Source organism: Crassostrea angulata, chromosome 6 (genome assembly GCF_025612915.1).
Source record: "Crassostrea angulata isolate pt1a10 chromosome 6, ASM2561291v2, whole genome shotgun sequence".
Classification (NCBI taxonomy): domain Eukaryota; kingdom Metazoa; phylum Mollusca; class Bivalvia; order Ostreida; family Ostreidae; genus Magallana; species Magallana angulata.
The window spans coordinates 26,362,566-26,470,078 of NC_069116.1; the positions used below are offsets into that span (position 1 = coordinate 26,362,566).

General features: G+C 32.9%; 6 protein-coding genes across 11 annotated transcripts; 4 read left to right on the forward strand and 2 right to left on the reverse strand.

Annotated features, from left to right (window-relative positions):
• Nucleotides 1–1,461: 1,461 nt before the first annotated feature.
• LOC128190486 (protein O-linked-mannose beta-1,4-N-acetylglucosaminyltransferase 2-like) lies at nucleotides 1,462–4,628 on the forward strand. The gene has a single exon (XM_052862560.1). The coding sequence runs from the start codon at nucleotides 2,674–2,676 to the stop codon at nucleotides 4,294–4,296; it is 1,623 nt and encodes a 540-aa protein (XP_052718520.1). The 5' UTR covers nucleotides 1,462–2,673; the 3' UTR covers nucleotides 4,297–4,628.
• A 6,911-nt stretch (nucleotides 4,629–11,539) lies between these two features.
• LOC128187430 (uncharacterized) lies at nucleotides 11,540–12,403 on the reverse strand. Its single transcript, XM_052857874.1, has one exon. It carries the CDS (start codon nucleotides 12,401–12,403, stop codon nucleotides 11,540–11,542), a length of 864 nt encoding a protein of 287 aa, XP_052713834.1.
• Nucleotides 12,404–22,951: 10,548 nt separating this feature from the next.
• On the reverse strand, nucleotides 22,952–72,693 carry LOC128188724 (macrophage mannose receptor 1-like). The gene is made up of 42 exons (XM_052859948.1): nucleotides 72,401–72,693; nucleotides 68,239–68,402; nucleotides 67,507–67,646; nucleotides 67,059–67,183; nucleotides 66,228–66,324; nucleotides 65,758–65,881; nucleotides 64,048–64,145; nucleotides 63,716–63,825; nucleotides 63,406–63,535; nucleotides 62,101–62,204; nucleotides 61,887–62,009; nucleotides 61,675–61,779; nucleotides 60,975–61,100; nucleotides 60,588–60,758; nucleotides 60,041–60,166; nucleotides 59,751–59,864; nucleotides 59,431–59,481; nucleotides 58,905–59,087; nucleotides 58,350–58,595; nucleotides 58,078–58,235; nucleotides 57,879–57,995; nucleotides 57,672–57,787; nucleotides 57,162–57,310; nucleotides 56,593–56,801; nucleotides 56,164–56,279; nucleotides 56,009–56,058; nucleotides 52,160–52,330; nucleotides 51,885–51,929; nucleotides 49,653–49,719; nucleotides 46,127–46,226; nucleotides 45,745–45,812; nucleotides 43,995–44,095; nucleotides 43,756–43,899; nucleotides 37,828–37,947; nucleotides 37,316–37,464; nucleotides 29,956–30,055; nucleotides 29,540–29,775; nucleotides 26,652–26,817; nucleotides 26,259–26,558; nucleotides 25,973–26,152; nucleotides 25,496–25,699; nucleotides 22,952–23,858 (listed from the first exon to the last, which is right to left on the reverse strand). The coding sequence occupies exons 1-42, from the start codon at nucleotides 72,498–72,500 to the stop codon at nucleotides 23,635–23,637; spliced, it is 5,727 nt and encodes a 1,908-aa protein (XP_052715908.1). The 5' UTR covers nucleotides 72,501–72,693; the 3' UTR covers nucleotides 22,952–23,634.
• Nucleotides 31,848–34,082, forward strand: LOC128188726 (uncharacterized). Its single transcript, XM_052859951.1, has 3 exons — nucleotides 31,848–32,486; nucleotides 32,624–32,954; nucleotides 33,261–34,082. Exons 1-3 carry the CDS (start codon nucleotides 31,854–31,856, stop codon nucleotides 34,061–34,063), a joined length of 1,767 nt encoding a protein of 588 aa, XP_052715911.1. The 5' UTR covers nucleotides 31,848–31,853; the 3' UTR covers nucleotides 34,064–34,082.
• A 7,973-nt stretch (nucleotides 72,694–80,666) lies between the features above and the next one.
• LOC128188727 (lipid scramblase CLPTM1L-like) lies at nucleotides 80,667–92,251 on the forward strand. 3 transcript variants are annotated; one of them, XM_052859953.1, is made up of 19 exons: nucleotides 80,667–80,716; nucleotides 81,417–81,631; nucleotides 82,040–82,140; nucleotides 83,289–83,472; nucleotides 84,000–84,124; nucleotides 85,431–85,503; nucleotides 85,639–85,756; nucleotides 86,410–86,430; nucleotides 87,423–87,517; nucleotides 87,637–87,721; nucleotides 88,155–88,258; nucleotides 88,664–88,729; nucleotides 88,920–88,970; nucleotides 89,095–89,177; nucleotides 89,637–89,671; nucleotides 89,900–89,955; nucleotides 91,597–91,641; nucleotides 91,749–91,864; nucleotides 91,953–92,251. In XM_052859953.1, the coding sequence occupies exons 2-19, from the start codon at nucleotides 81,473–81,475 to the stop codon at nucleotides 92,050–92,052; spliced, it is 1,617 nt and encodes a 538-aa protein (XP_052715913.1). In that variant the 5' UTR covers nucleotides 80,667–80,716; nucleotides 81,417–81,472; the 3' UTR covers nucleotides 92,053–92,251. The 3 variants fall into 3 exon arrangements, with proteins under 3 accessions (XP_052715913.1, XP_052715912.1, XP_052715914.1); XM_052859952.1 differs by lacking the exon at nucleotides 80,667–80,716 and adding an exon at nucleotides 81,049–81,229; XM_052859954.1 differs by lacking the exons at nucleotides 80,667–80,716; nucleotides 86,410–86,430 and adding an exon at nucleotides 81,054–81,229.
• A 6,613-nt stretch (nucleotides 92,252–98,864) lies between these two features.
• LOC128188730 (synaptic vesicle membrane protein VAT-1 homolog-like) lies at nucleotides 98,865–106,016 on the forward strand. Of its 4 annotated transcripts, none has more exons than XR_008244182.1 (10): nucleotides 98,865–99,435; nucleotides 101,475–101,604; nucleotides 102,664–102,879; nucleotides 103,447–103,589; nucleotides 104,144–104,247; nucleotides 104,525–104,580; nucleotides 104,696–104,890; nucleotides 105,115–105,201; nucleotides 105,412–105,535; nucleotides 105,830–106,016. XR_008244182.1 is itself a non-coding variant. In XM_052859960.1 (10 exons), exons 1-9 carry the CDS (start codon nucleotides 99,269–99,271, stop codon nucleotides 105,481–105,483), a joined length of 1,170 nt encoding a protein of 389 aa, XP_052715920.1. In that variant the 5' UTR covers nucleotides 98,865–99,268; the 3' UTR covers nucleotides 105,484–105,505; nucleotides 105,830–106,016. The 4 variants fall into 4 exon arrangements, 3 of the variants coding, with proteins under 3 accessions (XP_052715920.1, XP_052715921.1, XP_052715919.1); XM_052859960.1 differs by having other exon boundaries at nucleotides 105,412–105,505; XM_052859961.1 differs by having other exon boundaries at nucleotides 105,412–105,490.
• Nucleotides 106,017–107,513: the final 1,497 nt, after the last annotated feature.

Sequence of the window (107,513 nt, forward strand, 5' to 3'; positions counted from 1 at the left end):
TATTACAGAATGATAAAGTTCTATTGGTAATTTAAACAATAACTGTATCATGTACTTTGTAACTAAATGAAATATGTATAATGAAGCAACAAATTGAATTTTTTCGTAATTTGTACTTAGTCTAACTTTCAATTCACTTATGCACACCATGTTCATAATGCCCTCATCATCAATATTGACATTTTTCATAAAGTATTTTATCACATCTCCCTACATTCCTATATATCCGAAGAATATTCATGAACACTTAGAGCAATGCAAGTTGGCTGGTATGCGATTCATAGTTTTGCAAGTACGTACTACAAAGTCCACCTGGTGTCCTGTGAATGTGAGTGTCAATCTATGAATAATTAAAAACTGTACTGTGGCCATGATTGTTTTAAACATGGTAAATACAATTGCCATGTTTTGCCTATATGCTGTGATAAAGGAAGAGTCTGATTGTCTCAGATAATCCAACAAAAAACGTAAATAGTTTGATTTTTTTAATGTGTATGCTATTGTAGCTCAATTTGTCACAGTCTGTGATAGTTTGAGTTACAAATTCATGTAATAATATTAACAAATAAGCAAACAAAAAGAAAAGACCATCAGTGATATTGATCAAGAAGTTAACATTTAACTGCAGATACTGTAAACATATTGTATTTGGCATGTACAATATTTGGCGGATTATGATTTTTCAACAAGTTAGCGTGGATTTGATTTAGCGCATTTCTGAATGTTCCTATTTATCTACTTACATATTTTACATTTGGCGATGTTCTTGATTTAGCGGACACCGTTTTCCGCCAAAAAACCTAAATAGAATACACAGCCAAATGTAATATGTTTACAGTACCTCTGCATACAATCAGCAGACCAAATACAAGTACATTTTATATTGATGTATAATTTCTATATGCATGTAATAAATGTTGCAATTATATAGAGATTATTAAACCATTAATACAATTATGATAGCAACTGCAATATTTGATAGGGAATGTCCATGACTATCAGTGCTTTATCAGTATTTTAGTATTTTGTTGTGGTTTAAGTTGTTTAGGACATTTGGTCGTAAGCCAATTTGAATACCAACTAGAATGATTCAGATTTTGGTTTTATAAATTTTGTATCGGGGTTGAACTAATCAAATGTTAATGCATAGTATATTAGAGACTCTGTGAAAAGAATTTGTGCTTCATTGCATCCTCAATTTAAAAAAAACATAATTCTATAAATATACTAAGCATCTTTAAATGATAAATGGAATATGGCATATTTGTAAACAAGACTAAATAACCGATACACAGTTCGGTTGTATTCTAATACATTCAATCTTCTGATTGCTGCTACTTTTAATGAGAGTACCGGTAAATGTAATCCAGAATTCCAGATTAGGACACTTAATTAATAGAACATCAAGAAATTAAAGTGAAAATTTGTTGCACCTCTACAGTCCTGCTATGCTTTTTTTTTTAAATTTATGCAGTCCTTCTTCCTTTATAAAGTTTGATAGAAAATTGAGGTCAAATTCTGTTAGCTTATGGGATGAAAATAAATTTGTCAACTGCAGCTCAACCACTTGCATGCAGAAGTCTATCAACATGTTTTTTACCTTGGCTATCCTTATTTTTAAATAACCCATTAAACAACTTGCTCATAAAGGAAGATATCATTGTTGCCATTGTGTGTATAGATTTGTAAATGTGTTTGTTTTTATACAAATCATTGTCAGTGGGTAAGATTGAAAGTAAACCCTAGACACTTAAAATCATAATTTGTAGCACACCTCTTCCTTGAGCATTGTAAGGAGTCATTGTTATTGATGAATTATTTCTAGATATCCATGAAATCAGAAATTACCAATTATATTCTACCCAAATTCTATAAACAATTTACCATTGGAACAAGAGAAATAAGTGAGTTAACTTGCCTCAATAAATTGAAGTTGTTAATAAAACGACCTACATATAATATCAAAGTACACATATTAGTACATGTATATGATGTTGACAGGTGATTTTAGCTTTGATGTGATGTGTGAACATGTATTGAATCTCATTTCAAAAATATTTCCTGTTTAGGAGACACTCCGATGGGCAGTTCTCATGTTCCTTTAGATCTCTTTCTTCCATTTTCTATTAAATGTAATTAAAAAGACCCTTACAAGGAAATGAGATATTTATGTGAATTAAATGTTATAATTTACAAAATAAATATGAAAAGGAGGTACATGTAATTATTAATGCATGTACACACCTTACATTATGGAAGTCCCTTGAGATTTGCAGGCATAGATGTGTTCATTTAATAGGAAAGTTCTCATTGATTGCATGCAACAAGTAAACAATGTTCTATAGCCATGGGATAGCTGATGAAAGTATAACAGTTTAGTCATTTGAAAACCTCAGCAAATTACATTTTTAAAAAATGTGATGTTCCCTTTAGGATGTAATTTTGCCAAACATATTGATTAAATGACTGCCATTGTAATTTGCAAGATAAATCCTTTATTTATGATGGACTACACACTGTACATCTATTGAGAACAATATAGGGAAAATAGTTGATATTTTAGTATTAGTTTTGTCTGATTTATAAAGGCTATCATTTTGATTTATTATTATAGACATTTTTTTTCATTCCTTTACAGACATCAATTTTGGGATGAAATGAATAGAAGACAGAATGCACATTGGACTTCTGGCTGTGAGCAGTATTCTGGTTTGTGTTCTCTCAATTTACATCTTCACAAAATTCACCTCGGAGAATACAGAACACACAGAAAAACAAAACATAAGTCATGATAATATTGAGAATTTTAATACCATGCACTGGTGCTCTGGACAGCAATCAAAGATATGTCGCTTTCAATCACTCTGCTATCAGCCTGTTGAGGATCAATTTGTTTATATGACTGAATTGGCAAGTTTAAAGGAAGTGAAATCAACATTTCATTCTCTGTCATTTTCATCTGTCAGTGAACTAGATGTGTTCTCGTTTGTGCCCGTGTTTATGCATCGAAATATTTCCTTGCCCAATGTTCGCTGGTTGGATGGTGATGTAATTCTATTCAAAAGATTTAAACCTGATAATATTATGCACGTTCTGCATGATGATGTAATACCTCTTTATCACACTATCAAATTTCTGGGAAATAGAAACTTCAAATTACTATTCACGGATAATTACTCACAAGGCCCTTATGATCAACTTTACAGATTATTTTTTGATGTTAAATATAAACCTACAGCAACAAAGCAAGACTTTTTATGTTTTAAGAATGCTTTCATGGGTGTTTCATCTGTGTCCAAGTGGTATCAGTATGGTTACCATGGAAATTTGCAAGGACCTGTCTTCAATGAAGAATTAAGTTCTTTTCATTTGCAGAGTGTAGCAGCGTCCATACTTAAGAAATTAAAGTCATTTACAGATACCGTTCATCAATACAACCAAGATTATCTCGTACTATTTTCTAGAACAGAAACACGTAAAATTCTTAATGAAGAAGAATTAATTTCCACCTTAGAGCTCAGTACTAAGATGAAGATATTAGTGATTCATGATGGTGACATCAGTGAAATAGTGTACACAGTGAGGGCTTCTAGGGGAATCATTGGAATGCATGGAGCATCATTAATTCTGGGATTATTTCTCAAGCCAGGATCAATTCTAATAGAATTATTCCCCTATGCTGTGAATCCAGAGAATTACACACCTTATCAAACATTAGCAGGCATACCGGGGATGTCAATTATTTATCGCAGTTGGAGAAATACTGACAAAGCCAGATCTGTGTCCCACCCAGAATATCCCCCAGAAGAAGGAGGGATCAGACATTTAGCAGAGAAAATCCAGGCTGAGATTATGGGCCAAGAGGAAGTTCCTCTACATAGTTGTTGCAATGATCCCTCTTGGTTGTTCCATATAAATCAGGACACAATAGTTGATGTAGAGAGAGTTGCAAATGTCACACAAGAAGCATTATTCGTGAGCCAGCAGCAGATGCATGTTGGACATCAAACCTTTTCTATGGAACCATCAGTAGTAAGAAATCTACACTGTTCTTGTGTAGATGATAAATTAAGTCTGAACTGGGAACACCCATGGAATCTTGATTACATGGAAAATGATGGAGTACAATATAGGCTTGGTATTCAAAACAGGAAGACTAAAGAATATAATGTATTTATTGTAAGTGTAAATTCATATAAAATTGAGAAGGATATAGATTGTAATTATTCATTTGATGTTTGGGTTAATGCAGAAGTCAATGGTATTCATGGTGCATTAAAATACATCGAATGTTGATTGAATAAAAAATATCTGCTGTTGCTATTCTTGAGTTGTGGTAGTTTTAGCGATACTCCATTTTTCTTAATTTTTCAGTACATATTATAATGAATACAGCATGCAAAATGTTAGCCAAATGATAAACACTGCATTGTTTATCAGTGTTAAGATCTGCTTCTTGTTCTGAGTTATATATTAACTCACACATAAGAACATAGAAGAGATTTGCATTCTCCAACATAATAATTATGATTGACAGTTACAGTTTTCTACTCTACAGCAACTGATGTCTGTTGGCTTAGAGAGAGAGAGAGAGAGAGAGAGAGAGTATTAATTTTATTTACCGGTATTTGTATAACAAATCAAGATTTTATTTTTTAGATATTGTTTGCTAGATGATTTGAAAACATTGGTACTTAATATAGTACATAGAAGTCAAATATTTTCTCGATTTTGTCTTCTGTAATATTTTGTTGTTAAATCAACAAATGTATTATTTATATAGCAAGGAACTGGCATGCTTAGCTGTGTTGGTGAAAAAAAAAACTGATAAACGTTTTGATATCTAGAGATGTCTGTCAAGTAAAGAGAATGTATTTTAAAAGCTTCATGTGATGTCTTGCTGTTGAATGCTTATCTACCAAATGTCTCAGATCACACAAGCTTTATGTGTTTGGAGAGATTCAAACTTTACTAAAACTAAATACATGTATTAATATTGCTACAAAGAAAAAGTAACACTTGGTGAATCCCATTGAATTATCTGCCTTAAGATTTCATTACCTTTTTGTCCACATGAGTCAAAGGTGTACATGACGGTTTATTCCCACTTAGCCAACATTCTAAAATTCTCAATTCCCACTTGGCCAACATTTTGATTTTCACACCTGAGTGATCAGAGGGCTATAGTTTGTTTTCACATGTAAATGTACTTGTTATCAATTACCGGAGAACAGTTTAAAAAACAAATTAACGTTAGCATTAATATTTTTATAAAAAATCAAATAGAATGCATGAAATTATTTAGAGAAATACTGGTAATACTTAATAAAATATACTTTTAATACCAAATGAAATATACTAGGAAATCTTCTTTAAATTTGTTATGTTGTTTATATAAAAAAGCACTATTTTGCCCATATCAGCAAAAATAGATAAAAATAACTATAAAATATTTTTAAAAAATATAGATAAGCAATTCTCTGCAAGATGATTACATTAAACCTTTTGTATGAATTAACCAATACACGTACATGCATGATTAAAACATTTCAGTAAATAATTATAAACTGTTTAAATTGGGTGTATAATTCTATAAAAGAGATCGATCGGTAGTATTTAAAGAAAATAGACTAGAAAGATAAGCAAAATTATGGTTATTAGTTAACAAAATCAAAAGCCTCAAAATTATAAGTTCTTAACTGTTTTATGGGTCACCGTTTTATGGACTGTTAGTTGAAAAATATTAAAAAATCAAATCAAATCAAAATGGCCTATCTTCAGACAGAACGGCAGAGGAGGATTTTATCTTTTCAACTAATTAAGAATACATCATTATACAACAGATCTTATTAAATTTGAAGTATACAACATCAAAAACGTGAGTTCTTTCTTCTAGCACTTTTGTGTTTTGTTAATTTCATATATTGTGTAGATTGGAAATACTCAGTATAACTTTAGAAACCATAGAATATAGAAGAAAAAAAATGAAATAAAACCCATTTGATACATAGCTATAATTTCAAACGGGATTTTTATATTTACATTACATTTTAAGGCTTAGTGTAAGTTATATAACTCAACTAATATAATTTAATTCCAAATTACATTGGAGTTAATTAAATAAAAAAATATACTGGGACAGAAGCTCAAATCATATTTATTCTTCTGAAGGTGAACATATTTTTTCCTCCCTGTTAATGTGAAAACAGACTATAGCTTACCTGTAATTAAATTCTTTTGTTCTCAACCTGCACCCCATTCCCACTTAGCCAACACAGATCTACCTGTATTTTACCTGTATTTTTTCAAAATGTTGGCTAAGTGGGAAGACACCTACATGACCATTGGTTACTCCATTATGATCACTGTTGCTTTCATTTTTATTCGATTTTCATCACAATTTCAATTTCTTCCATAATTTTACCAACAAAAAAAAAATAAAATAAATCGAATAACTCTAATTTGAAAAGGATTTTTTAAAAAATATCTTTTATTAAATATTTCAGATTCTATAGTATTGTTACTTACTGTTTAAATGACTTTTGGAAAAAGGGACATTTCTTAATGTAGCTGGGTCATGGTAGGAATGCTTTGGGTTAATACATAAACACATTGTTCATATTTAGGGGACGTGGTTATGGTGTTGACAATACTCAATGTAAAAAATATATTTTACTAGGAAAGTATTTTATAAATAATTAAAAGAAACGACGGAGATATATTTTTAGTCATTAAGTTCATACAATTATGATAGTATATACATTTGAAAATTGTCAGAAACTTGACAGCGGATTACAATTCTGCAGTTTACTTCATTTGTATATGCTCGAACGCAATTTACTTACGTTACATATTTAAACAATAAAATGCTTTTTTTTTGTTCGTGGGGGACCAATGTTCGTGGGTAACCCTTGCCAACGAATTAACATCCCCACAAACGTATATGCAAACACATGTTTAATATTTATTTACGAAATAGAACTTGCTACCAACGAAATTACGTCCCCACGAACTGGGAAAATTTTGGCTATCCACGAACATTGAACCCCACGAATAAAAATGATTCCACAGTACCCGCGTTAGAGGGTTATGTAAATGATTTTTGGCTACTTTCATAACTCGCATGAATCGTCAAAAAAAGCATTTTATTGTTTATATTTACATCTTTCTTTTAACAAATTAATAAATTGATCGCAAAAATGTTATTGACTATTTGGGTTTTAGAGCAAGAAAATTCCCAAGGATAAGAGTACTTGTCGCTGACATACATGTATGTCACAAGTCTGAGTATTTTGTTGACGTCTTGAGACCACAAAAACCCTTCAGTGATGCGAGATGAAGCTCAATTAAGAAGCTTAGATTACTTTATTGTTGTCAAAAAGTCAATTTGAAGTAATATTAAAACGTCTAGAGTTTAAGTATCTTTTAAACCTAGGAAACTGTTAGGCTTCCGAGGCAGACCACAAGACCGAAATTCTCTGTTTGGTGATAAAAGGTTGAACAATGAGGTGTCCATTTTCCAAACACCCCGAACTTCCTCTAACTTCTTGGGAAAAAAATGACGGTTTGACTGACGTGAAGGAAGGTCGTTGTGATGTAAATTATTATTTACTTTAGTTATTCCCGAGATCAAAGACATGTTACTTACATTATTCTCCAATATACTACGAACACCATCAGTAAATTATCAGATCAGAAATACATGTTAATCCTCGCACAGATCATTCAAGTTTAAACTTAAAAACCTAAAAAAGATTTAAAATCATGTCATTTTCTCGTCTTAGTTCCAGTCAAAATAATGCATACCAGGATTGTCTCAAATGTTTATTTCAAAGAGCTCAATGTTGCTGTTCCAAGGATCTCCCTAGCACATTTGCACTGCATGTTCTTGATTGAAATAAATAAAAAGTAGCATGCATTAATAATCGTTTTGAATAACCCTGAAATTTAAAGAAATATGATTAAAACATATTTCATAAATAAGAGAGGTGTATTTAAAATCGAACCAAACAAAATCTGTCGTCTGCAGATCAGTGTGATCGGTAGCCTGTGTACATGTAGCGTTACCAACAAAACCTTTGGGGTTACACTGAACAGCAGTCTAAATAACAAAGTTCGTCTATCTATAGGAGAGACGGTCACTGGAAAATATGAGCTGTTAGTAGGATAGAAATAAAGTTCGAGTTTTCTTTAATGTTGAAGGAAAACCTCGCTCTCAAAATGTTGCTCGAAATATATATAAAAGCCTCAGCTTTTAAAGGACAAGAGCGTACAATGGCTGGCAAATCCTTCGCACCCAGAATGTTGAAATGGCATACGTGCATATAAAAAAATACATTTGAAAGTGTGCATTAGTACATGTATAACGAAGAACAGCATTCTCTGACAAATTTACAGATTTATACTTTGTACTTATCTCGTTTGTTTTATTAGTTTATTTTCTAAACTAATCATGATGTTTAATGTCATTATGATCTTATATCTGTGCTAGCGCTATTTTTATGCGACATTGTGTGTTCAGAACATGAACATTACGTAATTTTGATTGTTACCTAAAGTGTATGAAATATTTTTTCTAAATAATCTAACGAAAAAAAATTAAAATGATTTACTTAAAACCACTGCATGTAAAATTAAAATGGCGACTATGATTCGAAAACCCTCCCATCCCATATGGATAATCTTTAAGCCTTCGTCTATCTCACTGAGCTACGTTGATATGTATTAGGAATGGTGAATAACTTTGATAGTTTGACAATTATTAAGGATTTAATAAAAGTAAAATGATTTGTGTGAAAATCACGAATTTTTAACCCATTATGGGTCCAGACTCCATTTTGATAAATCATTTATAGAAATAAATAAATAAGTATCCTTTAAATAAGAGTACTTTTAGGATGGAGTCAAGACCCATTATACCTAAAATCTGCAATTAAGAACAGTAATTTATCGCGATTTTAGGCATAAACTGGTGTGAATATTAATTTGGAAACCCATTTCTGTCGTGTTTACAGATTGAACCCACGTGTTTGACTCACACAGTGAAATTTATACTTTAAACAATACATACTAGCTAAAAATTAATATTTTGAATAAAATTGAAATCGTTTATGTTTATTGCCCCAAGTGGGGGATATACAACACCTTTTACATCACAACATTTCTATTGGTCTCAGAGGCTTTTCCTGCAAACTGTTCTATTTCTGTTTACTCGAACTTTTCCATTGGGCAGACCGCTATATCTTTAGCTACGTTTCATATTCATTTGAAAATGCGTAATGATTGTCAGAGAATAAAGAATTTTAACGAAATATTTTGATTCAAAGAGGTTTTCAGTAGATATTTGGTCTCTTCAATTACTAGTATATCCTAAATAATGCACCCCCAACAATATTTTATTTCGCAAGGGGATGCTCTGCTTGGCGGTGCCCTTGTTTCTTAATTAAATCTGGTCGCCATGACCTGGGACTGAATTCTTAACGTTACATGTAATTAACACACAACTACGGTTTTGTCTTGTTCATTAGAAGTTTGCAAAAGTCCATGGCAACAAATATTTAATGACCAATATTATATTTTCCTAGTCTAGACCGATTATCGACAAGGAAATGCGGTCAGATTGCGCAAACAACTTGGGGATATGTTTGGAACATTTCAATTTAAATGCAACAAGTTTTAAGTTACATGATACATCATCATTTTTGGCATCAAAATAAAGTTCTGAAAAATACAGATCCTATTACTTTACATTTAACTGTCAAATTAGGAGCGGCTTACATGCAGCTCCCAATATTTTTTAAAAGATTGGTTGTCGCAACGAATACGATTGATTTTTATTGCTTTGTTTGTGAGGAACGATTTGCAATATGCACATTTATTGGCACATTTATTGAGGAATTAGCGTAAATGACCATCATGGCGATTACTGAATTCGCTCTCCGAGATCTAAAATTTAAAATAATGGATATTTTATCGGGGTTATACATCATTTTTTTTATATAACACATGCATAAGAGAAATGAAAGTCTAAAACTATATCTAAAATATAGAGTATTTATCGTAACAAAACATGCTTTTATACGGATATTATTCTTTTAAGTAACAAATAACAAATAAAAGCAATTAGAAGTACGTACTTACTCAACCAAAGCACATAAATTGTAAAGGTTGTGAACAGTCTGGACATTTTTATTTAATGTCAGCAAAATTGAGCAATTTATCTCTTGTATATATCCCATTCTCGTGAACACAGATTCTAGTTGTAATTTTATCATAATAAAGGACAACCACCATCTGTACGCGCTGTTATAACTGTCATTTAAACAGCTAAGACAAATTCAATGCTCCAGTAATCCAAACTTAAACTTTCGTGTAAATATACTTATGCAATAAAACTGACTTCAGTATAATTAACCAAATTTGTTGTACTTATAGATGAAAGCTTCAACTTATTTAGTTTTCTGTATTTGACGGAAGCTTAGCAAAATAAACTTTTGTAATTACATATAGTAGAGATATATATAGAAAGATGAAACAAAACCAAAAAAATGCATTGTGGATGTTTGAATATATAGAATCATTTTAACAAGACCTTGGACTTTTGGATAGACGTAGCTATCTATTTCTTGCGTCAAAACAAGTTTAAAACGACGCGGTTTCAAATGAAATATGCACCGATTGTGTAGTCTTAGCTCAAAAGCCAGACAAATTTTGTTGATTTCAAAGGGCCATGGCTAAGTGGCATGCAATGAAATAGACAAGCCTACGCCACAATGCTGTTTGACACAACTACCCATAGTCCAAGCTCTTGTTAAAATGGTTCTAAAACTTAATTTGAAGTCATTTGAGTTTATTTCAGACAAGATAAAAAATTATCTGCAATATTTGTAAAAAGTACTTTTAAAAGAGGTGAACCTTAAACGGTCGATCCTCGTTTAAATGTTTTAAAAGGATTGCCCTAAAGTTACTGCGTTCAAAGTTACGGACTACTTAATTTGAATTCGTAAATGCACTTTATTTATTATAGCGAATGATGCATAAATTGATAATTCATCTACTGAACGCTTTTTTTTTACTTAGGCCTTTTATATTGGTAAGTATGGTTTGTTGTTTTATAAACAAATAAATTTAAACACAAATATGATAAAGGGGTTCAGAGGAAAATGTAGATTATATTTATGAGGAGTACACAATCTTTCAATATAATTGCTTGTCAACAATTGGCTTAAACAATGTTGATGTTCCAAGGTTGGCATAATTATTGTACAGCGTTATGTAACACTAACAGATAGCTAAGCATAGTACGTACGTATAAACATGACAGCTAAAACTGCTTTAGGCATGGTGAGGCTAGTACAGTAGTATACATGAAACAAGTTTTAGCCATACGACGTGACCTACTTATGCAAAATCTTTAAAAACTTGTTTACTAGATAAGAATGTTTTTGCACATAACATTTATGTGTGGTCTGACACATAACAAAATTCCTCCGACACTGTTTTGACACAGTTCACAAACTTGTACAGACATTGAAAACATTCAAGAAGAACTTGACAAACCTCGTTTCAAGGCCTCGCGTCTACAAATCATGGCTTTTAATTCTCTTCTGAAGGATCTGTCATAGTAAGCATAAATCACCGGATTTGCCGTATAACCAATAGCATGTAAGCACCTCATGAATAGAAACAACTGAAGTTCCAGGTTCGAAACCCTAAACCATCTACCGGGACTACCAGAGTCAAAGAGTATAAAAATCCAAGTCGGAATAAAGGATAAAATTGTCACTATAGTGATAACGATGAACATTATGCTGGACTTGTGAGCTTTAGCACTAGCGCTAAGAGAATGGGCAAGAGAGCGCTTCCGGTGAGACAGAGTAATTGTGTCCGTCTTGTTTGATTTCCTAGAATCCATAGTACCCGATTTGCAAACATCTATCGATGTACTGCTGCTAACCGCACTAGATGGATTCCCTGATATCATCAACTTTAACTGTGGATGCTGGGTTTCTTTAATGTTGTCGGGGTCTTCATTTGTCTCTGCCGTCTCCGACCCTTTAGCACCATTTTCAGCAATGTTACTAAAAAGCAGCTTCAGTCTTGCACTTTGATCCTTCATTTCTTTGAAATGTCTCGTTTGTCTGTATATCACCCCTCCCACACAGCTGTAGAGAATGCCCATAGCTATAATCAGGACGCTGGACATCACAATCAAGAAAATTGTGTTGCCTTTGATTATTTCTTTTGCACCAAACATCGACATATCCGGACCGCAAACATTTGCAAATAGATTGTCTTCAACTTCAATTGTGCGAACTTTGAAGTATATGGCCTTTGGTAACGAGAGAACTATAGAGGCCAACGTGACAGCAATCAGTGCCCATTCCTTTACCTTCTTGCTCATCTGCTTTCGTAGTGGATGACATATTTTTCGGTATCTGTGTATGCAGATAACGACCAGGACTAGCAAGGATAAGATGAAAAAAACATTTGTGAAATACAGTAATATTTTACAACTAACGTCGTCAGGGTACCTCAAAGGATTGGCGTTTTTGGCGAACACAAGATTGGATGAAAAAATGCTGTGTAAAAAGTCGATGAGAGCCAACACAACAATAAAGTAGTGGTCCTCACGTTTCGTCCGAACTTTACTTTTGTAAACATAGATCACCAATATGTTTCCAACAATTCCAAGCAGTAAAAAAACTGCATTAATGACAGTATTTGGAAGATACCTCTGTCTAAAGAAGACATTGCACTCTTCTATTATTCCTTCCCTAAAGTCAGATGTCGTGTTTATCGAATGCATGTGTACACATTTAAACTCGGCTTCCTCCATGGTTAGGTGATTTATAATGTTTTCGTCAATCCCACAAATCCAGATATTAAAACACCGTCCTCTTGATTTAGAATGAATTCTTTCTTTTTTCACAACAGTAGGATGGAAATGGGGCGAGGGGATTTCCGGCAAGCGAGCAGACGATTCGTCCTTCTTAAAATATGTCAGCGTGTAAAATATAGCGCGCAAATATATTGATCTTGTTTACCGCTTAAATATGGGACTGTCTTGTTTACAGTACCTTTTATAATGAAAACCTTGTTAATATTTAAATTTTATCAGTTTTAAATATGAAGTTTATCTGGTAGTATTTGTTTTATCGATTAAAAGACATGGCAACATCATGCAACCTGTTCACGGTGTAAGTTTTCAAACGTATACGTCCTGGCCTTATCCATAACGTGCGGCAGACTGCGTGTTAAATGCAATGCGTATTCATTCAATTTTTAATCGTTCTATTTAAAAACCAGTTCTTCGAAAGAAATAATTCTATTCATAATTTCTTTTATCAATGATATCACTTCATGATTATTTAACTCGTGGATCAGACTGTGCTTTATTATATCTGAATATGTTAACCGGGTTATTTTTCAAGACGTTGAAATTGGAGGTTATTCATGCACACTTACTGTTATCAGCTCTAGCTATTTCTGACAACAGTGTAATCCAAGTAATGCAACCTACGTTAGTTTTCACAAAGCAATGAAACACGCACATAGGTAAATGAACTTGTGATATTTTAACATGCAATTTTTTGGCATTTATTTTTGAAGCCTATAATGATGATTTATTAATTGCTGTCGTTGTTGTTTGTTTAATCCCACCTGAGCTGAATGCTCAGATGAGTTTTCTAATAAAAATATGATGTCTGACGCAAGAGCCATCACAATTTTTAATTTGAGCCAATTTTTGTTTAATTATATGTCCATTGGTTTTAGAGAAAAAGACGAAATCCATTGGTTTTAGAGAAAAAGACGAAACTTAGACACATTAGACAGTAAAAAGATAGTAAAATCACAATTTTTTAATTAGCTTTCTGATATGAGAGGTCACAAAATAAGAAGAAAATTACCATATAATTAACATGAGAACAATATGATTATCTAACATATTCTTTTTTACATGAACTTTGTCACACTCACAAAGTTTTAGAGCACAACTTTTCGATATTCATGATAAATACCACCAGTTCTTTTCATAGGGCGTCAACAATGTTTATTTATTAGTATGACAATTTTCAAGATTTTTCAGTACCCCCCCCCCCCCCCCATTGCTTCAATGCACAGCTGAAATGAACACTTATTATATATATTAAGATTTTTTATTTATTTTCTCAGTAAGAAGTTTGCGTTCAATGTGAATTGCTTCGGTTAACAAGAAACAAAGTATTTGGATTGTCCTCCCTTTCATCAATTTCAAATGTACACTTCTGTAACAAGTATAATGTGTTTTTAATAAAAAATCGTCAAAGAATTAGGAACCGAAGGTAAGAGTATTGATAACTTTTAAAACTTTGTGATACTATTAGTTCAGTGGGTCAAATAAAATCATAAAACCAACAGGGACAAAACAGTGGCTGCAAGTACATTCAAATGCATCACATAAAGTGAATAATGTTTACAAATAAAAAGTCCAGAATAATAACTTAAGCTTTGTACTGAAACAGGAAATTAGTGTTTTCTGTTCCTAAAACAGGACACAGTAGTTAGAGTAAGGTATTTGATGAGAAATGACGTATGGGAAAAGATACAAGGAAGACTGTACGAGGTTTTGTAGTACGTGTATTGGCAAGACACTAATTAAAGCATAGTTACACTTCAATACAAATGTATCTTTATAGACTGGTAATTATAGTTCGTCGAAATTCAGTCAATTTTCTACAAGATAATTTTTAGAAGGGTTAGAACGCTGAATGGTCAACAAATTAACCATCAGATCTTCTTAAACATTTTAGAAAATGATTGATTAAGTCATAAACTATTATTTAGTAAAGAAAACATCCAAAACTTTTACCTTTTAAACTTGAGTATTTTTCTATACTTTTATATCGAACTCTTCTTCTATAGGAGATAAAAACAATCTAAAAATGGCAACAACCATCGAACCCTCTTAAGACAAGAGAAGAAATGTGACAAAGGGACAGTATTGGAAGGATATTCTGAATTTGTATACAATGTCTGGTGAAAGATTTTCACACATACATAATTAACCTTTATGTGGTTTTCGATTGGATTACATCCTTTAGTATCCCATTTAAGATCATAAAATCTCGGTAACATGAAAATCAGTCATGTGTCAGTGTTATTAAATTGGCCACTTCGTGACAGAGCAATATACACCTCACAGCTTAAACTTAAAACGAGGTTAAAAATATAATACAACAAAGTATTAGGAGTAGTTGATGTTCATATTGACTGATCTGAAATCTGCATGATTGTGATTTATAATACCAGTAATACGCTTAAAAGCAGATCTTATTCTAAAGTGTCTATATAAAGCGTAATTTGCAGTGATGATCTATGTAGAATTTAACATGACTCATCCTGGTTTAGATGCTGTATGTGACACATTTACATGTATTTCGGATGAACAGTTATATCTTATGAAGGGGGTCAATGACCTTGTGATTATGAACATTTTAAAGTAAATAAATTAAAAAAAAATACTAATAACTAAAAACTCAAAAAATTAAAAGATTTTACTTTTTTTTAATGTTTTGTTTGGCAGTTCTGATGTATATATGACTTTTAAATTTCCTATCAATCAAACCATGTTAAAGTAGTCCGAGTATCGCACTACGTCATAATACGGATTTTACAATATTGGTTCGACTTTTACAAAGCGTTTTAGATACCCGGTATTGATTTTGCTCTACATCGCTGTTGTAAACAATGGCAATAATAAGCAATTAGAACGGTAATATATGTATTCTATGAGAGATAGAAATGATGTATGTTGAGAAACTCGATTCTGTTAAAGTAAAATGAAAAACGAAGTTTCTGATTAACCTGGATCTCAGGTATGCTTATATCTTCTTTGTTTTGACCCCCCCCTCCCGAATTTTTCTTTTTCTTTTACTAAAACCGGTTTAAATTTAGAGACAGAAGCTATTTCGAATTTAATCAATTGTCAATTAATTAATGTTTCAATGATATCTAACATTGTTGACAGATCTAGGCAGAAAATTGTAGCAAAATGTGATTTTTACGGATTTTTTTGTCAGGGTCTACTTGGTTTAGAGCTTATAGCGTGAAAAGTAATCCGTCAACATATGATTTATTTTACCAAATCTTTTTTCTAAGATGTCAATCTATAGAATAAACACCATGAATTTAAGTTTGAGTCCATAAAATAGTAAAAAATTACCAAACGCGATACTAGCATTGCATTTTTTTGTTTTCCCTTTTGATACATCAGGTCCATAAAGCGTACTTACTTACAATAACTTACGCAAAATTATTGATGAGATATGGCTTAAATAAATATTTATACTCTATTTTGTATGTTCAGTTCTAATTTTCCCAAAATTGGTAATTATTTTTAGGAAAAACGAACATCTGCCAAATTTCATAATTGTCAATAATTTTCGCAAGGGGGTACACCCGTCTGAGAGGTGATAACAAACAAACTAGCATGTAAACATACATATTTTCTTTTGTATATGTATTGCTAGAATGTATATTTATCATTTAAAGCTAAGCTTTTAATGATTGAGCCCATTTAGTGCCGAGTATAGGACTACCTTAAGTGTTTTACTATAAGCCATATATATTGTCATTCTACTCGGTGAATAATCATTTCAATCTTATTAAGGATTACGTTTACTCAGAATGAAAAAGAAATTCCACTGAAAGTAATGAAAAACTCCATCTATAATTTGTTAGAGACTTTTTATTGTAGTGGGTTTTTTTTTTTTCGTTCTAAAAAGTAGGTCATTGACCTACTTTATGAGGTATTTTTTGAAAATTTAAGAACAATTCTTAAAAATGTTATATTATGAGATTTTCTTAATTGTGAAAATACTAGTATACAAATTGCTTAACTCCTTTAGTAATAAAATACAGTTTATGAATGGCAGTGGCACTAAATAGATACGAAGCATTCAGCTTTCTTTGACAATTTTTATCGTCCGAATTTCCTCTATCCATTTTTGATTCAATTTAACAAAAAAATCGAATGCTGATATAATGCTAAAACATTTATAGCATTAAACTAATTATATTGACCATATTCTGCTGACATAAAATTTATACGAGGTACTGATCAAAATTTTGAGATATTGTGTCTTTTATCGTTTTTAAAGGTATATGTGGCATATTGGAGTAAAATTTTTGAAATGAGTTTGAGTAAAAATATACATCATGCTTCTTATAATCAGACATTTCATAAACTTAAGGCCTGTAAAACATGTTCTTTCTTTAGTTATTTGTCTCTCATCTTTGCTACACATCGCAGTGATGAATATTAATGTCATCCGCCATTTGTAACGCTACTGCGCATGAGTGCGGGAAAACCTAGCCTTGAAAACACGACGGAAGAACAATTTGTTTACAAATTAGAATCACGTTTTTCATATCTTAAATTAGATAATTCTTATATCAGATGATAGCCGAAACATTATTATTCCGTTTTTCATTAAAATTGTTTATTATGTGTAATAAAGATAAAACACGATTTTAGCATCAACGACACGGTAAAATGAGTGAATACCCCCTCTCTCTGAGGAATGCATGTACTGGGAGTGTTTATTTATTCTTTATTCAAAAATACTTCTAAACGAAAATCCTTTTGGTTTATAACTTATAAAGTAAAGTCATGGAACACATGGAGCATGTAAATCCTGACTAGCAAAACCCCTACAACTTCATGATAAAAACTTAAGTTTAATTCGGCTTTAATTCCTATTCATCAATCTACATGGTTTCCGATGACAATCTTCCCTCTGTTCCTATCCTTGTCAGTTTGTCTCTTTTTTCTTTCATTGCCAAATCTGTCAAACTTAACGGTATACCTAACTTTCTCGTTGTTGCCATTGTTGTTGTGAAAGACTGAGCGTGGTATCACGTGACCGATTTAAGGCGGGGTTTCTTAAAATGTTGTATTTATTGTGGTCTCCACAATCTTCTATACTACTATTTTAAAATAATAGACTCGAATTTTTGGGCTTTAATACCGAGAAATCGGAAGAGAACTGTCTTTTGTTTTATACATTTTAAACATCATTGGTACTTAAAGATTACCAATTTGTTTTTATTTTTTCTCAATCAAGCTTCGCTAATTATAAAATCATCAACGAAAATTCCTTTTAAAAATCCGGAAATCATCTGGATTTTTTTGGATTTTACAAACTTGCGCATGCGCATTACATTCACGCTAGATCACGGGAGGCTCTTTAGTTTATGTTTCAACAATATCACATTTGCATGGATTAACTCAGAAACGATATTACAAATGCATGTAAATTTTCATTGAGAATATGTCATATATTCTATTCATCAAAGGAAATACGGGATATAACTCTAAACCGTTTTAACCCGATTGATATAAACTGCGTAATTTATTGTGAAGATCTATCTTTATATAACATATTTAAATAAATAAATCAATCACATATTTCTAAGCATGAAAAAATACGCCACATATACCTTTAAGCATTTTTCAATATTTTTATAGAATGTGCCCAACGATTATCGATATGAAACAGTGGGATAAAACGCACAAAAAATATGCAAAATTATCTTGAAAAACACAATGCATTTGCATCACCCAATGTTGAAATTTAATGCAAAACGGAATCGATTTTCATCTATTTGCTGATGTTTCTCTTGTTGGAAAAGCTCGATAAATTGGCATTGAATATATACCATAATTGATTAAACATGACATGATAACTAGTATGCAAATCAATATTTAATGAGTTACATGTTTATATTTATTTAAATGAATATAGAACAATTTTGTTGTTGCAAATAATTAAATAGTGATGATTTATTTTTATAAACCAACAGCAAAGGTGTATTAACAATAGCAAAATGAAAAAAAAATAGTGAACAACCTCCCACGCTGTTACCTGAAATGCACTAGGTATATTAAATAATTTGATATATTAGGTATAACTTTCAAAAGTCATCACATTGAAATTGCAAATATGCCAATCTATATTAGAACTTTATTCGTAACAACAACATACATGTATTTCTAAGCATAAAAGACCCAAACTTCATGGAAAAATGATGGAATCATAATCTTCTGGTTGTATGCACATCTACATACTGTGTCCGACATACCGACAACGTTTTTTTTTAAATTCTGTGCAGCAGTTTCCGAGTTGTTATACTAACAAACTGCTCATTACTATACTTGGAATAGTCAATATATTGCCAAAATTCAAAAGGATCAAAATTCAAAGAATTACAGAGTGGGAATTACTGACAGAATGCACATCAATACGTATCTGTAAACCCTCAATGTGCCCCCTCCCCTCTGGGATCATAATGTGAAACAAGAGGCCCATGGGGCCACATCGCTCACCTGAGCAACAATGGGCGTTCAAAATATATTGTGCCGTATGGTCCCTCGGTAGAATCACAAAAAATAAATATTGTAAAGTATTAGAATTTTAAACTTATTTTTGCATACACGTAATCTTTGACATTGTACCTTCATGAATGCTATTTTTTACCAGAATAAGAAAATCCTACGCAAGATATAAAACTAAACATTTGGTAGGAGTACACTGTTAAGTTGTTAACTTCCAATTCCCTATATTTTCGTTCTGCCCCCCCCCCCCCCACTTTGTAAAGCGATCAAAATATATGAAAGCATATAGGTACATTTTTTTCATCAACTACTTACTAGTTATTGTATTTAAAAAAAAAATAATAGTTATTGTTTTTTATTTTAAAAATCCTACAAGTATAGATGTGAAGAAGAAAATTGTACCTCAATATGCTCAATTCCTCAAATTAAAAAAATTAAAAAATTTTATTTGTCTTTTCCATTATAATTAAATGACTGTTATTTACTTCGCGTACAAACCAGGATAATTTTCCGCTGTGATATTTTCTTAGGAATAGCGATAATTACTTTATCCCTGCAACAGAAATGTGCCAGAACTATGGAAACTGTTTTAAAGATGTCGTTTAACTTTTTATTTACCAGTGTCTGAAAAACTATCAAAATTGATGTAGATTTCACATTATTTATTGCATAAAGAGGAAGCCCCAGAGAGTAGGTATATACAGAATATCATTCTTTATTTTGTTTGTACAAGTATTTAACATACTCTAATTCATATAGAATTTCTAATGTTCAACCAAAATTTCAGCGTCAATTGTAGAATTATAAGCAAGATACATAGCCCACAGTTCGCCTAGGTTTGAGTCATATTTTGTTCACATGAGTTTATCACATTCAGCTTAAGATTTTTAACTTGGTATTTCCTATTCAGCATTTAAAATGGAAAAAAGAATGGCCTAAGATTTTCAATTCTTTTATTCAGTCAAGACCAGTTCACTGGTATTTGAGGTTCAAAATCAGTTTATACAAATGTACACAAACACAGTCAAGGATCACAGTAGGAGTAATAATGACGGAAAAAGGTTAAGTTTACAATACAATAAGTTGTTAAAGTTGGTTTCTGGAAGAACAGACTTTGACAATTTTCTTAATAAATATTGACAATTTTTTTACTTTTTTAATCCTTAGTTTTTAAGATCTGTGTACAAACATAGAATTGTGAGCAAATATCTGTATCTTGCTTATAATTCGAAGCTGAACACTCAAATGTGGTTAGTAAATAGAAATTGTAAACAATTAAACACGAGAAACATGCACTATAACAAATAAAGAACACAATTTATTTTTTCGAAATGAATCATATATATACATGTATATACCTACATATTTCTGACAGCGATATCAAACTCTATTTAAACTGAATAAACTCGAGAAAATGCCGAGCATCTCAACAAAACCTATTGCATTAATCTACCATTACGCAAAAGATAATGCCGAATTACCGATAGAATGAATTGTATTTCAGTACTTTTTTGATACATCAGATTTTGCTTAATTTGCGCAGGTAAACAGTTAACTGTTTGATTTACTGAAGTCTCTGTTTGATTTGATACGTAAAAATCACGAAATACAGACGATAGTTCTGAGGTTACAAAGCATAAATAATGAAAACGAAACGAAAATCAGAGCTAGCTAACACCAACGTCATGTGTGAAAACTGTCAACGCATTGAAATATTTAGCCTCAATTTACTTCACAAAATCGGCACCAATATATATTGCATGTTTCAAAAATCTCCCTTCATTCGCGAACTGTTGCACAACAAGCAAATTCATCAAAGTCAGATCGACCCTTTTTCGTATAATGTCATGGCTGCTTTAAACAAAGAACCTCGTTTTAGAAGTATGGAATACGAGTCTTGGTAAAATGGGTATGCAAACCCGGGCCGTGGCAAAATAAAAACCGGGGCAGATCGGCAAATATCAATTCCAAATACGCATTATTTTGCAGCAATATTTACAGCAAATACAAATATACTGGTCCATCAAACATCCTGAAATTTTAATGAGATTGGCAGATAAATACCTGCAAATTTTTTGTTTTGCCCAGGCCAAGTCTTGTCTACCCATTTTACCGGATGCCGAACCCGATTGAAACACGCCTTTCCTTTATTATTATTTTCGTAATAACTCGGATTTGAAACAGAATTATACCTTAATTTTTGCAATTTATATATTCCTTCCCATAAGGATAATTTATGCTTAACTACGTTGAATTGGAATCAGTAGTTCTTGAGATGAAGATTTTTAAAAATGCACCCCCCTTTTTCTACAGTTCCAAGTTTTTCTCCGCTTTGAATACAGATCGGACTTTTAATTCTGCAATTTATATTCGACCTCCCATAAGGATGCTTTGTGCCAAATTTGGTTGAAATTGGATTAGCGGTTTTAGAGAAGAAGTTCAAAATGTAAAAGGTTTACAGCCGGACAGACGGACGGACGGACAGACGGACGACGGACAAAAGGTGATCAGAAAAGCTCACTTGAGGTTTCAGCTCAGGTGAGCTAAAAACGTGAATCCATACTACCTGGGGATTCTTCTAAACACTTTTCGGATTTTTTTTGGCCACTTGGTTTTTCCATATATTCCTATGTAGAAATTGGCCCCTTTGAACATATTTGAAAGCCCTTTCCCAAAGAATGCATTGTAGTTCTGGAGAGGATGTGAAAAGTTTTGATAAAAAATCCTCACATTAGCCTTTGGCTCAAGTGAGCTAATAAGGATGGATGCAAAGCTACTGAGCTAGATTTAATGGATTAAACATAAAGTGAAAGTTGTCTAAATCGGCTGAATTGAAAAAGCGTGTAATATTCTTCACTGTGCAGCGAGATGGACAACAAATTAACCATCAGATCTACCTAAAAAAAAATTATTTAGCTGCGGATACAGGGTTATATCCCCCCTGTTTTATTGTTGCCCTCGTTGTCATCGGATGAATTAGAGGCAGTGGCAAATTGCAATGGCTCAAATTATCTCTCTTTCAACACAACTTTGTTTGAGCAAATTCATGAAAGGGCAAAACAAAACTGTTTGCAAGAGGAGCAAAAATAACCCTGTATACAGTATAGATGATTATTTTGTAGAGAGAAAATCCATACATTTTATCTTTTAAATTTGTTTATTTTCTAATATTTTTTTGTGGAACTGTTCTTCTAAAATACAGTCTAAAAAAGGCTACAACCATCAAGCCTACTTAAGTGGTTATTATGATTTAGACCGGTGGAATATGCAACTGGGCATTTATTAAAGAGACACAATTTGACCATGCAATGTCGCGATCTTGGACGAAATAGTTCATATGTCGACAAAAATAGTGTGTGTACTACTTTTGCAAATGCCATGGTAAAATAGCTATTGTGGTACTTAAATTGTTTATCTGCCGCTTGGAACATAATGAATTAAGGAGCGTTGCATAAGCTGAAGAACGCTTTCATAAGTATTCCGAGTCTTAACCGTTAAGAATGTTAACAGCAGTGTTATCATGACAATGTATACATCTTTATTATCTCCGATACTGCAAGTAAACACAGAAAGTATTTGTTAATATTTATTTGGCGTTAAAGGAAACGGCTGATATATACATTGATCAAATTGTTTTCAAGGCAAATCATTAATATGGACTGCATTCAAACAGATCCCTCAAAAGGTACAACTGTATCAATAAACAATCAAATAAGTAAGCTAAACTGGGAGATGCTGGGCTCAAAGTCAAATTTCAACACATCCAATTATCATACACATCAAATATCAAATCAATGTGACATTGACCATGATAGGTGCAGATGTCAAGGACGAAGTTTTAAATGTCATGGAAAAGCCGCTCAATAGCTATATGAACCCAGCCGATACACTGGGTTATATTACAAATAAATTTTTGAACTTGAAAATATAGTTCAACATTTTCTCAATTAAAAGCACCATGAAAGCAAATTAAACATTTGACACAATTGAAAGTCATACACTATCATACAGTAATGTTAATTCCCTCTCTCTACAAATATACTGTTTTAAGGCATAGTTATTGACTTTTTATACGGGCCAACCTAATTTATGATCCAACTTTTCTAAAAGTGTCTAACTTACTAAATTCTTTTTAATTATCTTTGCAAGATTCATTTAAACCATGTGTTATTGTTAAAAAACGTTTTAACGTGTTATTCTTGGTTTTTTTAACTATTTTGTTTTGGTGTTGATGGCACAGTCTGATTCCTAGACAGCTAAATGCTTTGTTTACCAGTCCCTTCCGCCACAGACACAGACTCGACTGTTTTTAAGTACATTGCGTTTGTAAATCCATGTGCACTGTTGGTCACGTATCCTCCTTTCTGTAACTGATGTTTAATCACAAGTAAAACCACAATTATGATGATCAATAATGTCACTGTCCCAATCAGTATACCCACTATTTGTCCAGCTGTCAGAATATTTGGCTCATCAGGCTCTGAAAAATATCACAATTATTCCATCATTTTCATCAATACATTAACAAATCAAGCAATAGAGCCAAGGTTTACAATCGGAAATGGGTAAAATGTTCATGAATACCAAAAACAGAATAAACAATAAAAAGAAAATATATATTTATCATTCTTGTTTTGTTTCATACCGCAATATTTCATTTAGTATATGGTAATAGTCCGTGTATCACTAAGCTAGTAAACAATGTAGTTTGCATGGATTTTTTCATAATGTTTATGATTGTTTATGATTGTTGTTTTAAATACTAGTATTCCTCTCAAACCCATGTTATGTTTTTAAAGGATTTTAATTTTATCAAGTGCAATAAGTTTTCATTTATATGTGTAGAAATCTAATGGAGGTTTTTCTTCATAAGCTTTTCAATATTAAAAATATACCATAATACAATATCCAATTACATGTAATATTTAACCCCTCCTATAAGATTATCACGGTATCTTAGATAAAATAAAAGTACTGGAAATTCTGGAAAGCGATCAATCACCAAGTTTACTGTCAAGTTTTTAGGAATACATGTATTTGCATTATTTTTCATTTTTGGGTAAGTTTAAAGTATAGTTTAAAAATCAACAGTTTAATATAGGACAGATCAATATCTTCTTCTTTTTCTTGAAAAATCAACGTGTCATATATTCAATTTTGAAAAATTAATAACAAATTACAAATCTATACTTTTTATATATACCCATTATTAGGATGTGCATATTCTTATAAAACAAGTGAATCAAGTTTGAATTCACGTCGAGCAAAGCATGGGACTATATTTTAGAATCATCAAATCATTTTTAAAACCAGATACTAGTAACATAGCAGACCGGGGATCCGTTTCTCCTATTACTAATACCTTTTAGGGATATTCAATGAAATGAAACCCATTTTTTCAAGTTGAACTCACAGCGTACAAAATATAGGTCAACATTTCAAATCAACTCATCTTTCAAATCGGTTTTACATTTAAGATAAAGGTAATCGAATCTTTCCGCTATTAAGACTATTTTGCGACTTTAAAGAAAAATCAGGAGTTCGTGTAAAATATACACCATTCGTAGTTGTTTACCTTCTTTTAAACGTGCAAACGCTATAAATGAAAATATTTGAAGGGCAATGGTAGTGTCCACAGCTTGAGATCACGCATCTAGTTTCGAAATAGTTTTTGGATTTTTACCATGAAATATAGTATGTATCATAGTGCATGCATATTTTCATCACAAAATCACCAATATTTTCATTTTACAACTTCTTTCTTTATGGACGGCGTCATTTCAATATATGATAAACTACAACACTTCTGTTTTTTCTTAAATCATTTTTCTCTCTAAATTTTGATCAATTTAATTGTTTTCATTACAAATGTCGTTTTTTGCCCAACTGTGGATGAAAACTCAATAAATGCTTGCTTCATCAAAAAGACCCTTTTATAAGTTTAATATAGATACTTCGTCATTCTTATTAAAAATATAAACATACAACTAGCCCAGCGTTCGGTACTCGCAATACTTTGATTCCTCGTAGGTGGCGCTTTTACTAAGCATCTGGTTGCACAATAGTGTTGGTTATGTGACATCAAGCATGATATACGCTAACCGCTTGTATTTATACCTAGTTTGATCTTGGGGGCTACACGTGCAGGTTCTTTGGGTTTCAAAGATTGTTCTTTAGTCGTACTTCTTGACACACCAATGATTATGGATGAAGACACGGTTTGCTTCGGTGATACAACCTCGAAATCAGAACTTGTAGTGCTTACTACTACCGACGGGTTTTCACCTGCAGTTGGAGCAGTAGTAATAGTTGTGTCAAAAGCTGCAAAAATATGATATTTACTTCAAAAAGCAGCTTACAAAATATGTTTACTATAAATTGACACGTTGGAAGCTTTGATAGACAAAGTGTCATTAGTTTTTAGTTGTCTCCTTTGAAATAAATAGAATGCCACATTATAAAATAAACTAGATTGAATAATGAAAGACATAGAAAAAAGGAAAATATTTATTGCATTACTTACAAATATTTGAAATAATGACCCAATACATGTATAACGATGTTCGTATTTAAAACCCTGAAGTATTTACTTACTTTCATGTCCAGAACAGCCATATGGTTTCAAATAGTTATCACAATTGATATCATTGAATTTTCCTGTATTCTTCATTTCCACACACTCTTCGGATTCGTGACCCCAACTTCCCGAAGGTTCCCTATCATTCCAGTTTTTAAAAGAATTATCAGGTTCGTCAATCCATTTAAATTTACTATCTACAATACATGAAACATATTTAAGAATATCATACCCATCTTGTCCTAAGTTCTGAAAATACTATCACACTAATGTTTATGTTAAATATATATGTACTTGACCAACCTAAGTTTTCTTCTGGGTAATAATCAAAGTATTCGTAGCTCTCATCTTCGCTTCTAATTCTTCTCATTCCTATCCACAGAGGGAAATCGTATCTTCCAACTTTTGATTCAACACTTTGTCTTACATGTTCTACCTCTTTTATATTTCTGAAGGAAAGCAAATTCATCCCACGGTTAGTACAATTTGCTTTAGCTTGAGACCATGTTACTCTTGCGTTCGGGTCTACATAGAAACAAAATCCCTGAAACCTAGAACTGTCCGGAGGACATTTTCCTGGGATAGGTGTCGTGGGAGGGTTTCCTGTTTATAAATTAATGGTTAAAATTAATATTTATCCTTGCATAGCGCAAGATAAAAAGTGTAAAGAAAAGAAAATACGTAAGAAGTACACACCAGAATTATATTCACATATTGCTGGATACTTCAAATCACATTGAGTATCCTTCCATTCTACATTCAACAATACTGTGCAGTATTCTCCCTCATTCAAACTTGGTTCATTTAAGGCCCATTTTACGTACGTATATGGCCAATTATCCAACCAAATATGAGACTCATTCTGCAAAAAGGTATACACTTATATTGAAATGCGTTACAATTAAAATACATGCTCATTCAAACGGCATGTCAGTGTAATATATTATAATTAGGGCTTTTCGACTTTCGGTCGAAACGACCTATTGTTTTCGTTCTGCTTTATTATTATTATTCTTCTCGACAAAGTTTCGTGAGCGATTTTTTGAAAAAAGAAAATAAAAATAAAAATCGTTAGCGACAACTTTTTTCTATCACTTGCTGTTTTTGAAATATTAGACTTCAAACTATGAAAAAAGGGGGATGAAAAAACTAAAAATTGAAATAACCACCAAATTTTTAAAATGAGGAATGGAAAATGTTATAACTGTCATAATTATCATATATTTAAAGTTTTGTTTGAAACCATTGAGAACTCCCGGTTTTATAAGTTGATAAAAAATCGTCTATGGGTGTTTTAATGTTAAAGTCAATTCACGCGTGCCACTTTTTCTCAAACAGTTTTCAAGTAAATTTTTTCATATCTAATATTTACATTGAGGGACCTAATTTGCAGACCGGAAAATGTTTGGGGATAAAAATTTTGAAAGATAAGGGATCTAGAGGGGTCAAAGCTAAAAACAACCCTTTAGCTGTATCTTTTTTATTTTTCATATGATTTTTAAAATCTTTTCGGTTTAAAGTTTTGAGTAAAGAGTATAATTTACAAATTATGGTCCGTAGGGCCATTTTTTGACTTCTTATAGGAGTTTTAAGGGCGTGAATATTGCAACTTTTTAAAAGTTGAAAAAGTGATTTAGAAAGAGTTATCTCGCTTTGCTCAATAAGCTTAGAACATTAATACTCTAGGCATACCACGTTTTCTATTTGAGAAAGGAATACTTACTTTTTTATGAGTTTTTGGAAATATTCTTTTAGAAATTAAAAGTATATTTACTTTTAAAGTTCTGAAGTTATCTTTTTTTGACATTGCATTATTTATAAGGTTATATTTCTAATAGGCAACTGATTCACTGGTATTTGAGGTTCAAAATCAGTTTATACCAATGAACACAAACACAGTCAAGGATCACATGTACAGTAGGAGTAATAATGACGAAAAAAGGTTAAGTTTACAATACAATAAGTTGTTAAAGTTGGTTTCTGGAAGAACAGACTTTGACAATTTTCTTAATAAATATTGACCAATTTTTTACTTTTTTAATCTTTAGTTTTTAAGATCTGTGTACAAACATAGAATTGTGAGCAAATCTCTGTATCTTGCTTATAATTCGAAGCTTAACACTCAAATATGGTTAGTAAATAGAAATTGTAAACAATTAAACACAAGAAACATGCACTATAACAAATAAAGAACACAATTTATTTTTTCGAAATGAATCATATATATACATGTATATACCTACATATTTCTGACAGCGATATCAAACTCTATTTAAACTGAATAAACTCGAGAAAATGCCGAGCATCTCAACAAAACCTATTGCATTAATCTACCATTACGCAAATGATAATGCCGAATTCCCGATAGAATGAATTGTATTTCAGTACTTTTTTGTTACATCAGATTTTGCTTAATTTGCACAGGTAAACAGTTAACTGTTTGATTTACCGAAGTCTCTGTTTGATTTGATACGTAAAAATCACGAAATACAGACGATAGTTCTGAGGTTACAAAGCATAAATAATGAAAACGAAACGAAAATCAGAACAAGCTAACACCAACGTCATGTGTGAAAACTGTCAACGCATTGAAATATTTAGCCTTAATTTACTTCACAATATCGACATCAAAATATTTTGCATGTTTCAAAAATTTCCCTTCATACGCTAACTGTTGCATAGCAAGCAAATTCATCAAAGGCAGATCGACCCTTTTTCGTATAATGTCATGGGTGCTTTAAACAAAGAACCTCGTTTTAGAAGTATGGAATACGAGTCTTGGTAAAATGGGTATGCAAACCCGGGCCGTGGCAAAATAAAAGCCGGGACAGATCGGCAATCGTCAATTCCAAATACGCATTATTTTGCAGCAATATTTACAGCGAATACAAATATACTGGTCCATCAAATATCCTGAAATTTTAATGAGATTGGCAGATTAATACCTACCAATCTTTTGTTTTGCTCAGGCCAAGTCTTGCCTACCCATTTTACCGTATGCCGAACCCGAAGCTATTAAACTGATTGAAACACGACTTTCCTTTAATATTATTTTTGTAATAACTCAGATTTGAAACAGAATTAGCACTTAATTTTTGCAATTTATATAATCCTACCCATCTCGGTAGTTCTTGAGAAGAAGATTTTTTTAAAATGCACCCCCCTTTTTCTACAGTTTCAAGGTTTTCTCCGCTTTGAAAACAGTTCGGACTTTTATTTCTGCAAATTATATTCGCCCTCCCATAAGGATGCTTTGTGCTAAATTTGGTTGAAATTGGTTGAGCGGTTTTAGAGTTTTAAAGTTCAAAATGTAAAAGTTTACAGACGGACAGACAGACGGAAGGACAGACAGACGGACGACGGACAATATGTGATCAGAATAGCTCACTTGAGCTTTCAGCTCAGGTGAGCTAAAAAAGGGAAAGGGGATGTCGAAAAGCCCTTACTTTTTGTTGAAGACAAAAAAAGTTCTAGTTCAATATGTCACTGTAATATTAAAATTCTTATTTATTTAAAAATTAAATATCCAAGTTTTCAAACGGTCAATCAATAACACAGACGGACTAAACACGATACACATATACCTCTCGCTTCAATCCTATCCAGACTGCACCAGGTACATCTTTTGCTAATACCTCTATGGACATTTGTTCATACTTCGAGTTAATAGAAGCCAAGTTAGCCCCGTCTAGTTTGCAGGTTGATTGGGCACCGTCAAAGTCCCTGGCAGTATTAACCACACGGAAGCAACTGTCTGCAGTGGCCGTGTAACCACTTGGACACTTCGACACAGCTGGAGCTTGCGTTGGATATCTTAAAGCTGCAATATATATATATATATATATATATATATATATATATATATATATATATATATATATATATATATATATATATATATATATAGGATAAAACTTTGATTTATCGACGTAAAAAAAAATTGAAATAAGTTAAAAATCATGCAATGATAGTTTTATGATTCAACTCTCTCCTTAATCACCTTTATTTGTTTGACAAATATATCCTCTTGAAACTGAGCATGAGACATCATTCCATTTGCCTGTAACATCGGCTGGTATTAACATTTCAACACAATGTTCCTACAAATATAAACATAGAACCAGTTTTCTTGTATCTTTTATATCTCATTCACAAAAGAAAACTTAAGCTTGAGCACATGTTGATTAGGATAAACACATAGCTTTAAACTTAATCTAGGACTTCGAAAATTTCTAAATGGTAAGCATAGAACTTTTATTTAAGGGCATTGGCAACGAAGTTTTCCGGAAATAAAAAATCCGTACCTGCATTTTTTCTTTTATACATCGAATTTCAGTTACCGTTCTTGAGTTTTCTTGTAATTGTGAGTTATCGCCCGTAACACGAACTCTTTAGCTTATTAGAGTAATAAAAACAGCGTTTCCGAGGTAAACAGAAAATTCGAGAGATGAAGCGACATCGTTCTACATCGACTGGCAGGTTCATTTCAGCTTCCAAAAAGAAAAGAATCGACGTATTTAAAGCAAACAACGTAAGAAAGATTATTAATGACCACTCATATTCATCTAAGCTGTGTGATCATGGTGATAATGACTCTGACATCGCTGAGTGTTTACCGGTAGTTGATGATAGCGAGGAGAACAGTTACGCATCTGGTGATAGTTTAGATCGACAGATTGACAATGTTAACGATACAACAGAGATAAGCTGGCGGCAGGGAAGGCGAATAGTGGAGTTGGGGTTTATTGTAGACAAACTCTCTGAAGGCTGTTCTGTTTGCCACTCTTCTGTCCCTTTGAATATAACAAACACGGTACACGAGATACGTTATGGATTAGGCAGTTTATTAACCATCAGGTGTGCCCTTTGTGATGGAAAGACAGTTGTTCCAACTGGGAAGAGACATAGTGGGCCTAACGAACGGCAGGGACAAAGAACTTGGGATGTCAACACAAAGTTAGCATTAGGTAAAAAATGATTTATAACATTCAATACATAATGATGTTAACGAAGTGCTTTTTGGGTGATTTATACCAGTATGTTTAGTCCTGTAAAAAAACCCTCACTATATCATAAGAACTCCTGCATCTTTCTTATTAATTTATTTTCAAACAATCATTTTGTTTTGCTTTCAGGTATGTTACACAGTGGTATAGGGGAAAGAAAGTTGTCCAACTTATTGTCGACACTGAGCATTCCACCATGTTCCAAAACAACACTCAAGAAAAGAGAAAGAGAAATAGGTGAAGCCCTTGAAGATATAGCACGTTCCAGCTGTGCTGATGCTGCTGTCAGAGAAAAAGATCTCACAAAGTAATTAGAAAATAAAATATTCTCAAATAATCATCTATATATTGAAAAGTGCTTTTGATACATGACTGAGGTAAATGTTGTACAAAATAAGATGTATATGTGATTCGGTATATATATACAAGATCATATATTTATTATACATTTTGTATTTTAGAGAATCTTCAATATCTGCATCGTTTGATGGTGGCTGGCAAAAGCGTGGATCTGGCAAATCCTACAGTAGCTTATCTGGTAAATAATAATATTGCTCTTATAATATAATAGGTAAAATATACCAATCTACTTATCAGGATGTATACATTTTACCAATGTAAATTGTAAACATATACAATTACTATTAGCAATAAAAGGTGTATAATGGGGAATCACCTAGATAGATTTATATATATATATATATATATACTGCATTTCTTTTTTCCAGGCCATGCTGCCTTCATTGGACATAAGACTGGTAAATGCATTGCATTTTCAACAAGGAATAAATACTGTAGAAAGTGTGACAGCGCATTGAAGAAAGGATGTGATGTAAAAGAACATGATTGTAGAAAGAACTGGGAAGGTAGCTCAAAGGCTATGGAATCAGACATGTGTATATCTATGTTGAAAAATCTAGAGAGCAATGACGTGTGTGTTGGAACGATCATCATGGACAATGACTCTACAACGATATCTAAAGCTCGTTCAGAAGTGAAAGCGGACCTGAAAAAGCAGTGCGACAGAAATCACCTTCTGAAAGACTTTACAAATAAACTTTATGACATCAGAAAAGCCAAAAACTTCAGGGAACTCACACCAAAAACAATTTCACACATATCAAAGTGTTTTCGATACTGTGTATCACAAAATCAGGAGGATACAGAAAAAATGAAGAAAAATTTATTAGCACTGGGAAAACATGTCTTTGGAGATCATTCATATTGTGGTTCATGGTGTGGATATTTGCAGAATCCATTGAAGTACAAGCCAAAACATCTTCCTTACAGCAGGTACCTTTGCGATGAAAAGTTGAAGATCACCCTTATGGATCTGCTGCATAAATATTCCAGTGATGCTGATAAGTTAACCCATCTAGGGAGTTCTCAGGCTAATGAGAGTCTCAACAATGCCATTTCCAGCAAGGCTCCTAAAACCAATTTCTTCTCTGGATCAGAAAGCAATGACTATCGAGTTGCAGCAGCCATTGCGCAAAAGAACATTGGCTATGGATATGTGACTGATGTAAGTACATATACAAGTATATCCACACACACTCACACACACAGTAAAATCAAAATAACTACACCTTTTTTATACATTTTATTGAAAGAGTTATTGATTTGTAATGTATTTATCATGGAAAAATATATTCATTCCAGGTGTGTCAATCTGTGATGTTATCTCCTGGGGAAATAACCAAAAAGATTTCAGAGGAATATGACAGAAAAAGGGAGAAAGCAAGAGAAAGAGAAAGCACAATACAGTTCAAAAAGAGAAGAAGGGAAAAAAAGGAGCAGCAAAGTAATCACCAGAAAACTTGTGAAGTAAGAGAGGGAAAATCATATGAGACAGCAGTTGATATGAATAACAACATATGCTCTGATGATATTTGTGAAATACCTCCACCGCAAACTGAACAAACTTGCAAAGAACTGATACCTGGAGTGGAATATGCTTATGTGTCATTTGATCTTGAAACTACAGGACTTGGTATGTTAGAAATAAGTTTGTTTATAAAATGATAATCTAAATCATAAAATTTATTTCTCAATTATAATTATCCTTTCTTGATATTTGGTTTCTTTCTTCATATAATGAAACAAATGTTGACTGTGTTTTCAGGCAACATTGATAATATAAGCCCCCTTGGGACAAATACATTGCCCTCCGCTTCTTGTTTGGCAATATTTCATCCCTCAGGGGCAAATAAAAACAATGTTGCACCCAACCTTATTCAATATCTTTATAATATATTCATACTTTTTCATGAAACACAATTTTATTTTGTGATTACAGGTAATGATTCTGAAATTACTCAGATTGGAGCAGCCTACATACACGACAAAAGCTACAGCCAGTATCTCCTGCCTTCTAAAAGGATTTCAACCAGTGCGATTGCTCTGACTGGTCTTACCGTTGCTGGGAGCCAAATGTACAAGGAAGGCGAACCTGTTCCATCAACATCCACATCTGAAGGACTTACCAACTTTTTTAAGTGGCTTTCTTCAATTCATAAACCTGTTGTGTTAGTGGCTCATAATGCTAGATTTGACGCTAATGCTTTTTGTCGTGCTTTGATCACAAATGACATGAATGGTGATGCAGGGAAAGTTATTCAAGGATTTGTTGACACACTTTCACTCTTTAGAAAAGAAAGGCCTGGACTTTGCTCATACAAGCAAACTGACTTGGTCAAATCTTTCATTCAAACTGACTATAATGCACATGATGCAGCATCTGATGCAAAAGCTCTACTACAACTTCTTACTTCACAGAATTTTTCAGAACACATTTTACTTCAACACAGCTTTTCATTTGATTCGTACATTAGTCTACTTCATTATCATGAAATGGTGCAAAAAAACTCTTCCTCCCTAATGTGCTTAGTGAACAATAAAGTTATTTCTAAAATGATAATGACACGCATTGCGAAGTCAGGACTCTCTTTTTCCCACCTGTTACTGGCTTATAAAAGAGACTCTCAGCATGGTGTATTGCGATTGCTCTCCGAGAACACTTGTGAAGGGAAACCAAGAGTAACAAGCAATAAAAAAATCATTGGAAACCTTTGCTCTTACATTAAAGATGTTTGTGATTAAAGATATTGTTTAAACATTTTTTTATCTTTTTATTTTTTTAGTGTGTGTGTGCAACAGAAAAAAAATCAAGGGGAGTAACTCTAAAAGAGTAAAATGGCATTTTCTGGTGCATACTTTTCATATATAAATCTATTTATAAAATTTTCAGCTGGATATCATAGAAAATCTATTAACAACAATGTTGAATAATGAAAAACAAATCAGATATCTCACTTATTAAAAAATTGTTCCTTTAAAAAAAAATTTTTGCTAATTTTTCCCTCTATTTCATTGAAATCAATGTGAAATGAGAAATATATAAAATTTAAATTATTTCTCAAGATACGATGGAAAGAGTGGTTTTATGTGTTGGTAAATGTCTTTTTATATACATATCAACCTATTAAGGAATCCTTAAAAAAACTTGTGGATAAACCAGGAACGTTGCCAATGCCCTTAAGAACATTGCAAAACCCTTGCTTACAAGCATTCATTTTGATTAATCTGAGCAAAAGTAAGCTAAACAAAAATATATGGTCACTCTTGACCTAGATACGTTGTTCAAGATCACACACCTTTCATACAAAAGCTCTGTTTATGTGAGGTATGAAGCCAGAAAGGGCAAGTGGGAGAGAATATACGCTTTTTGATTTTTTTAACACTGGTCATTTTTTATACACTTGATCCTTCACCTAATAATAATAAACTTCAAAAATACATTTTTTTTAACCAAAGAAACTCTGTGCTGATAGTATGAGCCAGACTGAACCAAGGGGAAGAGAATATATGATCCGGACAAGGCGTTTCCTCATTATTCTAACATGACGTTAACCTTGTGTAAGATTACCGTGCACCCTTGATCCAAAGGCACCCTGTAGCTCAATTTTGAGACACATACTGCCAAGGGGAGGAAAATATGCTCCGGACAAATGACCTCGGATGGACGACGAACAAAGTTATCAATATAGGGCGCTAGTAAAGCCGGTCCCAGGATCATGAAACAAACATATACCGGTACTTAAGTCAAAACTTGTACATTGTTTTAATGTCTCTTGATTGAAAACACTGACAAAATTGATATGCGATCAAAAGTATTTTTAAAAAGTTTTTTGATTACAAAGTTCAATTGTCATTTTCTGATAAACAAATATTTCACAACTTATTAAAATTTTGACTTAAGGTGGAATAACACACCTGAATAAAATCATTCAAATAAACAGTAAATTATTTGATTATGAAAGATGTTATGATAAATAAACTGTACATATGTCTAATAAGCGAAAAATTTGCAGTTTGGGGATAAAAAATGAATTTCTAAAAATTTAATTCAGTAACAACAAAAGCCCCTTGGGGTTCGAACTCGGGATGAACAGATTACAAACTCAGCAATGTATCCACTCGGCTATGGAGTATGTTAGTTTATTTATTGCTGTCAATAAAATACTTTTAATAAAACGAAATGTCATTTCAATCAGAGGTCAGCAATTTCATGTATTCCTTTTTGAGAAATGGACAGGCATAGCCTACATCCACTTCTCTTCGCAAGCCCTCATAATTTGATTCTGGAAAACGTGTAAATGTCGGAACCAAATACGGTTTACGCTTCAACCCATTTTGCCTGAATTTTCGTAACAGACCTACTATTTATACATTTTAAACATTAATGCATCCATATATCACCAAAAATTCAACACTAACCCGCTGACTAATCATTTTCGTAACTTCTACATCCCGGCTTTAAATTTTGTGTATCGCATTGTTTATCTAGGTCAGCGCAGTGTTTCGGATAAAATTGGAAACCTATTAAAAGAATAAAGTTGAAAACGTTACTGAATCACTTACTCTTACTATGTACAAACAAATCCTGAGTCACAAAATTACAACGTAGTATGTCTTCCCTTTTTAATCATCTCTTATAGTGACAAATTTTCCTCTACACCCTTTTTTAAACATTAATTAATATAGTATATAAGAAAGATTAAAATAACGGGGTTTTATTGTTTTATGTGACACAATTATTTACTTTATTTAATCTACGTATTTTGTTAATTTGTCTTATACCTCTTTGAATTATAAGAAAAAAACCTTAAATACCTTAATCTTAAGTCTACAATCAGATCGTTTTTTTTCCGACTCTAAATTTTCTACTTTTTTAACCACCTATAGCAAGCGACCTCATAATTTAAACCCGGGATGTAGATTTGAGAAAATGATTTTTTACTCAAATAAAAAGTCAAACAACTTAATTTTTCCCACAAAAATGTTTAAGCGTGCCATAAACCGAATTATGATGTCACCAGTTGCATCATATTTCTACGGTTGAATTGACTTTTATGAAAGATTAATCGGATAAGAGGGCAGACATCTTACGTTTCAACACTGTATTTTCAAAAACAGACTCCAGATATAGTTGTACAATTTATAAAATAAGAATGTTCTGAGGAAAAACAACACAACAAGCAACATATTCTTTAAAAAGTTATATGATTTTAGAAAAAAGGGATCCGGACAGTGGTTGTTGTGAGGAATATTACTCATCCAATGAACGTTATCTTTGATATAAAAGAACATCATTTTGACGCACTCTCGTTTTTGTTGTGTGATTTAAAAAACAATGCTCAATTTGTCAAAAGCTTATGAGTATTAGTGAAATTTGTTGAGTGAAAATCTACATCATATGCCTTGATTTTTTGTAAGATAAATGGTATATCAAATGCTCTGGGACAAAATATTCTGGGGAAATCTAACATGTACATAGTCTTAGCTTAGTGTTGACAAGATTGGTCAATGGGGTTTGAACATCAGTTCATTCTTCAAAATTTACCTCACTTTTCCATGACAATGGCCTTTTCTCCGCTATGTAAGCAATAATGAAATGTGATACAGCACATCAATGAATAAGTTGTAGCAATTCTTAAATAAAAAAAATAATTATAAATCGTTACGCTTTAACGTGTACTATGCTCATTCTACCAAGAAATATGAGTTTACAAAAGTGGAGTATTAGGATCACATGTAACCTCCTACTGATTGGGGTATTAGGATCACGTGTAGCGTCCTACTGATTGGGGTATTATGATCATGTGTAACCTCCTATTGATTTGGGCATAAGGATGACGTGTAACGTCCTACTGATTGGGGTATTAGGATCAAGTGTAAATTCTTACTGATTGAGGCAAAATGATCATTTGTAACTCCCTACTGCTATATGTATTAGGATCAATCGTACATTTTTACTGATTAGGATATATAACTTTTATTGTTAAATCTTACACTATATGAACTTGGTTCTCCGGTATTCCAGTTAGTGAAATCTTCGGGAGAATTGTCTAGCCACTTTAATGTGGAATCAAAACTGTCATCATGAAATCCAATCCAAACGTTTACAAATGACTTTCTGTCAAGTTGTAGAGCAATAAAAGCTACAATATGAAAGATATACAATCAGCTCAACATTTTATATCATTTTATTGATCAAAATTATAAATGTTCTTATGATTTTGATTACATGAAAGTCCATATACATGTTTAAGGTTTGTGTGAAAAATGTACTTTTTTAAAAGTTTTTCTTCATTTTTATCTTTTTTGTTTCAAATCATTTCAATAAAAGTCATTTCAAGTAATTCAAATTTAAACTTTACATATTTTATATGCAATTAATTATTTATAAGAAATGTAAAATATTTGAAAGTTTAGAACGTGCAATTGTGGATTAAAGAATCAAAACATCATTGAGCTAATGTGTTGTACATTTGTATGGTTAGTAAAAATCAAAAACACATTACCGTTTTCTAATTCTGAATGTATTGACACCAGGGAGTATTCTTTTCCTTGGTCGCTACACGCTTTTGAAGCTGCGTCAAAATTTAAGGTGGTATCCTGTACTATCTTGTAGCACTTATTATCTATGAATATAAAACGTGAAAAGAATTAGAAAAACATAAATTATTTATAAGAAATAATATGGAACTGAGCTTAAAAATATCAACTATTCTGACAGAAAGATTTTATCCATACAAATTTTGATACGAAAAAAAATAACTCCTATTGATCATAAGGTTCGAATTTTTTCTATCAAATTTTAAAAATTAAGAAGCGGTTTTTTTTATCATATTTTTTTCAATAAAATTTGAAAACTTAAGAAGTGTTTTTCTTTACGCTGAACGACCAATGATTAGTCAAGGGACAAAAACAATATATCCCACATTTTGGAGTATTAACCCATCATAATTTATTTTTATAAATTTATAAATTAATAAAGAGGTCTTTTTGCTATGACAACAAGAGGCCCATGGGCCACATCGCTCACCTGAACAGCAGTTCCTTGTGACATTCTATTTTGAAGCATATGCTTTTTTCTATTTTTATTGGTCCGAGGTTAATAGTTGGCTTTAACAACATAAATAGTAACATAGGAATGAAAATGTGTAGCACTGTGGCGGGACCGCACGTACAAAGCCTGAAAAAATGAACGTAGAAGAGTTCCACATCAAGAGAAATAACTCTCAGACTGTACAGAACAACATCAAGAAAGATAACTTTTGGTTCCACTACATTATAGTTTACACAATTTGAGGATCCTTGCATAGTAATCCCACAAATTGTAGCATTATAGTTCTCGAGAAAAACTTTAAAAAACATTTTCAATATATCTTTCTAGGTTAAACTTTGAACCCCTCTTGGGGCCCCAATATTAGTTCAGTGCTAAAGCTTTATTTATTTGGAATCTACATTATTTAAGGATGCTTGCATAGTAATCTCACAAGCTGAAGCATTATAGTTTCCTAGAAAAAGATTTTTAAACATTTTCCCTCTATATTTCTATGCTAAACTTTGAACACCTCTTGGGGCCAAGCTTGGGGCAATGCTAAATGTAATGGTAATGCATTGCAATGCATTACATGATTTCAAAGTAATGTTAGTTATGTGTAATGCCACAAAATTAGCATTACAAGTAATGGTAATTACTTCATTAATTCATTACTTTCCAAAATTTAGTGTAATGCTGGCATTACATGGCATTACTTTGCATTACGATGCTTATTTATGCATGTTCACTTTAAAAAATGTGATGAATAAATAAATAGCTGAAATTGAATTTGATTAACTTTATTATAAAGAAGAAAGATATAATTCTTGAAAAAAAAATGTTTTAGTTGCATTTAAAAAGTTTTATAAAATTTCATTTTTAAATTGTTCATATTACTAGATATTACAACACAGTTTCTTAACATTTTTATGAGTGTTGTTTTTCAGAGTTTTAAATCATTTAAACAATTTACTCCAATTAGTTTGCACTTCAATAAAGATGTGTCAACAACACACTATGCCCCCAGGATAACCTAAGTATCAAAACAATCTATTGCTATAAGAAGTGTTTAACACCCCAATCCCCTTCCCTATGCCATGTCCCAATAGAATAAGGGACAGACATGCACTTTAAAGGGCAAAATGAATGCACTGTCCATCCATGATGAATATCAAAATCACTTCCAATATAATAACCCATTTGAAAATAATATCTCTCTCTCTCTCTCTCTCTCTCTCTCTCTCTCTCTCTCTCTCTCTTGTACATTATATTAAGTACATTAGTTTGGACTGATAGAAAATACAAGATTCATGTATTTTTTCTATTTTTTCACTTAATATATCTTAAGATAAAGAATGTCAAACAACTCCCAGCTTCAACTGCACCTGTAGAATGTTTATTTAGTATAGCTGGGAAAATTTTCAAACTAATAGGATGCAGTTTTGAAACTTTTATCATAAAGTGCAACAGTAATCTTTTGTCTTAAAGTGTCCTCAGCATAAAGAAATCCAATTAAAATATATTAAGAAATATAACTTGGAAAAACCCTCTGTCTATAAATTAATATAATTAAGTGTCCAAAATTATAAAGATTTGCGTTATCTGGGGAAATATCTCTTTTTAGCTTTTTATTAACCGCAACATTATTCCATAAATTGTTTTCTATTATGCACGAATTCTGTGTCTCTATATCATATCTGACATTGTATCATGCCAAATGTCTATAAATATTATTTTTACTTATGTAATATGTTGTTCATAATGCCACAAGATTATTATATATTGAGCAAATAAAGAATGACTCTTGTATACATGTATATAGTCATTGAATTTGAACCTGATACTGAACATGAACTTGTAGATATGTTAAATAGTGTTTTATATTTGAAACATTTGCAAAAACTCTTTATTAGCTTTACTGTATTGGTATTGGTAATGCATTACTTTACTCATGTAATGGTAATGTAATGAATTACTTCAAGAAAATCAAGTAATGGTAATTTAATGCCCAAATTCATGAAGTAATGGTAATGTAATGCATTACTTTACAATGTAATTCGCCCCAAGCCTGTTTGGGGCCCAGTATTAGATCGAGGGTCACGGCTTTTGTAATTTCGAATTGACACTATTTGAGAATGCTTAAGTAGTTATCTGACAAATTGAAGCATTGTAGTTCTTGAGAAGAAGATTTTAAAACATTTTCCATTTATACTTCTACATTTAACTTTTAATCCAGCTTGGGTCCCCAGTATTAGTCCAGGGGTCACTTTTTTAAAACTATCAAACCTACATTATCCAAGGTGTTATGCATGCTAGTAATCTAACAAATTTAAGCATTGTAATTCTTGAGAAGAAGATTTTTTTTAACATGTTACCTTTATATTTCTATAATAAACTTGACCCCCTCTTTGGGCCCAAGCATCGGTCCGGGGGTCATGATTTTACCAATTAAAAATCTACATAAGCCAGGGATGCATGCATAGTAATTCCACAAACTATAACATTGTAGTTCTTGTTAAGAAATTTTTAAACGTTTTCTTTATATTTATAAAAAATGTTTAAATTTTGAACCCCTCTTGGTGCCCCATTATTTGTCCGGGAGTCACGAATTTTACAAATTAGAATCTACATTATTTAAGGATGTACATGTATGCATAGTAATATCCCAATCTGTTGCATTATAGTTCTTGAGAAAAAGATTTGAAAACATTTTCCTTTATATGTTAAAATTTAAACCCCTCCTGGGGCCCCACTTTTTGTCTGGGGGTCACGATTTATACAATTTAGAATCTTCACTATATATACAACCTTTTGTGTAAATATTGGCATTTTTGGTGCTGTAGTTCTTGAGAAAATTTTTTTTAACATTTTTCCTATGTAGTTCTATGTTAAATTTTGAACCCCGCCTGGGGCTCCAGTTTTGGTCCGAGGGTCACGATTTCTACAATTTAGCGTCTTCACTATACATATCAAAGGCTGGAACGCCCACAAAGGCCTCGAGCTGACATTTTCTTTAAGATAGGTATCATTAATTAAAATTTCTGTACCAATAGTCGTATATCAATTAATATCAGAATAAATATATTTTGTGTAACTAAATTCGTACATATTATAGTATTATTTGCCAAGCAGACAACATACAAATACACATAAAACATGGGTTCATCAACAAGAGTTCACAATAGCCCTCACCGTGCACCGGGACACATCCGTCCTCGACCAGGGAGCCAGCGGAGATCCGTGCAGGTGTCACTACAGTATTAAATTTTACTATATATTCGTACCAAAGTTGCACAACTTTACATACAGATTAAAAATTCAAAACGAACTTCTGGAAAAAATCCTCTAGACATATTTTTAAACAACGCTTTATTCACAATTTTCTAGCAAAATACACACGTGCATCCAGCAAGGCGTGAGACTTTGTTTACCTCCAAGTTACACATGTGTTTGAAAATCAAGCCCGGGCCTTTAACCTCCCCCCCCCCCCGGAAACAACACGCATCAAAAATTCAAATGACCTCGCATTATTACAAAACTGGGATAGTTAGACCTCTTACACATTGTTTTCATCTTATAAAAAATCAGCTCCTGTCGCGTGCGGAAACGCCCCGAATTCAAGGGAAAATTCGGGAATTATTTTGCCTCAGCCATGTCAGTGAAATACTGTTATGACACCTGCATGCGCTGTCTGAGTTAGATCGTACGTACAATAAGTCCATAAATACCACAATGTGCAACTATATTTTTATATGGAATTTTAACATCACCATGAGACTGTATACTCAGTACATTGCCTTATAAAATACGAAGTGATGCATTTGTAATACAATGAATCATAACTCATCATGGTTACAAAAATCGAAGAAATTTCAAAGTTCATAATATGAATAAATTATCTTCTTTTTGCTTTAAACACTCTTTGAACAAATTTTATGGGTTCATCATTTGTATACGAGGGTAACACATAAACAGTGTTTCCCTAATTATAATAAAACATACATGTTTTTAAATTGAATTCCCGTATGGTTGTTTACAAATAAATCCACACCACGTGCGTTGATCTTGCTCAACCAAACTAGCTGCAATCTTGAACAAAATCACAAGATAAATTAATCGCTTATAATTATCATGGAGACCGTGCCCGATAAATAATAAATTTATATATTAATTTTTTATTTTTATCGGGCACGGTATCCAAATAAAATGTAAGCGATTAACTAAAATAATATTTAGTCAATTTTTACACCTTATTGTATTCATCCGTCATTTCTTATTTATTTAAACAACCTTATATACTTAGGCAATGAGTTGTCAATAATCAGGGAGACACAGTTGGGTTTTTGGTGCACAATTTAGTTGAATAAATGGAACAAAAGTCATGTAAACATTTTTCCTATATATTTGTATGTTAAACTTTGAACCCCGCCTAGGGCCCCAATTTTGGTCCGAGGGTCACGATTTTTACAATTTAGATTCTGAACTATATATACAAGCTTTTGTATAAAAATTGGCATTTCTGGTGTAGTGGTTCTTGAGAAGAAGATTTTTAAAGACACGCACCCTATACTCACTGTTTCGCAATTATCTCCCTTTTGAAAAGGGATGTACCCTTTATTTTAACAATTTATAATTCCCTTTCCATAAGGATGCTTTGTACCAAATTTGGTTAAATTTGGCCCAGTGATTTTTTAGAAGAAGTCGAAAATGTGAAAAGTTTACAGACGGACGGACAGACAGACGGACGGACGACGGACAACAGGTGATCAGAAAAGCTCACTTGAACCTTCGGTTCAGGTGAGCTAATAAAACGAAATGATCGATGCGAAAGTTTGATTATTAAAAGAAATGAATTAATTATTTGCTTAAATTAAGTTCCGCAATGTCTTTCATACCAGATTCTCAACAGTTTTTGCACTCGTCTTTTTATGCTTATTATCTTCTCGTTTCATCTTTTAATGTAGGTTAAATAATTTTGATATAATTATAATCTCTTTGAGTAAGTAATGCTGCCTATCATATACATATCATTTTGCTGTTTTCTATTTTTTAAACGGAATAATATCCAAATCTACTATTGCAAAAAAAAAACTATCGTTTAATTTTTTTCGGAGATAAATAGATTATAAAACTGTTTAGGAACTGGTCATACCAGAACTGTATTCCTACTAGAAATTTTCTGACACAAGGTATATAAATGTTGCTTCAGAAAAAAAAGAACATATCCATCCCAATCAAGTTGATACACAATGGGTTGCCAAAAAAATTTTCAGCTTACAATAAAATTTATCTTACTGCAAATGTGCGTATTTGACCTTATTCTTAATGGTGAAAAGACTGTAAATATAATTGTAAAATAATTATTAATTTTGATATTTTCTCTAGGTGAGATGCCGACACTTACTGACTTTAGATTCGACATATCCAGGGGGACATCCCCAAGGCTGCATAGGTGTGACAGGGGTTGTCCTTACTTCTGTTGAGCCATTTTGTTTCATGCATACTATACTGTTAAGCTTTGCATTACAATTACTGGCATACCAATGCTCTGCAAATGCATTTAATAGAATTGTAAATCATTTGAAATATTAATCTTGCATGCTATTATTAGAAATCACTGAAAGGAGTACTTTATATATATACTTGTGGTTGGCCACTCATAAGCGCATCGCTTTGTTGAGGAATCGAGGGTTTCACTTTGTGCCCAAGCTACAAACGACACCACGCTTGTTCCATCAGCCCATCTATAGACATATCAACATTATATATGATGTATTCCGTCATTTTTTCAAAATGATAATAGATATTCAATTCACATATCAAATGAAAGAATATATTACATGTACTAAAGCAAGTAAATATAAAATGAAACTAGACACGATCTCGTTGCGAGCAACGAGTGGGTCTTCCGTCCGATTTTTGAATAGATTAGATTAAACTTATCACTTCAAAGAGAAAATCGTAGATCTAAGCGAAAAATAGTAAAAAAAAAAAGATTGCGGCAATCGGGGCTTGAACCCGGGTCACCTGGGATATGTCCACGACTCAATCGACTGAGCTACTTGACGCTTAATTTCTCGAGAATGCCTGAATTACCTGAAAGCACCTTGTTGCGAGCAACAAGTGGGTCTTTCGTTTGATTTTGAATTGATAGGGTTCAATTAAACTGTTGACATTTGGTACGATTTACGATCATATTAACTTCCTTTTAAAGTAATTTCTCAACATACACTGCGAAATGCAGATTTCCGGAAAACGTCATTTTTAAATTTCAATATCTTTGCAATGCGTAGTCCGATTTTAAACCGGTTTTTAGTTTTGTATTCAGTACAAAAATGTCAACAAAACGCATATGCTTTTAAATCCCAAAAATCGAAATATTAGAATCACTTCCGGTGACGACCGGAAGTGACGGACGACCTGCTCATATTAAAATTTGATAAGTTTAAAACATATTCTGATGGGAAAAAATTGTAGATTATTTGATTTAAAAACATTTTAAAACATAATTTTCCAAAAATGCTGTTTGAGCGGACCGGAAGTGACGGACGATCGTAGTTTTACCTGATCGGCCCTAGAAATTCAAAAATCTATCATTCCTGAAACTTTCAATTTTCTATCTTAAATCGTTTTTGCGAAAAAGGGAGGACAAGATCACTTTTTACAAAGAGAAAAACGAATATAAAGGCCCACCGGAAGTGACGTCATCAACAAAAATGTACATGATAAAAGACCTTGATATTTTGTATTATTCGTGAAATTTTCATAAAAATCCATTGTAGCATATTTGAGATATTTGAGTTTTAAGAAAAATGTTAAGAAAAAAAAGAATAATAATAGTGAAAAACAGAGAAAAAGAAACCTAACAAAAACAATAGGGTCTTCCGTTGGAAACGGAAGACCCTAATAATGTAGATGTATTTCGTTTGAAAACAGATTTTTTCAGATTTTATGATATAACATATTTCAAATGGAAAATGTTTTATGTACATTGTATTTTTTCGTTCTATATTTCATACTTATAAAAGGTCATCTGTTACAGTTCTTAGATTACAGATTATTACCTTAAACTTGTACGAAAAACATTGTGAGACAAAAGTAGATCAAAAGAAACTTACGGTATTTTTTTTTTGGGGGGGGGGGGAGGGGGTGTATCTGAGTGTGTTAGTTAATTGAAGGATTTTTAACAGTGAATTTAATGTTGTAAATGTTTTAAGTAAGAAAAATTACGAATTCACAGCTTTCAACGCCGTTCATCTCATTTATATGCAAAAAAAAAAAATTCAAGGAAAGAACAATTATTTACTAAGTATTTTGTTTCCAGCATGTATTGTAAAAGTTAAACTCATTTTTATTTTATTTCGTAAGCAAATATTTACAGTGTTATACAAACCTCCAACCTTGCTGTTCAATATTATTTAACCCAATCCAAAACGATGAAGACATTGATTTTTTCTGAAGCTATTAAAAAAAGACCAATAGACACCAAATTAAAATTGCTACCAATTTTAACTGGGTAGCACGTCCACATTGCATGGTTTAAGCAAAAAAATCTACACGCAATGTAAAGATACAAAATAATTCAGAAACAATGTAACATTTGTTAACTCTTACACAAAAAAGTAAAGGCATTTTTATTAATCATTTTCTTTTTTCTTTTTTTTTTGTTTAGCAGTGCACATACAATTATGAATACATTATGTTCACGATTAAAGTTATAATACATGTTGTTTTTTTCCTTTGAAATTCTAAATATGATTATGTAGTTTACTTACATTATAAAAAAGTAAATCATGCTGATAAACTGATGTTAAGGTGACCAAGCTGGCACTCATATTGTTACAGTAATCCAAAGACTCGTACCAGGTTTGATATCTAAAATCCAAGTACACTTTTTTAATCTTACTTCAATTCTTTTTAATTTGTCAGTTCTATTTATACGTGAAGAAACAGCTCATAATGCCGGTGTAACGAAGAATATTGACCCAGGTTGAAAATTGACCCGGGGGCCATTTTTCAACGTTGAATATTGACCCGGGGGGTTATTTTTCAACGTTGAAAATTGAGACCAAAATCGTGAAATTTATACCCGGGGTCATTTTTCAACGGTATGAGAAAGATTTTTCTAAACTTTGATGTCCTCGACCCGTTGAAAATTGATCCTGTTGAGAATTGACCCAAACCTCAGAGTTTTGATCTGAACTGGAACTTACTCTACACGGTTTAAATGTACAATCATGCACATATTTGAAAGTTTCAGTTTTAAAATGTACATACTGTCCGATACATATGCGGACGTGGCTAATTTCTTTTAGGCTTATATGTCCAATTAATCATTTAGTTTTTAGATTGAAAATATGATATCCATTTATTATTACAATACTATGTATAAAAGCTAAGAAGATGACCGTTTGCTTCGGAATGGAGCAGGCGAGTAGGGCTAGAATATTTTTTGACATAGATGACATGGTTTTCATTCCCTCATGTGACAGAATTTAAAGTTTAAACTTGTCACAATCTCTGATAAATACACCTAACAAACATATTGTCTGTCACTTTTAAGGCAATTCAAAAATGTTCATATATACTGGGTTTTTTTATACGTATATATACAGCATATACATATTTGCACATGTTTTTAATTTTTTACGACTTAAAAATGATTTTTCATAAACTTGTCTGATTAACTTTATTGAAGCACCATCCAATTTTCTGCATATACAGTCATGGTTCTTCTTAAAAATGCAATTTATTTCTATTATTTTGAGTTTTCCATTCTATTATTTACCTGGAAATTAGAAACACAGGCAACTGACGTAATATATTTTCTCAAAATTAAAAACATATACCCTCTACAGCAAAAATGTTATCAATTTTTAAAAAAGTAGGTTTGCATCTAAATATACAGTCGGAGGATGGTTGATCTAATTATATTAATGGTATATACATTAAAAAGGTATGCGAAAAGTATACAACTGATAGATATGTTGTTTGGAGCAGCTGTATCAAGGAAAAATCCGAATTGCTTAAACATGTACAAATTGAAGCAACCAGGACAGTGACAGGGATCAGAGTTAATTCTTCTAAAATAATTTTATATAGTGAGCTTAATTTGGAAACCTTGCAATCTCGAAGGGATAACCATAAACTAATTATATTCTACAAGAATATAAATGGTTTAGCACCACAAGATATGTTAGATTGAATTCAATCATATTTTCTTACTGGACATGCTTATAATCATAGATCGAATTAGCTTTTTTACTATATACCACTATATACTTATTACAATAGCTTTGCTCCGTCTACATGTAAATTATGGAATAAAGAAAATTTCATTAACTTTATCTTTCTATTAAGTCAAAACTTTAAAAAACAAAATATACCTATAGTTTACAAACCTTTCAGTTAAGACAATAGGAAAAATTATTTTACGTCAATTACGGAATAAAGCTAGCAAAGCTTACTTATTTAAGGATTTTTTTCTGATGTGAGTCGATGTTTATACTGTGGGTCTGAATCTGAAGGAAATGTGATTTTTTCCCTGGATATCCAAGATACACTCAACAAAGAGACGAACTTTTTAAACAACTTTTTGACATTAGTGTACCATTTTATATGAACTATATACTTTGTGGTAGTTCTAATTTTTCATATAGATAAAATTGTAAAATTGTTTCCCATGTTTATACTTATATTAGATCTCCAAAGCGTTTTTGATTCTCTTAAGGTACACTGTTTAAACCTATTTAAGTATTATACCTGTATATTTACTTAATATATAGTTCCCTTTTATTTACTGTTCTTTTCAAATGGGCTGGATCATGAAAATCTCATTCTTATGTTTGTATCTCTGCAGGTATAAATGAAGGTGATATGTTTGTTAATATAGGTGTGAGTGAACATGTCTACCAACAATATGTCATACAATCATACATGATAAATATTCAGATAATTATTTAATATTCAATTACCTCATGTCTTATATACACATAATATACACATTTAACACGTTTAAATTAAATTAATAATGTAGGTGGCTGTGATAGGAAGGTCAATCATCTACTCCAACGCTGCTGTATGATCTTCTACTACTTATTTTTATTCACAAAATGCAATTTACCAATTCATTGACGAAAACAATTACTGTTAGTAAATTTATGATAAATATTTGTGATCAAAGCAATTTAGAAACTTTAAAGCAAAATTCTATTGTCATCCTGAACAAAAATTAGGTTGCTAACTTGCTACAGATTCCATGAAGCAGAATTGTTAATGCCTAGAAAAATTAGCGATTTGATGATATTTAGTTACATCAAAAGTTATTCTAACGGAACAAATAAAACACCAAAATTCGGCTTTCAAGGTATAGTTACTACAGCATTGTTCATGAAAGAGTACAATCATGTTAGCATATCATCATTTTGTAAACTGTTATTGGCTGGATGGGTGTGAATACAAAATTCAGGCAGTCACAGTTTTAACAAACTGAGTGGGTGCAAACACAAAAATCTCAATATGACAAACTGTAATTTTTTTTAGTTACATCCACTCAGAAAATTTACAATGAACAATATCAAAGTTTCAATTTACTGGGTGAACGTAAAACCAAAATTAAATGATATGACGTATTGTAATTTTTTAAAAATTATTTATATTTGTACATTTTTCCAGCAAATTAAAAAAAGAGTTTTACTGAATTGAATATTTTAACGTGTAACCATGTATACTAATATTATTAAAAAACATATTTCTTTAAAAATATATAAATATCTCAAACAGCAATTATACGCGAAAAGTTTATTATGAATAAAATAGTTATTACATGTACATATTTAAAGGGATACTATGTAAATTCAAATAATAATTATTTAAGTCTCATTTTAATCCCCCCCCCCCCCGTTGAAACATGTGAACATGTATATCTAAAGAATAAATATATAAAAACTGATGATTTTTAATTAAATAAACTCAAGTTATAATATTGATTCGTTAATTTGTGCTTCTTTGCTGTTGAATTTTGAACCGGTTTCATGATCAAAATTCCGCGATGCGGGTCAATATTCAACGAATAAGGGTCTTTATTCAACACCTTTGGTCTCAATATTCAACGTGGAATAATGACCCCCGGGTCAATTTTCAACCCGGGTCAATATTCTTCGTTACACCGGCACTATATATATATATATATATATATATATATATATATATATATATATATATATATATATATATATATATATACACGCTTGATGCGATTTTGATTTATTTTTTAACAATATATAACGAAAGGTTACTCACACATTTAGGGACTCAAAATAATAGCATTTGCCATGAATATATGTAAATCGATTATCAGCACATGGCTCTGTAAAGAGATTCAAAAGAAGACTTGGTACTCTTGGACAATTAAAGCTGCTTGGTCCAATTTTATATCAAATTTTGTGCACGTTTTTAAACGATTGTTATGCTAAGTATATCCATAATGATAGACATTGCAGTAGTTTTTCCAGTCAAATAAACTAAATTTCAATGGAAAAAATTATGTACAAAACTTGTTAACAAAACAAACGACATAAAAGGGTATTGCGTTCATTTGCCTCATGTTAAAATTCACCCCTGACGTCAAGACGGGTATGGTTGTATTACGACTTTGACATCGCTATAAATAAAGTTTATGATGCTCAGGCAAATTACAAATAAACCTGTGTGCGTTTTGTTTGCTTATATTTCTGAGGTGTGCTCTGTTTACAATTGATGCATAGCATGCGGGTTGTATAACTACAATCATTTGTGGGACGAAACAAAACGGTTCCCTTTTCTAGATATCCCATGATGCATTTTGGTTTGTTTTTTTCGTTTGCCCAAAAAGAAATTATTTTTATTTACTTTGAATATTTGTAACTTTGAAAGGAGACCGATTCTGCTGGTGTAAATAGGAGAAAGTTCATAACTTTCTAAGTCAATATGGTTTGTATGGAAAATTATCTGATACTGAAATAACAAAAAATCGGACCAATTGTAACCATATATAGTCATTACCTGATAATTTTACTGAAAATGCCAATAAAAATCGTTTTGCATTCAAGCAGCATTGTCTTATGCATCTGGTGAAAAATTAATAACCAATCAATAAAATGCTTCAAGTTTACGGTATGACTTAGATAAAAAAAAAATTGAAGTAAGTTCCATATCAAGATTATCAAGAAGACCTGTTTCTAAGGCAATTTCTATACTGATAAGGTGCCGGAGCCCTGCTCACGAACAAATTGTAAAATGCCTTGAGGATTAAAGCTCTCAATGTATGTATCAGAGCAGCCTATTTCGAGCAATGGACAGTGCAAAACTCTTCGTATCTGCATTTACTTCTAATTTACATACGTTTATCCATGAGTTGCAAAAGAAAGACAGTATAAAAGTAAAATAAAATGATTTAAAGAGGCCTACGTTAATTTTCATTGCGTATGTTTTGTGCATTCTACTTAAAAAACAGTGTTATTATACCTTTTATGAAGTTGTTTCGATGCCATTTATGAAATAGAATACATAAATTAAAATACAGATAAAATATTTAGATTTTATTGGAAAATTTTATTTTTTAAACGATTTCTCCGTCGTTCCGGTTGGTGAGCGTTGCCATTGTTCTTTTATTACATTGTAATAATATGAAGCTTTGTAGGAGCACGTAATAAGAAATAACATAAAAGAAAAAGTAAGAAGTGTACGGCTTTGAAACTTTAGACACAAATTAGTGCTATCCTCAGTATTATTATCTTGATTATTATACCAATCTACATTTGTAATAGTCAAAATTTATAGTAAACTTTTGGTGCATTTTGATATCATGAGATGTCTACCATTACAAACCATATGGTCGAATTTGGAATTATTTCATATAGAGTAGAATATGATTTTACTAATCACATATCACAATTTAAAGAAAATCTATGTTGTAGTATTTTTGTTTAATCTGCTTCGAAGTACGAAAAATGACAATTTCCCATATATTCCTATGCTAAATTTACTTGGGTTTTTTTTTGATGGTCCCTAAAAAGCTTAAGAACCAGATATTAGATATTTTTAAGCTAAGCAAATATATAAATGTCCTAGAGTTTGGTGCAAATTACATGTGGTTTAAAATTTATGTCTTGAGTTTTGCTATTGTTGGTTTTACGCAAAAAAACCAAATATGCCTCCTTAATTAATCAAAACAGAAGCTTTAACGAAATCCTTAGATTCATACGTTAAAATATCGCAAATTGACAGTTCCTTTAACGTTTTCTTTAATGAAATGTTGCAGTTATTTAGGTTCAATCATTACTTATTTAGTTCGCTTAATAGTAAACCCATATAACATTGCAGCACTGAGAATCAGATTGACAATATATGGGGTGTGATTAATACAATAGCTGTTTTCTACTAGAAGCGTATTGTGCTCTCTCTATTTTTCCATATTGTATTAAACCAGCTGACCTATAACATCCTTGAATCTCTTACATGTAGTAATATATCAATGTATTTGAGATAGCTTACGTGGCTCCGGCAAAGTAAAATTTTCTACTTCCAGGACAGGTTTTCCTTAAAAGAAAAATAACCTATCAGATTCAAGAAGTATGATTTATATACAAACGTAATGATGACGAAAATTAATCTCTCAAACAAAATTAATTTAAATAATTCAAAAAGAAAATTTACCTATCTATTATGATTTTTCATTTCTGATTAACATATTATTGTCATTTATTTCATTGCATATAAAAAAAAAATAAAGCGTTAGGCAATATAGTTACAAACGGCTGGTAGATTACCTTTTGGAATTTTACATATATATGGATATAAAGTATAACAATTATCATCATTCCATTTCATCCCCCATATGTTTTGATGTGTGACGCAATCTTCGTTGTCGTAAAAATCATTCGGTTCGTCATCTCCCCAGTTAACGTAGTCTCTTGGACTACCGTCACTCCACGTAAAACCTGTAACACAATAAAGAACTTCAAAAAAGTCTTCTCAAACTCAAAATACTAAAACGAAGTACCTTTTTCCAAAGTGTTAATTTTACCAATGATTCTTACCCCTCTTCGAAATAAAGAATATATGAAATGAAGATAATAAAACTTACTCTTCGTTGTTTTTGTGTACAGCGGAAGAATATAAAGTTGTGAATATGTAAACAGAGAGCTAAAATTGTAAAAAGTTTTCATTTGAATTTATTTCCTCGAAAATCTTTTAACATGTCCCTTAATTTTCTCATTCAAACGATCCCGCCAGTGCAAAAAAAAAAAAAACAAGAGGCCCATGGGCCACATCGCTCACCTGAACAGTTCCTTGTAACATTCTATTTCCTAGCATCTGTTATTTCTATTTTAAACTTTGAACCCCTTTCTGGGGCCCCAGTATTGGTCTGGGGTTTATGGTTGGCTTTAACAACTACACTAGTTGAGGACCCTTGCATTATAATCTCAAACTGTAGCATTGTAGTTCTCAAGAAGAAAATTTTCAAACATTTTAGATATACATTTCTATGTTAAACTTTGAACCCCACTTGAGGCCTCAGTATTGGTCTGGGGGTCTTGGGGCCCCAGTATTAGTTCGGGGGTCACGGTTTTACCAATTTAGAATCTACAATTAGATTTTTAAACATGTTCCCTCCTATCTTTTTATGTGAAACATTGAACCCCTTCTCCTGGAGCCCCAGTATCAGATCGCTTCTATGATTTAAATTTTTCATTATTTGAGGATCCAAGTAAAGTAATCTCACAAAGAATGACATTGTAGTTCTCGAAAAGATTTTTTTATTAAAACATGTTTCCTATATATTTCTATGTTAAACTTTGAACCCCTCTTGATGCCCCAGTATTAGTCCGGGGGTCATGATTTTAACACTTTAGAATCTACAATTGCCAAGGATGTATGCATAGTAATATCCCAAACTGTTGCAATGTAGTTCTTGAGAAGAAGATTTTTAAACATTTTTCTTATATATGTTAAACTTTGAACCCCGCCTGGGGGCCAAGTTTTTGCCAGGGGGTCACAATTTTAACAATTTAGAATCTTCACTATACATACAAGCTTATGTATAAATATTGGCATTTCTGGTGCAGTGGTTCTTGAGAAGAAGATTTTAAAATATTAATCATATTTATTTCTATGTTAATCTTTGAACCCCGTTTGGAGCCCAAAATTTAGTACGGGGGTCATAATTTTTACAATTTAGAATCTTCACTATATATACAAGCTTTTGTGTAAATATTGGCATTTCTGGTGCAGTGGTTCTTGAGAAGACGATTTTTAAACATTTTTCCAATGCATTTCCATGTTAAATTTTGAACCCCGCCTGGGACCCCAGTTTTGGTCCGGGGGTCATGATTTTTACAATTTAGAATCTTCACTATATATACAAGCTTTTGTGTAAATATTGGCATTTCTGGCGCAGTGGTTCTTGAGAAGAAGATTTTTAAACATTTTTCCAATGTATTTCCATGTTAAATTTTGAACCCCGCCTGGGGCCCCAGTTTTGGTCCGGGGGTCACGATTTTTACAATTTAGAATCTTCACTGTATATACAAACTTTTGTGTAAATATTGGCATTTCTGGTGCAGTGGTTCTTGAGAGGAAGATTTTTAAAGACATGCACCCTATTTTCACTGTTTCGTAATTATCTCCCCTTTAAAAAAGGTTAAACCCTTTATTTTAATAATTTAGAATCCCCTTTTCATAAGGATGCTTTGTACCAAGTATGATTAAATTTGGCCCAGAGGTTTTTGAGAAGAAGTCAAAAATGTGAAAAGTTTACAGACGGACGGACAGACAGACGGACGGACGGACGACGGACAACGGGTGATCAGAAAAGCTCACTTGAACCTTCGGTTCAGGTGAGCTAAAAAAACTCTAAGGGCCATGGAAATGATCAGTTATAAATTGAACTGTATGATTATTAATTTTTCAAGAAATGATCAGAAGGGTCGGTGTTGTGTTTTTATCGTCGAATTTGCAAAGTTTGTTTGAACAAGCTCAATATCATAATAATCAACAGTTTACTTAAAGATAAATATATAATCATTATAACATATCTACTTTTTAAATGCGATTTCGTTATTAATACAACACTGTACATGTCATCGAGAATATTTTCTATTACAAACAAAAATCAAAGTACTGAAGTACTGACGGGAGTTGATTTTATCGATTATTATTTATCTTAAAATCAACGATATGTTATTTTGCTTGGCAAGTAGTTAATAATCTATATTTGAATTACGCACATTTTTATAATATGGATTCTCGGACTTTTCCGACAAGAATTTCGAGAAAACCTCTTATGAATCATGTTGTGTAATATTTAAAAATAGAATTGATTTCATCAAACTATGTATCGGTATTCGAAATATTTCAAAAAGTGTATGGATCCAACCAATAATGAACTCTAGTCTCGTTCAACCAGATGCTCGGCTGTCTCCGTTAATCTCCGACAAGTAAGAGATACAAGGTCACGTGATAGCTTGATGATGCGACCTCTTAATATAGACTGACTCTCTGCTTGTCGGAGATGTACGGAGACAGCCGATGGTTGAACGAGACTAAATTGAACTCTGGCGTAGGAATACATACGACTGCAAAAAACTTCTAAATTGTTCGTACTTTTTTAAAACTTGACTATTTCTTAGGTATTTATAAATAAGTTTCCTTTTAAAAAAAATGATTAATCGTACATTACATCGAATTTATTGATTATTTTCAAGAGCTAACTCTTGTCAGCTGTGATGATTTGCGCTTAGGTCTAAACACTGTTTCAGTTTCGGTTTGCCAGAGTAACTGCATAGGACAGTTGATTAAAATCAACTCCCCAAAACGGAAGGCAGTCCATTGTCAACGTAAAGAAATTCAAAAAAAACCTAATTAATATTAAAACTGAATCAAACCATTTTGGTCAACGATGATATTGGCGGGTGTTTTAACCGAAAATAATTACTTGTGATCAACATAAACAACCTTAAACAAGACATTTCTAAAACCCAGTTTAAAAAACTTATATACATATACTTTACAGTAATGTTCAACATTTCTATCCTAGATATTTTGATGAAAATTCTTACCTGAATTTTCAATAATAATGAATGATTTTTCGATTAAAAATTAATTCATTTACATTCTATCCCCTGTGCCCACTTCCAATCCCCGGGGATCATAAATTTGAACAAACTTCAATTCACACTCAATTCACACTACCTGAGGATGCTTTAAAACAAATTTCATCTCCAATTGATATTTGAGAAGGACGTTCTTGAAAAATAACAACAAATTTCCAATAATTTTTAATCACTTGTACCCCCCTTGAAAAAAAGTGTGCCCCTTCATTTTAACAACTTTAATCCTCTTTACCCAATGATGCTGTGTGCAACTAAAATTGGTTCAGTGTTTCTGGAGAAGCCGTCGAGAATGTAAAGAGCTAATTCAGACTGACAGACGAACGGATAGACAGATGGACGAACGGATAGACAGACGGACAGACAGACGAACGGACAGACGGGCGCTGGACAAAAAGTGATCAGAAAAGCTCACTGAAGCTTTCAGAAGAGGTGGGCTAAAAATAAACGACAACAAAAGAGTCAAACAACCAAACATTTCATTCCAACATAGCATTAATGTCATACCTTGTTCAAGATCCCGATCGTTAAGTCCTATCCAAGCCTTTTCCTTGTATCTATAAAAGTAAGTATAGTTACGTTAGAAATTTTTGTTCTACACAAAATAAGTGAACTTCTTTCATTTCAAATACTAGTGCCGATTTTTGTTAAATAGCCCTTACTCGACAAATCGACGGAAAACGAATTCGTTCTCTTCGTCTGTGTGGATGCTCACTAGTTCAGCTCCCATCCTCCTACAGGAATCTCTGCCTTCCATCCAGCTTTCTGGGGGAAATATCTGTACAGTATGTAACATTTAACTAAGTAACGATCAATCTCATCCCTCAAGTATTATTAAAAATTTTTATTTGTTGTCAGAGACACTATTCTAAATTTGAAAGCTTTACAAACAAGCCCTATCGTTACTAATCAAACATGTACTTAGTGCTAGGTTAAAATACTACTATATTATAAAGTTAAGCTTCTAAAATATCCTTGTTCTGCGGTTCAAATGGAAGGACGAGGAGTCAGTTCTTTTTTAAAATCAAATTTACGTATTCTATATTAAAGTGAAGAGTGGATTCAGTGGAATTAAACAACTTCGCACATACCTTATAACAGTTTCCTTCCAGTTCTAACCACCCAGTTTCGCATGATTTTGGCAATGTTGTTGTAGGGGGTGCTGTGGTGGGTGTGGTGAACCCTACCCTGGGAAACTCACAGATGAATGAACTCAACGTGGTACAGTTAAAAGTCGACCAAAGCCCTACCGGGTGATTTGCTGACATTGATACACAGAATCCGTCTTCTTCTATAGCTCCTAGAGCAATCAAAGTGGGAAATGATATAAATATATTAATAGAATAACGGTACGAAGTGTTTAATTTCACTTTAATTTCATCGGTATATACCGGTACAGTTTACACACGTAATGATATTGTCATGTTGTAAATTTTGATTTACGTACCGGGTGGCATTAAATACAAAATTTACAGCGTGACAGCTTGTTGTCATGTTAAAAATTTTGTATTTACTGCCACCCGGTAAATTTAAACTTTACAACATGACAATATCATTAAAAGTACGTAATTAGATCCGACCATATTGCAAAATGATTTCAATACTTTACATTGTTTATTATTGATTTCTATTTTATGTATATTTATGTTTGATGATGCACCTGTGTGTTCGTCTGCCCAGTACGTAAACCGGACTTCCTGTCCGCTCGTCCACTGTTCTGTTATTCCAGTATCATAACTCTGGGTCAACCCAATCCAAAAGTTGCTCTTCCTTCCTACTAACTGACTTGAAACAAATGCTTGAACGTATCTGTAATTAGAACCTTTTAGTTTGAAGATTTTTGAAAGTCTAATGCAGATTTTAAAATGAAAGACGCCGAGATAGTAATGTATGTTTCTTCAAATATAAGAGAGACGCGACAGTCAAAGTGTTGTTCAGATGGCAAGGGAAGATTGTAGAATTATTTTTAACATATGTAGAAAGGGGTCTTAACAAGTAAAAGGGTATTGATTTATTAGAAAGCCTAAATATTGAGGTGATATTTCCCTGTAACAAACAACAAATTGATTTTATACTGTGTTTGAATCACATGTGAAAATCGTGAATAGTTCTTATAAAACACAAACACTGATGGCTTTGTGCTTCGTTTCCTTATTCATATAAATGTTACCTGTCATTTACGGTCGCTAGATGCCCGCTTTTATTAACACAAGTCTCTTCCGCGTCAGACCACGATGTTTTTGTTTCAAAGAATCCATAGCAGAAGGCGTTGTATCCAATGCTTCCCTGTATTGTTAAAGACGAGGTCATAAGAAAAAAGAGGTTATTCAAAAAGAGGTTAAGAGTGTTCTCAAAGATCATTAAAGCATCAACTCACATTGGAACAACCAACAGAAAGAGGCGACTCGGTTGCTTTTGATACGAGCTTCTTGGAAGTCTTGCAAACGAAACCGGGCATTTTTTCATTGCAGTTGAAATCAATCCACCGACCATCCTGTCAAAATTACAAGCATGTTAATGTCCACAATGTATATTTATTAACGAACTCATGCATTGCAGGTTGATATTTTGATTACCGTTAGTTTCATCATGACGCAATCTTGACCTATTTGCCCCAAATCATCGGGTTGTCTGTCTGCCCAGGTTGTATAAGTCACTGTCATTCCATCAGACCACTTAAATGCCATTTCGTCTTTTTTATCGTGAAAGCCAATCCAAAATCCTCCATATATTGCTACAAATGATTATTGCATGAATCATTTTTTCATTTTCCATCAGTTATAGCTTTTTTTTTCATTATTCAATAAGATACGTAATATATTGAACTTAAATCAAAATATCAACCAACCAGAGTCGCATATTCCGCATGATAGAGCGCAGTTTTGAAGCATCCATTTATGGTTTTTTAGACATTCTCCCATTTTTGCCCAGTGCTGGCATTCTGTAGAGCCATAGGCGTCAATGCAGTCAGGCAGACACCGTTGACAGGATTGCTGGCAGTTGTTGGCCATCCATAGAGGGTTCTTGTCACACTCACCAGCAGACGCCCAAATGTCGCACTGCTTGTCCGAGACGTGCAGATTGTAGCAATGCGCTGCCAGGTTAAATTGTTCTTTCAGTATTAAGATTTTTGTGATCGGTGCCATTACTGACATTTTAAAAACGTTACAATGTCTTAAGAATTTGATAGCTTATATATTATGAGTCTCATAATAATTTTTTTTTTCAAATGAAATATCAATCTTCTGAACGTCTCTATATAATGAAACCAGATTCTAATTCTATGACTCATATTTAGAGATTGTCTAGATTATAACATATTTTTCAAGACTGTTCAGCTGCCAAAATTCTCACATTTTAGACGACAAGGAAGACCTGTCAAAATCTATTATCGGAGACCTACTTTTTGGCAGCAAGCTGTGCACAAACGCCTGCTCTCCCTCATCAAGAATGGAGGCAAGGTCGCCCCCCGCCGCTTTACAATAAGACTGGGCCTCTGACCACGACGTTTTGTTTCTGGCCACGAAGAAACAGGACAACCGGTACCCCGACCATTCTTCTCCAGGACACCCGTACACTTGGCCAGCTAGTTCAGCCAGAACAATTCAATGAACATATTCATATTGACTTTACATCTACATGTGTACGTGAGGTTAAATTATTTATACTTTACAAGAAAGAATGCATTATTATTCTTTTTATTATTTCGACCTTTACAATAAAAAGTCCTGCAACGTATGCAAGTATGTTGATAAAAACCAATTGAAATCAAAATCTATTATGTTATTATTTCTTCTTGAAACAGAAGTTTTGAAATTTGAACGACTTTGATACCACATTATCATTCGGTCGGAATAAGGTGATTTGTCTGTACATGCAGTGATAACCTCGACATCTAAATTACATAAAAATGATATGCATTGGTATACCTGGGGGAAATGGCGGTGACGTGGCTGGTAAATTGCTGCTTTCGTTCATCACTGAAGGAGACAAAAAGGTCATTTTACCAATTCCAATCAAACGCTCCTACTATTTTCACTCCTCAAAAAGGTTATTTTGGGAATGAGTGTTCCATGATAATTTATATGATGAACAAATTTATAATCGCATTAAGCAGTAAAATACAACTGCTAATATTATATGATATAAATACTGCAGTTATTATTCGACAGTTAATCATATGAATTCAATAAGTTTGAATTTACTATTTCCGGGTTGAGTATGTTGATTGCTAATAAGAAACTTTTACCTCTTTTCTTGCAAATGGAGCCGTGGAGAGTCGAACAGTAATCATCATACCACCAAGCACTTGGTGCAGACATCGCTATACAGTTCTCTTCGCCGCTTTTTCCCGAGAGTCCCCCTAGGTTAAAAAGAACAATACAATATACCTTATAAACTCTTTTTTGACTTAATATCAAGTGATGAACTTAATCGTTCATGTATGAATTCTTGTCAAAAATATAAACAGCTGGACGTTCCATCCGTCATTTGTTTAGTTATTTATGCGTTTGGTTTAATGTTGGAATCTGTCCTTGCCTTTTCTAAAATTAAAGAAGCTGAATGGGGATCCGTCTGACCACACCCATCCTCCCTCATCACTCTCATCATGTCCCCCAGTCCAGAGCATACCGATCGTAGACAGTGATTTCGCCTTCAATCTTCCTACAAAATGGTTAAAATGACGATCCACACGGATACGAATACACGAATACACGGAATACACGGAGAAAAATTTAAAAAAAAAAAAAAAGAGTTGCGTGACTGAAAAGACTTTCAATACATACAAATAAAACATGTACAGTAAATGAACACGAAGTTTAGATATCCTTTGAATTCTTAGAATAAACTTTAAGATTCTCAAATATTTGCGGTAGAGTGCCAAATGAATGTGAACACTTCCTCACTACTAGTATCTGTTCACAAACAAAAATTCGTAGCAATTTAGAAAACTAATTTATTGAAAAATAATATTGCTCATGCTCAGAGAGAGAGAGAGAGAGAGAGCTACTGAATCTACAATAAAGAGCAGCACAGAATAAAGGACTATTGATATGATCATGCAAAGTCACTCTAAATGGACTACCTGATATGAAATAGTGCTCTTGGAGACTGTTAATACTGAGAAGATCACCTCCCATTGTTTGACACAGACTTCTAGCAGCCGACCAGGTGGAAGGGTGGGGATTAAACAGGTAACAGATCTGAGATCGGTGTTCTCGCTCCCAGTTATTGCCACACAGAGGGTCATACACAGCTACGGAGGGATAAAATTAAATTTAAAAAAACTAATCATGGAGCAAAAAGATCTTATGGTCTATATTTCATTAAACGCGTACACGCACCAGTAAGAGATTTTTTAAATACTTTCACTTATATATGAAAATAAAGTAACAAATTCAAAAAATGTTTGTATTTGTTTGAATCTTGGATTGATATATATATCAGTGCAGAACCAGAGAAGAGAACCGACCCTCGGTGGTGGTAGCAATTGTTGTGGGTGTCTGTGTTATTGGTACAGTGGTTCCGGCAGGTGTTATCATAGATACCAAGCCAATAGTCGTTGTCATTGGCGTTGTTGGTCTCGGAGTAGTCGAAGCTAGCAGATATATTTCTCAAATTTAATTCACAGATGTTGGATTATCACAAAACGAAACAAGTATTTACCTGTAAATGAATTCTCAAATTTTTTAAATAAAACTTTGAATGCACACATCTTTTCAGATTTCATTTCACCGTTGCAGGGATTGAGGTATGTAAAAACATGTTTTAAAAGATCTTTTCAAACTGAAATCAGAGACAATCAAATTAAGAACTTTATCAAGAAAATATATTCTTTAATCGCTGCAAAAATTTGAGAGACTATTTTAAAAATTCTATTTTTCAGAGCAAAGAATATAAAATGTTAATACAATGTATACATTTTTTTTTTTGCAAAAATGTTCTCCGATTGGTTTAAGAGGCGTTACAATGAATAAAACACGTGCAAGAATTCCAGTATTTTTGTTATTAAAAAAATACAATAATTTTTTTTCATAAAAAAATGTTAAACCATTAAACAACATTCATACATGTATGAGTATGCATTTGCTAATACACTTACATCGTATGAGAAAAGAATAAAAGAACTCATTGGATAGGGAAAATATTTATCTGGTCTTGTAAAGTCTTACTTGTAAACTGACGAGGTGGTACATTTCCATTCTTCACATCGTGGTAACAGATAAATGGTTGAGGAACGTTGCAAAGCACGTCAAAAAACCATTTTCCTGATCTGCCTAAACGTAGAATTAAGATGTTTCTTTAAAAAAATGACTTATTAATTCATGCTCTCTCTCTCTAATAAACTGTACATAAATATCAATGATATATGTGATGCACAAACCTGGGTCGATGTACCCACAAGCACTGCCGCTGCCTGCACGCCCGACCTGGAGATATGTCACTGCCCTTGTCCCATTTGACATCTCCCAAAAGTAATCTTCCATGGTTTGGCTTAAGCTGGCATCTGACAAACATATCACCACCATGGTATTTTTTCCCCATTTTTAAAAGACATATTTTTTAAATGGATTTTCAAGATTACAGATGTCGCTTACTTTGCAATTGCGTTTGCGTATTCCTTCCTTTTAGTCCAATCCAGAATTGACGAATAATTTGTCGTTCTTGTAGCTTTTTAGTCACAAAATTCTGCTCCTCAGCCCTATTTGGGTTTTTTTGTATTTAAATTAAACTATAAATATTTTTTCAATTTATCTCATAATAATTATGTAACTTAGTTTTGAAAAGTACAATACTCAGTATAAATGATATCATTACAAAAACTACATGTGAGAATTAATCCACAAAAAAAATTCATTTTATTCTACAATTCATATGATGCTAATTTTATTATTTCTTCACTTGCTATTGTTTGTATACATATTTGAACTCTCGAATTGCATTCCTTATAAACACAAATTGCATTCAAAACGCCATAAACACAATTACTTCCATCAACATCTTAATTGGAGGGGAAAAACACAATCATATGTAGAATGTACAATGTAGTATTCAACTTTTTCAGTTGTCATGGCATAGTGAACTGCAATTGCTAGGCGGGCATTTCCTATAATACGTCCTATAATATATATGGCATACTTAATATAACCTTGTCCCATTATACACCACAGCTATTTTTCATAACTGCTTTCATCGATATTTTTCTAAAGTAATATTTTTTTCAGGGAACTACAATCGTCGTTTGGCATATAGATCTGTCAAATGATCTCTCTTAAAGGGGCATTGTCACGATTTTGGTCTAAAAAAAAATTCCGATTTTAATGTTTAGGATACTTCACTAAGTCATTTGTAATTGTCAACCAACATTTGAGTGTCAGTCGTCGTGTTTTCAATGAGATGCAGAGTTTGCAATTTTTTGTCATGTAAACAAATTTTTGAATGTAGAAGTGAAAATTCCAGTTTAAGATCTAAAATGAATGTAATAAACGCAAGAAATTTATGCTTAAAACGAATTATAACAGATTGAAATCAACTTGAATAAGAACTTTTACCGGTAAATTGAACCAATGTTAACAAAAAGTGGCAAAAGCCTTGCTTACTTGACAAAGAATTGTAAGCTTTGTATCTTACTTATAACTCTTCAACTGACAATCAAATTTTGGTTGGTTATAAGAAATGCATTTCTAAAGCACTATAAACACTATAAGCAGAAAAATGAAATTTTACCAAAATCGTGACCATGCCCCTTTAATGAGCTAACAGAAAAATTGTATTCTAAAAACATGATTACTGAAAAAAAAGTTATTGCTTATATACTAATCACTACATGTTGTTTAAAACGATATTTTACCATTTCACTATTAAGTTTTCATATACAGACATTGTCGTTATTAAATACATACGATTCTATTTCCAATAGATTGCTATCGAACTTTTCACAGAAAAGCTTAGCTGTGCTCCACGGTTGCCTGGTGTTTCCCTTAAAGAGGTAACATTTTTCCTCGTGTTGCTCGAACCCATTAGAACATACACCTGTAAAGAATGCAGTTTTACCTTCTTTAATATTGAGATTAAGTATACTTAATTTCTCTTTATATAATTTTCTCTGTTTATTTATTTACATATTTATCTTTTTATTTACTTATTCACTTTTATTTATTTATTTCTTTATTTTTATTTATTTGCTTATTTATTTAAAATTAAAACACGTACCCGCCGGTTTATAGCAAATAAAAGCGTTCGTCGAGGTGCACTCTGCGGTATACCAGTTATTGGTTAAACCTTTTGCAGACACATTCATTGCGACGCAACTTCTTACAGGGCTATATGAATATGAAATTATAAAGATGTAGCATAGGCATAAAATATATAACACTTATAATCAGCGCTTTCATCATGCTTTTATTATAATTTGTACACATGTAATATACTTGAAAACGTATTGTAAGGACATTTGACTCATCTATTTATTTCATTTTTAAAATCAGTTTTGGGGCGTCTTTGAATGATTTTTCTTTTTATGTTTATTAAATGGGCATACTTACTTGTTCAATTCACTGCTACTAACAGTTGACTGCCAGAAGAACGCACTGGCTGGTTCTTCCCAATTAGGCCTGTTCATTATTAACCATTGAGAGGTAGTCTGAAAATGAAAATACCCGAAATTCGATGCCTTCTTATGTTGCCTGCTTAAAAGTATGATGCTTTTAGTAAACATACATGGTAATTTTTACAATTTTAACCATTTTAACAAGAGCTTGGACTTTGGGTTGTTCGTCAATCGGCAAGGTGACGTACGCATTTCATAGTTGGCAATTCAGCCATGGCTCTTTGAAATCAACAAGATTTGTCTGGCTTATGAGTGAAAACTACGCAGTCGGTGTATATTTCGCTTTAAACCAGCGTCATTTTTAACTTGTTTTGACGCAAGAAATAGATATGGCATCCTGCTGAAAGTCCAAGGCCTTGTTAAAATGGCTCTACGTGATATAAAGCTACATGTCTCAGCCAAAGTCTATGAGCATTATAGTCATTAGCATGAAACTTAAGTAAACACTCTATAATCGTTAGTGCCAAGATGACATTTTTGTATCGGTTTCACCTGCAGGTTTCCAGCATGACTTTCTATTCGAATTGTGATAGAATTTTGTGAATTTGAATGTGTGAAAAAAAACATATTACAGTATGCATATATACAGTCTGAATATTGGAACAAAAACATTGCAAAATTGGATTTACCAAAATCAAGGTTTTGATATAGTATTTATTTTTGAATTTTGAATCGTGTATTAAAAGCAAATGATTTTGAATGATAATAAATAATGCTAGCTTCTGCTATGAATAAAAAAAACTTTTTTCTATGAAAATACATACTTTTATGGGTGGATAAAATAAACATGTAAAATCTTCTGTGATGTGTTTTCAACGAAGTCTGTCATTTTAAAAGACTTGTGTCTGTACTTATATTGACATTTGATTGTAACACAATACCAAAACGCCTGCAACCACTATATAAAGCATTATTGTCAATTGAATATCAGAAAGCATTTTAAGTGCATTTGCATCTTAAAGATATGACTATACATGTGTACTGTAATAAGAGGTTCTTCAATACCAAAACGACTGCAACCACTCTATCAAGGTGTGTCGTTTCAATAGTACAATGCAACTCAAGGGCATTTACATCTTTAAGATGGAGGTCCTTGAAATGTCAGTTTTACAAATTCCCAGTCGCATATACTTGTAATTTGCAGTGAACAACTAAGAATCGCATTCTTATCAAAATTCTCAAGTCTCTGAAAGTACCAGCATGACTAAATTGATCACGTGAGCATAAAACATCACCTTTGGCAAATCATGTGATAGGCTAATTGGAAAAGGAAAGAATTGTTCATGAAACTACAGTATCGGTTGGACATGGTCAGGGCAATATTGTTCTTTTGTGAATTTTGCAATTATATGAGTCAGTAATACACTAGTCATCCCAAGAACCTTTCTTTAATCTGTAAAAAGACACAGCTGAGGCGACGAAGAATGAATTTGTAAGCAAAATACATTACTATTTTACAGAATTGTCTTGATATAATTTTATAGGTTGGACTTCTTTTACTATTGCGTTGCTCCAAAACCAGAAAACAAACATTTTTTTAAGCTTTGGCATCTGTAAGCGAAATCAATTCATGATGGCCGCGTGTTTCAACGATGATCATTATTTTAATGAGTTGTAATTTGTAATGTTTGAATATGATGCTTACGTTCATAAATTTGATTCCCATCCAAACATCAGCTTGAAAATGGTACGCTATTTCTGACACAGCATGCTGGTCCTCCTCCGTTTCAACAGTCACTAGCCTTGCATTTTCTTTAGCACAAGCTGATCTTTAACCAAAAAATAATATTATATGGTGCTTAGTTTCTTTTCTTTTTCTATCAAAGACATTATGATTCATTGCATGTATCTGGGTGCAAATAGGAGTTTGAATCTAAGGAGTTTAAGTCCATAGTGTTTTTAATCGTAATATTTTTCGTACAACCACCACTGCAAGAAATTACTGATTCAACTCATTTCAACTACACTGTGTCATATTCCTCTTTTTGAAAAAAATCATAAACAATAAATATTTGCGCTAAAAGTTTTATGTACATCTAGCTGCCTATTACATGTAGCAGTAAAAGCCAAAAAATCAATTCCAGATCCTTCATAATTTTCAAATGCATTACTTACAATGCCTGCTCTCTATTGAGTTGGTTGTTGTAAAACTTGTAGCATTTTCTGTTATGATAGCTGTACCCGTCTTGAACAGAGCATCGTGCAGGTTTATCTGAAATATTATTTTTGGACAGATAATTGTGATATCATTAGTCTAGAGTTCGTGGTGGCTCAATTTTCGTGGTATTTGTGGACAGCCCTCCCCCACGAATTTAAATCCTCGGCGAAAACCGACGCATACACGAAAATAAGCAACAACAAATAACAACAATCCACGAAAATTGGCCTCCATCACGAATTTAAATGAATCTATAGTACTTATCATGAAAACAAACATCTGCAAAATGATTGGTTAACACGGTTGCATTCAGTATCAGAATCAATGACTGAGATAATTTTGATAATTTTGACATGGTTGAAACATTCAATATAGGAGGCCAATGTAAGAAATGACATAAAGCTTTTAGATCAGTTCCAATTCACAAATCAAATCATGCAGGATGAAAATTGTAGTTTTATATGTCTTCTTTTTGAAGAAATGCAATCTCATATACTTGAAACAAGTGGCACAGTCCTCTTTATACTAAACGAATGAAGAATTTTATCAGAATATAAAAATTTAAATTAAAATTGTACTCTGACCCAAAATCCCAAAATCTTATTGTTGATCGACTGGGTGTCACCAATCGCTATATCAGAGCTGATTAGCAACCTTTTGTAACGAAAGGAAAGTTACAAGAACAATGAAAAATAAACATGTACTATTTCCCGTAAATAATTCTCTCTCTCTCTCTCTCTCTCTCTCTCTCTCTCTCTCTCTCTCTCTCTCTCTCTCTCTCTCTCTACCATTAGCTCTTTCGCAGATAAAATTCAGTTTGCTGTCACAGTTTTTATCGTTGAAGGTACGCTCCCAGATCTCGGCACAGTGCTCGTTCTGCTGATAATTATTAGGTTCGTCCGTTCCCCAGCGTCTACAATTCGCATTGTAAAAAATCTTAGGAAGAAGAAAATTATATAATAATTGCTATAATTATACAAAGAAATTAACTATAACAAATATTTTAAAAGATAATTGTACATGTATATTCAAAATGCACCAATCATACGTCTGTGTGATCTATCTTCCTGGATTAAAAAGGAAAAAAATGATCTTGGCGAGAACTTCCAATAAATCGATAACAAATAAACACAAAGCATTCAAATAAATACAAAGGGATTAGACACATTTATTCGTCCTAAATAAACTTGTTTTGCATTAGTTCTGTGTTGGTCCTTAACTAATTGTCCTACTCACAGAGACGATTTGTTGGCCAAGGACCTGTCTGTCCACACCCAATTTTCAATGTCGTCTTCTTTCCGTTTCAGCCCCACCCACCATTCTTGAACGCCAGGTAGTTCATTGTCTTTCTTTTTAAGTATATTCATTATCAGGTCCTATAAACCAAGAAAGTATAATAAGAATATGAAATTTTGTCAAGCGTATTCTTGTCCCCCTTTTTTATCCCGTTCAGATAAATTCTAATATAAATTTAAACCCTTTGTTAAATTGAATATATTTAATTGCAATGTAAAAGAATGTAAAGTAATTTTCGTGTTTAGAATTTCTATTTGTGTCGAAATGTGCATCTTCCCAAGTCAACGGTTTCTGATCTGCACCGTTTGTGAGGAGGGGTGCGGATCAGAAACCATTCCTTGCATTGGGATGATGCGAAATGTGCCGATGATATCTTACTTGTGATGGTATATCGTGAGATAAATACCTATATTTGTTAATGTTTTGTGACTTGTGTTCATTTGTGTTCCTTTCGAATTTTGAACAAATTAAGGGAATGGTTAATTAGTTTGTATTAAGTTTTAATTAATTTTGTATTATTAAATACCTGAGGTGTTTATTTTCCTTTAGGTTTTTATTCACCAAAACTCTATTTTTCAGTGTCTTCACACAAAATCACATGAGACGCTATTCGTGGGGAGATTTAAATTAGTTTTTCTTTATATTATAAGAAACAAAATAAAGAATTCATACTTGCTCCTCGCTGGCATCAATTTTGAGAAGATCAGCATCCATACTCAAACAGCGAACCCGAGCTTCATTCCAAGTTCTTGTGGTGGCAAATCCAAAATAGTAACAGCTATTGCCAGCAGGGGGAGAAACAAAGGGAAGAGGGCACTCGCCATTTACATGTATCCCTGTATCGATAAAAATTCAAATATTATATGTTTTAGATACTGGGATGTTTTATTGTGGATTTTTTTTTTTGTAATTTGATTGCTATTGATGTCTTTTTTAAATCAAAGTTTAAGTTTTTGTCTCACAAATCCTGATTAAGAATGATGACATTACTGCTTATATCATATTAAAAACATTAATGCGTCACGTTGGGGGGGTGGGGGGGGGGTTATTAGCACCATATGCTATATGACTCGCTCGCCCATTACGAGCAATAATTCTTCATGAATAAGATGCCCTGTTTGCACAACATAGGTATTAAACCAAAAGAGTCATCTTCCAGCAAAGTGGAGCAACTCCGCAGGGTACTTTCCACTTTGTGACAAATCAAATGAGATTTTTCATAAAGCTTAAAAATGTATGGACATATTCGGACGACAGCTATGTTATTCTCAAAATAAACAATGAAATCTCATCCTATTCAAATAAAAAAAAATGTTGATGTTTTGAAAATTATTCGTAAGATTTTCGTTTGTGCAATCAGCTCCACCTCCAAATTCCTGTCATGTTGTAAATTTTGAATTTACCGGGTGGCAGTAAATGCAAAATTTACAACATGACAATTTACCGGGTGGCAGTAAATACTTGTCATGTTGTAAATTTTGTATTTACTGCCACCCGGTAAATTCAAAATTTACAACATGACAGTCCGTATGAACCATCGAAAAAAGCATTACCGATGTTGTTCCAATTAAACTATTTCATTACAAACATTCCTCAATCTCTCTTTAGTTTTGCGAAAAAATAACATTAAACTTTACACTTTTAAATGTTTTGCGCATTTAAACAGTTTTCTCATGTATATGCATCCACAAAATGCTCTATTTTTAAATATAGATAAAAAATGATTTGAAACGTAATTTTAATGTATAAGGGTGTAGTGTGATCGATCACCAAAACTTTATCTTCTTTGAGGCATCCTGAGTATTTCAAAAAAATTGATACTATTGCTTTTTTGCAGTAAACAAACTATTAGAACCATTTTAACAAAGCATTGGACTTTCAGTAGGGCGTAGCTATCTATCTCTTGCGTCAAAACAAGTTAAAAATGACGCGGTTTCAAGCGAAATATGCACCAATTGCGTAGTCTTATCTCAAAAGCCAGACAAATCTTGTTGATTTCAAAGAGTAATGACTGAGTGGCCAGCAATGAAATAGACAGGCCTACGTCACAGTGCTGTTTGACACAATTACCCAAAGTCCAAGCTCTTGTTAAAATGGTTCTAGTATTTGAAGTAATTAATATACAAGGAATGCAACAAATGTAAAATGCCATATAAATTAGTCTTTCGCAATACAAGACATTCAGCAATTAATTGATACGAACGAAATGCCCGTTTTCATTGCAAAATACCGCTAAAATATCAAGAAGTGTCGTAATTCTTTTTAAAAAAAACCTCTACTTTATTATGCAAACAAGATATGTGAGATGACATTTATCGTAGTTTTTGTTCCACTTATACCCCCTTATAGTTACCTTTAACTTTGCAACTCATGACACTTTGTCAAGTAGCTAAAATAGAGATTTAAGGATGTGCTGTAATAATGCCAACAAAACGGTCAACAACTTATGAAAAACAAAGAAGAACTATTAAAGTTTCTCATGTGTGGGTAAATATCTAAAACGTTTATCCTGTAGCTGATGTGTGAGTCATTAGAGGTTGATGCGTGACATAAAATATTAAACAAAAAGTCACCTAGCTACATTTATAAGTGTCATTGATTTAGTTTCACAAAGAAAACATACAGGATTTGAGTACTTTTGCAGAAAAAAGACATAGTATCTTGAAAAAAATCATGATTACATGTATGTCATAACATGTTGAAACATCTTTAACACGCAATTGCAAGCTAATTATTGTAGTAAAAGTACAAGCTTTTTATTGAACCGTGCTTAAAAAAAAAAGAAATGACCTAGATAAGAAAAATTAGCTGTAATGTCTCTTTAAATTTTATATGTATTTGTTAAAGGGGCATTGTCACGATTTGGGTCAAAAATTATTTTTTTCGATTTTAATGTTTACAATGCTTCAGTACGGCATTTTTTATAAGCAACCAAAATTTGAGTGGCATTCGTTGAGTTATAAGCGAGTTACAGAGCTTACTCTTCTTTGCTATGTAAACAAAGCTTTTGTTTACATTTTGAATGTTGAAGTAAAATTTCCAGTTTAAGACCTAAAATGAATTAAGTGTTAAACATTAGAAACTGTTACTGATGCTTAAAATGAATAAGAAGATAGATATTTTTTACTGATATATTGAACCTACGTAAACAAAAACAGGGGACGCACGAGCCTTGTTTACGTGACAAAGACTCTCAAATTTCATTTGATCATTAGAAATACATTCCTAAAGCAAACAGAAAAATAGAATTTGACTAAAATCGTGACCATGTCCCTTTAACAATGGGATTTTTTTCTTACTAAAACAATCTCTAGATAATAATTACGACGTTCATTCAGTTATGAACACATATCAATGAACGTAAATAAAAGGAACAGGAGAGATTAAACTTCAGTATATCACATGGCATCCCTTTAGTACATTTTGTTATACTGAGAACTTGGAATACGGTATCTTATACAGTTTCTGTAAAATACGCTCTGTTTGTGACTTGAAAAATTACTCTGGCTTTCTTGATATATTTCATTTCAAAAAAGTTCTCAACATCTAATGATATATATCGGATTAAGAGATTAGCCAACACGTCTAAATTCATGAGTGTTACGTCAGTTGCGTCGAAAACTTGAATGTAAACGAGTTCACTAGGTGGGGAGGGGGTGATAATTTTTCGTAACAATTTGAATCACATTTCTTTATTGAATATGTTCATGATGAATGGTTCGATGTTTATTTTATATTGCAAGTTGTAATCTCATTAAAAAGGTATTGTCTGGACAGTACAGTTTACGCTGTGTTCACGGTTCTGATGCCAGGTTTAACAAAATGGTGTTGCTCTATCCAGTTGAAAGTTACATTTTTATTCTTTTCATAACAAGGCAAAGCAAGCACGACGGGAATATATTTTTATTTTCTACGATTCAATAAATCAGCAATGTTTTATTATTCTTGGTGTATTGATTTTATACACTGTAGATCCACTTATAGTACCGGTATAACGTCATCGTACAAGTTACATACTTTGGCCACCAGTCTTTTCTAGATTTTAAGGTCAAATGGTTCACGGTCATATACTCCCACTAACGTGTCAAATATTTGCTGATCTAATCTCAAGACCCCTTGATTTGAATATCATTAAACTGGATAAGTATGTTCAATACATACAATTGTTACATATCTAAACCTTTAAAATAACAAAAACTGTCCGTATCATCGGTTTTTCAAAGACTGTTTTGCCATTTCTACATTTTCCAGAGTTGAAAGTTTAAAGTGGTTTGGAACATATCCTTGTCATCTGTATAATTACGTTTTACATACATTTAGAATAGTGTATGCTTTATACACTCATTAATAATTATCATATACATGTGAGCTTGATTAGGTTTCTCTGATCACCAAGACATTAATGTCTGAGATACTTTATAAAGCAATCCAACTTGCAATTACACTAGACTGCACTTTTAAATGCAGTGCCATTTTGAAGGGGAATATTATCAATTGGAAATAAGATTGAATGTTATAAAGGCAGCGATAAAACAAAATCATCTCTTTGGTTTTTCAATGCTCAGGAGAAGAAAATTAAACCCATAAATCGCATAATACATAAACCAATAGCTTTATTGTAATGAAGCTATAATGCAAATTTATATATCATTACGATAGAAAATTTCAGAGCATTCAGCAATCATTTTATAAAAATGTCCGTATTTATTACTTAGAAAGTAAAAACTCAAGGGAGAAGCCATTATACATTTATTTTCAAAACAAAACTTTAAAAAAAAAAACAATGTGGTTATGCTGCCTCTAATTGTAAAATCGCAACAGTTAAAAATCTTACCTGAATGTCCAATAATCACCACAATTAGGCATAAATACAATATGGTCATTAATCCCATGTCAAATACCATACATGTAGAAACTATATCAAATATGATCATCCATTTGTTGGTGGCCTGTACTTATTTTTTTTCTCCCCACTCAATTAAAATGACGCAATAAGGTTGAAGTGATATAAAAATGTAGGCGGGCTAACGAAAATTATTTCTCAATCTTTCTTGAATTTTTTTCTCAGAATACAGATAATTTGAATAAAATTTACAATGCTAGCCAGGGTGATTAATGTCAAGTGATAGATTGACAATGTGCATGAAAAATTAGGCTGTACAAAAGGCTCCATCATTATTTCTTAATTGGACTTTTTACTTACGAGGAGGAAGTTCCCTCTTCTGTGAAGCGGTAGAAATGAAAAGAAATCGACTTGGTTCATAATTGGTACTTCAAGATGCAAATTATATTGTTACTTTATATACACGTACAAGAGAATGAATATACATCCTTGAGAATCATTGAACTTGGGGAAAGCTAGTGTCATATTCATTTGTCGCTTGCATCTACATGTACCAATAACGTAATTAAGGTCTTCCGTTTCCAACGGAAGACCTTATTGTTTTCGTACTGTTTCTTATTATTAAGGTCTTTCGTTTCCAACGGAAGACCTTATTGTATTCGTACTGTTTATCATTATTTTTTTCCCCAAATTTTGTGCACGCGATTTCTCGAAAACTTCTCGACAAGTTTTTCACAGATGATGGGACATTATCTGAAATTTATATGTTTTTAAATTTTTGTCGTCGTCACCTCCGGTCCGGATTTACGGTCGATTTTGTAATTTTTAACGACCAATTTTGTGCAGAGCTGATCTCAGAAACTATTAGAGATATGACTTTGAAATTTTAGGATAGGTAGACCATGGTTTAAAGTTGTGCACTATGTAGTTGTTTTGCACCAGTGGCGCTATTCTTTGGAGCTCGCTTAGGCACGAAAATGGGGTACAAGTTTTGAATCAAAGGACTATATATGATAAGGGCCTAAAATGGCCCCCTAAAATGAACATCATCATTTTACTGTAATTCTTAGATTTTTAGAACAGATATATATGTGATGTGATTACATGATATTCATTTTGATTCCAGTGCCCACAATTTAGAAATATGACATCGTAAAGACAACCTTTTCCAGCCATTTTTGCATTTTTAGCATAAAACAGCTTGTTTTCAAGCAGTTTTTCTTTCAGAAAACATAGAGCGCATGCTTGAACAAACAAAATATAGAACAAAACTAGTAGAAAATCAAAAGTTCTATCCAATAAAATCAAGAAAAAAGGGACTGGCCCTTTTAATTAGGAAGATAAATATTTTGTTATGCATTATAGAATCAAAGTTGTTGATCGCTACAATATCTGTTTGAAGAAGTCATCGTCAGGCCCATGTTTTACGTAATTAGGGAGTTTTATTCATTATCTTTAAATTTGGGGGGGGGGGGTTAATTGTGAAATTGTATCGATAGTTCATGGTATCATTTCAATTTTCGGCCGATTTCGACCATTTTATCACAGATGATTGCCAGAGATCATAATTCTATAAGTTTTTTTAAATTTTGAAATCGTCACCTCTGGTTCCGATTTTCGGTCGATTTTGTAAGTTTTTACGACCAATTTTGTGCAGAAATAAGCTCAGAGACTATTAGAGATATGAATATGAAATTTTCAGGATAGGTAGACCATAGTTCAAAGGTGTGCAGATTGTAGTTTTTAGTGCCAGTGGCGCCATTTCTTTGAGCTCGCCAAAGCTTGAAAATTGGGTACGAATTTCGAATCAAAATTTTCATACATTTTGATATCTATCTTTTTATGAGTTGATATTTTGTAAAGACATATATAATAAAAGTGGTAGAGAATCAAAAGTTCTTTCCAACAAAATCAAGAAATAGGGGCTGGTCCCTTAAATTAGGGGCCAAGACACTCGTAAGCTCTTTTACAAATAACTTTAAAACGATAAAGATTATGTAATGCATTAAAGAAGCAGAGTTGTTGATAGTTACAATATTCATGAGATGAAATCTTTGCCACACCCATTTATTACGTAATTAGGGATTTTTAGGGGCCACAGTACTTAAACTTGGACGCAATATATCTAAAGAACGAGACATATTTTGTTAAGCATTGTAGAAGAGAAAATGTTTGCATTGATGATTCTAATCGATTCCATTAATCAAAACACCAATGTCTGTGCCCATTAAAGGTCTAGAGGGCTGGCCCCTATAATATTCAATCATTTGTATCTTAAAATTGATCAACAATTTTACATAGGTGTAAGAACAAAAAATGTTAGTATTTGTGAGACCTAGTCCCTTAAAATTAGGGGCCAAGACTCTCGTAAACTCTAGTACAGATAACTTAAAAACGATAAAGATTTTGTGATGCATGATAGAAGCAAAGTTGTTGATCGTAACAATATATCCCAGAAAAAACCAATGCCACCCCCATTTATTACGTAATTAGGGATTTTTAGGAGCCAAAGTACTAAAACTTTGACACAATATATCTAGAAAAGGAGACATATTTTCTTAACATTGTAGAAGAGAAAATGCTTGCACTGATGATTCTAATCGATTCCATTAATCACAACACCAATGTATCAATTTGTATCTAAAAAAAATGAACAACAATTCTAGATAAGTGTCAGAACAAAAAATGTTATTATTCGTGAGACCTTTCGAATGAACTGAAGAAAAAGGGGATGGCCCCTTAAATTAAAGGCCAAGACACTCGTAAAGTTTATCACACATACCTTAAAAACGATCAAGATTTTTTTAATGCATAATAGAAACAAAGTTGTTGATCGTAACAATATCAGTTTGTAAAACTCATTTCCAAACCCTGTGATGACGTAATTAGGGATTTTAGGGGACTAAAATCTTTAATGTTCTGTATGTGAAAAAGCAAAACTCTTTGTTAAGCATTTTAAAGGATATTGACAATCGTATACATAATCTAAAAGGGAGTAGTTTGAGGGGGGGGGTTGAAATTTCTTTGATATTTTAATCGTATCGTTTAAAAATTGAACGGAAGACCTACTCGTTGCTCGTAACTCGTAACTGGTATAGATAGAAAGATAGATAGATAGATAGATAGATAGATAGATAGATAGATAGATAGATAGATAGATAGATAGATAGATAGATAGATATAATTTTATAGAGAGAGAGAGAGATGAAAGACAGACAGACAGGGAGTTTTGTACGCAGTTATTAATGTTGATTACTGATTAGGTAAAAAATTAGACAACAACACACACTCATTAATTTTTTAACAAACAGGATCTAGCCCATTGCAAAATTCTAAAATGTTTGTTAGGTGTTATAATCACAAATAGCAACAAAATTACGTGTTATGCAGATAAACCGGATAAGAACTAATTACACCCATATTTCATATCTAATTTTGATGAATTTGTTGATTAAGCTGACCATGTGTTCACAATTTTGCCGAGAGTTGTTCCCTGGTGACAGAATAACTACGTAACATCATCCAGTCTCCGTGTGACAGTGGGAACGGAAATGGATTGCAACAAATATCATGAAATCAGCAAAAAAAACCACAAACCCCCCCCCCCAACCCCCCCCCCCCCAAAAAAAAACAGAATAATGGGACTGTAGTTAATAATATACATGTTGAAGGCATAGCTTAACAAAACAGTGGTTAAATCTAAATTAATATTACTTTATTTTGAAAATGATACAGACATCATATATATATTTTTTTATTAAAATTGAAAAATATTTAATTTTTAAACCGGCGTTAAGTTAAATACAAAACGATAACTATCACACACCATTGATTCATTTTATTATTTTTTAAAAGTGGGAAGGGGGAGGGTATATAAACACAGCCCAGGAGCCGCGCGGATTAATTGTTGATCTGAGAGACTAGGGAAAACTGTAACGAGAAAACATGGAACTTCTAGTCAAATGTGTCGTTTTTGTAGTCTTTCATAGCAGGTAGGACATCTGCAGAATTTTCAAAACCTTTTAATTAATTGCATTTATAATTTATTGCCGTCGCATAGGTTCATGTGTTCTTATCTTTTGGACAATAAGCTCCTCATATAAAGGTCTTGAAGAAAAAGAAACACTCACTAGATACGATCGTAAAATAGTCAATCATGGTTATCTCAAGAATAAACAACAATTCTAGATAGGCCTAAGGACAAAAAATGTCGGTATTATTGAGAACTTTCGAATGAATTCAAGAAAAAGGGGCTGTCCCCTTCAATTTGGGGCCAAGATACTCGTAAAGTTTTTTTTTACAAATACCTCAAAAACGATCAAGATTTTATAATATATTATAGAAAGAAAGTTGTTGATCGTAACAATATCAGTTAGTAAAACTCATTGCCACACCCATTGATGACGTAACTAGGGATCTTAGAGGATTTAAATCTTAAATCTTTATTGTGCTGTATGTGAAAAAAACAAAACTCTTTGTAAAGCATTTTAAAGGAAAATGACAATCGTATACATTATCTGAAAGGGAGTGGTTGAGGGAGAATTCTGAAAATCATTGATATTTAATCATATCGTTTAAAAATTGAACGGAAGACCTACTCGTTACTCGTTAGGAGATCGTATCTAGTTATTATAATTATTTTTTTCCAAATTTTGTGCACGCGATTTCTCGCAAACTATTCAACCGATTTCAACCATTTTTCCACAGAGGATGGAACATGACTTGAATTTTATATGTTTTTGATTTTTTTGACGTCGTCACTTCCGGTACCGATTTACGGCCAATTTTGTAATTTTCCGACCAATTTTGTGCAGAGATGATCTTAAAAACTATCAAAGATATGACTCTGACACTTTCAGGATATGTAGAATATAGCTTGAAGTTATTACTATAAAGTTTTATGCCAGTGGCTCTATTCCATGGAGCTCACTGAGGCACGAAATTTGGGTACTACTTTTCATTCAAAATTTTCATACGTTTTGATCTGTATCTTTTTATCAGTTGATATTTTGTTAAGACATATATAACAAAAGTAGTAGATAATCAAAAGTTCTATCCAACAAAATCAAGAAAAAGGGGCTGGTCCCTTTTTTTTAGGGGCCAAGACAGTTGTAAACTCTATCACAAATAACTTAAAAACGATACAGAATAGAGATTAAAAGAAGAAGACATATTTTGTTCAACATCATAGAAGAGAAAATGTTTGCATTTTAATATTTAAATCGATTCCACTTATCAAAACACCAATGTCTGTCTCCATTAGGGATCTAAAGGGCTAGCCCCTAAAATATTCAATCATTTGCATCTCAAAAATGAACAACAATTTTAGATCGGTGTAAAACAAAAAATGTATTTATTCTTAAGACCTTTTCAAAGAAATCAAGAAAAAGGGGCTGGTCCCTTAAATAAGGGACCAAGACACTCGTAAACTCTATTACAAATAACTTAAAAACGATACAGATATTGTAATGCATTATAGAAGCAAAGTTGTTGATCGAAACAATATCTATCAGAAAAAATCAATGCCATGACCATTTTTTACGTAATTAGGGATTTTTTAGGGGCCAAAGTACTTAAATTTTGACACAATATATCTAGAAAAGGAGACATATTTTCTTAAACATTGTAGAAGAGAAAATGCTTACTCTGATGATTCTAATCGATTCCATTAATCACAGCACTAATGTCTGTCCTCATTAAGGATCTAGAGGGCTGGTCCCTTAAATATTCAATCAATTGTATCTCAAAAATGAAACATTTTAGATGGTTGTAAGAACAAAAAATGTTAGTATTCGTGGGACCTTTTGAATAAACTCAAGAAAAAGGGGCTGGCCACTTTAATTTGGGGCCAAGACACAAGTTAAGTCTCGTACACGTACCTTTAAAAAGATAAAGATTTTGTAATGCATTATAAAAGCAAAGTTGTTGATCGTAACAATATCAGTTTGTAAAACTCATTGCCACATCCATTGATGACGTAATTAGAGATTTTAGGGGACTAAAATCTTAAACCTTTAATGTGCTAGTATATGAAAAAGCAAAACACTTTGTTAAGCATTTTAAAGGATATTGACAATCGTATACATTATCTAAAAGGGAGTAGTTTGAGGGGGGGGGGGTTGAAATTTCTTTGATATTTTAATCGTATCGTTTAAAAATTGAACGGAAGACCTACTCGTTACTCGTAACGAGATCGTATCTAGTTTTTCTTTCTCTTTTCTGAAGGAAAAGTTTACTACTTAAATAGATCCATCAGCAGCGTGTCTGATATTTCTCCATTATTTTACAGTAATTAAATCATTGCTGGTAAGAATTAAATTTCAACGTCTTCAAAATTAATACCGTTAAAAATATTAATTATTTTGGATTTAGAATCCATTGAAGGAACGGGCGATTTGCTAAATTTATTAATGATGTCAGCAATTGCATAAAAGATCAAAATTATTGAACAAATGCGCAGAAATATCGCCGTCTCTCTACGGTGTGTACGATAAATATATAAAAAATCGTAGTGTGGCGAATTTTAATTACAGTGTAGATTGTATGACATACAAGTAGGCGTCGGACCCGGGGGGGGGGGGGGGGGCGCTAGGGGTTTTAGCCCCCCACTTTTTAGCAAAGTCAGACATAACTATAACCATACCCCTTTTTTGCGTGTCAAGATTTCTAACAATCAAGTCTAGCCTTCCCGGCCCACTTTCAATTTTCTTCCGACGCCACGGGTTTGCCACTTTGCTTTAAATAAAGTTATATATTATAACAAAAAAAAACAACCCTTTCAACAAATGAACGAAATTAATCCGTCCAAAATCATTGAATCATTTTTATGTTAATAAAATAGTAAGTATTATATCCTAGCACATTAAATGTAGAGGAAGGACACTAAAATTTAAGATCAACAAGATTTTATGGTACCTAAATAAATATTTCTAATTTTGTTCAAAAATTTACTCCGTAAAAGAGTTATTTGCTGTTTCTCATTTTTTCATGATCAGCATTGTGATTAGATGCATTTAAAGATTAAGACACATAAAAAAATAAGAATACTAGTAAATGCTATAGCTTAATTCTAAGGAAATATTTTATCAACCAAAATACAGTAACTAAAATGCAAGGCATGAATCAAGTTGTAAAACATAATAGTGTATTTTGTAGAGATGTCAAAAGTACATGTAAACCGCCACTTGCAAGAGTAATTGTAAATGTCTGGCTGGAGTGCAAGTAAAGGAATACTATATAACCATTATGCATAAGAACAAGTCATCTGCAAAGGAAAAGCAGCTTATGGGGATGTTAAATACGTCAGTGTTTGAGCTACCATACAGTACGGCATTACAATGGCGTCGGAAGCAAATTGAAATTTGGGGGGGGGGGGGGGCTAGACTAATCCTCAGAAATCTTGACAAGCAAAAAAAAACAACTTTATTCCCAAAAATCATGAAAATCCTAATCCGGGGGGGGGGGGGCTAGTAGCTACCTATGACTCCAACGTCTCATTATTTCCATCTTTTCAAGGTAAATTTAGGAACAATTATCTCTGCTGCGAGAAAAAGTGGGGGGGGGGGGGCTGAACCTTTTATGATGCTATGTGCCTAATGGTTACGTCTAACTTTGCAAAAATGGGGGGAGGCTAAGCCCCCTTAGCCCCCCCCCCCCCCCCCCCCGGTTCCGACGCCTATGCAATAAGGAGGCTGGGTGGTCAACAAATTACCAATACGATCCTCCACAAACTTAAGGAGGTGTTTTCGAAGCCCTAAACTATTATTCAGTAAATAGATATTCTTAAATTATATGTTATATCTAAAATTTGAACATTTTCCAAAATCTTTTTACAAAGCATGGGATCTTTTGCAACTTAAATTTAGTCTGATGCGATTGTAGCTAGAGGGCTAGATAAAAAGCATCGTTAAAATGTAGGTACTTCAAAAGAAAAATAACGTTTCATCCTAGGTAACCGCATTTTTAACAAGCCCCCATGATTGTAGACGACTTTTTTGAAGAAAGAAAAATAAGAAGCATGCAATAAAGGCTCTACTGGTCTATAGCTGTTGCACTCTGGAATATATCTGTGTATTGATAAATTGCTACAATAAGCTCCATTTCATTCAGGGGAAAATACTAAATTAACTTAGCCAATGGTATAGGTATACTCAACTGACGTGAAAGTTAAATAATCATGATAACATGTTGGACCTTACAAGCTTGCGGATCGTTGATCGGTTTGGGTCAATTACTACAAAATGCTTCCCGGAATCCCTCTGCTTTTTACATTTCTCACACGTTTTATATAGAGGAAGAAGCAAGCAGGTGTGTTTACATTTTTATTTTACAGTCTGTCTTATTTTATATAGGATTTGGTAAAAATCACAGTAACAATTAATTCAACAAACATTTAATGCATGCTTAGTGAATGCATTCCTTTAATTCATATGAGTTCAATTTAAATACTGATTGAAAAGCCGCACTGTAACCCGAATTATCTTGAGGAAATATGAAAGTAAACTCCCAGTAAACTTCATTGATTGGCATTCATTTCTATCAATAAATTTGTACAAAATTATAATGGGCCATACATACGAGAGAAACATATACTTTTAAACATACATTATAGATCTGCCCAAATAGCTCAATTGTACTGTTGTAGAGCTTTAGACTTGAAATGCAGGGGCCTTAGGTTTTATTCACAGTTCAACCGCTTACTTCTCCTCTCATATTGCAACACTTAATATGACTGACTTTATTTTAAAAAAAAATGTTTTTAATCTTTGGTATGTTCATCAGAACCAAGCTTAAGTGACTGCATGAAGAGGCTCAAGAGCTGTATGCATATACATATATATATTTTAACATTAATTGGTACAATTTTTTCAGTGATCAAAGACATGTAGAGTCTAAACTGTAAACTGATTTAATATATGCATTATTTGGTGATTTTATGCACTGCAGTGACTTAATAATTTCATCTCATTGAGTACATATAGATTATATTTTATTTTTTTCTTTACAGAGTTAACTCAATAACCATGGGGTTTTGTCTATGAATGAAAGAGATTAGAAAACAAAATGAAGCCATCTTTCACCCTAATCATCTCGGCTATATTCCTAGCATACATTGCTCACTCTATGTATGTTATCTATGGAATTTTCTTCCCAGAGCAGTGTAAAAGTGGGGGAAGGTGTATATATCCTTATTTATCTAGGAAACCTACTCCCAAATTAGAGGTAGGTTGCATGTAGTAAGTCCTTTCTAGTGAAAACCAAGCTGTAAAAAAAAAATGGCTACACTATGTACTTCTTAACCTAATTCAACTATATAAATGCCTTTCTAATAATGCCTATGCATTTTGTCTTAAACATTTGATTTAATACATGGATAATATTGAAAATGGATAATAATAATAATTTGAAACTGTAAAGATGGAAATAAATGAAGCCAATAATTATTTGTTTATTTTTCATTGTAAACATCCAAAAAGTGTAACAAATTTTGTTAAAGCACTTCTGGTATAAATTGTTATTTGTATGAATGTTCACAAAAACCAAATGGAGCCATAATATAAATAAAATGTTCTTGAGAACTTTTATAATTTATCTATAATGTTTTATCATTGCTCTTGCGGTTTCCCCTAGATTCTTGTCTATACATCAGCCATGAAAGCTAGTTTGAAAGAGAGAGATCTTACTCTTGTTTGGAAAAATTCCTCACTAGATGTGTCCAGTACTGTTGAAAAGTAAGTGATCTTTTTTTCTTCATTTATAGATGTTTGGTCATGGTAATACATGTATGTAGCGGTTTTATTTTTTCTCAATCAAGCTTCGCTAATTAATATTCAGCGTAAAATTCAACAAAGAGTTCCGGAAATCATCTGAATTTTTTGGATTTTACAATTTTGCGCATGCGCATTACATTCACGCTAAATCACGGGAGGATCTTTATTTTATGTTTCCACAATATCACATTTGCATGGATAAACTCAGAGACGATAAAACAAATGCGTTTAAATTTTCATTGGAATTTTTTTTTCTGTTCATCAAAGTAAATATAGGAGATAACTCTAACACAGTGCATTTATTATAAAAAAAAAAATCCCAGGAGTTTCGAATGTCAACATGATGTGTAAAAAACGTTTGTTGAAGAAACGTGGAATTCTGCAATTATAGAAAAAACTTTTCAAAAAAGGTATTTACAGCTTCAAAATTGTTTGTTATAAACAATTTGACTGTTATTTTCAATGCAACATACTTTATTAATTTTCTCCAAAATCGTTTTGGAGTGATTCTGCAATTTTCTGCTACATTACGGGTATATGGGAGGCATTTTAACTGTGGTGAAGGCCTTTCCCCAGACACAGTTACATTATTCCAACTCAGCAGAGTGTAGTGAAATTAATAGCATAAGGCTTAAAGCTTGGTTATGCAAATATCAACAATATATACAGTTTGTTGATGTATCTATTTCATAAATGTCCGATATCATATGCTATGTCAACCCGTGCACGCACGGGTCAAAATCTAGTGTATATGTATTAAAATACAGTTCCATTGTTAATATCAATATATTTTGAACAATATATCAATACATGTGATAATATATACATGTATTAGTCTTCCCATATTTATATAAGGCCAGTGATTCCATATTTTTATATTACGATAAAAATGATAGATCTCTTAGATTTTAGAAAATTACAGGTAATTACATGTTCATGTAAATTTATGGGGTTTTTTTTCAACTTAAAATCAGTTTTTGTTGTTATAACAAAGTTCCAGATTAATATAGTTACATGTAATACTATTCATTATTTGAAATTCATTTGTTAAATTATTACTTACAAAGTTTATCTGACATTTATTATCAATTCTGTTATGCTTTCTTTAGCACTGTGAATGTAAGCCTTCCAAAGAAAGTCAGAAATAATGGTACCATGTATGTCCATGTGTTTTTGGTGCCGCCTGGCCAGGATCCATTTGCGAGTCAATACACAGTCCACAGGTTCTCACCCATCACCACCTACACTCTTCCCAAGTCTGAAGTGTTCAGTCTGATGGGAGACACACAGAAGGTGGGGGTTATCTGTAAAGATTGACTTGATCTTTTTAAGGAGGCTGGATGGTGAAGAAATAAACCACCAGATCTACCTAGATATTAAAGACATGAATTTTTTAACTATAAACTATTATTAAATAAAGAAAAAATTCATGTTTTTCTTGTTAAATTTGGGTACTTTCCTATTTTTTTTATATAGAACTCTTCATCTAAAGGAGATCAATACAGTATAAAAATGTTCCTCGAAATCAAGCCCTTTTAAAGATTACTATCCCTCCCAATACAGCTACTGTACATGCTTTAGCAATAGTGAAAAAAAAGGGAAATCATGAATGAAATTAGCACAATAAATTTCCAACCACTCTTGTGGCAAAAATTGACTGAATTTGCCTTCCATAAGAGAATGATTTTTAATATATATCTCACCAGATCTTATCATGATTATCATGATTTGTTTAAGTTTTGAAGTAAGAAGTCGTTTTTTTCTATTTTCATGTGTTTCATTTACAAGCACTGGTACATAATCAACTTTAAAATTTTCAGAATGAAACAAGTTTGCCCACAGTGCCAGTCTCCCACTGGAGACAAAAGATCACCATCAATGTGATGAATGAACACCTGGCGCTGGACAGAACGGCCATCCCACACGACATCTACCGATACTTCAAGTCAGAATCCTTAATGTCCTTGCATTCTTATTAATTATACATAAGATTAAAACACTTAATTATAAATAAACAGATTAATTTGTATTTAAAGGGTTTTTATACCCCCGCAAACGAAGTTTAGGGGGGTATATTGGTTTCACCCTGTCCGTCTGTCCGTCTGTCTGTAGACGCAACTTTGTCCCCCCTATAGAATTTTTTATTACTGCATGGAACAGTTTGAAAATTTGTACATATGTCGAACACCATCTGAAGATGTGCACCTGCAATTTTTTTTAAGATCAGACAAGATTTAATGATTTTATGACAGTTTTCATATTCCTTATTCTATATATTGTACACTAATGTTGAAAAGTACGGGAGGTAATCCTTACAGATTTTATTAATTAATTAATAGAAAACACTCTAAAATATATTTATATAAATACATCCAGATGGAGTTTTTTGTCTTTATGTCTTAATTAATAAAAAAAAATTTATTTTTTATAAGTATTCTATCAACTGACAATGCAAAGTTTTTGTTTGTCAATGATAAATTCTTAGGAGCTAATGAGAACATCAAAGACAAGTGTGGCTGAATTCATTTGTCCCAAGGGAGCCATTATCTGAGCCATGGTTCAGATGGAGCATGTGTTTAGGGGAAATTGATAATCTGTAAAATGGGTGATGGTTTTGGGGTTCTGATTTGGAGTTCAATTGTGCCATAGGAGAAAGTGAGGAAAATTTGAAACAACTAATTGCATCTGTCAAGACTCTTATTAGAAAGATATTGAAAGTTTTATCAACAGAAGAGCATTGCTTGGCTACCGGTATTTCTATTCACTGCAAAGGGAGGGGTTATTGTCATTTTGTTGGTTTTTCTTTAAATGAATTAAATTAAAAAAATATATCATCAAATACATACATTTGTAAATGTATTACTGTTATAGATATGTATTTACAGTGAAATTCTGACAAGTTTGATTTTAATTTTTCTTTGTTAACTATTTTTTTTTTTTTTTTACATTTCTAGAATTTTTTTTTTGTATGTGTTCCAGACCTTAATTATTATTCAATTCAATTATTTGTCCCATTTGAAATTAGCCTAGCGGGGGTATTAGTCCCATTAGGACAGTTCTAGTTGCTGTTGGTTTTATAATTAGCAAAATCATTTATTCGAATCAGGATAAATTATTTCTGTTTTGGGATTACATGCAATGACTACTTCTTTGATCTGTGTAAAGTTAAGATTTAAACTAAGAAATAGTTTTGACTTTAAATCATTAAAGAAGTGATGAACCTGAAGCAATCAATTATATTGATTTTTTAGGGCTTCACCAGATGGGGATTACTTGCCTGTACTGTTCATTGATGAGCTAAGCTTCAGAGTCAGGGATTTACTGGTAATTAATCAACATTTGAAATTAATATCAACAATCAATATATTTATCTATACATGTATGTACAGTGCATTTTATTTAACAAAAACTGATTTTGCAATGATTAGTCTACTAGCAGTGTGAATTTTTAATGTTTAGCCAATTAACAAAAGCTGTGACCAGATGCCCCTGAGTATAACATACAGCCCCATTTCCGTCGGAAAACTGCGTTTCTGGACCCACATGTTACAATCCATTGAAACTCTACATAAATTTGGTATGGAACTCTTTACAATTTTTTAAAAACAATTGAAAAACTTGATACTATATTGATTATTAAGTTTAACGATGAAATGTTCTTTGTTGTGTCATATAGGACTTTAAAACAGTTCAAATATTGCGGCAAAAATTGTATTGATGCGTTCTGTGAAATTAAAGAAAAAAATATTTCCTACATGGATTGCAATTATATTAACCAATTTTTGTTCTTATTAATATCTGTCTTTCTGAGCGATGTAAGGTAGTTTGTTAAAGTCATAAAATATTAAAATGTCATTTTTTATTAATTACGGGTATGTTATTGGTACATGTAAGACCCAGTACTCCTTCCTCTTTTGACGCTTTTCTTTTTTGGTCAATTGACTTTCATGTCATGCAATTGACATGTTGATTTTTACCATTTTAAACTAGATCATTTTATGGTTCAATATACATTGGCCATTGATAATTTTTGTAGTGCAAATAGTCATAGGAAAAACATAGAAACATAAACATGTGTAGGAAAATTCACATACCGGCATATAGGAAAATTTATCTTGTGGGTGTAAAATCTGTTTTTTGCATATATTAACTTGTATTCAAGCAATTTAGCGCAATGGTGTGTGAATATACTGTGTACATTTTTATTGAATCTTTCTTGTGGTAAAACAGGTGTTGAAAATGAGCTCCCAGGTACAGTACAGTGATCCAAGGGAATGGATAACATCCTTGTCTTAAGAGCATGCATTTCATTTTTTTGAAGGTTGAGGATTAATTTTTAGGAATGGGTTAAGCTAACAGTAACCCTAGGGTCCATTAACACTGATTCAATTTAGATTTGTTACAATTGTTTTCTGTACCTGATAAATTTGAATTATTAAGAATGGTGAAGAAATCAAACAATGGAACAGGTTTTATTGTGGTGGATAATACATGTAGGTGTACATCCTACTTAATCAAAATATTGTTAGAGTAGCCTCACTCATGCCCCCTTCATTATATAAATAGTGCCTGTTTGGGAGGGTAACAGTTGAAATTGACACCCAGAGGAAACCATTGTCAACCGATGCGAAGCGGAGGTTGACAATGGTTTTCGAGGGGTGTCAATTTCAACTGTTATCCTCCCAAACAGGCACTATTTATTTTATTATACTGAATTTCTTAATTTTAGAGAATTTTTTACTACTTTTATATAGAAATGACATGAATTCTATGGCGAACCGTACATGCATGATTTATGGGCATGTAACAATTCGTTCTGTTACCCGTTGCTAAGTGTGTTGCTAACGCTAAGGGTGATAGAACGAATTATCAACTGCGTCTAAACCAATCTGATTTCAGTATTTAACATGAAAGTATAATAAAAATAAATGTTTGTTAAAAAAATGATAGCTGGTCATTTTTGTATAAAGGTGAACATATGGTAAGTTACATGTTGAAGAATCAGAATGTAGAGAGCCACTAGATTGATTATCCAACATTAAAGTTAATAAACAAAGGGATAAATATCGGAAAAATTTCATTTTCTGAGTCTCTGCAAGAGGATTGAAAAACATACCTGGAGGATGATAATCATACTGCCATTTATCCTGTAAAGAAATTAGTTATATGAAAAAATATTTGCAGTCAAAAAGAATGTACAGCTTTTAAAGATTTGAAACTTAATTTGAGTTATGACATTTTAGGTTTCACTGAGAAGGATACGGATGAACTAAAGGGAATATTTGCAGACACCAATTTTTATTTCCTTATGATGACCTTCGCTGTTGCTGCCTTCCATGTAAGTCATTATTTCTGTGTCCGAGAAATGTCAACTGAATTTTTTTTTTCATAGAGCTGCAGTTTCATAGCTAACACTCTAATCTATTATTCATAAATTTTTTTTCCGTTTTCAAACAGCTGCTGTTTGACTTTCTTGCTTTCAAAAATGACATAAGTTATTGGAGAAACAGAAAAAATATGGTGGGCCTATCTTCAAGAGCAGGTAAAAATTTTTAACTAAAAACATTTTTTAGTATGCATTGTCTGTTCTGACATGGCCATTCAATGAAATATAGTTTTGCTAATGATTGAAACTTTATCTACTGTTTTAAATGATATTTTTGGCATATGTTTGATAATATTTCCCATATTTCTCTACAACATTTTGAAATGCTATATCAAGTAAACACTGCAGTAAGTACATGCAAAAGACAATAACATCAAGAGCTAAATTGGACTTTCCTTCAATATTCATATGCATACACATTTTAAAGAAGAGTTATGGAAAAAATAAAACTGTTAAAATCAACATGTAGAGATAGTTATACTTTTTGCACTAAGTGTGAAATAGCATGGATGTTGTTTTGTATTGCTAGTGGCTAGTGGCTTAACACCATACATCAGCTGATCTTCAGTGTTTATTTATATACCTGTAGTACTGTGGAGGTGTGTGTCCACTATCATCATCTTCCTTTACCTGTGGGACCAGGAGACCAGTCTGTTAGTGCTGATACCAGCAGGGATAGGGGCCATCATAGAGGTTAGTCGGTTAGCACTCAGAGGAACACCGGGGGGGGGGGGGGGGGGGGGGGGGCTTGTCTCAAAGGTAGAGGGAAGGGGTAGATTGATGGCTTCTCAAGTAAAGCTAGAGGTAAAGAGGTAAATGTGTATGATAGTGTTAATATGCTGTCTAATATACATTTTCCTGAGAGTGAACAATTTTCTTGACAAAGTGGCCACCTTGAATGAATGCTTAGAGCAGTTGTGATAATCAAAGCAACGGAGGTTTGTATTTAAAATTTTAATGCATGTAAATTAATCATTGAAAATATGTGAAGTTCTTGAATCTTGAAAGTAAATTAGATATGGGTTACTAGGGAAAAAGGTAGTTCAGAAAAGAATTTTAACGATTTCTTCCATTACTAAATAAGATGATTTTTTGTAGGTCTGGAAAGTGAAGAAGGCTTTCAAGATGTCTTTGGAATGGAGTGGATTGACACCCAAACTCTCGGTAATAACACAAATAACATGTTCAATTTCTAGCTGAAATGAGATTCATGATATAATCTCTCTGGTGAACAGTCTATATTAACTATGATCATTCAATGAATGAGAATTTCGAAAGCTAAGAGAATCTCTATGTGATAAATTATGTTCTATTTTATGTAAACACTGTATGTTTAAATTTTTTTTGGTTACAGTTTGGACAGACGTCAAAGAAAGAGCAAGAAACAGAAGCGTTTGATTCACAAGTAAGAGTGTTTTCTGTTTGAATATACTTGTTTGATACCCAGTAACTCTGCATGAAATAAGCCACGACACACTTGTATATAGAACTGTTGTGTTGTGGTATATGATTCCTCCCTGCCTTTACAGGCCATGAAGTACCTGTCCTATGCCCTACTGCCATTATGTATTGGATTGGCTGTCTACAACCTATTATACACCCCACACAAAAGGTATGCTGCTTTAGTGTTTGATATCAAACCTGCTTTTATATACATCGGTAGACTTGTGTTATATCCAGATATGAAATACACTGTACATGTATTATTAAAAGTTTCTATTACTCCCAACATGTCAGTAGAGATAGTGGGGAAATTGGTCAAATGCTATGTGCTGTCTTATGGAAAGCAATTTTGGACTTTCACTATTTAAATGGTTATGAAGTCATACAATAGTAAATTGATATTCAAAATTTCAAAAGGATGGTCATTATCATTATTTTGAAAGATGAAATCTCATAGCTGCAATACTGTGTGCAGACAAAATAAGTAATGTGTGTTTGTACTTTCCATACATACAGCCTATTTTAAAACTTTAAGATAAACATGATTATTATTAAAATATGTAATTAGCATTACATGGGAATTGAATTGTCAAGTTTAAAGTATGTATTTTCCATCCTTTTTTCTCAGCTGGTACTCATGGTGTATAGAAAGTCTAGTCAATGGTATGTTATCTCTTGGTGTTATGAATGTATGTAAATGATTAATGCATTTTAGATATTCATTAGGGTAAATTAAATAAAGGCAAAAATCTTTGTCTTTAATGCTTAAACATTCTTATGTTTGAAACACTATTTTATTATTCTCTCTGTTTGAACATGTAAATCCTTCAACAGCAACAAAAAAATAGCCACAAAAAAACTAGAGTGAATTCATGTGAAATCTTTTTATAGGTGTCTATGCCTTTGGGTTCCTCTTTATGTTGCCCCAGCTGTTTGTTAATTATAAGGTAAGAGACTGCCCCTCGATTTAAACTTATTTAATCATTTTCAGCCATTGAAAATGAGATGAAATTGTTACAACAATTTGATACAAGATTATTATTTTTAGTTCACCTCAGCTGAAAGCTCAAGTGAGCTATTCTGATCACATTTTGTCTGACATCCGTCTGTCTGTCTGTCTGTCTGTAAACTTTTCACATTTTCTTAGCCTTCGTCCTTAGCCTAAGGGGATTCAAAGTTGTGAAAATTAAGGACCACACCCATTTGCAAAGGGAGGAATTTATGAAAATTTTCGAGAAATTTTCAAAATTCTTCTTCTCACGAACCATAAGAGCAGGAAAGCTAAAACTTGTGTGGAACGTCCTCAGGTAGTGTAGATTCAAAGTTGTGAAAATCATGATCCCCAGGGGTAGGGTGTGGCCGCAATGGGGAGTCAAAGTTTAACATAGGAATATATAGAGTAAATCTTTAAAAACCTTCTTCTGAGAAACTAATCAGCCAGGAAAGCTGAATCTTGTGTGGAAGCATCCTCAGGTAGTATAGATTCAAAATTATGAAAATCATGACCACCGGGGGTTGGGTGGGGCCACAATGGGGAGGGGGGCGAAGTTTTACAAAGAAATATATAGAGTAAATTTTTTAAAATATTCATCTCGGAAACTAATCAGCCAGGAAACTGAAACTTGTGTGGAAGCATTCTTAGGTAGTGTAGATTCAAAGTTGTGAAAATCATGATCCCTGGGGGTTGGATGGGGTCAAATTGGGGGGGGGGGGTGTTAAAGTTTTACATAGGAACATAAAGAGTAAATCTTTAAAAATCTTCTTCTCAAAAACAAATAAGCCAGGAAAGCTGAAACTTGTGTGGAAGCATCCTCAGGTAGTGTAGATTCAAAGTTGTGATTGTAATTGTTAAGACTTTGGTCCCAGGACAATTCTTCGGCCTAACAAGAAGGTTCAGAGTTTGATGTAGGTTTATATCCCATCTATAAACAATTGTTAAGGATCTTTTTGAGAATTGCAATACTCAACATGTGATATGACTATAAAATCATCCAGTTAGAAAAGGGACTAATGATTATAAACATAAGAATATCCAGGGGGAAAAATGGATTTTATTTATACAGGATCTACATATATTATTGTACATTGTCCAGATAGTTTGGATTATGATTCCATTAAGCTGATTTTATCATACTTATTGTTCCTCAGTTGAGCGATGTGGCCCATGGGCCTCTTGTTTTGCAAACCTGACTATTTGATTTGGAATCTTGGACAAATATGTTGCCTCAAAGTCTTCCGTCAGGAGGAGATTTGAAGGAATTTTTTTTACATGCATGTTTGTCATTTTTTCATACATGAAGGTGTTGTTATTGATACAAAAAACAGTGATATCCAGTCCAGTATTGTCTATTTGATTAAAAAAAAATATTCACATAAAAGACTTTACCCTGGAAAAATCTTGAATCAATCCATACCAGTTAAAATTGTTTGAAGAATGTAAAATTTGAAAAGACACTCCTTCAAGATTAGGATTTTTTATCATATAATTTAAATGAGTTAATACAAGGTCAGCCTTTTAAGATGCCTATTGTGAACAGTAAAATTTAGTGCATTTCTGCATATTTAGTACTTTGATTTTTCTATTGTAGCTCAAGTCAGTAGCCCACCTGCCTTGGAGGGCCTTCACTTACAAGGTACACTACAGAGCTTATTATCTAATCAAAATTAGATGAACATGTACATTTATGTACGTATAAATATTTTATGCAATTGATTTTGATTTAAAAAAAAACTTTTGTAGGCCTTCAATACTTTCATTGATGACATTTTTGCATTCATCATCACCATGCCCACGGCTCACAGACTTGCCTGTTTCAGAGATGATGTTGTTTTCTTCTTTTATCTGTATCAGAGATGGTAAGAACTTTAAAACACTTTTAACCTAAAACATAGGATTAAAAAAACATATATATTCCAGGCTTACAAGATGTTTTCCATTTTCCAGGTTGTATCCGGTGGATAAATCTCGGGTGAATGAGTTTGGAATGAGCTTTGAGGATGAGAAGAGCGAGGGCAAGCCTCTACACAAGAAGAAAAAGGATTAAATCCATCATTAGATTCTACAAATATAGTCATTATTTATTTTGATTTTATCAGAATATTTATAAGTCTTTTTATGTATGATTAGTTTTATTGGAGTTTTCCTGATGGATGAATTGTATTAGCCGATGGATGAGTCTGTACCATGATCAGTTGTTGTCAAGGATAAAGTGTTAGAATGGGTTATAGTCAACCAGTGCTGTGTTTTTAGCTCACCTGAGCTGAAAGCTCAAGTGGGCTATTCTGATCACATTTTGTCCGTCGTCCGTCTGTCCGTCCGTCTGTCCGTCTGTCCGTCTGTAAACTTTTTACATTTTGAACTTCTTCTCTAAAACCGCTTATCCAATTTCAACCAAATTTGGCACAAATCATCCTTATGGGAGGGCGAATATAAATTGCAGAAATAAAAGTTTGATCTGTATTCAAAGCGGAGAAAACCTTGAAACTGTAGAAAAAGGGGGGTGCATTTTTAAAAATCTTCTTCTCAAGAACTACCGAGGCAAATTCAACATAGTTTAGCATAAATTATCCTTATGGGAAGGAAAATATAAATTGCAAAAATTAAGAGGAAATTTTGTTTCAAATCTGAGTTATTACGAAAATAATAATAAAGGAAATGCGTGTTTCAATCAGTTTAATAGCTTCGGGTTCGGCATCCGGTAAAATGATTCCATACTTCTAAAACGAGGTTCTTTGTTTAAAGCAGCCATGACATTATACGAAAAAGGGTCGATCTGACTATGATGAATTTGCTTGTTGTGCAACAGTTCGCGTATGAAGGGAAATTTTGAAACATACAAAATATATTGGTGCCGATTTTGTGAAGTAAATTGAGGCTAAATATTTCAATGCGTTGACAGTTTTCACACATGACGTTGGTGTTAGCTTGTTCTGATTTTCGTTTCGTTCTCATTATGCTTTGTAACCTGGAAACTATCGTCTGTATTTCGTGATTTTTACGTATCAAATCAAACAGAGACTTCGGTAAATCAAACAGTTAACTGTTTACCTGCGCAAATTAAGCAAAATCGGATGTAGGGGACGGGTACTGAAATACAATTCATTCTATCGGTAATTCGGCATTATCTTTTGCGTAATGGTACATGTAGATTAATGCAATAGGTTTTGTTGAGATGCTCGGCATTTTTTCGAGTTTATTCAGTTTAAATAGAGTTTGATATCGCTGACGGAAATATGTAGGTATATACATGTATATATATATGATTCATTTCGAAAAAATAAATTGTGTTCTTTATTTGTTATACATGTAGTGCATGTTTCTTGTGTTTAATTGTTTACAATTTCTATTTACTAACCATATTTGAGTGTTAAGCTTCGAATTATAAGCAAGATACAGCGATTTGCTCACAATTCTATGTTTGTACACAGATCTTAAAAACTATAAAGCTTAAAAAAGTAAAATATTTGTCAATATTTATTAAGAAAATTTTCAAAGTCTGTTCTTCCAGAAACCAACTTTAACAACTTATTGTATTGTAAACTTAACCTTTTTAGCTCACCTGAGGGTGGGGCCACAATGGGGGGTCGAAGTTTAACAAATGAATATATAGAGTAAATCTTTAAAAATCTTCTCCTCAGAAACTAATCAGCCAGGAAAGCTGAAACTTGTGTGAAAGCATCATCAGGTAATGTAGATACAAATTTGTGAAAATCATGATCCCCGGAGGTAGGGTTGGACCACAATGAAGGATCGAAGTTTTACATAGGAATATATAGAATAAATCTTTAAAAATCTTCTTCTCAGAAACTAATCGGCCAGGAAAGCTGACACTTGTGTGGAAAGATCCTCAGGTAGTGTAGATTCAAAGTTGTGAAAATCATGACCCCCGGGGTACGGTGAGGCCACAATGGGGGATCAAAGTTTAACATAGGAATATATAGAGTAAATCTTTAAAAATCTTCTTCTCAGAAACTAATCAGCCAGGAAAGCTGAAACTTGTGTGAAAGCATCCTCAGGTAGTGTAGATTCATAGTTGTGAAAATCATGGCCCCCGGGGGTAGGGTGGAGCCACAATGGGGGATCGAAGTTTAAAATAGGAATATATAGAGTAAATCTTTAAAAATCTTCTTCTTAGAAACTAATCAGCCAGGAAAGCTGACACTTTTGTGGATGCATCCTCAGGTAGTGTAAATTCATTGTTGTGAAAATCATGACCCCCGGGGGAAGGGTGGGGCCACAATGGGGGATCGAAGTTAAACATAGGAATATATAGAGTAAATCTTTAAAAATCTTCTTCTCAGAAACTAATCAGCCGGCAATGCTGAAACTCCTTTGGAAGCATCCTCAGGTAGTGTTGATTCAAAGTTGTGAAAATAATAACCCCTGGGGGTAGAATGGGGCCACAATGGGGGGTCGAAGTTTAACATATGATTAAATAGAGTAAATCTTTAAAAATCTTCTTCTCAGAAACTAATTAGCCAGGAAAGCTGAAACTTGTGTGGAAGCATCCTCAGGTAGTGTAGATTCAAATTTGTGAAAATCATAACCCTGGGGGTAGGTTTGGGCCACAATGGGAGGTCGATGTTTTAGATAGGAATAAACAGAGTAAATCTTTAAAAATCTTCTTCTCAGAAACTAATCAGCCAGGAAAGCTGAAACGTGTGTGAAAGCATCCTCAGGTAGTGTAGATTCATGGTTGTGAAAATCATGATCCCCAGGGGTAGGGTGGGGCCACAATGGGGGGGTCAAAATTTAACAAAGGAATATATAGGGTAAATCTTTAAAAATCTTCTCAGAAACTAATCAGCCAGATGTTTCTTTATAATTGTTAAGACTTTGGCCCCAGGACAATTCTTTGGCCTCCCGAGAAGGTTCATAGTTTGATGTACGTTTATATCTAATATATAAACTATTGTTAAGGATCATTTTGAGAACTGCAATACTCAACATATGATAAGACTATAAAATCATCTTGTTAGAAAAGGGACTAATGATTATAAACATAAGAATATCCAGGGGAAAATGGATTTTATTTATACAGGATCTACATGTATTATTGTACATTGTCCAGATAGTTTGTATTATGACTCCATTAAGCTGATTTTATCATACCTATTGTTCCTCAGGTGAGCGATGTTGCCCATGGGCCTCTTGTTATAATCAAACTGATATGAGAGGTCTATGACAGTAGAATCTACATGTATATGTAGTTAAATGGGTTAGTTAACTATTTTTTCGAGTGTAATGTGTAGGAAACAACCTGAATGAAAGTATTGTCCAATAATCTTTGTTTTTAACTCCTTGCTTGTTTGCTGGGGAAGGAGGGGGAGGGGTCAAAACGTACATGTACATGGATACCCAAAAGTTAAAATGATGGTGTTAAAAATTGAGTAGGAAAAGTTGTTTATCAAATAATTACAAATATATTTAAACAGACTAGTGATAAAATTTCGGTAAAACTATAGGCAAATGATGTGACATAGATTTATAGTACAGCTTTTCCACTGTTACTGGTAGTCATTTAAAGTAATTGTGTGCCATATCAATTTGATTTTTACCCCTTTGGCATCAAACAGTCAAACTTCAGTATTTCTTACTTTAAATACATCTTGAATGGTAGTCTCAATCACCGTTTCTTTATGTAATTTAATTCTCAATATATCAAATCCTTGGATATCTCCAAGGTTTACAAGGTGCTGTCAAGTTTGAGATAACAGGGGTTGACTGTTCATGTACTTTATCTTGGTATGATATAGTGTTAAGAATCTATTGACTGATTAAAAGTTGTGCCCTGCACATTCATTTTCTTTTTCATCTATGGATGGATAACTCTGACTTCATTAAAATTAGATTTTTAGCTCCTCGGAATGCATAGCTTAGAGCATCCCTTAAAGTACATACTCTAATATTTACATTCTACTGTGTTTTTCCATTAAATTCTGTGATCTTCAAATGCCTCTAAATGCAACAAGTAGTCAAAGGTCAAATTGACGAATTTTATTATGGCGTCACAAACGTTGACCGCTGTAAACTGCAACGTCACAAGCGAAAATCAAAGTTCACGCTGGTGGCTGTTACTGTGGCTCTTCCATTAATATTAACTTACCCTTAGGATAAGATAGGAATTTTAAGGTATGAATCACATTTGCAGACGAGGCAAGAAGTTAAAAAATGTAAATATAAGCATTAAATCATGATTTTTTGAATTATACACTCTCATAACTGCAGCGGTGTAAGCATACAAAGTTTCATAACGCGCTAACGCGCGTTACTCAATTTGTATGCACACACCGCTGCAGTTATGAGAGTGTATACTTCAAAAAATCATGATTCAATGCTATATTGAGTGATATAAGGCATACTGGAGAAAGTAATGCAATTTCGGAATTTGATGTATAAATCATTAGCATTGCCACATATACAAAAGTCTTAGATACATTACTCTGACCATCATTGCCTGAATGAAGGTGTTTGTGTGTTATTGTTAATTGTGTTCTGTGTTAGTTGGTGTACAAGTACTTGTGCTGTAGCTCATATACAATGTGTATGTATGTTTAAATGTGTTACAATTAGAATATACATGGACCCAGTTTCCTTTCAAATAACACGGAAATCCAACAGTTAGAATCTGACTCTTAGAAAAAATGTCAATACCTTCATGCTCGTTGTCCTTGTATATAAATGAACTAGTCAGTTATTTTACATCTCTAAGATGAAAATGAAATTACTATGTACTATAATGATTTCATAATTAAGTAGATTTCCTCTTTCAGCAAGTGTTATGTACACATTAGAATCAATGTTTACTTGTTTACTGTAGGGTAATAATTAATGTGTCTGTGTTGATCAGTGTTTTCCTCATGTGTATGTTCATGTACATGTAGTTTGTTTTTACACATTTATTTTGCAAGCTTAAAACTTATTAAGTCGATGATTTATTGGGTTTTTGGTATTTTATATGCTTCATTGTATATTTTTGATAATGGTTATGAACCATTTTCATATACATGTAAAATGTGTCTATTTTATCAAAAATGATGTTATTCAATTACAAAATAATATAAACATCTCTCATCATCTTTATGATTTATACATTTTCTTTTGTATTCATGATTTCCTCTAGGTCTTTATTATCTCAAACGTCTCATTTGACAAATGTATCAGTCCATTTTAATTGATCCTGATTTTAATAACTCCTTCAAACATACTATCGGTACACAAAATAAACAAGTGCATGTATCATATACAGTATTTCCATGATTTGGTTTTTCTTTTCATTATTTGTTGTCATATGATAAAATTAAAATGCAAAATGCTTATATCAGGATTTGTAATAATAAGATATGCATTGTTATGTCACTTCACCTTTGGTTCAGGACTGCCTTAAGGTGGATCTCTCCACCAGATAAATGTAGAAGATTTTTGTTGCATGCATTTGTTACCAAGACTAGGCACAGTATTCAACAATAATAGACCTCAGAGTACAATGTTACATTACAGTTTTAAAATACAGAGAATTTAAAACTATAACAATTTTGTCAATCCGGAACAAAATGGCATTACAGACGGATGTCAGACATGTTGTGACGATGTAGCCTTCTACCTTAAAAGTTTTCAGTGAATGAAGATGGACAAAAACTCCTGATGCATTACTTGGCCCTGAAATTTCAGTAGATATGGATATTATGGCATATTTCATCTTGTGAATATGAAGAAGATACCACAATTTACGGTATTTTGTCCTGGCATACATGACACTGCTGGCACTATGATTTTAATTATTCAAGGTCACTTAATGTAGGTCAAGGTCAGAAAGTCAAAGCTCTGTCTGGAGAGTAAGTCACGTGTCTTCATGAAGGAGATGGCATCGTATTTTAAAGGATCGGTATTTGAAGCGCGCAAAATTTGCGAGTTTACCTGTTACTACTGTTAAACAGACATCGTGCCTCCAGATTAAGTTTGTGTGTGTCGATAGATACACCGATGCCCGCAACACGTACATATATGCAAAAAGTATGTGCAAAAACGTGTGTTTATACCGTGTATGAACTGATATGCTCACATTCATATATATAACAAACAAGTTGTTATCTAATGAATTTTCACTATAGTAATTAATATACATGAACAGCTATTTTTGTTTTTTCTAACAAAAAAAAGTGAGGCAGCAGATGCTGAACTGCGTTGCAGGCTTGGTTGTGTCGTATTATATATAAGTGGTCCAAGGCCTTTGTTCAACTTCATGAAAAACAAAAACATGATTGGGTTTAATTTGAAAAAACAAGTTCGTATTTTACGTAGCATACATGCAATAACTTTGTTTGCTCAATAAAAATCCTAGCGATTTATGCTTGTTCCAAACCGTCATGGCGATGTCCTTTTCATCGCTATCCACGCTTTGCGTAAAACGATGAGGGATACGATTTTCATTCTTTTTCACAATTTGCATTTATTAGGAGAGGACTCAAATGGTTAATGCTATTTAAAGTGACAATACCACCTTGGGCAAACATCTTGAGAGATACAGTGTATTGATTGGTGCAATGCAAGACACGGAATTTGCAGTGGTGATAGGAAGCAAGCATGCTTACAAGTTGCTCCCATTTCCTTAGAATCATTTTTTTTAACTGAGGTAGTTGTAAACATACGTTTTGTGGTGCTGCTTTGGTATCTATTAATTTCAAGGTTACCATTGTTTACTTCATGAATCTTGACACCTTGGAGGTAATTTACGTCTAATTTTTTTGCAATAAATTTTATGCACTCATGCGAGAATGACATGACATGAATTTTGTCTTTTGAAAGTTGAATTTCAATGACGAAGTTGTCATAATCTATCAGGTAATAATTTTTTTAGATACCAGTTCATCATTTGACAGGCTGCACAATCTATTTTCAGGCGTGTGTTCGTGTGTTGCTTTCCATCTACCGTAATATCGAATGAATTCTTTTTATGTAAGTGGAACGCAGTTACAGTTTTCATTTGTGTTTGATCCGCCTCTAATTAACAGACAGGAAATCTGTGCTAGAAATCTCTAACAAAACGTGGTGTGAAGGAAATAATAAGAATATTCCTGTCTCTTTTGCCTGTTATCTGATTAATCCCCAGTAAAAAATCGATGCGATATCTGTGGTGACCAGTGTCTCCACTGTAGCCCCAGCACCTACGCCTCGGTCCTACGCTTCGATCGATCACAGCATCGGGAAAAAGGGATTCAATCTTCTTTCGACATTCACGTCTCTCAAGCATCCGCGAAAACATGTCAACAGAGGAGCAAAAGGAGAGCCCCGAGGCTGCTGCCCCGGCGCCTAGGGAGGTCAAGTGCGTGGTGCTGACGGGATTTGGGGGCCCCAAAATGGTCCGGTGTCAGAAGAAGCCCGAGCCCTCGGCAAAGGAGGGGGAGGTTTTGATCCGAGTTAAGGCCTGGTAAGTGATGCTCTGAAGAATTATTGATCTGTCTTTGAGATTTAATGCATGTAGTTTTAGCATATTGTCTAATGTTTTGACGATTATATGAGATATTTATACTCTCGATGTGTGTTTTTGAATGCATGACAATGAAGTTTAATTGTTGTTTGAAGGATTTTAAATTAACTGAGCTAATTGCACAGATATTTCCGATTTGCTTAACATGTGATCGATAAAAGAAGAAAAAAATCCACACACACACACACACATTTAAAAAAATTAATGTAAACCTCTGTAGATTTATGCATACATTAACGCGTATTATGTCAAACATTGCAATATATTCCATGATTATGTTTTTGAGTGCATGTTCAAAATAATGTAAGGAAAGTCATAAGAGTTGCGTTGTGTCTGACTAAGAAATCCACATAAACATTCCATTATCTATTTTTTGTGACGCATTACTTTAAAGTGATTTATTCTCTACGTATTTGTAAACCTCTATAGCTCTCTCTTCTCTTCTCTTCTCAATGAAGTCTAGAATAATGTTCGTAAACAAATCTCATAAGTTCATAATTAATTGCTCCAAAATTGTTACACTCTGAACAATAGTCCTGGGATTTGCTCTTGCATCAACAACCCATCTCTCTCTCTCTCTCTCTCTCTCTCTCTCTCTCTCTCTCTCTCTCTCTCTCTCTCTCTCTCTCTCTCTCTCTCTATGAGTAGAATGTTGTATCCATGAAAAAAATTAATGAATAACGACTCTCTCACGTTACACCGAGATCATTGAAGAGATAATTCAGGGAAGGTAAACACCACACGGACGGCTTTGTTTGAGATCCATACTCCAATATATATTTTATCAAAACTCAGGGAAAGGTGCTTTTACGTACTGTAATAGCATTTTCCTGCAGAATTTTATTTCCTTTCGTACAACTGGATTGATAGGTTCTCAGCTATTTCTGCTTATATGTGTAGAAAACTGTGCGAGCTTATATACAAAACTCAGTTATTATGCTGGAAATAGAGTTTGCTCGAAAAAAAATTTTATTATTGATATTTCTCTCTTTTGTCAAAATAACAGAGAATCACATTATTCAAATATACAGTAATGTTCCACCACTAAAAGCATAATAATTATGTGATCACTTCAAAGCAAAGTTAGCTCACATTGGCGTAGAGTCGTTTTCTCTCCCTGAAATATTGACCAGCAAAATATATCCCAAGACTAACTACATGTCAAAGCTCCAAATTCTAATCCAGGGAAGGGGAGCGGGCACTGAGTATTAAACAACAACTGTCTGATTTTGACTGATGCAATATAAATTGTATTACGGTATTTTCACAAAGTTTCATAATTTGGTTAAAACATTATCTTCCAATATGTATGTAAAGAAATTGGTGTACGTGTGGGGATGGGGCTTTCCTGATCAGCGTCGTAGATAAATCATGATGTCCTATATAGAAATTAGAATTAGTATATACGATTGCCAAATTGAACATTTATAGTACATTTGGAACATCTCTCTCTCTCTCTCTCTCTCTCTCTCTCTCTCTCTCTCTCTCTCTCTCTCTCTTCTTCTTCTTCTTCTTCTTCTTCTTCTTCTTCTTCGCGGAAAAAAACCTCACCATGGATTTTGATGAAAGAGAGTTCAAAACTATAATATGTGAACGTGATATTATATTTAATATACGATAATCATTCTGCCCTCAAATGACTATGTTGTTACGTAATTTGAACTTTCATATTGACGATTTTTAAACTTTGTGCAGAAATATTGCAAATGTAATAACTTCTGGTGCACAGTACATTTATAATAACTTCGAATATTGCTTTATGTGTTACCAAAAAGTTTTAAGTTCATGCTAACAATGTCACCCCCTGGTCAACCCCCAACCCCCAACCCCCCCCCCCCCCCCCAAAAAAAAAAAACAAACAAACAAACAAAACAGCGACACACAAATGACAATTCCATGTACTTATTTTGTTGTTTGATATGGACGCATTATATTAATTGCAATATTCTGTAACCGTTTAAAATGAACTCAATTTACAGCGGCATGAGTTTCCAGGATTTGATGGTTAGACAGGGAGTGCTGGAACATGGACCCAAGACCCCTATAGTAATGGGATTTGAGTGCGCAGGCGAAGTGGAAGCGCTGGGAGAAAACACTTCCGGTTTCAATGTGAGCGTTCTTTTTTAAATACATGTTCGATTGTCAAAACGTTGTGCTTATAATAAATGGGATTTTTTAACTCATTTTAAGTGGGGGGGGGGATATAATTGTAATTTAGAATTTAATTTGAACGTGATTGATAAACCTCAGAAACTTTCCTTTACAATTTTGTTGATCAATGCGTGTACCATAATCCCAAATCTCGGTACAGCAATCAAGAATTGCATTCCATTGTATTTGATATGTATAATTATAGTATGTTTCATAATTAGAATGCATCCTGGACTGCAATCGCTTCGTTAAGACCTTTATCATTTCGCCAAAAAGCGTGTCTTAGTTGATATAAATAGAAACATATCGGAAATCAAAGAAAAACAAATAGATTTTGCATTGAGTTCATGTAATAAAATATATTACCTATCTATCCTCCATTGCCTAAAAGATCCAGGTATCGTTTGTATCTACCATATGTTGTTTAGGTCGAAAAGGTTAAAATGAACGGTACACCATTATATGAAACATTTGTTGTCAGGGGATTACTGAATATTCTCTATGGTTCGAGTATCTTTCATGCAAAGATAATTTTTATGTTCTCTGTAAAGTTTAATTAGTTTCTGTAAAACTTAAATATTCATTATACGATTGTTAACTAGACCCAGACCTTAAGACTTAAAAGACTTAAGAATTCCATTTTTGAGATTGGATCATGGAAGCCGAATTTTATGGTTCTCTTTACTCTGGTACAAAGTACCGGTATATTGACGCCGCATTTTGTGTGGGCGGGGTAAAGAGTCATATCAAGCCTTTAACTGTACAGCCGACAACCGGTCCAGTGCCTCATCATCGATCTAGTGTAAGAGCCAAGTGCAATTAATAACAATTCAACTTTAGGTGAGAGAGAGAGAGAGAGAGAAATAGAGCCAAGACAACTATAGCGAAGAGTCCTCATTTCAGTATTTTAATCGTAATTCGTCAGATCACACAGTTTACAATCTGCCAATAAAAATTCTGCGCTTTTCAGTATTTGTTCTTATATCGATATACATGAGATCAATTTATTTTCTTCAGATCGGTGACCGGGTGATCGGTTTTTGCGACTACAAAGCCTGGTCGGAAGTGGTCGCCATCCCGTCTCAGTTTGTGTACAAAATGCCGGAGAACATGAGCTTCCAGGACGGAGCCGCCCTCCCGATGAGCTATCTGACCGCCTACATATTGCTGTTTGACATTGCCAATCTGCGCCAGGGACAATCTGTATTCACTCATTCCGTGGGAGGAGGCGTGGTTTGTAGTCTATTCAAACTATTTTTAACGTTAAACCAATTTCTGAGGAAAACGTGTGTTTGGATGTTTTCCTTTCTTTCTTTTTTTTCATGGTTTTTGTTTTGTTCATTAGGGTTTCTTGTATTGTTTTGCTATTTTTTTAAGTGACTTGGTCATAAACTGTTAATCTAAGCATTCTTTCGCGGATTAAAAGTAAAGTTTCCTCCGTTTAGTGGGGGCGGTACTAAATTCAGAAAATTTGGCTTTAGATTATATGTTTTTATGCTGATATTAGAACTTAAAAGAAAATTGAAACGAAAACACGAACGCATATATAGAGAGTAAACCAAATTGAGTATAGATCTTATATGGAACACTAAATAGAAGTTTTTTATATACAAAAAAAAATAGATCCTTGTGAGCAAAGATTCAATGGGATTTTTCTTTCTTCTTTTTTTCTGTTTATTTTGCATCGTTGATGGATTTATATTTGTATAAGCAAACAACATGCAAGCAGTCATAGGTTCGATTTATTGATGCTTTTTGAGGAAAAAAAAAAATCACGAAAAACGCATATGTCTGTTCCAGGGCATTGCAGTGACGCAGCTCTGTCACATGATGGAGGATGTCAAACTGTTTGGGACCGCCTCCTACCAAAAACACGAGGCTGTCAAAGCCAATGTGGATCATTTATTTGATCACGTGGTGGATTACCCACAGGAAGTCAGAAAGTAATGACATTTTTTTTATTTTATCCATTTCTGTACGTGTAGATAGTTATGAATTAGTACATATTAAATGTGTAACACTGTCCAATAATATATTTCCTTGTGTTAACTAGAAATATAATACGTTTAACAATAGTGACTTACTTATCTAGTGAATTACATCGTTTCTACTCTCTGATTTAATTATTCACCTATTCACGGTAGGATGTTTACATGAAGGTAAATGCATCAGTTTCTCTTTGTTTTCGCTTCTTTTACACAATATAATCTTTCCATTTCTTTTGTTACACCTTTATGCATTTTTAATATATATCCGATTTTTCAGACGTCAAGTTACATGTACTTGCTCGCTCACAGTCTACGTGGGCAAATATACACAGCGCACATGCTTTTCCCCTTTTTCAATTGATGTGGTGTATAAACTTTTGTTTTTTAAATTATGATAATATCATATTGATATAAAAAAAATTTTTTCATAAATCATCTTTTTAATGACAACCCTCTCGAAAGATACAAATGACCTTAGTTGAACTTGACATATGACCTTTACCTTGTAGACTTTCGCCAGAGGGAGTTGACATATTTCTAGACTGCTTGTGTGGTGAAGATGCTAATAAAGGAATCTCTCTGCTGAAACCCATGGGGAAATATATTTTGTATGGTATGGTCTCTCTGTCTCTCTCTCTCTCTCTGTCTGTCTCTCTCTTTAACCGAAGCATAAATTAAGTTTTTTTCATACAGAAAATGTTATCAATAATATTTGTCATCATCTATATTTGTCTTCTTAGTTGTCGCGCTTTCTTTACTCGAAGATGGATTCGTCCTAATCCTTAAAAAATCATATGAAATAATAATGTTGGGATAAAACGTCTGTGTTAAAGTACACACCTATATGTAGTATTTTTTCACAATTCCTTCCACACTTTTTATAATTTCAGGTTCATCAAGCATTGTTACGGGAGAAACCAAAAGCTTTTTCAGCTTTGCTAAATCGGTAAGTTGGACTTTAGTATACAAGTTTCTGCAAAATCGAAAACAAAATATGAAAAAAGCCATAATAACCACCAGTGTTGTAACTAAATGGCTTTTTTCTGTCTGTGTGGGTACAGTGGTGGCAGGTGGACAAGATTAGCCCCATCAAGCTGTACGACGAGAACAAGACCATCGCTGGGTTCCAGCTGCGCCATCTTCTCCACAAGCAGGGCCAGCACCAGTACGTGAAGGAGATCATGAACAAGCTGATCAAGCTATACTCGGACGGCAAGATCCGCCCCTGCATCGACTCGGCCTGGGCTTTTGAGGACGTACGTAACGCTGCCTGCTGTACTGTATGGACGTACCTTTGTATTTTGGAACATATTTTTAGAGGTTTTATTGTGTATACCGGGTATTGTGAAAGAAATCTAAAATAAATTTATATCTATTATGCAAGTTCTTTCTTGCAAAAATGAACAAATGGAATGCTGTTCACTTGAGCTCATTTTAGCGTAAATCTCTCTTTCATTTTACACATTATTCTGTGGTTTAGGTGGGAGAGGCAATGCAAAAAATGCAGGACAGGAAAAACATAGGAAAAATCATTCTGGATCCTACTTTGGAACCAAAGCCCAAACCTGTGAGTAGTCTTTTCAGAAGAGATATGATGTTATCTGCAATAGATAAGTTAAAACATGCTTTGTTCATGTCATAGCGAAACCGAACTGATTTTCACTGAAATAGTTATCCTTTCTGACATTTATTTTAATCGTAAATTTGAAATGTTTAGGGTTTTTCTATAGCAGTTACATGTGAACTAACGAAATGTATGTGTGTGTGTTTATTGTAGGTGTCCCCTGCCAGGACTCACACTACAAGCCAGTGTAGTGAGGACAAGGAGAACACTGAGGACCAGCAATGAGTTCCAAGTACATGTACAATAGGTACGTGGACAGAGGGTACGTATATATAGGGTACGTGGACGTTGCTGTTGTAAACATGCCCTTTGTCCAAGTACTCAGTACAAATCAACGATCTTTAAAAATAATAACCATATTTAACACCTGTGATTTCTTAATCTTTAGTATAGTAAAAGAAAACAAATTGTTCAAATGTGCCAAGTCTTTGGGGGGAGAGGGAGTTCATCTGCGATTTTTTTTTTACCTTTGGTTGATTTCAAGTTTACGACCATTAATGTCTGATGGATTTGCTTAAAACTTTCTTTGTTTATTTTTCTTTTCATAACTCATCTTTACTTTTTTTTCCAGATATCTTAAAGGTAGATGGTGCATATTAGTGTGTTATGATGTAACAACTAAATACCCAGTTTATTGTGTGCTTATGGACAACATAAATGGCTTACAATTGTACCTCCTGTTGTTATATTATGATTTTAACAAATGTTACTATTATGTAGATGATAAAGAGTCTTTATTTTATTGCCAAATAAAAATATTTTCCCGCCAAATGTTATCACATGTTCATTGTTTTTTGTTTCAAATGGGGTTTTGGTGTTAATTTACATGTAAATATATCTTTATTTAGGATAACTTTATACTTTTGTCGTGGTTTGAAATTTTCAGATTTATTAAATGAGGTTTTCGAACACTGGATGACCATCAAGCTCCAAATGCCATTGTACGGAAACAGAAACCAACGCAAAAATTTTTGTTTTTAAATTGCAAATCGGTGGAAATGAAATTGTGTCTTAAATTACATTGTAGTTTGTGTGTCTTAATTATACCAACAAATATTGATGCTGTTTTATTTTTCTACCTTCCGTAACTACTAGTATATATTGTGACATGATAGCGGCAATACAGTAATAAGTTATCTCTAAAACAGGGTTCTTGTCATCTTCCCAAGTCAAGGGTTTCTGATCCGCATCGCTTCGTGAGAGAAGCGATGCGGATCAGAAACCCTTGACTTGGGAAGATGGGTTCTTGGGAGTTTTGTTTTATGAAACGTACTTCTTCTGATGGTCTTGTTTCAAAGAGTACATTTTTTGGCCCGCCATGCCCCTTCCTCTTTGTTTTTGATTCGGTAGAACGTCATCATAAAAATCATAACGTATACCCTAGAAGTCAATACCTTAATTAATACTTATATAAGGAGGGTTTGTCCAAAAATAAAACACTTGGAGATGTGACACGGGGACAGAATTACTAGTAAAGGTGAAAGATTTGACCTGGCTTGACGTAACAAATGCAGCACAGAGCCGTGTTACTTTTATTTGTCTTTCAAACTAGTAACAAACAGTACGAAGTATATCTTCACGTACAAAAGTGAAAAAAAAAACACATCTGATTCGAAGGTAATAAGTGTTCAAAGAAACGTTTTATTTAACTTTTGAGCTTCACTTCAATTCAAGATATCTAAAAGATTGAATAAAACACCCAGTTTCTCGTTGGTTTGTCGTTTAAGATTTCTACGTTTCAGTCTCTCTTTCTGCATTTTCTCTGTCTCCTCCCTTCTTCGTTTTGCCTGCTGTTGTTTCTCTTCAATTTGTCGTTCTACTTCAGCTAAAAATGGCAATGTTGAATAAGATAACAGGAAATCAGTGGGAATTAACATAATTTTTTATTTGCGTGAAGGACATTACCTCATGCTTAATGAAATTTTAAATTCTGTTGGTAAAATATTGTTCATCTTTATATATAAGATATCTTTTTTAAAAACCTCTGCTTCTTCTCTTCTCATCTTTGAAAACTGGACCCTCTGAATCTGCAGAACTAGTTTAAGGAGAAAACTTACGTTTAAGAAGCGTTTCCCTAGGGCAACAATCCGAAATGCTCTCATTCGTATGTTCCTTTTTCAACCCCTGGTTTTGATAAAATGTTATACCAATTGGAGGTAGTTTGGGCTTCTGCATGTCATTGTTGACGAGGATATCGTAAGCGACTCCACATTTTGACACCTTTGCGACGATGCCTTCTTTCTTCAGCGCTTCCC

Coding starts and splice junctions, on each gene's coding strand:
- LOC128188730 (XM_052859960.1), top strand. CDS start 99,269: ATGTCAACAGAGGAGCAAAAGGAGAGCCCCGAGGCTGCTGCCCCGGCG. Junction 102,880..103,446: donor ATTCCGTGGGAGGAGGCGTG/GTTTGTAGTCTA, acceptor TGTCTGTTCCAG/GGCATTGCAGTGACGCAGCT. Junction 104,891..105,114: donor CGGCCTGGGCTTTTGAGGAC/GTACGTAACGCT, acceptor TCTGTGGTTTAG/GTGGGAGAGGCAATGCAAAA.
- LOC128188727 (XM_052859953.1), top strand. CDS start 81,473: ATGAAGCCATCTTTCACCCTAATCATCTCGGCTATATTCCTAGCATAC. Junction 82,141..83,288: donor GTGTCCAGTACTGTTGAAAA/GTAAGTGATCTT, acceptor TGCTTTCTTTAG/CACTGTGAATGTAAGCCTTC. Junction 91,865..91,952: donor TTTTATCTGTATCAGAGATG/GTAAGAACTTTA, acceptor TCCATTTTCCAG/GTTGTATCCGGTGGATAAAT.
- LOC128190486 (XM_052862560.1), top strand. CDS start 2,674: ATGCACATTGGACTTCTGGCTGTGAGCAGTATTCTGGTTTGTGTTCTC.
- LOC128187430 (XM_052857874.1), bottom strand. CDS start 12,403: ATGAGCAAGAAGGTAAAGGAATGGGCACTGATTGCTGTCACGTTGGCC.
- LOC128188726 (XM_052859951.1), top strand. CDS start 31,854: ATGTGTATATCTATGTTGAAAAATCTAGAGAGCAATGACGTGTGTGTT. Junction 32,487..32,623: donor GCTATGGATATGTGACTGAT/GTAAGTACATAT, acceptor TATTCATTCCAG/GTGTGTCAATCTGTGATGTT. Junction 32,955..33,260: donor TCTTGAAACTACAGGACTTG/GTATGTTAGAAA, acceptor TTGTGATTACAG/GTAATGATTCTGAAATTACT.
- LOC128188724 (XM_052859948.1), bottom strand. CDS start 72,500: ATGATCATATTTGATATAGTTTCTACATGTATGGTATTTGACATGGGA. Junction 56,059..56,163: donor GTTTTCCGTCGATTTGTCGA/GTAAGGGCTATT, acceptor TTACTTTTATAG/ATACAAGGAAAAGGCTTGGA. Junction 43,900..43,994: donor TTATGAGTGGCCAACCACAA/GTATATATATAA, acceptor ATGCATTTGCAG/AGCATTGGTATGCCAGTAAT.